Source organism: Miniopterus schreibersii, assembly GCF_964146895.1.
Source record: "Miniopterus schreibersii genome assembly, chromosome: 13".
NCBI classification, from domain to species: domain Eukaryota; kingdom Metazoa; phylum Chordata; class Mammalia; order Chiroptera; family Miniopteridae; genus Miniopterus; species Miniopterus schreibersii.
In genome coordinates, this window is record NC_138113.1 from 12325286 (window position 1) to 12468614 (window position 143329).

Below are 143329 nucleotides of genomic sequence, written 5' to 3' on the forward strand. Positions count from 1 at the left end.
CATGTGTGCGGTGTGCACTTCAGGCCAACACTCTGGCCGCCCGTGCTTAGGGGGCAAGCGGGAAACAACAGAAACAAACCTCTGTGCGTCGTGGAGACCAGGGTACTCAGCGGCGCTCCGGGGACACCGTGGGAACACATGTCATACGATGAGATCTCACATTTGGAAGTGGCTTCATGCTTCACAGTTGTTACTAAGCAGCTCCACTCCTTTCAAGGCTTTTATTTCCATCGCTTACAACTGACAGCTGAGGCCACGCTCAGGGACGCACCCACGTTCTCACAGCGCGGGCAGGTCTGGGATTCCAGTCCCGCACCTGGATTTCCAGGCCCCACTCCTCCCAGCAGACCAGTCCCGACAGTGGCAATGTCTGGGCACCCACCATCCTGGGAGGCCATCTGAAGGGAACTGTGTGGGCCTGGTCTTCTGGTGCCTTTGTCTAGAACATGCTACCCACCTTTGACCCATCCACCTAGAGAAATCTTCTGCCTAAATGTTAATGTTTATCATTTGCAGCCGGCCACTGACCCCTTTCAAAGGTGAACCCAGTAACATTTATGACAGGCGCGTTATCAGACAACAGAGGCGTATAAAAGGAGAAGGCACGAGAGCCCGTCCATCTGCCGAAACGGTTCATCCCAGGCCCGCGACACCTGGAAGGTTCCGACATGGGCCTGCGGCCACACCTCTTCCTCCTGGGGCTGCTGCTGCTTCTGGGCCCAGGTAAGTCTGCCCATGGGTCATCCCTGCTGGGGGCCCAAGTTGGTAAGACATGGAGCCTGGGGGAGGAATGTGCCCTTTTCATCAGCACGAAATGCACAGTTTAGGCCCGAGCAGGCTGCAGGCTGCGGTGAAGTGCCCAGGGCTGTGGGGCCAGAGGCAGGTCTTGGGCAGGTAGGAAGGGCCAGGGAGCAGCTCCATGGTGCAGGGAGCCACAGAGAGCTGGACTCTAGTCTCTGTGCTGCGTGGCCTGGGCAGTGCTCCCTCCCTGGGCCTGGGTTTTTCCTTCCCATCCTTAACATGGAAACGCCGTTACTAGCGATATGCACGTTTGGGTCATTCTGTTTCTGATTTTCATTTTTGCTAAAAGCACAGAGGACGGCAGGTTTCACGATGATAAATTCTAAAGGCTTGCCACATTCTCCAGGGCTGTTGACCCTGATGGGAGAGAGTGGGCTAGTTTCTCCCGACTCCAAGAATTAGGAGACGATTGAGCTTCTGCCACTGTCCCTCTCTGCCCTTCGTCATCCGACCCCTGGCTCCTCCCTCCCCCCTTTCTTTAAAAAGGCAGAATCCTTTAAACTGAGGAGGGCCTTAAAGACGATATATTAGCCTCTGCAGATAAGGGGCTTGGGCCCAGAGTGTTGCCCTGGAGGCCACAGAGGGAAGGAAGGAGGCATGGGACAGAAGCCTGGCCTGGGGGTCCAAGCGCCAGTCCTGCTGCTCACCTTGGACAAGTCAGACACCCTCTGAGTCTGGGGAAGTGCGTGTGCAAGGTTGGCAGGCTTTAGGTGGGGGTGCAAGGCGGGCGGGGTGGAGGTGGGGGGATGTAACGCCTGCTATACTTATTGCACAGGGTGATTGCATTTCCTAATTGCTAACGAGGCTGCAGTGCTTTTTAAAAAAATGTTTGTTGACCATTTGAATTCCGCTTTCATAAAGTACCTGTTCAAGCGTGTTTCCCATTTTCCTATGGTTTGTCTTTTCTTCATTGACTTTCAGGAATTTTCATATCTGCTGTGCGCTGTCTCTGCGGGTTATAAACACCGCAGATACCGGATACTCTGAAGCTTTCCACTCTCTTTAGGGAGATTTTAGATGAACAAATTCCTTAATTCAGGGGAAAATGAAAACTTCCCAAATGAGAACAAATGGAGGCTATTTATTCAGAGGTTGCTATAGCCAGGGGGTCAGCCACTGTCCCTGTGTTGGGCAGAGACTCCAGGGCAGGTGGGGGAGTGGGAAAGCTTGAGAGTGAAAAGGCTTCAGGTGCGCTCTGGTTGGAGGCTGTTGCCATGGGGAAGCTGGAGGTCGGCTAACTAGAGGCGAGGCCTCCTAAGTGATTCATTTGGGGAATATATCTGGCTTTCTCTGGTTGGAAGCAGGGACAAAAGTAGGGAAGCTGCAGTCATGGGCCAAGTCCTGCCCGTCTAGGCTGACTGCGGCAGGGATGGAGGTTGGGCTTCCCGGGCAGGATGCTGCTGATATGTGGGCGGTCAGAGTTCTGTTGTCAGCTGTGGTCCGGCCTTGGTCTGTTTGTATGTTCAGTGTCTCTATTTCCAAAGGTTTTTAATTTTTCCTTTATGGTTTGTGCTCTTTGCTTCTTATTTGAGAACTGCTCTTCTGCCTTGTTGTTGTGAAGATATCCTATTCTTCCTCCTAAAAATTTTATAAATTTGATTTTCTCTTTTGGGTCTTTAATACATCTGGGATTGACTTTTGTGAATGGTGTAAGAGAGAAGCCCAATTATATATAATATTTTGCATACAGATGCCTTAGTTATCTCAGCACCGTTTATTGAACAGTTGTTTCCTCGCAGCCCTAACAAGCCTCCTCTGTTCTTATATAAGAGATTCACAAGTGCCTGCATCTGTTTCAAACTCCATTCTGCTTTATTAGACCATTGGTTCTATCCCTGTGCCAATAACACATTGTGCTAATTCTATAGCTTTAGTGTAAGTTTTATTATTTGGAAATACAAGTCTATTTTTTCTTCTTTTTAAGGAGTGACTTGGCTTTAAACTTTCAAAACTTTTAAATTTTACTATCAATGTGGCAATTTCTACCACCACCACTAACAACAAAAAACACCAGAAATTGCTCTGAATTCTATGAACCAAGTTGGGGAAAATAGAGATCTTTATAATACTGAGTCTTCCAAACCGTGGGCATGTACTTAGATCTTCAAAGCCTCTCAAAGTTTTATCATTTTCTCTGCTGAAGTCTTACATATGTGTTATTAGTTACTCTTAAGCATATGATTTTTGTTGTATGGTAAACGAATTTTTAAATTTTTATCTTGAAAATGTTATTGTTATCTAGAAATAAAATTGATTTTTTAATATTGATTTTTGAACCCAATTAAACTCATACATTTTAATTTTATCTTTATAGTCTTTTGGGTTTTCTTTATACAGAATCCTGCCAGTGATGACAGGTTTGTTGCTCTCGTTTCCATCTCTGTACCTTTTCTAGCTTTTGCCTTACAGTCCTGGCTGGTGCCTCCATGACAGTTTTTCACAACAGTGATGGTTGCAGGTATTCTTATTCCCAAATTAAATTTAAAAAAATGTTTAATGTTTTGTCAGAAAGTATGGTATTTGCTACTGGCTTTCCTATAGATAACTTTATAAAAAGTTATCTATAGGTTCCTATAGATTCCTTCATAAAAAAAGAAAGCTCTAGTTTATTCCTAATTTTCTAACAGTTTTTAAAAAATTATTAAGTGGATGTTGAATTTTATCTAATATTTTTCTGCACTTATTAAGATGATTGTATGATTTACTTCTTTAATCTGTTAATGTGGTGAATTAAATTGGTTGACTTATAATTTTATTTTTTCAGTCATTGCTTGTTGGATTTACCAGAGATCACACATTGCCTTTGCTTGTCCTACCTCTCTAATCTCTTTTAATCTAGAACAGGTTTTTAGGCTTTTTGTTTTTTTTGTGTCATTGAAAACTTTAGGCTGGCCCTTGTCCTGTGTACTTCCGTTTGGATTTGTCCCAATAGTTTCTTTATTGCTAAAATCAGATTAAACTCTTAGGGCAGAAATGCAACCTAGATAATGTTGTGTCCTAGCTGTGTCACATTAGGGGATACACTTGACGTTGGTAAATACCCTAATTGGTGATGTTAAATTTGATAATTTGGTTATGGTGGTGTCTGCCAGATTTCTCCCTTGAAAGGTACCTTCCCCCATATGCCTTATAAGTTATCTGTAGGGCAATGCTATGAGACTCTGTGACTATTCTTATACCCGGTGGTTTTTAGTATCCAATGGTCATTCTTGCCTGAATTGATTTTTACCATGATGAGTGTAAAGTGGTGATTTTAAAATGTCTATCACCTCGTCTAATATTGTTAGTTGGAATTCCTTCATAAAAAAAGAGATTCTCTTCTCTTCCCCACTCTGTATGTTTTCTCTTTTTAATATAAAATGGACTTACAGATTCTTTTCTTAAACAGTGCGTTATAATCTAGTCCTGTCATTATTTATTTTGATGCTCCAGTTATTACAGATTTGGCCACTGAGAGCTCCTTTAAGCTGACTCCTGTGTCCCCTTCTAGAAATACTGTCTTTCCAAATAAGAGTTGAAAGAAACGTTGGGGAACTTCGAGTGGCCCAAGTCCTTCCAGTTATTGATAAGAGAGGGGAAGGGACTTGCTGGAGTTGTATACCTAGTTGGTGGCACCCCCACCCCTGCTCCAACTCGCACACTTGTCTCCAAAGTCTTGCTCTGGTAGCAAGCCCAGGTATGGGACTTTCTCTGGAAGCTCAGGAGTCCTGCCTGCCTGGGATGTCATCTGGAGCTTGCAGATTTTTAGGACTTTATTGTCAATCATTTTCATGGAGTTGTATTTTTGCTACTGTCAGTCAGCTGTCTGAGCACCCTTCTAAGACCCAGAGTGGGGCTGAGCCTGGCTGGTAGATAATAAACCAGATGTGAGGCACCCTCTGGGGAGAGACAACCGACCTGCATAAAATCACTGGAGAGGCATTAAGTACGAAACTAGGTGCAGGGAGCTGCAATAAAGACACTGGGATTTGGAGAATGGAGAGACGCACGTGGGCTGAGGAAGTTTCACGTGGGAGCTGAAACTCGCTGAGCGTGGAAGGCTGAGCGGCATTAAATAAACAGAGGAGCAGGAGGACATGCGAGTGTGGGCAGTAGCGGCACCAAAGGCAAAGTTGGGGCTCAGCACATGGGCGTGAGGGGCAGGGAGCAGGCCTGATCTGGGCTGCAGGGTTGGTGCTGGGGAGGTGACAAGTTAGATAAAGTGGAATTTTGAAATCCCAAGACACAGGGAGTAGTAGAGATGATCATAGTGTCTTTCTGCCTGCAGAGACTTCTGAAACGATTGAATCCAAATCTTTTCTTTTACATTTACACGAACTGAACCCTACCGAGGTTAAGTGGTGGGCCCAAGGGCACGCAGCAGACTGGAATTTGAATTTGCTAGAGTGGAAGTGGGGGGCTATGAAAGGTTCTTCAGCAGGGAAGCAGCTAATGCAAGTGGTGTTTGGGGCAAGATGTGTCTGCTGGCCTCAGACACGAAAGGTCGGGAGTCAAGAGACAACACACTGGTGATCAGGGTGCTGGCTCCTAGCAAGAGGCCTGGGGGGAGTCTGCTGGGTTCTGGGAGGGCCACGTGCCTCTCTCCCACCCTAGGCCACCCTTTCCTCTTGCATTTGTGCATCGGTGCATCGCAGTGAGGAACAGCGCTCCCTTCTGCCAGAAATCCCCACTTGTCTCCGGGAGGAGGCCTTCTGATGGGGATACCATGTGCCTCCCCCGCACAGCTCCCTGAGAGTCCCTTCTGGTAGGAGCTCACTAATCACTACAGCGCCCCCCCACTTTGAGGGTCCCTGGTCCCCTCTAACGCTCTGGCCCGGGCGGCTGAGGGGAAGCTGCAGCTGGGAGCCACGGAGGATGTTAGCGCAGGGGGAGCCGGGCTCCAGCCTGTGCCGCCCAGGCACCGCCTGCTCACTTTCAGCCTGTTCCTTCCTGACTCTGGCTCTGCCTCAACTGGCCCCATGAGTAAGCTGGGGAAAATACAGTCTCAAAGCCAAGCATCCCTGCCCTGGCCGGGGTGGCTCAGTAGGTCGGAGCGCTGTCCCATGCACCGAAAGGCTGCTGGTTCGAGTCCTGGTGAGGGCATGCATGGCAGGCAACCAATTGCTGTTCTCTCTGTCTCTGTCTCTATCTCTATCCACTCTCTATGTCTCCCCCCCCCCGCCTCTAAAATCAATGAGTATATCCTCAGTTGAGGATTTTTAAAAAATTAAAATAAAATCAAAAATAAAAGTAAAGCATTGTCCTTGTCTGAGGTCATAAAGTCAGTCAAGTCAGCTTCTGGAATGTTCTCTCTTAGGATGCTCCCTGGAGCCTCCTTGCTGGTCTAGGGGCACAGGGTGTGGGTGTGGGGTCTTGGGCGGCATCAGCAGATGAAGACGGGAGGGTGCACTGGTCTCTGGTTGGAAAGGGATCTGTAATGGGCGGTGGTGTCTCCCTGTGGTGGTCAGCACAGGACACGGAGTATATAGAGAATGGTGGCGTGGGATTTTCCATATTCTCTTTAATGTTTTTGTAATTTCATCAGACTAGAGGTCGTGTCTACCCAGAGGCTGTGGCAGTGTAAATCCTATATCACCCTTTGGCATTCTGATGATAAAACTAGATGGACTGATAGGCAAGGGCAGCTGCAAATATTGGCCTGGTAGACCTGGCCACAGAATAAATTTCCACATGCTGGGAACTCGGGTTATAGAACAAGACTTTTTATAACTTTGTAAAAGACCTTGGTCTCAAGGAAGGCGTGCCAGAGTCGGTGAAGGAGTCTTGTGGCCCTTTTGGTAATTTGCTGAATGGTCTCTGTCAAGTTCGCTAAACTCTCTGGGTCTTAGTCTCCAGAGGCATTAAAACAAGATGATCTCAAAGATCCGCCCACCTCGGCCATTCCAGAATTCTACAACAAACATTCAGAGGTCGGACTAGCTACCCCAGAAAGTTTCCCTGGCCCTCGGTGGCACCTTGCGCTGACCGTGGCATGTGACTCCCCCGGCCAACATCCGGTGTTCCTCAGAGCACCACCGTCGGAGCAGCAGCCAGGCGTGACTCCTGGTTCGTGGCTTGGCACCCACAGGCGGTCCCGTGCCGTGCCCACTCACAGGTGGCCGGCAGCAGCCCACAGGCCCTGGGTGCGCGTGGGAATGACATGCTGCCTGGGTGGCAGCTAAAGCCCGGAGGCTTACAGTTCAAAACAGCACAGGGACAAACACTGGCGGGCTTGGGCCCTCCCCTTCCCAGCTCGCCAGGACAGCTCACTGCTTAGATGAAGTGAGGCTGTGAGGCCTGCCCCTGCCCTTGGGCCATGTGAGCTGCTGGAAGTCACCTAGCCTCTCTAAGCTTATCAAAAAATGCCAACAGGATCCTAAGTCCTGCTTCTACCTACTCTTGCGGGTTGCTGTGAGGACATTACACACTTTTCAAAGAGCCCAAGAATTTAATGTGCACTGAAGAGTTGCTTTAATGCCTTTTCTGTTCTCCCCACTGCCCGGGGCAAATACCTTCCTTTCATCCAGGGAGGTGATTCACCCCTCACGTGTCCAGCCCCCTCTCCTGTTCACACAGCACTTTCCTCTCCTTTGATCCTCACAACAACCCCATGAAGAAGGCAGGGGGTCCAGTCTCCTCCCCACTTTATAGATGACGAAGTCCAAGCTCAGAGAGGGTAACGCTTGATCAAGGTCACAGAATGACTGTCTTTCCTCAAGGAAGGGCCGGGGTGGACAGTTGTGCTCTGGACACTGCCTAAGTAGGAAACCATAAAGGAAATCTATAAATGAAGAGGGTATAAGCTGTTTTAATTGTGCTTTTGAAACCAGCCTACCTACCCCTGGCCATTTGTTGAGCTGACACACTTCAGGTTACTTTGAAGAGTCAGGGCTCAGAAACGCAGAAGTGCGTGAGCAGCATTCAAAGGGGCTTAAATGTAAATGGATTGAATGCTCCAATCAAAGGACATAGGGTAGCTGAATGGGTAAGAAATCAAGACCCAGATATATGCTGTCTACAAGGGACTCACTCAGAGCAAAAGACTCACATAGGCTGGAAACCAAACCAAACCAAACCAAACCAAACCAAACCAAACCAAACCAAACTTCTTGAGGACATTAAGGGAGAGATCGACAGCAATACAGTCACAGGAGGGGACTTTAACACCCCACTGACTTTACTGGATAGATCTTCCAGACAAAAAATCAACAAGGAAACAGTGACTCTAAATGACACACTAGATCAGATGGATTTAATTGACATTTACAGAACATTTCACCCCAAAGCTGCAGAATAATCATTCTCCTCAAGTGCACATGGGACATTCTCAAAGATAGACCACATGTTAGGACACAAAACAAGTCTCTACAAGTTCAGGAAGATTGAAATCATATCAAGCATCTTCTCAGACATTTACACCATGGAATACTACGCAGCTGTAAAAACAAGGATCCCTGACCCTATAAGACAGCACAGTGGGACCTGGAGAGTATTATGCTAAGAGAAAAAAGCCAGTCAGAGGAAGACAAGTATCACATGATCTTACTCATAGATGGCATCTAATGAACACAATAATCCGATGAACAAAATAGATCCAGAGACATAGAAGCCATGGAACAGACTGAGGGATCTCAGCGGGAAGGCAGGGGTGGGTGGGTGGGTGGGTGGGGAGAGATTAACCTAAGAACTTACGTGCATATATGCATAATTCATAGACACAGACAATAGTGTGGTGAAGGCCTGCCTGGGAGGAGGGGTGCAGGGGGAAGGAGATCAATGGGGGGAAAAGGGGGACATTTGTAATGCTTTCAACAATAAAGATAAATTTTTTAAAAAGGGAGGGAGGGAGGGATGGGGGGGGGAGGGAGTTGGGGCATCCAGATTTTAGCACAGCAAGAAACTATCGTCTTCCTTAGGCCTAAAGGGGCAGGGGAAGAAATGCATGTTACCATAGCCTGGTTGAGAGCTGGAGCCATGGAGGAGAGGACACTTGGCAGAAGCTCCATCATGGAAAGACCCAGCCAGTGTCAGACTGGCAGGAATAGGAACAAAAGTACTTCAATCTCAATCTCTCTCTTCTCTCCTCCTGCTCATCTTTCCTGTTTCTCTCTCTCCTGTCTCTCTCCCTCTCCCTCAATGTGTGTGTGTGTGTCCATTTCCTCACTCCAACCTTCCATTGGCTAAACCCAACCTGAACCCAAACCCAACCAGCGCTCATGGCATCAAGTCAATAGAGATCAGCCTTCTGGGGGCACAGGGCCAAAAAAGGGCTGATTTAGGGGGCCAAGCAGAAAATAACCAGCCATCCACACTTCACTGTCAAGAACACTTGAAGAAGAAAGGATATAGCTTTTAAAATTTATTACAAAGCCTATATGTTATTTTGATAATAAGATTTTTTAAAAAAAAATAGGGCAGAGAAGCCTGCACTGGCGCAGTTTGACGGGTTGTTGGAGGGCCAACCTGAGAACCTCAGGGCACGCCCCATTGTTAGCAAACATGGATTTATTCTGAGGTTCCAGAACTCCCAGAAGCAGTGACTCACCACTAGGAGCTTCTGCTCACAGTTGCTCTTCGTGGCTCTTGGGTGCCCTATACCAGGGTTCCCTCTTTCCCAGAATCCAGATGGAGTTTCTCTTGCTAATATGTCTTTATCTGATTGGACCTGCCAGAGGTGAGTCCTCTACCTTAGCTCTGGGTAGCTCTGTACGAGGCCTCTTTAAGGTGTTTGAGCCCTTGAAGAAGAAAGACGGGTATCTTAGCTACCAAATCAATCTGACTCAGAATCAGGAGCAACTAAACAAGCTCAACCCTGAGCACCCCGGAGCCAATTGATTCCTTCTGGTTATGGGTTTACCACCAGCAGAGCCCACTGGCTTGGCACAGGCCTGTTCCTACTTCTTTCAGCTGCTCAATACTTGCACCCAATGCTCTGTGAGATGAGAAGATAGGTCTAGGGGTTCTGTGCAAGTCCAATGAAGGCTTGTTCCAGTGAACTGAGTGCAAGGGATCCTTGGGTAGTGAGTGTGGCGAGGAAAGATACAAGGAGACAGGAATGTAATGCCCCCAGAAGGCCGTCTTGGAGCACAGCAGGGCTGTGGGCCAGAGATTTGCACGTCCCTCTGTCATGGCTTCAGTTGTCCGTATTTCCTCTGTCAGGACCCGCATACATGGTGGGATGTGTTCCTTCCCTTCTTCCTACAGGAGGAGAGAGAGGCCATGAACTCTGAGTTGTTGGTTAAATGACCAAAAAAAAAAGAGTATTTCATGACACATGAAAATTTTACAAAATTCAGCTTTTACTGTTATTATTTTTATTCTCACCTGAGGACATTTTTTCCATTGCTTTTTAGAGAGAGTGGAAGGGGAGGGAAGGAGAGAGAGAGAGAGAAACGTCAATGTGAGAGAGACACATCAATTGGTTGCCTCCCGCACACACCCCGACCAGGGCCGGGGGTTAAGCCTGCAACCAAGGTAGGTGCCTGTGGCCGGAATCAAACCCCGTACCCTTCACTCCATAGGCCGACGCTCTAACCACTGAGCCAATCGGGCTAGGGCTGAAATTCAACTTTTAGTCTCCATAAATAAGGTTAATTTGTCTACATATTGTCTATGGCTGCTTTCACCCTGCAACAGCAGAGCTGAGTAATTGTGAAAGAGGCCGTATAGTCTGCAAAACCTAAAATATTGACTGTTGGGCCCTTTACAAGAGAAGCTTGCTGAGCCCTTGTCTAGAGTTAGGCTGTGACTTAGCTTGTTTATGAGCATGGCCCATGAAGCCAGCCTGCCCATTTTCCAATCCTGCCGTCACCATTTGCTAATGGTGTCACCTTCAAAATGCTGCTTAACCTTGCTGGGCCCTTATCAGAAAAGTGGGGATAATACTATTTATCTCATAGGGTTGTTGGGATCAATGAATTATTTCATGTAAGTGCTTTGAACGGCGCCTGGCACGTAGAAGCTGCATATAAGGGTTGGGTACCATACAGGCTTTTATCCTGGCATCAAAAGAGTATTATTACCAAAATAGTCTCAAATCTCCGCCCCGCTAATTCATCTCCCTCACTACTCCGAGCGATGATCAGCCTAAAGTGCACCTTCACGCCCATCTCTTCAAAGACCGGTCATGCCCCGTCCGTCGCTCATGGAGGGGCCTGGCACTGGCATCGCCACAGCCCACCTGCTCTCTGTCTGTGAAGCCTCATCCCCCCCCCCCCCCATCCAGTTACAAACCTCTCTCAGCCTTTCCATGCTCTGCTTGTCCACACCTCGGCGCCTTCCCATCCCGTGGCTCTTTCTGCCCAGACGCTCTCTTCAGGGAGTTTCAGAAGGGTCCCTGGAATCTGAGGGCAGGCGACAGCCATCATCCCTGTTACGGGCTCCTACGTAGAAATCAGCGCCTGGCCTCCCAGTGGGCGTGAAATGGAAACACTACACTCTCGCTCCTCGTCAGAGTCCAGAGAACTTGTTTTCAGGGTCAGAAAGGAAAGCTGCAGAAGAAGGCGGGTGGAAAGACGTTAAGCCCCCTCCCCCCAGCCAGGCCTCCCTCTGGAACGGCCCAGTGCTGTCGGGGTCTCACGTGCTAAGACCTGACCTGGGATCTGGAGCAGAGAACTGGGTGGGGGGAAGTCCGAGGAAGCAAGGGGCCCGGACCTCTGATCCACGTTAGTATCATACGTGTATCATGACTATGCAACAACACGGAAAATGCTCGAGGTGCAACATTACAGGGAGCCTGAAGGACACGAAATTGCAGCCACACTGATTACAACGGAGTGAAAAGTGTGCCACCCTGATCGGGAATGAGAGCGTCAACAAATGAAACTGCTTTTGGTTGTAGGGATAGTGGCACTGTGGGTGGTTTTTATTTTTTGGTCCTTTATTTAGGGTGCTGTTAGTTGTACTATACTATTATTTGTATGTTTAAAAGGTTAATGTTTTATGGGAAAACACATCAACTTGTACACTTATAATGGGTCTATTTTATTGTATGTAAATGATATATTTTTAAGAGTAAAAAAAATGTTTTAAAAGACTGGCCCAAAGTAAGCTGGGATGAAGACAGTACCTTTACCATCTCCCTACCTGCCTTGTCTCCCCCTTTGCCTGCATTCAGCAAGACACCTGGAGAAACCACTGTCCAGCCTTATTGTGCAGTTGTGGCTGCTGGGAATCCCATGAGTGGCTCTTCTCTGAAGCTCACATCACTTGTCAGACTATTCCAGAATGTCCTTCACCTCCCCTGCTGTGTCTTGGCTCCCCAAACAACAGCGGCTGTTTGTCCAACACCACCTTCCCCAAGAGCTCTGCCCTTTGCTAAGGAACTAATAACGGAATCTGCACTGATGTGCCTGTGCATGGTATAGGGTTATTGCTGACCCCTCTCAGATAACACTTCTGCTTTTCAAGTTGGGGATTCTGCTTTAATAGGCTGCATTAAAGGAAGTATGATGTTCCAAATAATGGAGGTGATAGTTGGAGGAATGGAATCTAGACTTTCCTAACACAAGGGATGTTACTGAGCTGGGCACATCGTTAAGGCTGGGAGGAAGGGCAGGGAAGGTACAAATCTGGGTGGGAGTTCATTTCAGCTAAATAACCTGAACTATTTTTGCTTTATTTTAGGGCCCACCCAGGCTCATACCTTTCTTGGAAAGAATACACTGGACGAGCAGCTATGGCCAGAGGTGAGAGTTTTGTCCTCATTGGAGGGGTAGTGAGGTCTCTTCCAGTGGGAAAATCCAAGTCTTGATTCGAGTTGGCAGATCCCACACATGAGGGAATGGGCTGGATGAGCTGCTTCCCCAGGGACAGCCTGGCTGCCTGGCAGGAGAGGCAGCATGACTATATCTCCTGGAACCTGGGGCTCAGCACTCCTGAAGACTGAGCAGGTGGTTCCCAGACGTGTCCAGAGGGAGTTATAAATGGACTGTTATCTCCATGAACCTTGAAGCAGATGCTGTGAGCTATCTGAAGGCATCTGGGTAAGGTCTTCCTAGAACATCCACAAGATAAGAGCTGAGAGTAAATGCTTTATCTCCTACTGCAATCAGCAATTCAGGAGGAATTAACTGGTGTCTTATAATAGTGAGAGATCTGGTCAAGGAACTCATTAACTGCACTGTTCCCCCTGTTGGAGTATAGTGAGTCCTCACTTAATGTTGTTGATAGGTTCTTGTAACTGCGGTGAAACAACCTGTAATGAAACCACTTTTTCCATGGCCAACTGCTAGAAACAAGAGTTAAGCTTCTACGGCATCTTATCAATGTTAGAAGTTGAATGAAATGACTTTATTGAAGGACCTGCTGTATTTTCTCTTCTACTCTCAATTCTGGGGAGAAAACATACTATCTCCCTTCCCAAAGCCATTCATGTGAGTAACAGAAGCAAAGGCTGCTCTGGACTCCTGTGAGCATCCTGAGTGGCCTTGAGGGCCTGAGCACTGGTCTCCCAGCCCCTCCTCTGCTCTCAGCAGCCCTCTGGGCTTAGGACAGGCCAAACTGGAGATATAAGTCTCCAGTTTCAAGCTTACTCCGTTTCCAGCAGCACATCAACGTACGCTTCCAAATACCTGCTTTTGTGTAAATAATCAAATTAAAAGAGAGGAAGCAGATAGTACAAATAAACATAGCATAAATGGATTTTTAAAATCTTTCCCTCTAGGCACACTGGGTCGCTTCTTATTTTATGTTTTATTGTGGTAAAATGTATATAACATAAAATTTACCAGTTTAACCATTTTGAATGCATAATTCAATGGCATTAAGCACACAACAATTGTTGCCTCTGGACCTCGAGCCTAGACAGAACCAGTACATGGCCATTTCTACACCAGGCTCTTGGGACCTGCAGTATTCCATTCAAGACAGTTGATGTTTCTGATGTCTGGTTTCAGTTGCGGAGCCTGAGGGCTTTTCCATTCCCGTGCAAACCAAAGAAGTCAGAATCCAATGTGCCAGCTATGTCAGGTATGTGACCCCTGAGCCCTGACTCTGGTGTGGTCAGCAGAGGCTCCCGCCCTACTTCTCTTGGACCTTTCGCCATTCAAGTCTTTCCTCTTTCCCATCCTAGCCCTTCACACCTTCTCCTTCCCTCCCTCATTTATTTCTGTGGCTGGACACAGACTGACACACTGGTCAGAGATAAACCCAGTGGCCCCACAGTGGCCTGGCTGATGAGGGCAGCCCCAGGAGCGCTCCCCTCCTGGTGGCCAGGTGGGGTTATGGGAGCCGTCACATAAGGAGTCTGTAGGTACAGAAGGAAATCAATGCATTTCTTAGGAAATGGCTTCTTTGGGAGCCCGTAACATGACCAGGGAGTATGTCAGTGGTTTCTAGGGAGGCTGAATTCTAAAAATGCTGGTAGCCCAGGTGGGTCAAGGAGGCTTCCTGTTGTACTATTTGCATACAGCTTGCGTCTCATGGTTACGTGTGTTCACGGGCCATAAGCGACCTTCCATAGGGCACCTTTTGGAGATCTTGAGTTCAGTTAACAGTGTGGCCTCCAGAGAGGAGCGAGCCTCTTTTGAGCAGGTTCCTAGGGCTCCCAGCAACCACCTGGTCTTCAGCTCTCCACTCCCATAGCCAGAGACCCAACCTCAGCACCTGTCGTCTGCCTGGGCAGCATGGGCCTGCCCCTCCCGTTTGGCATCCTGGGCCCATATTGCGGGGAATGTAGACCTGACCTTCTTACCTGGATTCTTATCTTCACAGTCCACACTCTGAAGCCTTCTGATATTAAATTTGTGGCAGCCATTGGCAATGTGAAGTCTGTGAGTATTTCAAAGGGGGTGGCGGTGGGAGGTTTACCGCTGGGAGAGCTGTGAAAGGGGAGATGGGAATAAACGAGAAAAGAGGTTTCATGTCACGGATAGTGTGTTGACTTGGCTGAGCCCGTGTGTCCCTGCGTGCCGATGGTCACAGTCCCGAGCCCGGAATGTGTGGCATGTGTGGAGGACTCGTAGTCTTCCACTTTGGGCAGGAAATTCACTGCAGGAAGGTCTCCACTGCAAGTCAGGTTTCCGATCTTTGGTCCCAGCTCTGAAAGAGCTCCTCACTCTTGAATTATTCAGTCCCCCAGCTCCTGCCTATCACTCAGCCCATCCTTTCTCCTGTGAGCCCCAGGTCCCGCGCTAGAAACCAGCTTCAGTCCAGGGTGGTCTCCCAGCCCAGACTCATTTTCATCACACTGACAGCCCCTCCGCCTTCAGAATGACACTTGGAAGCCCAGCTCGGAGAAGGCCGCCTTCCTCTGTATGCAGGGGGAGCCGGCTGCTGTGAGCTTAGCCCGGTGTACAAAAAGTCAGGCTTGGGAAGAATAAAGCTGAGTTTAAAATGGAAAAAGTCCACAACGGGATGCCGTTTGCCTTGAGTTCCTGGCGCTTTCTGCAACCAAGGCACCCCTGCCTGTGGCAGGAACCAGCCCTGGCTTGTTTAATGGCTCTAGACTCCCTTTTCCTCATAGAACTTTAAATATCAGATTAGTAAATGTTTGTAAAAATTGTTTTCAAATAACACTTGCGATTCATGTTTAATATGAGTAAAACTCAATCTCAGCACATGCATATAGTGTAAAATATTGGAGACCCCATGCACATCTCCTACTCCCCTGCCTCAGGGCACGTGCGAGCACACATTTGGGGAGGGGGGGAGGGAAAGAGGCTGTGTGTGCGTGTGTGCACGTGTGTCTGTGTAACCTGAATGAGGTCTCTTTGTAATAGACTATGTGTGATTGGTTTTTGCTTAGTTAAGTGTCATAGACATTTCTCTATGCCGGAGAGGTTACAACCCACTCTATAAAATTCCGTGAAGTCAGGGCCTGTGTCTGACTTCACTGTGTCTCCAGCGCCATGCATAGGACCTGCCACAAGGCAGGCATCGGGCCCGTGCGAGTGTGGAGAGGCAGTGCCTGGCCACAGGCCCGACGGAGACGCAGGGGTTGGCTGGGTTTGCCCCATTACCGTTCCCATGAGCCCTTCCCCACTCTGAGCCTTGTTCCTCTTGCTCCCCCCCTTCCTTCCTCTCCTCACCTCCCCCCTACCCCCCATCAACCTTATTCTGAGGAGGAGCTCTGCTTTGGTCCAACACAGCCATCCACATGCCCTCAGCCCCAGGAGGCCTGCCTCCCTCATGACTGCGCCTGCTGGCATCTTTGTTCATGAGCCCTGACTGGCATTTTAGTGTGATTTTTATTTAACTTGTTACCCTTCCCTGGAAATGTTGCTGTTCACACTCCTCCTTGCTGAGTGGGGGGTAAAGGACTCCATTCCCAGTTAGAGAAATGTCGTGGTCAGCCTGCCCTCCCGGGAGGGCTCCCTCAGCGGGACCCGGTTTTACAGACTGGCTGTCACTTGAGCTGGGTGGGTAGGAAGGACAGCCTTTGAGGGGAAGCAGCAGCAGGCTGGGTGTGGGCAGTGTGGGCACAGCTGTCTCCACCATACCTGGAGACACCGTCTTCTAGGAATTAAAATCTCTGAAAATAATAGCACTGACAATAGCTCCCGTGTACTGAGTACTTTCTGTGTGCTGAGCAGGATTCCAAACACCAATAGAGAGGGCCCTGTGTCATCCGCATTTTACCAAGAGGAAAATCAGAAACTTACTTTGTTCATTCAACAAGTATTTATTGAACAAATATGGACCGAGTGCTTATGCTGTGTCAGGCGCTGCTCTAGTTCCAAGGAATATAGTCAAGAGCAAACCAGATACAATCCCCTGCCCTCGCTCTCCTGGTGCCTACATGCTCTTCAGGGGAGACAGACAATAAACAAAGTTAATTTTAGAGTATGGACAGCCACAGTCTAACAATCGGTTTTGTTTCTATGTAAAATATTCATAGGACTTTATGACGCATTTAAATCTAAGCTCTCCTGCCCCTGTTCTCGGGTCGGAGGAAACACACACACCTTCTATTTCGCTGAGTTCTGACCCCCCGAAAAGCTGGCACAGGCAATTCAACCTCTCTCCAGATCCATGGTTCCCTTTTAATCAGTGCGAAGGGCTGTCTCACAGGCAGCTGGGGTGTCGGGGACAGGCTCTGCGCCTTCCTGGGCTGGGTTAACACCTGCTATCTTTTCCAGCTTCCAGACTTCAGGATGGTGGGCACTGGGAAGCAGCATCGGTAACTATGTTGGGCTCACAGGGCGGTGAGCTGGGCTGAGCCTTGGAGGATCTGCTCTCCTGGCTTCGCTAATGGGGAATCCCCAGGACCAGGGAGGAAAGGCCTTGCTCCAGGCCCCCTTAGGACAGAACCCAGCCTCCTGCCTCCCTGTCTGACACTCCCTGTGTCTGTGAATCCCATGGGAGAGAAAGCAGGAAAGGCCACACTCGGGATTTTCGCTTCCTACCCCCAACCAGGCTCATTGCTCTGCTCAGGGCAGCGTGCAGGGTGGACCAGGGCCCATCTCATTCTACACCAGGATCCGCAGCCCCTTCCAGCTTTGGGCCAGACTGGAGACATGGGGAGAAGGGCCCAAATGGAGCTGTGCACCCCATTTGGGTGACTCCACTGCCATCTGAGCTGTGTCTCCAGCTCCAGGAAGGACAATCTAAGAAGCGGAGCCAGGCTGAGCTGAAGCCTGTCAGGAAATAGACAAAGCAGCCAGGGAAGGGGTGTTGGCAGGTGACAAATACAGTCTGACACTTGCATGTTTGCTTCTACCTGCAGGGCAAGAAAAAGGCCACATGTGACGTGCATGGGAGTGGTGACAGGTGAGTCCTGTGCATTCATGGCCAGATTCCAGGTTGTCCCCATCCCTCCCGACACAGAAGCATTTTGGCAAATGAAGAGAAGGTGCTCTTGCCTGGTCAGTTTAACTCAGTGGTTAGAGCATCGGCCTGTGCACCAAAGGGTCGTGGGTTCGATTCCCAGACGATTCCCGGTCAAGGGCATGTATGTGCCTAGGTCGGAGGCTCGATCCCTGGCCCAGTCAGGGCGCGTGCTGGAGGCAACCAATCGATGTGTCTCTCTCACATTGATGTTTCTCTCTCTCTCTCACCCCCTCCCTCCCCTCTACTCTCTCTAAAAAAAGTTAATGGAAAAAATATCCTCTGGTGAGAATTAAAAAAAGTAAAGAGAAGGTACCTCTATTGGTCACTTTGTCTCGGAGCCTGAGGAGAAAAGGGGAGGACAGGCAGGGAACCTGGATATGTAGTCACACACCCTAGAAGAGGGATGTGACACATGTCCCTGAGGGTATCTGAGCAGAGAGAAACCAGGTGGCTGTGGTAGGTTAGAGGACATGGGGGGGGGGGTGTCTGGGCCAGGGTCCTGAGGCTCCTCCCCCAGGACCCCAGAACTGGACCAGTAGCACTTTATTTGGGGAACATCTGCCCACCATTCACCAACCCCCTCAAAGAGAAGACCTGGTCTAATTGTCAGCTTACTTCATTTTGTGATGACTCCCTCACCTATAAATAGATCAGTTGGGTTCAGAAAAGTGAAATGAGAATGAAAATCAACCATATCCCACTACCTGGAGATAATCCTTGTTAATATTTTGGCTATTTTACACATGAATGTGCTTATGATATGCTACCTTTTTTCATTTAACATCAGATACCCCTTATAGGTCATTTGCCCTCACAGATGACCCTGATGCCAGGGAGGAAAAGTGTTCTCCTCCCAGCTCCCCAAACACACACTCACATACGCACACACACAAATACACGCTCACATACACACACACACACACACACACACACAGGCACACACTCATGCACATGCACACGTGCGCAATCACCTGCACACACATGCACACGCACACGCATACATACAAACACATGCACACACGCACATGCACGCACATGCACACTCACACACACGCACACTTACACACATGCACACACACATACACACACTCACACACACAGGCACACACACTGTCCGCAGTCCTCCTCTGGCCACAGAGCTTTCCGTTTTCTCTTCTCGTGAATGGGCTCCTTCTGCAAGCTGGTCAGGGCTTAGAAAAGGACACTCATTAGTTTGGGTTGAGGGTGAAGAAGATTGAGCCACACACGACCTTGGTGGCTGCCCAAGCTGACAAAGCTGAGTGGCCAGTCTCCTGGCTTCGGGAGCAGCTCTCCCACTCCCACCCCTTCCCTGGCCGCCACCTGCACAGTGCTGGCTCCCTCGGAGGGAGCCTTGGAAGCCGCCTTCTGGCTTCTCTCCCACGCAGCCCCCGGCTCTCCTAGGTGGGGGCAGAGAGAAAGGACGACTGAGGGTGAGGGTGGAGGCGTCTCCCTCCCACAACACTCTCCCTGCTCTGCCCTCTCCTCTCTCTGGGAGTAAGACACAATTTGAGTGCCCCTGGCAGCGCTATTTTTAGCGATCCCCTGGCTGTCAGCTCTGGGACATGTTCTGTTCCCAGGAGCTTTCCCACCCTGCTGTCACTCAGGAGGAGAGAGGGGCTGGGAGACAGCCTGCCCGGTCCCTGGCCCAGCGCACTCCCAGCGCGTCCAATGCGCACGACTCCACTTAGCCTGGGGACTTCCCGGAGTTGCTTAGCTTCCCTCGGCCTGTTTCCCCTTCACACATATAAGGTGCTTAGTGCTGGGCCTGCTCTAGCGCTTGACAGATGTTAATTTTTAGGTCCGTTCCCCTGTTCGCTTCCAGGAGCCTGCTATGAGGTCCACCTCACAGCCTAAGGCAGGTGTGAAAGTCATGGTTTGGTTTGGAACAGGGCCAGGGACCCTGGGCACTCACCCCGGAGGGGTCAGTCTCTACAGGTGACCTCCATCTGTCAGAGCCACAGCTCTCAAACCAGCTCTCCCTTTCTTTAGCCTTTTCAGAAATCATCAGACACTTCAATCCCTCTGTTCTGAAGCCTGTGTGCATCCCTGGGAAGGAAGTGGTACCCCAAATTAGTGCTGAGTAAGTCCCTTTCCTGGCTCTCTCGAGGGCTGTGTACTCCTCTTGGTCTCGGGCACCTGGGCAGGAGGATTTGGGGGAGGGGAGCTGGCAAAGTCAAAGAGGTTTAAAAATAGAGGTCTGTTTTAAGTCAAAGCCGAAGTGCATCTCCTGCGCTGATGTAAGTGTGTCTGATGGGCCTAATTTAAAAAACCAGGTCACGGTCTGCCCTCCAGAAGCCAGGGGTGGTGCAGTGTAGCCTTGAACTCAGAGACTGGCTCCTGGGCTGGGCCGAGGGGCAAGCGTCCAGCCCTGGACCAAGTTATGTTTAACTGGTTTTCTCTCTGCTCCCCTCCCTCTCTGCAGAGACTTGTGGATTCAGGCAGAAGAACTGGTGGAGAACATGAAAAACAACCAGGTAAGAACCCGCCCGCGTCTGTTGCGAGGCAGTAGGACCAAACACACCAGGCAGCTGTGGCCGCACAGCCACTGTGCCCTGAACTCAGCAACCAGGGTGGCCTGGGTGCTCCCCAAATGCTCTTTCTGGAAGCCATTAAAACACAGGGCCACTTCGTACATGCACAGTGGTGTTCCCTGTGGTCTTGCCAAAAGTCAACAGGTGGACTGCACGACTTCTCACATAGGTGGTTGAAAGCTTGGTTTCAGAGGGAGACCAGTTTAAATGGGAATCCTGAATTTTCTACCTATGTTGGTCAAGGCACTTAACCTCTCTAAGCCTCAGTTTTTCCACTTATGAAATGGGCATCATAAGAGGCTGTAGCACAGGACCTAGGAAGGATTAAATGAGGTGTTGGACGTACCTGGCACAGAGGCAGTGCTCAATGACAGCCCGCAGCTGCCACCGTTGTTGAAGTGGCCGTTGTTGTTATTCATTACCGTGCTCATTTTAGTTCTGAGGTGGAGGCCTCTGTGACATATCTGCCAGGGCCCTGGCACCCACCTGGCTCTAACCAAGTGCTGAGCCCGAACCGCTGGAACCAAGGGCAGCCGCTGTCTCCGTCAGTCATGCGTTCATTGAAGAGCTCGGGCGTTAAAGCCAGGTCATTGCCGGTCACTCACGGGTAGGGACAAAGGCAGGCGAGGCACCATAAGGAGCTGGTTTCCCCCCTAACAAGAGACTGACGGAATTTCTAGAGTAATCCCAACATTTCGGAAAACAGCTGGGAGGTCTTGACTCCAACCCCACAATGTTGCAGATGAGGAAACTGAAGTCCAAGGAATTCATGTGACCGGTCCAAGTTCACACAGCTGGTTAGAGCTAAAGTCTAAAGTGTTGATTCACCATGCTGCCTCTTTTTGTGTTTTTTTTTAATCTTCACCCAAGGATATGTTTACTGATTTTTAGAGAGAGGAAGGGAGAGAGAGAAACATCGATCAGTTGCCTCCTGTACCTAGATACGTACCCTGACGGGGAATTGAACCCTGAACCTTTTGGTGTACGGGACAAAGCTCTAACCAACTGAGCCACCTGGCCAAGGCTCAAGCTACATTTAAAGGGCAAAACAAATGTTTATTTTTTGTTCCACAAGTGACACATGTTTATTATAGAAAAATGAGAAAACTCAGATAAACAAAAAGAATAGTACCCAGAGATAATTGCTGCTGACATCTCGGTATACATCCCCTTCTGTGTTTTTTCCAAGCACATGTGTATACTTTATAAAAGAAGGGTGAGGTTATATGTAGACACTTTTTATAAACTGCTTTTCTAAATATGACATTTTCCATTACAACAATTACATTTTCCAACATCATTTTAATAGCTACATAGTGTTTCATTTTATGAGTGACTCACAGTTTGTGCGGCAATCCCCTATTTTAGATATTTATGTTGTTTTCAGTTTTTTACTCTTATAAACAAAGCTTCATTATTGCAGCTAAATCTTTCATGTATCCTTATTTCCTTAAAATACATTTTGGGAAATGGAATTGTTGGGTAAAAGAGTATGCCCTTAACCTTTTTTTAACTGCATTTTGCCAAACTGTCTTCTGGAGAAGTTACACAATTTGAATTTCCCACCTTATACTTCTTTTTTTGACAAAAAGATTTTAAGTATGATTTTATGGGTGTGGGTATATGAAATTGAAAGATATGAAAAGAAAGTTCTTTTGGTACCAGGTCTTACCACTCTCACTTTTTGGTGCTGTTTCCTTTTTCTTCAGCGACTTGACTTTCAAAATGACTGGAAGCTCATCAATGTGCTCTTCAGTAATGCAAACCTGTGTCACCTGTGTCCCTCCGCCCAACAGGTAAACCACAGGCTGGGGGTCAGAGGGATTGCAAATGCTGGGGTAGGTGCAGAGTGAATGAACTAAACCTGCCTGGTCTACACCTGGGCTGGGCCTGGTGCATCTATTTCAGAGTTTGGATGGACGGACGGATGGACGGATGGATGGATGGGTGGATAGATAGGTGGATGGATGGACGGATGAATATCTAAGGGCTCAAGGAACTATATACAGGGACAGGTGTTTTAACTTACCGGCTTTCATATCAGGTAAAGGAAATTGAGATGCGCATTAGCTGAGTCAGTGATCATTCTGTGACTGAGAAAATTCAGCCTCCTAGTTAAAAATCATTTTGTCTCTTTAACTCTGATTTCATTTAATCACTGAATTTAGGAAATAAAGCAAGACATGTACTCTGTCATCACCTCCTGAACTGCAGTTCACCATGAACTCTGGTTGTAACGGGAAGCCTACTGTTCACGTACGCAGACCATCCTCCAGGCTCAGTAGAGTTCCTGGATGCGGGACACAAAACACGTGGCTTCATGTGTTATTTCTATAGGTGACTATCTAGGACTTCAGTCCTTATTGGAGATGGTCCAGGTTAGGATCAGTTGATCTAGGCTATGATGACATAAATGGCACACTCTCTTCTCCAGGGGCCTGAAGGCTGGTGGCCACCGAGCTGGCCTTGCTATTTATGGTAGTCCAATGACCTGCCCCCTGTCCTCTCAGCCCCTTCTAGAGCCCCTCCAGGCCATGGCACAGGCATGGGTGAAGTTTCCTGAGTTGTTGCCATCCCCTGTTCTGTGCCCTTCTCCCACGGCATGTACTCTGGCCTTCTTCCAAGTGCCCCACTTTCCCACTGGCTCCTGGCCCAGCACCCACACCCCCTTCCTTTAGTGATGTTGGGCCCTGGGAGAATGCTTGTGGAGGCCCACCTTGCCTGGCCAGCTCTCGTGGGTTTATGGCATGTAGATCTCGAAGGTTTATTTTTCTACTTCACCCTCTCTTTTCTCCCATGCCAGGTTAAATTCACAGCTCTGTTTATTCTATGCCCCTCTTTTTGCTGATATGCACACCAAAATTTTTTTGCAAATTTACCTGTTCATGCATTAAAATGCTCAAACAAGCATTTAGGCATTGCTGCATTCCTCTATATCCACCCATCCATAAATTGTCTATTCATGATAAATTCATTTTCTCTTTTTTCATGGAGGCACGTGCTATTGTATGTACTGTGAGTTATGTCCATGCTGGCTTTTGTTTGATTTTTTAAATGTTTGAATGCATTCGTGGATGCTTACACTCACTCAGGACTTTTTTCTATACTCTTTTCTCACATTCAAGCATTGCTGTGTGAGTTCCCTCATTCTTCCATGTATTATGCCCTGAAGCGTTCTTGACTATGTGATGCATGCCTATGTCTGCATGTATCCATTCATTTACTGCTAATAATTTTAGTTAGATCAACAATGCACAAATGTTTTCTCCTTTCAAAAAACTAAAACATTACAGCTAAAGCTAAAATACTACCTCCAGCTCTCTCCCTTTTTATTTCCAAGTTTCTTACATATCTATGAATCCTAGTAGTATTTTGTGTGTGTGTATGTGCAAGAGAGAGAGAAAAAGAGAGAGAGACTGATTGAGTTTGAACACAAATAGTATTATATCGTGAGCAATTTTTTCCACTAACCAAATGTTTTTGACATCTGGTCATGTGATACACATAGATCAAGTTTATTCCAGTGACTTGCTAACTAGTATCTCACGGTGTAAATTTAGTAAGTTTTATTTTGCCATTTCCCTATTGATAACCAGTTAGGTATTTCCAGTTTTTCACTCTCATAAAACAAGATAGTTTATGAGCTATCTGAACATGTTGCATTTTTACCTGAACATGTTGCATTTTTCTAAATACAGTGATGTTCAGATTACAGATCGAGATAGATTAGTGGGTCAAAATTAAGTTTAAAGATTGCAACCAAAATTACACAAATAGAAATAAGATAGAATAAAATATAAAATATTAGAGTTGATTGCATGTTGGAAGGTAAGAGCATCTCTGCCTTTCCCTGTGTCATAGGTCAAGTCTCCCAAAGTAGTTCATATGAGAACAGGTGTTTCACTGTTAAGAGGAAATGCTAAACCCCTGTCCTGCCCTACTTAGGACCTGGAAATTTTCACCTCTAAGGTGGCTCCTTTGGTGGGAAGTAGATAAGGGCCTGTGTCCACATTTGTTCTTTGGGGATTTCTTAAGACCAGAGTCATAAGAGAGTAAGATCAGGAGCTGTCCATCAGGCAGCAATGCTGATTCTTCAGAGCTGCCGTGGTGGGTCCAGCTATTCAAAGGCAGGTGCTGCACAGGTAACTGGTTGACCTGACTCATTGCAGTGAAACAGAGATGCTTCCAGGGTCTGTACTGCTCTCTAGTTAAAGTCTACTTTTGTTGATGAGTAAGATGAAAAAAGTCAGTTAAAAGAAGAGAAAAAAAAATGGAAATAAACCTCAAAGCCAGTGACACTGCAAGAAAATCTACACATGCATTTGTTGCAAATGCCTTTGGAAGCAGGTGTCAACATTTTGGAGATTACAGTGGCAGGATGATTCATGAAACCTAAAAGTGTTTGCATCTTTTGACTGAATAATTCTACTCCTTGGAATAAATCCCAAGTTTATTAGAAAAAGTTAAATCTTGTCTCAGGCATATGTTTGATCATAGAAATTTCTTCTGACTCTGAGGGCAAAAGATATATATATATATATATATATATATATATATATATATATATATATATATATATATATATATATAATGTGTCGTTTCATTGGGAAAAAAATAAGCTTTTTCCTCACTTTGGGTTCAAGGGGGAGTTCATTATGTGTTACCTTGTAAACAAGGGACATTTTTACGCGTGTAATGTCTTCCACTAAAGAACGGGGACAGTTGGTGCCTGAGCAGCAAGCATTCGGTACCTGAGTGACTGGCTGGGCCCCACTCACTCTGCGGCCATGAATAAGCACCTTGATGGGGGAGAACCAGGCAGGGATCCCCAGTTTCCCTGTGGAAGATCGATGCCCTGAATGTGGGCAGCGAGTTCCCAAGGCTCTTTAGAAGGAAAAGTGAGACGCTTAAGGTCACATTCAGAGAGAGGGTCACTTAGACTGAAAAAAATGAGACAGTGGGTTTATTGCTGGCTATGGTCAGCTGACTCCAGAGGACAGCCTCACACCGAAGCGGGGACTCGGGAGTGGGGACACCGCCCAGTGCGGTCTCAGCCTGAGTGATTGGCAGCTGTCTCCAGCATCACCACTGTTCCCCCAGGAAACAGAACAGCTCCTAGGCCTGCCTTGTCTTCCTGTCTGAGCCAAGTCCCCTCAGGGGACAGCCGGTGTGCAGACAGCTAAGGAGCTTGTCTCGTTGTAAAGTTTATTTTTGTTTGGTGTTGTTTTGGTTTTTGTTTTTTTTACCCTGAAGAGGTAAACCAGGGTATATTTTTGGGGTGCTCTCATTTGTTATTCATTTTCATTACCTGCAAGGCACTGGGTGGGAAGGGGCTGTCTTCAAACACCGGGGGAGAGCAGCCCTCTTCTAACTCGGGGCAAATGCAAATGCGGCTGGGACAGGGCTGATGAAAGAACGGCACATGGAAGTCTTGAGGCCCATCTGGGTCCTTAAGTCCAAGGGGAATTGTGTTCTTCCCTTGGGAGTAAGTCCTGCCTCCTATCCCTCAGTGAGAGCTGTAGAGTTTCCTTGACCTTGAGTTTGTCCTTTCCTGACGTGGAACTTCTCATCTGGGGCAGCTTAAAGTTTTCCTAGGGGAGGATGGGTTGGGGAAGTCAGAATGAACAAAAGCCTGGGGAGCTCTGGGAACTCTGCACGTGTTTGTGGGAAACTGGGGTCTAGCAGGGCCTTTGTCACTATCATCTCAGCCGAGGGTGGGGACTGCGGAGGGGAGGGGGCGGGGTGTGTGTGTGAGCCTAGGCATCCTTGGCCCTATGGTCCCTGTCCCCACCTACACTCAGCACATTTCTCCTCTCACAGGACAAGCTGGTGACAGATAACATGAGCAAGCTGACCAGAATGCTGGACTACCTGCTCCAGGAGGTGAGGCTTGCAGCTTCCCCAACTCCATGGGACCACACCCCTGGAGCTTCCTCGTATCTGCCTTCCCCAGACAAGAGAGAGATGCCTTTCCAAGGGCTGGCAGGGAAGGCTCTGGTTACTCTCAAGTTGCCTTACTGGGTTAAAAAAAGTGTCGTAGTGGGAGACCTCCCCTGAGGGAGATCAGCTCCTCCCTAGGGACTCAATCACCCCACTCTTTCCTGAACAGTGTGGGGCAGTGACGACCTGTGGGGTCCTTGAGAGCCTTCAAGGCTTCCCTCTGTCAAGTGACCTTGATGAGCAAGCACTGCAGGTTCTGAGACTCATGGGGAGGCAGCTTCCCTGTCTCAGAGGGTCTAGAGTCCTGTCACCAACATGGTCCTGCTTTCTTGTTACACCTGGTGGGGGGATGCCCTGCCCACCAGGAGGGATGGTGAATGACATGCCTCTGCATAACCAGCAGGCTGGCAGCTTTGGACCAACCCCAACCAAACTTCTCCCAAAGAGGTCCCTCGTGCTCAACCAGGCCCCAAGCTGGGCTCAAACCAAGGACTCTGTGGATGACCCCTGGCAAGGACGGTGCCTGCAAATGTTTGCAAATGTTCATCTTCTCTCTGTTTCCTTGTAGGTCCCTAAAGCATTTGTGAACATAGTGGACCTCTCTGAGGCTGTGGGGCACCAAGGGAACGGGCTCAGGTAAAAAGGGAAGTGGGAGGGGACCAGCATTTGTTGAGGGGCTGCCCTTTGCCAGGCACTGGGCGGGGCACTTCACATGTTAATTGGTGAGGGAGACTTAAGGGATGGAGGCCCAGAGACTAAGCAACACGCTTGAGATCACACAGCTCGGGAGGACAACATCGTTCTGGGGACTGAGTCAAAGGAGGAACTGTCCAGTCTGGTGGACTTGGTTGGATGACCTGCCCCCACCAGAATGATCTGAGGGTTTAAAAAGCAGTTTTGGCAAAACATCCGTAAGCCAAGGAGTGATACTTCTAGAAATGGGAAAGAAAAAAAGTTGGCCTAAACGTATTTTATCTTCACTGAATTTGATTCCCATGTAGTTCTGAAATTTGTGATAGAATCTAAACTCCTTGACCCCAGATCCTGAGATTTCTGGCTTCACACCCAGCAAAGAAGTACACGCAGCAAAGGTCAGGGTAGGGACAGCTGGAGGTGGGGGCAATGGAAAGGACGGTGCCCAGAGGAAAGGAGGGTTTGAAGGGAAAGGACACACACCGCAGGGGAGGGAGAACTGGAGGTGGGCTTCTGGTGTGGAAGGGATGAGGGGCAGCGTATCGGGAGATGGAGCGAGAGGGAGATGTCCCCACATCCCTTCCCCACCCCGGTGGAGGGACAGACGGGGAGCAGATCACAGTGTACCTTTCCACTCTGTTCCCCTCAGTGTGTGCTTGCTTCCTTCTGCACCCCGAGACTTCCAGCTTCTCCTTCCTCAGACCCTGAGCAACGCCCAGGTCCCCCAGCCCTCTCGCTGCTCCATGGGGTGGCCTGAATGGCCCCACTCCATCCACGCTCTCATTTCTGACTTATTTTAACCTGCAGCCTAGAAGCAGAGCCTTGCAAGTGCTCAGAGATGACCTCAAAGCTGCCCAGGACTGTGATGCAGTGGTCCTATCAGGTGAGCCCTCTCCGGGAGACTGGCAGCTTGCAGGGGCGGGGGTCGTGGAGGAGAACAGGGGGGGTAGGGACAATTAGGGTGTAAGTCTGCCACCGTAGGGCTTCTCCAACCGAGTCAGGAAGCAGAGAGAGCTGCTCTCGGTTCACTCCCTGCTGGTGACTTGATGTTCCTATAGGTAAAGCCCGGAAAACGATACGGGCAGGTTGGGGAGGGACAGTGGTGGTACTTTAGATAGTGAAGGACTTTGCAGGTCCCTTCAGAAATGGTTGTGGTCATCATCACGACTTGTACCCCTGCACCTATGGCTGCTGAGGTGGTTCTGCCCAAGGGCAACTCAGAGGTCCCGAAGACATGCTTTCTGGGTTAGAGAAGAAACCCCAAGAGGGCTAGGATGGCTCAGTGGGAGTCACCATCCCTGTCAGCAAACAGCTCAGAGTCCGGCACCTATTGACGTGTGTTCACATGAGTATTTTGGTTTAAGAAGAAAGTTATGTATGAAGCCGTGTGGCACTTCTCTCACTCCAGAGGTGACATGTTTTGTATAGTTAATGGCTTACCCTCTCCAGAACTTAGCCTTTGAACAGAGCATGGGCAGGGCCTGGCTGCATCCCTGGCTGGCGTATACTCCAGCTCCCAGGGAACCTATTTCAGATCCATCTCAGACCGAGGGGCTGCTGACAACGCCCTGGTAGGGGGACGGGGCAGGCTGTGCCTCGCCCATGCTCCTGGGTGCACACCTCTCTGCTCTCTTTTTCAGGAAAATTGGGAACGTCTCCTGAACTCCAGCAAGTACAATCAGGAGGACTCCTTTGCAGTGGTTTTCCAGCCCTTCTTCTACGAGACATCCTCATCACCACACTTGGTGAGTGAGGTGACCGTAAGGAGCCTGACCCTCCCCCTCTGCCACTCCCGCCCAGTGGGGATCACTGAGCCCGGGATATGCACCCTGGAGGGGGGGGGGGATGCTGCAATACTCTCTTATACTTTCTGGACGATTTCCCCATGGGGTTGGAGAGCTCCTTGAAGCAAGTTCTTAGAGACAGAGTGGCCCAGAGGTAAAGAGCATGGACTTGAGCTCCAGGCTCTGACGTGGGCCAGCTGTGTGATCTTGGGTGAGTTGTTGGAACTCTGCCTCGGTTCCCTCTCTGTGAAATCAGGGCCATCTTTAATATTCCCACCCTCTAGGGTGGTTGTCAGGATCTCATGAGTAAACACATGTGAGGAGCTTGGGGAGCCCTCAGTACCTCTCAGCTACAGTGACTCTTCAGGACAGAATTTTAGGGTACCGCGTCACCCTCCTCCTTCTGCAGGCTCTCTACATCCACCCCTGGGAGGGAGGGGAGTGTGAGTGGCCTTCATTCCCCAGGTCACTGGGCAAACGCCCTTGCCCCAGGGGGGCGCCCAGCCCATGAGCGTGGTGGTGGGTCCGCATGCGCTTGGTAGGGTGTCTCTGACACCACTGAGCTCCAGCACTGTGTGCCTGGGACAGCCCCTCCCTCCAGACTCCTGGCTCCTGCCTGCTGGGGCCACTGTGCCCCCTCCAGGACTTAACTGATGTTTCAATAGTGGTTTAAAAGGAGGAAGAAGAATATTCGTCCCCATCCCACCCCCTACTCAGACCACACATGAATCACTTCCTGTCACCGCGGCCTCTGTGGTTTGGTTGAGTTGTGGGGAACCTCACGCTGACGAGGGGTGTGACCTGCTCCTGTAGGCCCTCACCTCCCAGCCTCACCCCAGACAGCGGGCCTGTAGGGGGGCCATGACTGATGTGGAAAGGGGCTGAGAGTCTGGGCAAATCAGGGCCACCCCAGCTCTGCCAGGGTCACCTTCAGAGTGCATGGCAGGTCCACCCCATCCTTGGGGACATACAGGGGTTCTTACCTGGTTCTCTTTCAGAAGGAGTTGCTACACCAGGATCCCACCACACTCTCGGTCTCCTTGAATCTCTGGAACATCATGGTGAGTTGCGGGGGGCTCTGGGAGGCTGCAGTGCCAGCCTGGGGGTTTGGCCTATAAAAGAGCTGGGGCTCCACTGCCACACCCACTCTGCCTTCTGCTCTGATGGAGGGGCTGCGGGATTCCAGCAGGACCCCGGGACAATGATTCTGGCTGCCAGGGAGCCTTCCCACGTCTGGGGATGGCCTAGCTCTGACCACCCCAGTTTCACCGCCTCACCCCAGAGCTGGATGCAGCCCTGGCAGCATGCGTGGCTCTCTGGACACCTTCAGTACCGCTCCTCCCAGAGGCCCAGAGTTTCCTCAGAGTCTGTGTGGGAGACTTCACTCAAAGCAGGGCCCTAGGGAACAGCTCAGGCTGCGATTCTAGGCCAGCTTTCCCTCACATGACGCTTAAGTGCCATCACGTGGCTTCAAGGCCCCGGGTGGTACCTGGGATGAATGTGGACTTTCAAGTGATGGAGACCTGGGTTCAAATCCTAATGCCATCTCTCACAAGTGGTGTGAATTGAGGGTCTCCACTCCCTTTCTGCAAAATCCAGATCCTAACACCTGACCCAGGACATGTCAAGCGTGTAGCTCACTTCTGCCCACAGCCTGTACTCAGCACATGCGGACACTTCTTACTGTTTTCTGCGGGGCTTCCCCGCACCTCTGAGGCCCCCGGGGCTCCCTGGGATTCGGCAGTGGGTGGAATGAAATGTCAAAACATGAGCCTTTCCCAGGTACCAGGCAGACACCTGATTTAGCCTTTGGTATTTTCCCCATGCAAGCAGTCCTATTTTTAGAATTCCAGTGACAGAAACTTGGTTTTCCTCTTCCTTGGATTAGAAAATGTTTTCTCCATCTTTTCGACTAAGTGCTGTGCTGAGTGCCATGGGCAGCTATGTTTCAGCGTGCATTAGCCAGCAAGACAGAGCAGGGGTGGGGGGCACAGGATGGCCCCAGAAGCCCTCGTCAACAGAATCACACTCTCCTTGAAGAAAGCACCTGATTTCTTTGTTATTGGACCTGACCCTAGGGTGGAACATTTCCCGCAGGAAACCATTTGCTGCTGATCTCCTGTGAGGGGCTGAGGACACTAACCTGACCCCTCCTGCAGGGCTGTCCCCCGCAGGGTACCCTCTCTCTGGGGAGAAGGGCTGGTTATTCCAGCTCAGCCAAACCTATCTCCTTCCCCTCTACGTCACCTCTCTCCCAAGTGATGAAAGAGAATCTGTCATGTGCCCTGACCTGTCCTGGGTCCAAAGAGGTTTAAAAAACACACACCAAATGGCCTTGGCCTTCGCTGATCCCGGGTTATAGCTGGAAGGGTCAGGAGACTCGGAGGAACAGAGTGGACTTGAACTCAGCCAGCAGTGATGCGCTGGACTGTGCATCCCAAGGCGACACGGGCAGGAGGGCAGGAGAGCCCCACAGTGGCAGGGCTGGAATTGGCTTTGTAGGATGTCAGAGGAGGTCAGGGCGGGCTTTCCAGGCAAGAGACCTTTGTGAGCGAAGGGCATGGGGAAGAAAAAGCCAAATGCATTATCATCAGGAGGCAGTAGAAGCTGGTCTGATAAGACAGGAAACGTGATAAGGAGCCCGGAGAATGAAGCAAGCACTTTGATCGCCAGACAGAGAGACTCTGGCGAGGGCAGGTAGGGAGAAAGGGCTCCCTCTCCCTCCATCTCGCTGTTGAGTGTCACAGCTGGTGGTGGCAGCAGTGGCGACTGCCTTCCTTGAGCCTGTGACGTCCTGTCCATTCAAGCAGGCGCACAGTGCCCTCTAGCCCACTGGAGGGTGAGATCGAGGACAGAGGGTCCCACAATCAAGGCCAAAGAACCGGGGCTCAGTAGATGTCGCAAGGGCCCCAAGGAGGAAGAGGTAGCTTTTCTGGGCGGACAGTTCCCCCATTCTCTCCGGACCTGTCTGACCAATCACCAGTCGTTTCCTGGTGAGAGTCCTCAGGGTTCCTGCAGCCAGGCCAGCAAAGAGGGTGGGGTCTCCCCAGGTGTGTCTTTCGGTTGTTTTATTGAGATGAGTCACATGGCCTTTTTGGGTCACCATTTTCTCTACTTGACAAAGGGGTGTAATGACCCTCATCACACACTTGTACTCAGGGGTGGCGAGCGAGCTGCTCCTAAAAACACCTGGGATCATCCCAACAGAATGAGCCCCCCCCCACCGACCTGAAGCTGAGCTCCTGGCCTCTTGTACTGGGGATGCGAGTCATTCCCTAGGCTCTTCCCGCCTTCTCCTCAATAACTTCTGATCATTTTAATGCTACCACAGTAGTTTTAAAGAGACCCACCTTTGGGGAACTCGATTCCCAGGTCCTTCCAGCCATCACTGACCCCCACCCTGTGCCGAGCCCTGGGCATGGTGTTAGCGCCACAGGGCAGGACAAGAACACTCAGGAGTTGCTCACAGTGAGCGGGAATTCTCCTTGGAGAGAGTGGCCAAGGTCACTCTCCCACCCTGCAGGCAACGTCAGGGTGGCAGGGAAGCTGAGCAGAGGCGATGGGGGCAGTTAGAGGGCTGGGCAGTGGCGTGAGAGCCCCGCGGGCAGCGCTGGGTCCTCCTGGGATGTGCTGCACAGGGTGGCCCCAGGAGGGCCCGGGGGACCATTTGATGGAGGACGTCACTCTCCATCCCCTGAGGAGAGGGGGTCAGAGTGGGTGTAAAGGGGGCTGGTGGGAGCAGGAAGGATGTGGGTGACGAATAGAGAGACATTTAGGACAAGGTTCTTAATGGAAATGCATTTATTGGAAAAACTTATGAATTTCCCTTCTTTGAGGCCCTTAAAAAATGGACTCTGCTATATCCATTCTACCAGAATCATTGAGATGGGACTCTTCTGATGTCTCCTTCCAGCCTCTATTATTGATTAAATTTTTGAAAGACTGGAGAGAAGAAGGCAGGCCAGATTGGCACCGGGCCGTCCACCCAGGCCCACTTCACCCTCCCTTTCAGAATAAAACGGAAAGAAGGCACCGCAGTTCCTTCTCCAGCCCTGAGCTAAAGGGTTGCCACTCCTTTTCCAAAAGGTTAATTATACCCTCTTATCAGACCCTGTCCATCTGGGGGAAGAGCCAGCCCTGAGAAGGGTAAAGTTCTTTCCTGCTTGTTGCTTAGTGAGCACAGATTCTGGGATAAGATATTCACTAAGAATCTAAAAGCCTCGTGGAGGCTGGCAGAGCATGGGACTGAGCCAGACGGGGTGCTTCATCCTGCGGCCTCCTGTCGCTTGTGTCCCTTGTCAAGGTCCTTGGAGGGAAGGCGAGGGACAAAGGTGTTACGGGAGCCTAGCACCTGTGGAAGCGGGGCTGACAGCAAACGCCAGTGTATCCGTGGTAGAAGATGGTGCAGAACATCCGTGACCTCTCAGGGCCACTATGTTTTTCTTTGAAGTGCTTACATACATATAATGAACATTTTAATATAACAAAAGGAACTTTATTTATTTATTTTTAAATATATCTTTATTGATTTCAGAGAGAGGAAAGGAAAGGGGGAGAGAGAGATAGAAACATCAATGATGAGAGAGTCACTGATTGAGCCCACACCCGGGCATGTGCCCTGACCGGGAATCGAACCCCGATCGCCTGGATCCTAGGTCGATGCTCAACCGCTGAGCCACGCCCGGCCGGGCATAAAACAAAAGGAACTTTAAAAATTGCTCCCCCATCAAGTTCTTCAACGGCCTTCATTTCCTCTTTTCCCTCAATGCTCACCCTGCTGGCACCCGGTGCACTTTAATCTAGGTTGTCAGGTAGGCTTTGGGTTGTCCTTTGAGGAGCTGCCTGTGTCAGAGCCGATGCCACCAGCACTCGTTCCTGACTCGATAGACGTAGGAAGCAATGTGATTCACTGAGAGACATCCGTTTGAATGGAGGATCCCGATGTCCTAGTCCCAGCCCAGCCTCCCTGGCATTCAGTTTCTCCTGTGATATGAGGAGGGGTGGGCCCGGAATCAGTGGGCCTCCGCGTGAGCGGGCATCACAGTCCCCTGCAGGGCATGTTAAAATGCGGAGAGCTGGACCCCACCCCAGGGTTTCTGACTCAGTCGGTCTGGGATGGGGGCTGGAAATTTGCATTTCCAATGTGTTCCCCGGTGATGCTGATGGTGCTGGTCCAGGGTCAAACTCTGACAAGCTTTGGACTAACGAGTCTTTCTCGGTGGTACCTGGAATGCTGACACCTGTGCATGACTTTCCTATTCTAAAGATCACCTTCTTTTCTAGATGCAGCCAGCAGGACAGAAAGACGAGCTATTCAGTACAAATGTGAAAAGGTTCATAAAATGTCCCTCTCAGGTAGGCAAGGACTGGAGAGGGGAGGCAGGGGAATCTCTCGCTGAATTGGGAGACAGGTGGGGTCACCAAGCGGGCTTTGCTGTGAAGTGGGTATCATCTGGCTGAGACATTAGCCTCTTTAGAGCCATTTCAGTAGGATCATGGCCCCTTCCACACCTGTGGAGGGCATAGGGGCAAAGCCATATCTCACCTGGCCCCAAGGGTCCCAAATGTGAAGATGGGTTTCTTAAATATGGGCCAAATATGTAACAGGCATGTAATTAATGTTGCTGAATAAATGGATGGGAAAATAACATAAATGAGTAGAATTACTTTTACTATTTCATGGTAGTCAAAGTTTGGGCTTTCTTGATGAATTGGTAAGTTTTTGTTGCTAGGCTATAAGAACAATGTAATTTACCCTGTTTCCCTCTTTGCTTTGGCTGCCAGGAAGCTTGCGATTATGTTCTTTTTTCATGGAAATATATGTACTTTGCTGGTAGCATGGGCCCACAGGTAGAGAGCAAGAGATGCTGACAATTGCAAATGGAAAATTTTAAAGCATTAATGGACTCCTTCCTAGTCAGGGAACTCATAGGCAGTACAGAGAAGAAAAGCCAGAGAATGGTTTTCGTTTCAATGATGGCATGAATGTTCCAAACTGGCCAAAGGCATTGCTGGGTGATAAAGCCTGATTAAAGGGTACAGATTTCTGGGTCATGGTTCCAACACATTACTTTTCTCTGCAGGAAATGCCGTATCTGTTCACCTATAGAAACAGCAACTACCTGCCCAGGTTGCCAGAACCTACTGAGAAGCTTGAGGTATGGAGGGGTTTTCTGTGGTTGACATATATGTAAGTGAACCGGGGGCTGTACACCTTGCTGAGTCTGTAGAAGCTTCCACGGGGTTCTTTACATCCTTTATGGGCAGGCTGGGATGGGCAAAGTATTGGGTAGGTGGTGGCTGTCTCCTTGGTGCTGGAAGCAGGCCTGCCCTCCACCTCTGCCTTGAGAACAGCCTGGCAACCAGCATCCTGCAGCTTCATGGGAGGTGTTGGGTGTCAGCACTGCCTACTCCCTGTCTGTCCTACTCTAAGGCAAGGTTCTTTGGGCCCTTCCCCAATCTCGGACAAGTCCTTTTTTTTTTTTTTAATAGAAAACTCCAATCTCCAAGGATTGAGAAAATACTCTGGAGTATAGCAATTTTGCAGTTGTTGTTTTTTTTAGTTGAATTTATTAGAGTGACATTGGCTCACAAAACCATACAAGTTTCAGGTTTCAAGTGCACAGCTCAATAAAACATCATCTGCACACTGCATCCTGCACCCATCACCCCAAAAAAGTCTCCAGCCCCATTTCCTCCCCCTTTGCGGCCCACCACGTGGCGACCCCCACCCCCTTTCCATCTGGCTGTCCCCACGCTGTGGTCTGTGTCTCTGGGTTACGTATGAGAGTTTTTTGCTTAATCCTTTCACATTCTTTCATCCAGTGCCCCCTCCCCTCTGACAGCTGCCAGTCTGTTCCCTGTACCCATGCCTCCGTTCCCACTTTGTCAGCTTAAACTCATCTGAGGCCTTAACCTGAAGAGAAAGTCAAGAAAGGGCTGAGAAATATGGTGAGCTCTGAAACCAGACAGTGTGGAGACCAGAAGGCTCAGAAGTGGGCCCACGCCTCAGGGGCCACCTCACACGCTGGTGCCCTGCTTATCTTGTGACTCTCCCTGGTACTTTCTGTCCAGATTAGATAAGGGACTCTGCACTACTCTGAGGAATCCAGTGACACTTGCAGGTCGATGTCCTCCTCTTCAGAGGACTGGGGACCCATGTGGGTTGCAACAAATTCTGTCTCCTTATCATATGAAAGGGTGGGAGTTAGTCCAGGAGGTGGGGGCAATGCTGGTGACCTGGGCCTGCACCCCAAAGCCCGAGGGACACACTGTGAAAGACTTTTATTTATCAAGTTGTCCCGCACACTTTCTAACTAACACCAAGCAATGAAGATACATCTGAGGGGCAGCACGGCACAGTGAGGTGAGAGAACTGGCTCTGGGTTCAAATCCAGGCTCTTCCACTTACTGGCTCTGTGTCCCTGGACAGATAAGGTGCTGAGCTTCTCTGTGCTTTGTTTATTTTCATATGGGAAGTGGTGAAAGTCATAGTCCTACCTCATGGAGTTGTTATGAAATCATAATAAATAATAGGTGTAAAGCATGTGTAATAGTATCCGGCAGGCTACGAGTTGTGTATCAGTGTCACTGTTATTCCATGATAGAGCGAGTGATCCATTCCTGCAGGATATGGCTATTGATTACCCACCTGCTCTGCGCCACTAGGACTCACGGGCAGCGAGCGCAGGGACTCAGAGCAGGAGCCTAATCATTATTTGTTGAATGAGCTAAACGGGCAGGCGGGAGGAAGGGCGGATATCAGGCATAGGAGGTAAAAACATCAATGAAATACTTTCTTGCCCTGAGGAACTCAGTCTAGTGGAGTGAACCAGCGGTTCTTGCACCATGGATTCATTCCTGTCATTCAAGTTTCCATGGAGTTTTCAGGGAGCACAGAGGCAGGGCAGCTAACTGAGATAGGAGAGAGTTGAAGAAGATGCGCCAAAGAGTGCCCACGACTCAGCCTTGAGGGAGGACTAAGGCCGAGCCAGGTGTACAGGGTGCGGGAAAATGGAAGGGAGGGAAGGGAAAGGGTGAGTAGCGGGAGAGCTTGGGCGCAGACATGGGCCATGGAGAGCACAGAGTCGGGTCAATTCTTATGGTTTAGAATGGCAGGGCCACCTAGGCCATGCTAAGAAAGATGGGCTTTATGTTGATATTAATACAGAATAGAAATGTATTTACTATTCAACCAACAAATATTTATTGAGCATCTACTGTGTACTGTTCTAGCCTCTGGGGATACAATAGTACCCAAAGCAGACCAAAAATCCCTGCTTTCCCTGAGAATTTGGGCAAGGTAGTGACATAGTTCTGTTATGTTGAGAGAGAGAGAGAGAGAGACCCCTGGATGGTTCAGAAGCTGGGAAGGAAGCCCAGGGGACTGAAGGAGGCAATGCTGTGAATACTGCAATTTTCCAGGCAGGAAGAAACAGTGGCCTGGACGTAGGCTGAGGCAGAGGGACCAGAGAAGAGGGGATGGGTTTGGGAGCACTTGGAAAGGCTGCTGCGGACACCTGAGTGTCGAATGAGAGGGAGAAATCTTAGAGGAGAGTTAGGTTGCTATATTAAGTGATATTTTCCAAAGTAGAGACCTCGTTCCTTACCCAATTTCACGTGTTCCATCTCTCCTTATTTCTCTGTGTGTCTCATTTCAGTTGGGACTGACCATGCCATTGGAGTGCCCTAACAAGGATCCCTCCGACAAGATCCCCACCTCAGGTACATGCTCGAATCAAGTGATTTTTAAACTCATTTGAGGCCTGAACTCATCAAAGTAAGAGCAACCGTAGGATGGCAGGGCTTTCCACACAGCCTGAGATATACCCAAGAGGCTTGCCAAGGGCAGTGGAGACAGCTCTGTAAGTACAGCAAGCCTTGTTTAATGCGCTTCACAGATGTTGCATGTTTTACAAATTGAAGGCAGTACCCTCCACCATCGAAAAAGGTGATGACTCACTTTGCTGACTCACTTTGCTCTCACTTTCCTGGGAGCAGGAAGCAGAAGGAACTCACTTTATTGTGGTGGTTTGGAACCAAACCCACAATATCCCCGAGGTCTGCCTGCCTATCTGGAAGTTCATGCCTGTGTTTGATTGCTCTTTAACTGAAATAAGCTATGCTACGATATGATGTGATAAGATAGGCCATGCTATGATGTGATGAGGTATGATATGATCAGAAAGCATTTCTGAAGCATGAACTTTATGCCAGGCTAGCATTCCTCCAAAAAGCAAAACTGCCTGGGAGCAGGAAGCAGAAGGAACCAGTCCACACTCCCTGTCAGAGCCCCGTGCGACGCACTCAACCCCCACACAGAGCAGGAAAGCACACTGCCTTAGAAATGTGCCCTTTTTACTGCTGCTGTTTCCGAAATGACTGTTGTTGGGCCATGAAAATGAGAGTCATGGAATGTTCTAGGCAGAGACCTTGCCAAAGAGGGGCTGCCTAAGGGTTGAGCCTTCTCCAGGCCAGCCAGTCTGGGAGTGATGGCTGTGTTCATATGCCCATGGAAACTCTCGGGTGGTTGAGTGGGGGGGCCTGTATGGTGACCCACACAACTCGAAGCATCAGTCCGGGAGCATTTCTGCAGCAGTGAGATGGGGTCCTGCGGGGTGACTCTTTCGTTCGTTGATTGGTTCACTTGTTCATTCATTGATCAGATGCTTGTCGAGTGCCTCCTCTGTGCCCCGTAGGATAGAAAACTAAGTCTGGAGATGCCACAGTGCCTAGCAGGAACCTTTCAGGGACGCAAATCTTTGCAGTCAGGTTGCCTCCCTTTGCTGCATGTTAGTAGAATAAATAAACGCCCTGGCTGTTAGCCTGCCTCTCACACACGTCTCTGCCCTATACACTCGAAGCCACACGACTGGGGAGCTGAAAGTCTCCCCCAGCCTTTGGTGTAGAAGTGGCTCTTGCTCTACATTGCAGAACATAGGTGATCAAGATCTTACACACACACTCTCACACTCTCACACACACTATTAGTCTTTGACTTTCCCACACACACACCTGGTGACAACACACTCCTATTGGTTAGTTTACCAGCAGGATTTAGCAGCAGAAATAAATGACTAGCTTCATCTGTAGGCCCTCCTATAGCAAAAACTCAAAGGTGTGTGTGTATATATGTGTGTGCACACGTATGTATAGAGAGAGAAGAGGAGAGGGAGAATTTCAGGGTTTTAATGGCCATAGTCTTCACCGTGAAATAACATCCATCCTATTTTTAATCTTATCATTCTGAAAGAATGATTTATAAAGCATTTCACAATCTGTCTAGATAGTGTCCCTGTCATGTCAATGATAACCAACCAATCGAGGAGAGCATATCTCAACATCTAAAAGTCAAATAAAATGTGAACCTCTTCTTCATGCCCTGACCCTGAAGATTGTTGTTTATTGCACTTGAAGATGTAAGTGCCAGAAATCTCAAGACCTTGAGATCTGAGATACTCTGGTGATAGGGGCTGTTTGAGTAAGCAGATGGATAGATTGAGGCCTGTTCTATCTAACCACGTGGGCATGGGACCAACACTCCCTCTCACAGGTCAGTGCTGGGCCTGCACATCTGGGTCCTGCCGGAGAAGTGTCATTTAGACAATGGCCACCGCTAACGGGACAGTAATGAGAAACACACTTCGTTACTGTGCGTGATCTATGAGTGGACATTTTAACCATAGTTATGACTGCGGGGGTAGACAGGAAAAGGGCTCAGCACAGGGCCACCTTGTTGCTTTCCCTCAATAATTCTATTTCTGGCGAGGTGATTCCCTCTTCTGGAAATCATGTTTGCAATTCCTAACTGAGATGAAGCATCTGATACATGCTTATAAGAACAGGTTATCTTATCTTTATTTCCCAAATGACTCAGCACCTGGTAAGAGCCCATACATGTTTGCTGAATTAATCTGAAGTACGAGTATTTCTAATTCAGCAAATCAACAATTCTCAGGGTGCAAAAAGACCTTCAAAATCAACTTAGACCAAAGTATCTTCTGTTCAAACCATTTTTCTTGTAAAATAACTGTTTATCTTCAGAGTTATTTACAGAAACCTTCTTTGTTAGTTCCCTTTTCTAGTGTTTCTCTCAAACCAATCCACAGATACACCTAGCTAACCAAAAGTGACATTTCAAAATAGGATACTGTCTTCATCAGCAGGCCAGGGCCCCTGGCAGCCCGGGTGCCTCAGTCTCATTCCATCGGAGCCCACAGGTGATAAACTTCTGCCACTGACCTATGGGGCTTTGGATGAGATACATAGGGTTGATGTAAGTTTTTATAACTAGTTGGTATTTGGTAGCCAATGAATGAATGAATGAATGAATGAATGCAAGCCTCTAATTTTTTCCTCCCAGCCAGTTCACATGTGCAGTTTGCTAGGCGCTATCTCATGGCTCATTGGCTATCTATTGAAGCTGGTTGTCTTAAAGTCAAGCTGCTAATTCCATGCAGATAGGAAAATTTATACTATTTGAAAATAGGGATCTACAAAGCTAATTATATGCCACTGTCACCAACAGTATGAATCAGAATAGTTCATTCATTTAAGCCATTGATTTCTTTCTAAGTTCCTGATATTATTTCTTTTACCCATTTGACTAAGACGAGCTACTCAAAAGCTGATATGAAAAATGCCCCAAGTTACAGCACTGAGTGATCACTACGGGTATGACTTCATTGTGAACCAGCAGTTTAATGTCCACTGTAGACCCTGAAGCTGATTCTGCAGTCACCCCATGCTCAGGGGTCTTGCAACTTAACCTAGCCTGTGACTAGGAAGTCATGGTGCCCCACGGGGAGTACCAGCCCGCTTGTTCCTAGGTGGGACCAGTGTGCTAAGCAAGTTCAAACTCACCCCAAGACGTCTGGATGAATAAGTGTTTCCCTTCCCTGTAGTTTCTATAATTTTAAGCTTGGAAAGCTGTCAAGTCCCTGACACAGAGCCCCTTACTTAGCTGTCATTTACCTTAACACATTTCTTGAGTTCCTACTTTGTGCCAGGCACATATCTTTTGTATAAACTCACACTGAAGCACTTCAAATGCAGAATCAAGGCTCCCTTCTTGTTCTAGCAGTGTACCACCACTGAAGAAGTCTTTACATAAGTTCCTAAAATCAGACGGCTTATGGGTTAGGCTGCCCTAGCTGACAATGAAGAGAACGTTTGTGTTTCAGAATGTCCCCACTTGGTTAAGTTGTTGGGTTACACAAGACAAAACTCCAAAGTGCCAAGTCTTTCTCCTGGGTGTAACTCTTCATGTATAGAGGGTGGCTTCCCCAATTCTCTACTCTTGCCTACCCTTTTCCTCACTACTCATCATATTTCATCATCGTGTGGATGGCCTTCTGATAAGAGGGCCCCTCTGAAGAAATCTTGATCAGTTAATGATGTGTTTATCAATTTCTTTCAAGGTGGTGCACAGTTTGTACCAGATAATGTTTAGCTAATCAGCTCCCACACATTTAATCTTATCTCTAAATAGTTCTTTCCCCAAGGAGAGCAATTGCTAAAGTGCTTTGCTGTGTTTCCAGGCTGTGTCTTTGTCATACATGATGTTATTAACAAAGCTCAAATCAAGGCCTACAGATATTTAAACTCTTCCCATCTAGGCTCAGCTCATTTGGCTTTATTATCTCTTGCAGGAAATCCTTTAGAACCACCAACAGGAGAAACCGCCTCCCCCACCACACATAAATCAATCTCTCTACACATATATACACACACATATGCATGTGTATGGGTGTATTTTCTGTCTGCTACAAATTTTGGAGACAAGAATGGCCAGTGTCAGCTACCTCTTTATCAAATTATAATGTGCTTTTTATGCAAATATATCCATTTCTTCTACATGTATCAGCCCCAAAGATTTCCCCTAACCTTTACACCCCAGAGTGTTCACAGAATTCACTGTATTACACATTATGGCAAGAAGAATATGGTGACTGACTGTCATCACCAGGAGCTAAAATGAACCCTCTAAAGTTGAGGGGAAGGGATCTTTGTTGCCTTTTTTTTTTTTTTACCCACAGCCTAATTTCTTTGAGAAGAGGTCATTTTAGAGTTCTTAGATTCAGCCCCATTGATGTGTGCTAATGCATGCAGCTGGCTTTGTGATTTGATATTGGTTTTCTAACCACATATCCTTGGGCCCCTCACAGACCTACTAAATCAGAGACTCTGAGGGTGGGGCCCAGCCATCTGTGCTTTAACAAGCTCTCCAGATGATTCTCTGCGTGCTCAAATTTGAGGACCACAAACCTATATATTTTGCATATGCACGTTCACAACTATGTGTGTGTTAGTTTGCATGCTGTCATAGGAAGAGTCAGGGACTTCTCTTTTCCAATGTAGCAGTTCCTCAGTGGAAGCGGGACTTCCCTGTCTGCAGAGAGCATGGGAGTCAGGTAGACAAGGTGTCTCCATGGAAGGAACAGGACATTGTTTCCACTGGGTGTTAACACTGCTTCCTCCACGGGTATACAATCATGATTTGGATGCTGGTGAGTGAAGCGGGCTATAGTAGTCCAGTTGTGCCAAAAGCATCTTGTTCTCTGTGTGTCACTGCATGTTTGTAGAGTGACTTGGCAAAGAAGAGTTGTTGAGAAGGCTTCCTTGCACACAGTTTCAGTTTATCCAGCTTAAGCAATGGCCCACTGAATGAAGGGCTTCTCTGGGAGTGGCCACTCCCTGATACAAATGTTATATTGGACTTCTCCCACGGCCTGAGAGCGATTTGACAATTTAGTTCAACATGACACCACTAGAGACGAGGGGAGGCACACCTAAGGAAAGAGGAGCTATGGCAATGTCAGGGTGACTGTGGGACTAGGGGAGTGGGAGATATTGGGGGGAGTGGGAGGAGAGCTTGTAATTTGAGAGGACAGATCTACATATGGCATAAAGAATCTTAGGTGTGGTCCCTAAAATGCACCTGGACTCATGTTCCTGTGACTAAGGTGAAGGGGCAGATAAATATAGTCCAGGTGTACGCATGCAAGTTATATAGACAGGGAGGGGCAAGCGTAGGTTTGCAGTTGCAAGTATGCGAAACAGAGAGTTTATTCTTGTATTATTATTTATTTATTATTGTATTTTCTATATGAACAACTGTAAACCTATTTTTGCCCCACCCTGTAAAGCAATATTCATGTTCACCAGGCATAAAAGACCTTTGGCCCTAAGCCACTTTTCAACCTTATTTTTGTTAGTCTCCTTCTGTGTCCACCACGTAAGCCAAACTCTACAACTGCTTATGCTACTCTGCAACATGCTTTGCGGTTCCACATCGGTCCTTTCTGCTTCCCTCACCGCCCTGGCTCTCCCTCTACCTCATCTCATGCCTGGGGGCTTAGTTCTCCCTGAAGCCTTCTCTGAACCACCCGCACCGCACAGCCAGGGGAGATCATCCCCCGGCTCCAGAACTTCATATCACTGTGTACCTCTCAGGGTGTTTACCAGCCTATCAGTTATTATGAGTAAGGGTGCTTCCCGTTCCTCCCTGGCCTGAGAGGTTCTTGAGAGCATTGGGCATTTCTGATCACTGTGTAGTCCCCAGGGCACCCAGCCACTGCTTGGTGTTGAATATGTTTGAATATGTTTGCCATACGAGTAGACAGCTGTTTAGCCACATCATGTGCTTAAACTCGAGAGATAAAAAATAGAGTCAGGCTGTAGGAAACAGTTTGGTGGTGCTTCGAAAAGCTAAACGTAGTATTATGATTACCCAGCAATTCTACTCCTAGGTATATACTCAAAATAATGGCATACAGGCATTCAGATGCATACTTGTACATGAATGTTCATAGCAGCACTACTCACAATCACCAAAAGGTGGAAACAACCCAAATGTCCTTCAAGTAATGAACGGATGGGTAAACAAAATGTGGTAGGCCCATACAATAGAATATTATTCAGCCATAAAAAAAGAGTGAAGTACTGACACGTGCTGTAACATGGGCAAACCTTGAAAACATTATGCAAAGTGGAAGAAGCCGACGCAAAAAGCTACATGTTGTGTGATACCATGTGTGTGAGGTGTCAGAACAGGCAAGTCTGTAGACAGAAAGCAGGTTACTGGTCGCCAGGAGCTGCGGCGGGGGGAGAAATGGGGAGAGACTGCTTAATGGGTACAGGTCTGCTTTGAGAGTAATGAAAATGTTTGGGAGCTAGATAGAGGTGGTGGTTGTGCAACATTGTGAAAACAGCACTAAATGCCACTGAATTGTTGACTTTAAAATGGTTAAGTTTATGCTATATGAACTTCACCTTGATTTTTAAAAATAGTGGTATGAAAGCATTTCCCTTTTCACTGTAGAGAAACTGAGCTAACTTTTTAGCAAGATGATACAATACTTTATCCCAAATATGACCAGATCCGAGACTAGATTAAGTATTGCTTGTGAGTCGGCCACAATTCCTTCCCTAGCCCCGCATACATTATCTGGGGTTATTAAATGCCCTGAGGATGACTGCTCACCTGTGGCCTCAGGTTCCCTCAAGGCCAGCAGCCTCCCCTCTGAAAGCTGGCCCACCTTCCAGCTCCAAGCCCTGGGCCAGGTGCCCCAGGGAGGAGACCAGCGGTCAGGCTCACGGCTGCTGTCGCTGAATCTTATGACGAGGACAGGCTCTTAGTATCTCTGTCCAAGCTGAATTGCTGTTACAAATGGACTTTCCATCCGTTTTCCTGGGAGATCTTCATTTGTTTTCAGAGGAGATAGGAACCGGATCTTCTATTCACTCCCGCTTGGTTCTCAGTTCACAGGCTGAGGGTGGCAGACATCAAAGTGGTCGCAGCCCTGGGCGACTCCATCACGGTGAGTTACCCTGATTGTGGAGGGAGGAGGCAGGAGGGGGGCTGATCTGGGTTCATGAGCAAGCCTGTGGGGAGAAGGCCTCACTCCTAGCTCTTCAGTGCTGCCATCTCCGGTCCCAATCACCAGTCCCTCCACAACCTCCCTCCCACCCACCCTGGAACCCACCCACCCTGGCCTCTCCGTTACCCACCTTCACCCTAAGCTCACCATTCCTCTCCCAGCACTGGGACAAGGGAGAGAGCAGGAAGCGGGGGGATCCCAGAGGAAGCAGCTATGACAGAAGGGACCCAGCCCAATCACACAGCAGAATTGGACTAGGTCTCCCACCCATGGAGTAGCACTCCTTCAAGGACCTGCTGCTTTGTCCATGGAGGAAAGTTAAGGGAGGGGCAAAGAGGTGATGAGACTGGAGCAAGTGTTGATGGGGGGACAGGGAAGAAACCAGGTCAATGGAAGAGTCAGAGCTCCTAAAAATGATCCCAGCCCTTCTCTGCAGCCTCTCCCTGATGACAACCCAGGCCCTACAAAGAGGGACCCATGAAAAGCTCACTCAGCCCTTCGAGAGCCTGGGTGGGGTGTCCCGGAGGTTCCCAGACAGAATCTTCCATTCAATAGCGGCTCATTACAGAGAGTCCAGCTGGTCAGCAGCATCCAGGGCCTCCAGCTGAATGTTCCCCAAAGAGCAGCTGGCACCTTTCATGTCTGTGGCCTGGTCACATGGGTATTAACTCACTCAATATTCTCACCAAAATCCCGTGAAGTCCGACTCTCCTTAAACTTAACCAATAAAGGGGAAACTGGGTGAAACAAAGTCAGTGTCCACAGCCACACAGCTTGTAATTGCTGGACCAGGACTGGAACCCATGGGTCCTGACTCTGTCCTGTACTGACCCCTGTACTGTAGCTGTCTCCTCCCTGACCCCTCAGTGACTCTTCACCCCTGTGGCCCTCCTGCTCGTAACCCTCCGGGAAGGACGGGCAGGCTGGTGCTTAGCACCGCTTACTCCGACCACTGCCTGCAGGTGTGGCCGGTATCACCTGCCCCCGCTGACTGGTCCTTGAAGACCCTCTGGGCATAAGGAGTCTTGGAGAATCAGCAGAGCTGTTCAGGATTTCCTAAAGGGGCAGCACTTCGAGTGTGACATACCTGGCGGGTGGCAGAGGAACTGGGCACCAGAGCAGGCATCACACCCTGAGGGGGGCTCTTGGGGAGGCCCACCCTCCTCCCCAGGCTGCCTGGGAGGCCAGCCTTCAGTGTGCCCTTTGGCACTGCCCAGCTCAGAAATAACATGCTTTAGGCAAGGGATGTGCACCTGCAGAGAGGGTCCAGATGGTGGTTTTAAAGACCCTGCTCTTCCATCAGCTGAGAGGGAGGTACTTGGCATTCCACGCGATGACTACCTTTTAAATTGTCCAGGTGTGAGATACAGTGATATAAAAGAATCGTGATGTGCTTCCTTTTATGACAGATTTTACACCTTTTTAAAAATGAAGGAACCAGGGTCTGAAATGTGTTCTTAGGAAAATGGACACTGCAGTCTCATTTTCAAAGCACTTTTGCTAGACTAATGGCACTTGATCTTGGTTCCGGCAGGGTTTGTTAGGGTGAGCCAAGCTATGGGCAGGCCAGGATTCCCAGCAGGGGCTCTCGCTGGGCTCTGAAAAGGGTGCTGCCTGGACTCCGGATTCTAGAGAGTGACCCGGCGATCCCGGCAAGAGCAAGGTGTGGGCCTTCTGACCAGCAGGCAGGGAAACTCACCACCTTGTTTCTCCCTCTCAGGCAGGTAACGGGGCTGGGGCCAAGACTGGGAATATCTTCGACGTCCTAACTGAGTATCGAGGCCTGTCCTGGAGGTGAGTGAGGGTGTGGTAAGGTCCTGAAGACCCCTTCATGGCAGGGCTGGGAGGACCCCTGGACATCATAGAAAACCATTCCTCTAGCAGAGGGATGAGCCACCTAGTACTTTTCATGAGAAACTTCTGGGTTTACTTCAAGGAAGGTTTTCATCAGCTTCCCCAGACCACTGTATTTCCCAAAACAGGAGCTGGGACCAGGAGGAGTTTGGGGGAGAAACTACATAAAACTTTGGACTGGAAAAGCTTGTCTAGCTTCCATTTCTCCCCGTCGGAAGTAATCTTGGAAGGAGTCGGTGTCCTTTGGAGCCAGAGTTGTGTCTGAACCCTGGCTGCCCAGTTCTGTGCAACTTTGGGCAAGTTTCTTAACCTCTCTGAGCTCGTCTCCTTATATCTGAAGTGGGGATAATAATACTGCGTAAGCAGTGCCGTGAGGACTAGGGAGAGTTTAAGCACCCCAGCACAGTGCCTGACACAAAGTAGGTATCAATGGCAGCTGGCATCATTATTAAAGGGCCTTTGGTTTACAGATGAGAAAGCAAAGCTCAGAGAAGGCAAGTAACCTGTCCAAGATGCTAGAAAAGCAAGTCGTAGAGTAGGTGCTTGTTGACACCTAACCTGGTGGCTTCCCCCATTGCGTGTTGCTTCCTGCAGGCTTGTTCCTGCTCTGGCTGTTATCAAATCCCACGAGCAGGACCTGACCTCTGTGCTTTGAATGTGGAGAGGGCAGGTTTGGTGGCTCCTCGGCCTGGGATCTGGCCGCTCTGGCACCATCTCACTGTTGAATCCCTGGCCTTTTCCCTCGTGATGCTGCTGTACGGGATAAACCCCAGATGCTTTGAGAGCCTTTTAAATGTTCCCAGACGTACTTGGCAGAGAAAGAAGGAACACGGATAAGCAGGGAATCCAGTGAGCTCTGGAATGGTGCATGTTTCCAGCCTAGAAACCCATCCAGCTTTGAGTTCCTTGGAATTTTAGAAGTGGCTTGGAAGATGGGCTGCTCTAGAGGGCACCCCTGGGGAATAGGTTTGTCCAGGCCCAAGAGGAACAGCAAGGGCAACCGTTTTCACTGTGTCTTCAGCGTATTAATAATAGCAGCGCACAGCTGGGGCAGGGCTGCACCCTGCATGAAGGAAGGTCACTTTCCTTTGGAAGTTGGGGGGAAGGGGGCCCACTTGGATCCCTGCCCCAAATCAACCAAGTCAGCCATGACCATTTCTTGTTTGGATGTTCAGGTTTGTGGGGAGAGGGGAGAGGAGTTGCTGTATTCCGGTTTGTTTTTCAAGGTTTTTTCATTTTGTTTTTTACTGAAATAATAAATAAAAGGCAGGGTCAAGCCGCCAGGATGTTTCTCGAAGGGAGAAAGGTCAGTCTTGGTAGTGTCTGAGGTGTTTTGGTGTCGCAGGCATTTTCAACCTTCATTTTGTTTGTTTGTTTGTGTTTGTTTTGTTTCCACGACACAGCATTGGCGGCGATAAGGATCTCAGCTCTGTCATCACCCTGCCCAGTGAGTACACACTCCCTGGGGCTGGGCCGGCTCGCAGTCACCCCGCGCGTTTCTGCAGCACCCCCTGGCGGCGGCCGCGGGCTTGTCGGGGAACCTCGCGGCAGGAGGCAGCCGCATTCGGCAGGGGGCGCTGCTTCCCAGATGTGGTCGCCCTGCTTTGCTTCTTGAGAGTGATAAAAGCCTGGGAGATATTTTTTCTTTTTTGAGAAATTGTATTTGTCCAAGAAAGAGAGTAAGAGAGAAAGAGAGATCTCAGGCCAAATCTTAGTGCAAGTCATTATTAAGAAATGATTCAAGAAAAAAGGAAAGGAAACCGTCTCTGTGACGCCTGTCATTCTGAGCAGCACCTTACTGAGAGGCATTGATCTAGGCTTGGGCAGCATTAAGCACCACTGCGTACAAAGACATTGACTTCCTGGGTGTCGCTTTAGGAAACGTGTCATTGCAACAGTAAAGAAGTTATCTTTGTTCAGGCTGTGCAAACACAGTCGTATTTGGAGCTTGAAGTTTTCTTTAAATTATTTCACTGACAAGGATTTTTAAAGCCTGACTAGATTCTCTGAAAACCTTGTCTTAAAATGGAATTCTTTCCCCTTAAAATATTACAGCTAATAATTATACCTGAAAGGAATTTCATTGATCCCATTCTCATGTACTCTTCTTGTAATATACCCCTTTGTAACATATCTTTAGAAGCTAGGAAGTTATTTGAGCTCTAACTAAGAATTTGGTGATAGGGATTGCTTAATCTCCGCACAGGCAGAGCTGATTGGATTTCGTATTTGTTACCTGTTTTTGCTATTTGCAAATCCTGTTGAATTTAAGTAGGTACAGTTCTGTGGCACAAGTAGTCCCTGTCTTCTTTATTCTAGGTCTACACACAAGAGCTATAAATACGCTCCCCTCTTGCTAGGAGATAGTTTGGGTTGCTTTTATAAGTGTGATTGATTGGCTGTGAGCTGGCCTGGCCTATACAATAGCTTGCTGAGCTCTCTGATTCCCACACTATTATCATGAGTAACAAATGAAAATCAACAGGCTCAAGAGCTTTCACCAAAGTGACTTGCAAAGGACTGAGACAGTGTCACCCCTCAGGTGGACTCTCCTGACACACTTAGTCTTTTCAATAAATGGTACTGGGACAACTGGATAACTACATGCAAAAGATGAAGTTGGACCCCTACCTCACACCATACACAAGAATTAACTCAAAATGAAACATAGACCTAAATGTAAGAGATAAAACTAACTCTTAGGATAAAATAAAGGAGCAAATCTTCATGATCCTAGGTTAAACAAACCCTTCTTAGATATGACACCAAAAGTGCAAGTGACAAAATAAAAAAATAGATATATTGGACAAAATTAAATACTTTTGTGTTTCAAAGAAAAAAGACAACCCAAAGACTGGGAGGAAATATTTGCAAGTTATATATTTGATAAGAAACTTGTATCTAGAAAATATAGAGAACTCTCATAACTCAGCAACAAAAAGATGATCCAATTAAAAATGAGCAAAGGCGACACTATGAATGTATTTAATACCACTGAACTGTACACTTTTAAATGGTTAAGATGGTAAATTTTATTAAGTGTATTTTACTACAATTTTTAAAAAATATGTTTTTATTGATTTCAGAGAGAGGAAGGGAGAGGGGGAGAGAGAGATAGAAACATCAGTGATGAGAGAGTCATTGATTGGCTGCCTCCTGCACGCCACCCCCCCAACTGGGGATTGAACCCACAACCCGGAGCCCACAACTCGATGCCCTGACTGGAAATCGAACAGAGATCTCCTGGATCATACGTTGATGCTCAACCTCTGAGCCAGCTACAATTTTTTTAAATGGGCAAAGTATTTTAATCAACATTTCTCAAAAAAAGGTATACAAGTGGCCAATAAGCACCTGAAAAAATAATATCAGCGACTGTTAATGCAAATCAAACCACATGAGATACCAATTCACGTCCTCTAGAATGGTTATAATGAAAAGACAACAAATAATAAGTATTAGGATATGCAGAAATTGAAACCCTCATATGCTGCTGTTGGGAACATAAAATGGTACAGCTGCATTGGAAAAAGCTCTATAAGTTCCTCAAAAGGTTAAACAGATGATCCAGCAATTCTACTCCTAGGTGTACACCCAAGAAAAATCCATGCAAAACTTGTACATAAATGTTTATACCTACATTAGTTATAATAGCCAAAAAAATGGGAAGAATCCAGATGTCCTTCAACTGATGAATAGATAAATAAAATGTGGTCTCTCTGTACCATGAGTATTATTTGGCCATAAAAAAGTGTGAAGTACTGGCACATGCTAGAACATGGGTGGACATTGAAAACATTATGCTATCTGAAAGAAGACAGCCACAAAAGACATACTGTATTGTATGATTCCTTTGATATGAAATGCCCAAAATAAGTATATTTAGAGAAAATAAATTAAGGGTTGCCATGGGTTGGAGGGAATGGAGAGAGTGGCTAGAACAGGGTCTCACTTTGGGGTAATGAAAATGTTCTAAAGTTAATTATGGTGATGGATGCACAACTCTGTGACTATACTAAAGCTATTGAACGGTATACTTTAAAATGGTGAATTTTATGGTACATGAATTTTCTCAATGAAATTATTCTATATTTAGGAGGGGAAAGGAAAATGCATGAGAGGAGCACTACTCAGACTCACATTTATTCAACAATAATTCATTAAATACCTGGTATGCTGTCCAGGCGGTTACGCATCAGCCTGCTGGACAGTCTTTCTATGCTGAGGGGAGAGTTAGGGGAACGGCTGTGGGTGGGGGCTCTGCTTGGTCCTGAAGACCCTCTGGTGCTTATTAAAGGAATTTGAACATTGCTTTGGGGTATAGTAAGCATGTCTCTTCCTGTATTTCCAGACATCCTCCGGGAATTCAACCCTTCCCTGAAGGGCTTCTCTGTTGGCACCGGGAAACAAAACAGTGCTGGTGCCTTCTTCAACCAGGCTGTCTCCGGAGCCCGATCTAGGTGAGCAGGGGAGCCCCAGGGGAACGGCACAGGTCCTCTGGGGACCTGGTTGGGGGCTTGGCCTAGACTGGGACGTGTGGCTGAGGGCTGGGGGGTTTGGTCCAAGGGGAGGGTCTAAGGGTCAAAGACTGGACTAGATGGGCTCTCTTGGGGGTGTCCCTTGCTGTGGGACACAGAAAGCTGCTAGCCCACCCCCAACTCCACCTCAGGAACTAGTCACAGTTGACTCTGGTGCCAGGTATATGCTTTGAGCAAATTACCTTTTTTTGTCTGTGAATGTCATGTCCACATAAGACAGTTGCCAGAAGAGGGCTCACTCTGAGACTCGGTTTTTATTGTCTTGTTAATCTCTATCTTTCGTGTCCTCTTCTCTGTCCCTTCCTCAGACATGCTTTACAGGCAGTTTTTTCAGGCTCTAGACTTTGCATCCTTCCTGGATCATGGGAAGAGCAGTAGTCCCTGAGTCTGAGTCCTGACTCCCCCGCTCCCTGGCCTCTCTAAGCCTTAGCCTCTGAGAGATGGGCTGGCTGTGAACCTTCCCAGGGGTGAAAGGCTACTACCAATTTCCTGCTTTCAATGTTTGGCTTACTGTAATATTACATAATTTTGCTTTTTTCCAAGCACATGTCAGCCGGTGGTGTAAGAGGAGAGGCAGTTCTAAGCATGACTAGGTCAGGAAGGCATCCTGGAATGAAACCTTAGTCATAAAAGTAACCAAAAAGGAGTATGATTCATATGGTCCTGGATTTCTTCCTTGCTTTCCCTGAGGCCTCAGGGCTCTTTCGTGAAAGTAATTCATTTGTCCAAGCACATCCTGAGTTGTAGGGAAGGGTTAAAGATTATTATTCCCATATCACAGGAACTGTAGCACAGAGAGGCAAAGTGGCCTGAACAGATGTGTCAGCTCAACCACGTGTCTGTTGGCTTTGTGCCCTGCAGGCTTTCTCCCAAGTTCCATAATAACCCCTCACACATGTACCTTTGTTTCTATTAATTCCTTGTGTTCCTTACAGTAACTGCGAGATGGGCAAAGCAGACGGTCAGATACCCATGTTTTCTGTTTTCCTTCTCTCTTTCTTTCCTTCTTTCTTCCTTTCTTTCTTCCTTTCTTCCTTCCTTCCTTCCTTCCTTCCTTCCTTCCTTCCTTCCTTCCTTCCTTCCTTCCTTCCTTCCTTCCTTTCTTTCTTTCTTTCTTTCTTTCTTTCTTTCTTTCTTCTCTCTCTCTCTCTCCCTCCCTCTCTCTCTCTCCCCCCCTCCCTCCCTCCCTCCTTCCCTCCTTTCCTTCCTTCCTATTGATTTCAGAGAAAGGCAGGGAGAGGGAGAGAGAAACATCAATGATGAGAGTCATTGATCGGCTGCCTCCTGCACGCCCCCTACTGGGGATCGAGCCTAAAACCCAGGCGTGTGCCCTGACCAGGAATCGAACCATGACCTCCTGGATCCTAGGTTGATGCTCAACCACTGAGCCACACTGGCTGGGCTCATGTTTTCTTAATGATGATCCTGAGGCTCAGAGAGGTCGATGAATCATCCCAAAACTCTGGCCCATAGAAAGAGTAACTGCTCTGATAACTTCAAAAGTACAGATGAGGCTCAAAGAGTTCCCAGAGTTCCCACCCAGGCTAACTGATACCTAGTCTATGGTGACTACGACCAGACCAGCTGGGCTAATCATTAAGAGAGGAAGAGGGTGGCAGCTAACGCTTCCTGCTGGGCACTGTGCCAGGGTCTTTACTGATGACAATGGTGTAAAGATGGCACAAGTAGTTCAATGGATTCTTTATAATATGGGTGCTACCCTGTGCTGTTACCATGTGTCTTTGTGGGCGCCTTACTTAATATGCCCAACAACTCTGTGAAGAAGGTATGCTTACCACCCCTGTCTTACAAAGGAAACAGCTGAGAGTGGGCAAGATCAAGAACTTTGCCAAGGTCTCAGAGCTTGTCATGGTGGGACCAGGATTCAAGCCTATGCTGTCTGGCACTAGTAAGGGCTCTCACTCCATGGGCTGCTTTGCCCATCTCACTTACTGCTCCCAATGGCCCTCTAAGATTGGGGGTTTATCTCCATGTCTGACTCAGTGATGTCACCTTGACAGTGAGGGCCCCTTGAGGCTGAGGTAATGGCATGAGCCATGCATGACATGAAACACTCACATGCAGCCTGTTTGCCCTGAACGAGCTTGTCTTGGGAGAGAGAGAAAGGATGTCATCAAATACACCAGTCGGGAAACAGTTCCACTAGCAGTTACCTCCTCATATGTGGAGTGTTCTGCTCTTCCCAAGGCGTAGGCATGACTCCCACCCCCACCCCCAGCTCTGTGACAGGAGCATGGCCTTAGGTACAACTTTCCTGCTACGTATTTTATTCCTGTTCTCTCTGCTAAGTCCCCTACCAGCCCCAGCTTCATACTCCCTGCTCCTCAAATGACTTCTTCCTGTGTCTGCTGCAGGGATTTACCTGGTGAGGCCATGATGCTGGTGAACCTGATGAAGAATCACACGGTAAGTCTTGGGGAGGAGCCACCTGGGACCACTTGAGGTAGGACTTCCCAGATCAGGGTTGGGCAGGAGAAATCCATGGAGACATAGTCAGTCAGCTTTGGTGGAGGACAGGGCCACATGGAAGCCCATAGAGTCCACCTTTAAAAAAAAATACAACCTCCAGTGATTTAGCACCTATGACCTGTGATCTATGACCTCAGGACCCAAAAACCAAAAGAACAGAAAATGTCAATGTCCTCTAAGCCTTGTGGTGTGTGAGGACCCATCCCTGCGAGTGTTCAGTACTTTGTATTTTTCTTGACTTGACTCTGAGGTAAGGCATTTACTTGTTTGTTTTCTATCCATCTCAGGGTATAAATTTTAAGGAAGATTGGAAGATAATAACCGTGTTTATAGGAGGCAACGACCTCTGTGATTTCTGCAAAGATATGGTAGGTCCCAGGCCTTAACTCAAGTCTCCCCCCAGGGAAGGATTTCCACACTAGGTTCCTGGAGCAGTGCAGCTGGGTTGGGACTTGGGGCTTGTGGTCCGGCATGGATCCAGCCTCGGAATAATGCCAAGACCAAGGCGGCATTCACCTCCAGGAGGAGATTCAACAGACAAGCAGAAGTGACGATGAGATTAACCCTGATTAGGTTTTCTATCAAGGGAGCCTGATATCCTTCTAGAAACCAAGATGGCATTCCAATGATCTCAACATCTTCATAGATCATTATAAGTCAGCTCCTTTCTCCAATGTTCAACTGCCTCATCATCTCTAGTTTTCTGCTGTCACTTGTATGGGAAAGTTGATTTCCTAACACAGGCACTTGGGCAAAGTTCAGAGCCCAGTCATTCTGGGCTGATGGGAAACCAAGAGCCAGGCAACTGCCCTGTAGGTTCGGTGCTTCTTCCCGGATTCCAGATTCTCTAAGTTGGAAAAAAGCCCACAAGCCATCCTGACAGCCTCCACCCACAACAAAAATCCTTGCATAGAATCTAGTTGTTGAACATTTCCAGTTGCTCTTTAATTTGTAAGATAGCCCTGATTAGTGTCCTGAATAGGTGTAAATTATTTTATGGTGTTTCTTTGTGTTAAGCCCAAATCTCCTTCCTGAGTTCTGCCTATGCTGGGCATGCCTCTTCTACATTCAATTCAGCTGACTTAAAAAAAAAAAAAAATACTGTTTTTTTAAATTGTGCAAGTAATACACACAAGAAACACATCAAAGTACAGAGAGAGAAATATTCTCTGTAACCTAATTACAACATCCAGAAATGCCACTGTTATAACACTTAGATAAATGTCTAGCGTTACCTGTGAAAGTGGAGAAAATGCTTTATTATTTTCTAAAAATGGCATCATCCTGAAAATATTATTTGGTAACCTGCTTTTTTTTGCTTTTTTTTTCTTTTCTTTTTTTTTTTTTGGTAGCAACATATTGGGAAGATATTCCTATATCAATGTTTTTTTTTCTACGAAATAATCCTTAATGGCTATATAGTAGCCTATGATACAGATTGGCTATAATCTACTTAACTGTTCCCAATTATTGGGTCTTTAGCTTACATTACTACTATACACAACATAAGCTAAAGACCCAATTATAAATAACACCAGGATAAACAAACATCTTTATGTACATCCACAATTGTTTCCTGGTATATACAAGGTGTCTCAAAAAATGTATGCATGCTTTGAATGATTATAAATTCAGTGTTTATTAACATACAGTTCATTTTCAAAATTAAGTGAGTTATCAGCTATAAAAGTGTGTATACATTTTGGGGGGCACCTTATATTCTAAGCAGTAAGCTTTATAAGCAAAACAGTGTGTATACATCCCCATTGTTTTATTATGAAAATTTCCAAACATACTGAGAAACTGAAAGACTTGTGTAGTAAGTGCCCATATACCCACTACCTAGATTTTACAGTTGTTAATATTGTGCTGTATTAACACATATCTACCCATCTATCTTATTTTTTGGTGACTCTGCACATTTTATTTATTTATTTTTAAATATGTTTTTATTGATTTTAGAGAGAGAGGAAGGGAGAGGGAAGGAGAGAGAAACATTGATGTGAGAGAGAAACATGGATCGGTTGCCTCCCATACGAACCCCAGCCGGGATGGAACCCACAACTTGGGTATGTGCCATGGCTGGTAATTGAACTGGTGACCTTTCAGTGCACAGGGCAAAGCTCTAACCAAATGAGCCACACCGGCCAGGGTGACTCTGCGCATTTTTAATGCTTTGGATCCATATTGCCAAACTGCTCCCAGAATGATTATACCAATTATGCCTATTTCCCCACATTCCAACTGGTAATGTATGTTATTTAATAAATGCTAATCTGATGAATGAAAAAATTATATTATATCGTTTTCAAATTTTGCATTTATTTACTTACTAGGTAGGAATAAATTTTTATTTCCCTGTTTGGATCTCTCCTTTTGATAAATTCTATATTGTGCCTATTGGCCATTTTCTATTAAGGTATTTACCTTTTTATTATTGATTTATGAAAAACCCTTATAGTAAGTATACTAACCCTTTGTCAAATAGGCTGCCTATTTGTTGTCTTCCATTTAGTTTTGTTTAGAGTGTTTTCTGATAAACAGGATGTTTTTTACCGCTAGTGTCATTTGCTGGGCACATATTATATGCCAGCCACGGTACTGGGAACTAGGCAGATGAGTGAAACCCAGGCTCTGTCCTCAAAAAACTCACCCTGTCGGGGGAGGGAGACACAGCCAGCTCACCATAACATGATGTGGTTCTGGTGATGCACACAGCGGTCTGAAGTCAAGATTATTGCCATGGGAATTTGGCGTGGGGGTGGGAGGAGTGTCAGAAGTTTCACAGAGTGGGAAACTTTCCAACTGGCACTTGAAGTCTAGGACATTTGTCAGGCAGGAAAGGGACCAGCTGAGCAAAATTTAGGAAGTGGTGAGTCTTGCTGTGGCCTGTGAGCACCTGTCCTGAGGGGTGACCCTGCCCCCAGACCTCTACTTTCCTGGCATCAAAGTCACCAGGGTCTGGGGTTTTCAAGCTCTGATGTGAGGGGCCCACAGTGGAGCCCTGGGGTTGCTGGGGCAGGTGTGGGGGGAGGGTGGGATCATGGGTCCTCCCCCTCTTCCTGCAACTTTGATTCGTTTGGTAGAGCAGGGCTCTTGGTTAGAATTCATTCAGAAAGGGTTCCACTGCTTTAAAAAACTTTAAGAACCACAAATATCAAAATCAAGAGAATTAACCATCAGAATGTGCCTATGCTGGGGAGAGGAGTTGCACAGGACCCTCTTTCCCTCCATTGTCTCCTTGAGTGATCTGATTGGGCTGTGGGGTCCCAGGCACGTGAGGCTCTAAGCAGAGAGATCAAGGCAGAGGACCAGGGGATGCTCAAGCTGCAGATCTTAGAGGTCCTCTGCTCCAACGCCCCATGTGAGAGGGGCCCCGAGATGGGATGTGCCTTAGCTAAGGCCCTGCATCTAGTTCACAGGAAGTGGGTCTAGAGCTTTCCATAGCTCCATGCGGGAGAAGGCCACATGTAGAAGAAAGGGTCACAGCCATGACAAGCCTGAGGACGGGGGCATCGGGGTGGAGGCTGGGAGCCCTAAGGCAAACCTGTGTTTCAGTGTTGCCCATTCTGGCTGAAATACAAGAAAAAGGGGACCCAAGGGAAGAAGTGGCCTTGGCCTGCCTAGAGATTGGGTGACAAATGGTCTTAGATGTTTCCTCTTCCTGCAGGACGTGTATTCTGCCGAGAACTACATCAGCCACGTTAAGCGTGCCCTGGACTTCCTCCATGCTGAGGTACAGAGACTGGGTCACAGACCTCTGAGCCGCTCAGCCACAGCTCTCCCTGGGCCTCAGACTAGCCTGGAGGTGGCTCCAGCTTCTGGCTGAGGCCTCCTTATCAGGTGGCCTTTGCCTGCAGACCAGCATGACCCTTTTCTCAGTCCTGGTCCCAGCAGCCGGAACACATAGGTGTCGATGGGGAGTGGGGTGGGAGGGGAGGCTGGGGTGAAGGAAGCGGATGGGGCCAGAGGGGAGGCCATGCCCAGACACCTGGCAGGAGGACCTGCCCGCCTCAGTCCTCTCAGGGCCTAACCTTGTCTCTGCTCAGGTTCCTCGGGCGTTTGTGAACCTGGTGAATGTGCTGGAGATCTCCAGCCTACGGGAGCTGTACAACGACAATAGAGTCTACTGCCCAAGGCTGATCCTCATGTAAGCTTCTCCTCCTGGGCCCGAGAGGGCCGCAGCCCCTCAGCAGAAAGTGCCCCTGCCGAGTTAGAAAACCCAAGGGCAGAAGCGTGCGGAGTGCTGAGACTGCCCCGTTTTCTAACCTGGCGAGGTCTAACGAAGGAGGCTTTTGGGACTCCAGTAGATCTGTTACCCGCACGGTATGCGTTTGCAGCCCCAACAGGCTTCGGTTATGGCAGCTCAGGACGCCCTTCATTCCCCCAGGGAGGGAGGTGCCAAGCATGAGGAACGGAGGGGCCTCTGCTAGGCCTACTTTTTTTCCCCCCCTTTTCAAATATGTCTTTATTGACCTCAGAGAGAGAGGAAGGGAGAGGGAATGAGAGAGAGAAACACCAATGATGAGAGAGTAGTCATGGATCAGCTGCCTCCAGCACACCCCTGACCAGGGACCGAGCCAGCAACCCAGGCATGTGCCCCGACTGGGGATAGAGCCGCGATCTCCAGGATCCTAGGTCGATGCTCAACCGCTGAGCCACAGCCAGCTGGGCAGGGCCTACTTTTAAGTGTGTTTAGAGCTCCCAGGGGCCCATTGCTAGGACAGAGGGAACCCCTGTGTGGCATGGTGCTCCAAGCTGGGCATTCACAAATGTAGGGCTGTTGTCACTTGATGGAGGAGAGGGTGGTGAAATCAGAACCAGGAGAGTCTAGAGGATGGAGTATTCCTGGGAGAACAGAGATCCCTGGTCCTGGAAGGCCCCTGGGAGGCCTTCTTCATCCCCAGTCTCCAGAGCCAAACGAAGGTGGCTCCCTCTTCAATATCACACACCTCCATGACACTCAGGAATAAGGTGTCCTAACCCAAGCGTGAACATTTCACGCAGCACGGCTTCCTGCAAGGCCTCCTCTGGACCATTCGCTGAGGTCATGGTGGCTATGCCCATCCCCCCAGTTCTGCACCAGCCCCCCACACCATAGCCCCGAGCATATCACATGGTAATTATTCATGTGCCTCTCCCCACAGCCCTCAACTCAGTCTGAGTCACTGCTAGCACAGCATAGGGGCTGAATGGCTGAATGAGTAATTCACAAGGGCCAGGTTTGCTCTTTGAAATGAAGGGGTATCTTGGCTGCTCCCCTGAAGATCCATGCCAAACCTCACCTGGGGGCCCAGACTGCGCAGGTCCCCTCAGGAGGCCTGAGGGTGCTGAGAGCAGGAGGATGGCTGCTGGGTGACACATGCCTATCAATGCAGCTGGTGCCAGGCATGCTATTTTCAGCTGCTGACTCATCCCCTGGCTCCCACTTTCTCCTGTCACTGGGCCACTCGGGGTTCCATGCTTCATTCTGTCTCAGAGCAGCTCACTGAGAGTCTCTTGCTGCCAATCACTGCAGGGTTTGTAGACAATGAAAGTTAAGGTTCAGGGTAGGCATTTGCCAATTTCGTTTTCAGATCTGAAATGGCCAAGTCACTGACTGTGGGTTAGGCGGGCTCAAGGTCGCCTTGTCCTGCGACCTGTCCAGTGTGCTGCGCGCCCTGCCTCTGCTGTTCTGTCTCAGTGGCAGTACCAAGTCTACCCTGAGCCATCCACACTATTATCACCTTATTCCCCTGGACCAAAAGCCCAGATGTGCAAGATGGCCATCCAGGTCAGAGCTACATGCTGCACAGAAGCAGTTTAACCAGCAAGTAAGAGCTCAGGTTCAGACGAGACAGACTTGAGTTCAAGTCCTGGCTCCTATGCTTAGGATCTGTGTGACCTTGAGAAAACTACCACATTGAACCTCAGTTTTCTCATCTGTCAAAAGGGGGTAATGATAATACAGCTTCTAGAATAGCTAAAGAGGACTGGACAGGCTACTACCCACACAACTCCTGGCACAGGAAGTATTCCATGTGCCTTAACTGTTATCATTATTGGTGTTGTCACTGTCATTATTTAAAAGGAAGTGTGCCTTATCTGCACTGGACTGTCCTCAGACAGTCATGAGATAACTCAGCTCCAAAAAATCACTCCTGTAGATGTCAGAAGTAACTGTTTCATCTTCAGGAGCAAATCCAGGTCTGGGAAATTTCCTTCCATTTCATCTGGTACAGTTGACAGGTTAGCCAGCCAGGGCTCCCATGAGCACAGACTCCTGATGCCTCCAAGTTAAACAGATTCTGAATCTCAAGCCACCATTTCTGCATCATGCACTCAGACGGCGATTTTGGTGGGGTGGGGCACCTCTTTTGTCTATTCTGCAGGAATCTGTGTTTATGTGTCCTGAACTTTAAAGAAGACTCAGAGGAATATACTAAACTTATCGAAATAAATAAGAAATATCAGGTGAGTGGGGAAGGGTCCCGGGCTGCGCGGGAGCCACTGCGGGATTTGGTTGCTCTGGGTGGAAAATGAACACACACCTACATTATTTTGACCCCTGATTGGGTGTGAGGTTACTTCTGACCAGTTTGCAAATTTGAAGACACCCTGCAAGGCATCAGACACTGTCGTTCCATTTATTCTAGTCAAGCTATAGAGCCAAGTCACTGAGCACACATCACCAAGTCTCAGTTCCTGACCTTACACAGAGAAGAATATTTCCAGTTGTCCATGGGGAATGTGTATGAGCCTCTGACTCCAGTGGGAAGCCCTTTCCACCCAAGAGAGTCTGAGGATTCCATGAGGTGACATGCATTCCTTCTGCCCTCCCTCCCAGGGGAACAGGTGTTATTAGGGAGCACGAGGAGAAAGAAAGTCAGTAGGTATCCTCCAGCCTGTGGGTTGTTCACTTTAGACCTTTCTTCATCAAAGCTTTGACCAGAGCAGCTGACTCCCCAGACTCTATCTTGAGTTTCCCCCCAAATGAATTGCGTTGTCACTCAAGAGGTCAGTGGTTGCCTTCCAGCCCTTCTAGAATGGACTGCAAACAGCTTCCAGGGTGGATTCATCCTTCAAGTCCTAAGGACTCCTTAGAGCAGAACCACTTCTTTGCAGACTCTTTTGGGGGCAGCCATACCTGCCAGGGGTATTGGGGCCATACCTGCCAGGAGAATGACACTATTTATCATGCTCTGGGTGACTCCCCAGCTGCACTGCCTTCTCTGTGGGCAGATGCCTGTGCCCCCATGGCCCATACCAGGAGAGGGAAGGCAGCCAAGGTTATGGCCATGAGAGCAAACCTGTCCAGGTGGGGTTCTTGGATGCAAGCAACAAAAGTTTGTGCCATTCTGGTTAATTTAAGCAGGTTAATTTTCTAAGCAGAATATCTGGAAGAGCTAGAAAGCTAGGGTCAGAGGCCAAGCCACCAGAATCATGGAATTTTAGGGGCCAAACCTTAAGAATCAAAATTAGGCCAAAGAACTAGTCCAGGGGAGACACTGTGGACACCATTTTTGGATGCAGCTGCCACCCTCAACAGAATGGAGTTTGTGTGCCTTCATCTTTCTACCACTAGTTTCCAACCCCAAGCCCAAGGTGGGAGCATCCACTGGGGACCTTGGCACGTCCCCGCCTTCTACAGTGAGAGGCAGGCTGCTCTTCATACAGCAGAATTTTTCAAACATAAGAAGCAGGTTCAGATGCTGGGTAGACCAAAGGAACTATTCGCCTAAATTGCCATCACCAACCTTTCTAGATTGGCCAGCTGTTCCAGGTCTGATCTGGGTTACCACTGAGACCTTAACTGAGCATGCTGGAGGAGCTCACAGCTCAGCCACCTGAGGCCATCGTTCCCCACTCAGAATCCTCTCACTCCCTACTTTCTGCAAAAGCTATGGTTCCCATTCTCTCTCCCTGGAGACGATCATTGTTCATAGTACCACCAGGTGCCAGGCATTCTAGACACTTTCTTTCATTTCTCTACATGCATGGTGCCACTGTGAGCCATTGTGTCTGGTCCATGGAGTAACCAGTAGCATTAGAAAGGATTAAAGGAATGGTCCATGTCTTGCCAAACATCCTCCATTTACAGATAAGGAAATAGAGATCCAGAGAGGAAAAGCATCTTGCTGAGAGTCACACAGCTAGTTAGTGGCATCGCACCTTCTGCTTACCCAAGGCTCTACCTGTAACAAGGAGACTCCCCTGGGAAGTCAAAACTGAGGCATTCCCAGTATAGAGGCTCTCTTTCTGGCTGGCCCTGAGCAAAGAAAGTGCAAGGTATCTTTGCAGTGACCACACTAATGTCCTCAGGTATGCAAACCTGACTTCCCTCTCCAGCCAGGCAAGCAGTAAGATGGCAATGGCCCCGAATGGTGAGAACCTGGCAAGCAGTAAGATGGCAATCTGGCCGAGTGGGAGCCAGAACTGAGCTAATTGGTCCTCCTGGAACTGAGCCCAAGTGGAAGCTGTGAGAGTACCAGCTTCATTACCCTCCTGGACAGACCTGAGAGTCTCACAGGGGTGTGCAGGCACAGGTGATATAAACAGGCATTATATGTCATTGTGGATTCACCGTTGACTTTCTGAACAAATGTAAGACAGAAATAAAGTAAATGAAGGGATTATCCAAACAGTCACTTAACCAAATATGTACCTCTCCCCAAATTTAAATCAAAAGCTTTAAAGGGGATCAAACTGATGGACTTAGGTTTTTCCTTACGTTCCTCTTCTCACAGCCCAGCTCAAAGGTGTGCAATGGCAGTGGAGGCTGGGGCCAGGGTTTGAGATAAAGGCTGATCTAAAAAGTACTAACTGGCTCCTGATCAGTTGAGATTTTGCTGCAGATTGATTTCACTCAAAGGTCAGGCTCTGTCTAATTCTATGGCAGAGAAAGGGATCCCACAAAGGCCGAGCAGACACAAAGCCCCCATGACCCCTGTCCTGTTGCCTCCTGCAGGAGAAGATTCACGAGCTGGTTAACACTAGACGATACGACACGAAGGACGATTTTACAGTGGTTGTGCAGCCATTCTTTGAAAAAGTGAACATACCAAAGACCGAGGTAAATAAGACAAGCATCATGGATAAATGGGGGGCACAGAGAGTGCCCAGCTGTTTCTGAGCATTATCTATGTTACCTGACATCTCCTAACTTGGCCCCTCTTGTCTGCCCTGGGACCAGGAGGGGCTTCCTGACAGCTCTTACTTTGCTCCTGACTGTTTCCACTTCAGCAAAAAGACTCACGGCCACGCAGCCACTGCGCTCTGGAACAATATGGTAAGATGACCGAGGGAGGAAGAATCTTCCTCCCTCCGAAAAGACAAAGACTCCAGAAAGCTTTCGCAGGGCCTCAGAGGCCCATCACTCAGGCTGTGGGGGTCCTGGCACAGCAATGATAATAAATCCTTTCCCTCTGTTCCTCCCTCCCCTCTCCAGCCCTGACCCACAGCCTGACCTTCCATTCTTGCCACCTTTCTCACGCCCCATCTTTCTGCTTTGGTTTAGCTGGAACCTATCGGCCAGAAGGCAACGCAGCATGATTTTGAAAGCGACATCAACATCACATGTCCGAGCCAGGTAGAGTGAAAAGCACCTCCTAGCAGCGGCTCCACCTAAAGCATCTTTTCAAGCCTTTTAAAGTCTCAGTAAGGTTTCTCAGTTCATTGCATAGCACGATCTCACCTTCACCCCAGCTCTGTTCACCTACTCACTCATTCCAGATGCCAGTTAACCATCCACAGTGCCCTGTCTGGTTGGACTGTGATGGATGACAGCCCCTGGTGGCCGGGAGGCCCTATAGTGCTCCTCCATCTCTTCATGTCACAATGAGCCCTAGCACAAGTCTGGGCTACGTGCAGGTCTTTCCAGTCGGAAAGAAGAACACATCTCCATCCAGCTCTCATTTGGAAGGCTAGGGGGTGGGGAGAACGTCAAGAGCAGGCTGGGACACAAGGACACTCGGTCTCCTTTTAGCCACCGTCTCCGTGGCACGATGGGAGGGGCGAGGAACTGAGACCCAGAATAATATCTGCCAACAGGGGTGAGGGTGGTCGTTTGGAAGCTGGAGCTGGGAAAGCAGACATTAACCAGGAAGCCAAAGCAGATCCAGGCCCCCGTGTTCACTCACATATTGTTGCAAGATTCTTGGACCTCTGCAGCTGCTCCCTCACCTCTGTGAACTCCTCAGAGGAGTTCCCAGAGGAGTTCCACTGAGCTGGGCTTGCGTGAGGCAGGACCTCAGAGGGCCTGACTTCTCTTGCTTGGGTAGAAAGGAGCTCAGACTGCTTAGGAGGGGCAGAGGGTGGCAAGGGGGCCTAGGGAGTAGGGACACGGACTTGTATTAGCAGAAAGTGATGCTCTGTTGGGAGGAGACAGGGTTGAGAAAGGGGTGACACAGCCACCCCAGCCAGCTGGGTGGGAAGTGAGAAGCCAACCCTCCCGGGAGCTGTGGCAGGGTTTAGTCTAATTGTTCCTGTGGGTTCGGGTTGAGTCAGGGTTGCAGAGAAGGCCCCAGTGCCTCCTGGGAAGGAGCCCCAGGGTCAGCATGGCAGGGCGGGGCTTGCAATGTGGAGCGGGGAGGCAAAGGTGTTTCAAGTGCCTACGCCAAGGTCAGCACCTCTTGGGCGTGGGCGAGCAGAGAGCCACGCAGAAGGCAAGCCCGATTCACTGCGACTGCTGACCCCCCTCTCCTCACAGGACAGGCTGTACCTGAGCACCTTCAAGAACAGCGTGAAGGTATCTTCCTGTTGCTTTCTTTCACCTCACCAGCCAGTGCAGTGGGCGGCCCCTGAGCTGGGACTAGCCCAACGGGGTGGGTGAGAACAGGGGGTTCATACTCTTTCATAAAGTCACCCTCCTACACCTCGGGTGGGGTGGAGGGCAGAGTGAGCTCCATCAACAGCAGCCCAGATGGGCCCAGCCAGTCAAATCACGGCCTCAGCGAGGACCTGGGTGAAGAGCCTCTTCTCCCCATAGAGCTGCTGTGGAAGCGGGGGGGGGGGGGGGGGGGTCGTTTTGTTAATGCCCCAGTTCTCAAATGAGTTGGAGGGAACGAACTCTCAACTAGGTTATCAGATCCTGGGAGTGGGTCATGTTCAGAATCACCGAGGGAAGCTGCTTCAAATGCCCTTCTAGGCTCCTCCTGGGGTGGGGGCGGGGGTGGGGCTGTGTTTGTTAAAGCTCTCGGCGTGTGTGACGCTCGGGCAGCCTCTTTGGTTCTTTTCACCCCTGAGATTCATGCTATGCCCTTAGGGTAACGGGAGCCTGCTGCCCTGCACTGACTTGGCCAGTTCACCCACACAGCCCACTTCAGGTAAGCCCTCCGTGATACGCCAGGACCTCTCCACAAGACCCAGGAGCCAGTGAATGTTCTGACAACATTTTTCATATGTAACTCAATGCCACAGTTATTGCCAGTGCTTTGCTTCCTGTCTGGGTGGTCTCCTGGGACAAGTCCCTGATTTGTCTCCCTCTGCCCTGTGGAGATATCTTACCTAGCAGGCCCCAAGGTGTCCAGGCCAGGGACTGTTCACTGTCCTGCCATATCAGCCCTTTAAAGGGAACGCAGTGGAGGAGCCATGTGACCTCCCCATCCAGTGACCCAGCCCTGTGGTGTGACCTCAGTGAGGCCCAGAGGTGGGCTGTGGGGTACCAAGGGAGTCCCAAGAGGGAGCCAGCTCTGCGTGTTGTCCTGGGGCTCTAGGCTCTATGGTTACTGCTGCCCGCAGGGCTGCAAAATTCCCTGGAGTCTTCAGAAGACACTTGGGAGCACAGAAAGGTCTGATATGACTATTTCCAGATTCTTGGTGGAGATCCAGAACCCAGCTCTAAATGGTCTGTACACTGGGCCCTGAACTTCATCTCCAATGGTCCAGCGCCTATCTGGTTATGCCCTGGGTCACAGCTGGTATCCCACGTGACTGCTGGCACTACAGTGGTGGGATCCCACCTTGCCTTCCCTCCCTCCCTCCCTCCCTCCCTCCCTCCCTCCCTCCCTCCCTTCCTTCCTTCCTTCCTTCCTTCCTTCCTTCCTTCCTTCCTTCCTTCCTTCCTTTCCCTTTCCTTCTCCCTCTCTCTCAGCACCTCTCCCTCCCCATAGGTCCAGGATTCCTTTATTATGTCCTTATGGGGAAAGTCTGTCTGTATATAACCCCTGCCTCCAGGGCACTATGGACACTCAGTCCTGCGTGAGCCAAATGCACCTGTGGCGGTGTTTCTGCTCTTGCTAAAGAAGCACTAGACTCAGACCGCAGCTTCCTTCCCGCAGACTCAAGTGTATCCACTTGTCTCTCCAGTGCATGCCGTGAGACCTGCAGACATCCAAGTTGTGGCTGCTCTGGGGGATTCTCTGACCGTAAGGACTCTTGGGCCCCGGGTGGTGTGCGGGTGGCTGCATCAGTTCCAGTCCTAACTCCAGGGCAGAGCTCCTGACCCCTGCATCACCCCCCTCTCTATTCTGGCCTTGTCAGTCCAAGAACATGGCAAAGGCTTGTTTTGCAGCCACTTTCTCACTCAGGTGTGCAAAGAGAAGTCTTTTCAGGAGTGAACTGAATTATCTCAGATAATGGAGGTTTTTAACACCTCACAACACTTTTTTAACAATTACAAAAATGTCATTTTGACTGAAAAAACCTTCTACACCTATCTGTGTGGGTCCTCTTTTCCCTTTGGATGCTGCTGTGTAAGCAGCTCAGACCCTCCCACCTGTTTCCTCTTTGTATCTGCACAGAAAGTAGCAAAGACTCCAGAGTTGTGGCTAAAGCTCTGCTCCTAAGTTCTTTTACCAGCCCAGAGGACCACTTTCTGGCAGCATGCCTAACGCCATGAGATTGCCTTACAGAATGCCCCAGAGGGAGAGAAGAGAAATGTAAAGTTTATGAGAAACCTGCCCACTGCAATCCACTCAAATCTATGAACCCCTCCTTCAATGCTTATAAAGAACTTAGGAGCCTGGTGCTGATAGTAATCACATAACAGGGTCTCACACTTATAAAGCGCTTTAGAGTCTTCCAAACTGTTTTTACAACTGATTCAATTTGGTCATCAAAAAACCCCGTGAGATGAGCAAGGCGTGTCCTCGGGGAAGTCAGGAAGCAGCTGTGGTTCGAGGGATGTGAGCCCAGGTTCTCTGACTCCCGGTCCAGCGTTCTGCTCATGCGCGATGAGTGTGCTGGGAACCACCTGCAGACACCCTGCCCACCCACGGCCTGCATTTTCTCTGACTTGCTGACTTTCCTGTGGATTTTGGTATGTTTTCAAAGGCTGGCAATGGAATCCGCTCCAAACCAAGCGAACTTCCTAATCTCACCACTCAGTATCGGGGGCTGTCATACAGGTAATGTTAACCCTTTGACCCCCTCCCATCTCATCTTCACCCCAGAGACTAGGTGGGGGGGCCTGTCTCTTGTAAACGCATAAATACCAAAGAGCAAGGACCAGGTCTGGAAGGGGCTTTCAGAAGAAAAACCTATGTATGTCTTCAAAAATGTGACCATGTGGTGAGTGGAGAGATCTTTTACTGTTGGTGACCTTTCTTTCTCTCTTTTTTTTTTTTAAATTGTGCAGAAAAAGCAAACCAGGGTCCTTATCAGACGCCTGGGTCAGAAAATCCAACATGAAATGCACCTGAAAAGCACCAAACCTCTGAGCCTTCACCCACCCATTTGTGTGTATATGTGCACCGTGTCTCTGTTTACTGTCTATGTGTATTTACCCATGTCGGTCTGTAGCCACACTTCTGCCTTTACATGTATGCTCACATCTGTACAGAAAACTCCACACTTCGGGAGGAGATAACCAAAACAAAATCACAAGCAATGCACCTGGAATGAGGGGGTGCCTGGGAAGCGCAGGCAGATGCTCACGCCCTGTAGTTCAGCAAGTGCTCTGTAGAAGTAGCAGTTGCCTGAGTGCTGCAGGGATGCAGAAGGGGGAATCACTGACCCCCACCCCCCCGAGAGGGTGGGACCCCGGTCAGGTCGACGGATTAGCAATTAGGGAGGTGGAAAGGGTGAGAAAGGACATTCCAGACACAGAAGAAGGAAAGCTCAAGGTGAGGGGAGCGGTTGGATGTGGGCCTTTTGAAGTTTCTTTCCTAATAAAGTTCGCATGGATGCTTGCTTCGCAGTAATTGGCGATTAGCTCGGAATTCAGAACAGCTAGAAAAAAGGGGGCCGCCAGAGGGCAGAGTGCTAACGAGAAGCTGGGCTCCGGCAGCAGGCTGGCCTCTCTTTCCTTCAGGGAATCCAAAAGGAAGGTTTCTTCGGTTCAAGTGAGAGGGGACACTGGGATGATTGGGATTGCGACAGTTCTCTGGTCAACCCTGAGGACGTCTCAGAGAGAAAGGTTTTCCTGGGTGAGAGAGGTATCCTCACTCAGCCTGTAGCCACCCACAGAGAGGATCCAGGGCATGGGGGGCAGGAGGACAGCACCCCAGAGCTAGGGAAATGGCTCCCAGCCCCTGAGGTTCCCTGGGTTTCCACAGACCTCAGCCACGGAGGTGGTCTCTAACGGGCTGCCTTGGAGCAAGATGGAGCCCCCCCCCCCCCCGCCCCAAATGTTACTGCAGCTGCGAGAAACAGGAACGTGGGGGGGAGGAAAGGAGGCAGAGCTTATTCCAATCGGGAAAAAAGTATGAGGTGGTGGCAGCTGCGTTTCGTCTTAGCCAGCGAAGGCCAAGGCCCAGCAGGGCCGTCCGGGGGGCGGGGGGGCATCCTCCCAGTTTCACAAACAGGTCAACTGGACAGGTTCTGAGAGTCACATGCAAACAGGCTAACCTCTGCTAAACGTCCTCCCTGCAGCGACGGAAGCCTCTGGTGGCTGCGCCGGTTCCTCCTACGCGGGAGGGCCAGTAAAGCCTAATGCTTGTCTTGCGGTTGTCATTCCAAGGCCTCGTATACTCAGTGGCTGTTATTGCTTTAAACTGTTTGTTCTAAATGTTTCAGAGCATTTCACCTGCCCCCAGATCCCCATGTGTTTAGGATGGAAACTCTGGGTCAGATTCTGAGAGACAGCTTGACACGTGGTAGAATACATAGTGTTTCTCAAAGTGTGTTCCGTGGAACACTAGCCACAGCCATGTTCCTGAAGAGGGCAAACTTCTTTGTATTTTGAGGGGAAACATTACCTACTATATCCTTCCTCTGGGGAATTCACATGCACGTTAGCGTAGTAAAGGCTATGAGAATACCTACAATGAAGAAATTTTTTTTTAAATTGTGTCTGTTTAACCCAGTGTTTCCTTGAATCCCAGAACACTTTCTTTGTTCATATACCTATTAGCATCCCCTGGGAACTGTTCACATACTAGACCAGTGATTTTTCAACCAGTGTGCCACAAGAATTTTTAAAACATGCAGTACATGACTACTTAGTCAAGGGCACTGATCTCTTTTCCCTTAGATTATCAAATAAAATTTTTAAAAAGACAACCAACAGAACAATAGCCACCCACTGTGAATCAAAATTATACTTCTTCTTTTCAGATCAGCAAAAATATATTTTTGGTGTGCCACAGAATTTCAGTAGTTTATGTGTGCCACGGGGTTAAAAGGTTGAAAATCGCTGTACTAGACTTCAGAGCATTGCCTTTTCTTTAGCTGAAATATGTTTGCTTGTTTGGCACCATTCAGAGAACCAAAATAAAGTTTACTTACCAAAAAATGCATTTCTTTGTCTTGTTAATTAGGAGTTCGATCTTGCATTACTGAAACTCCTTTAACCAATGTTACTGAGCATCTACTCTGTATTTCTCTGCACAGTGGTGACAGCAGAGGAACAAAGCCCAGCGGCTGAGCTCATGGTGTAATCTTGAGCTCATGGTATAATACAAATTACATGAATCTGCAGGTCTCCTGTAGACTAGCTGTTTCATATGGATCTGTCTTCTTTCATGTTTCACAGAGTTCTGATCAAAATGAGAGCTTAAACTTTCTGTCCCATATTTATTCATGTAATTCTCTTTTCTCCTGGAAATGTTCAGTCTAAAATGGGCTCAGAGAGAGATTTTCATAGCCTATTGGTCAGCCACAGCGCTTATTTTAGAACAAAGATACCTCTTCCAGTAGAAAGTACTTAACATGTATGTGTTTACATCTGTCTCTGTGTTTATGTTTCCATGTTTATTGAAGGAGAAAAGGAAGCAGAGTTAGAACACAGTGATTAGAGCAGGTGCATGATTTATAATTTCCTTTCAATTGTGGAGTATTCTGATTAAGTGCTTCTAGTCCAAAGAAAGAAGGATCAGAAGCAGCTAAAACAGTGGCTTTGTGCAGAGTTGGAAAAGAATTGGGAGCTCAAACAAATGCCCAACCACTGGCCAAGTTAAATTGAGACATTTTGGGGGAGGTGGGAGAAAAATACCTGAGTAAGATTAGAAGGGTGGAGCTTACCTGGCTTCTCTCTCTCCACCACCAGGGGCTGCTGAGTATTTGGCTTAAGCCCTTGACCCCCCTGGTATGAAATAGTCAACTTATTCCAAGCATTCCTTGAATAAAGAACAGCCATGACTTTGATCCATGGCCTGTCCTTTGGAAGCCTCTACTAATGGGCTGGATGCTAACACTGTGCTCTCATAATCTATTGGCCTAGACTCATATGCTGGGCTTGAGAAAGGAGATGCAGAAGGAAAATAACAGTAAATACAGTATATCTGAACATTGGACTTGGTTAAAATAGAAATACTTCTCTCCTTGCTCCCCAAATGTATCCAATTTGAATGCATGAAAGGAAAGGAAATTTTGAGTGTGTCAGGGTTAGACTGAGGACCATAACACTCTGTTAGATTAGGTGAAATTGGATTGGGCGGCAGTGGGATTGACCTCACCCCTGGACAGAGAAGAGCGTATCCATTTTCTAAAGGTTTCCAGCTCAAGCTGTTTTTTTGTTACCTTTATGGTTTTTAGTGGCCTTTAGAAAGTCAGTGTTCCCCTATGCTCCTCAGCTTCCTACTCTGTAAAATGGAAATAGTGGCATCTACATCATAAGCTTAGAGATGTGGGGAGATGTGAGATAACTAATGTAGAGAGTCAAGTTCCTGGCTGGGCACATAGTATATACTCGGCTAAGTGCTCTCCCTCCTGATTTGGAAGAGAAAAGAAACAGCTGTCTTTTGCCTTCAAATCCTGGATTTGGGGGAACCAACCCATTGGGGAATTCGAATTTTTCTGAGGATCCCTCAAACACAAAGAGACAGGTCTGACACATCTTACAGGTGCTGATGGTATGGGTGCCAAAGAAAACCCTTATGTACTGATTCAGTCCCTCTGGCTTACTCCCTACAGTTCAGGAGGAGACGGCATCCTGGAGCACGTGACCACCTTACCGAGTACGTAACCACCAGGGGCTTGAGTCTGTCCACTCCTTGCCTCTGACCCCAGGTTTCTTGAAATGCCTCTCAGCTAAGAAAGGAGGAAATAGCGTCTTCCTTCTGACTACTGTTGAAAAGGGAGGAGAGGTTTGTTGACAACTAAATACACTAAGAGTCCTGTCTGGGTAGAGGTTATTCTCTGCCAATGTAAATGCATTGCGATCATTTTTAAACACATTACTTGGAACTCCATTAACTCCATGGAGATAATCTGTGAATAACTAAACATTGAATTAATACTTCAGTAAACTAAACAAAACGAGAGAGGAGAGGCCTGTAGACAGGCCACTGAAGGGGGTGGAATAAACACTGTATCCAGAGCCCAGAGGCCTGGGGTCGAGCCCTGGCCCTCCCATGTGCTCGCCAGGCGACCTAGGGCACGTCACCAAACATTCTGAGCCTTGGGTTTCTTCAGCTGGCCCAGAGCGCGAGGAGACGATCAGATGAGATAGTGAGGATTCTCTGCACAATTCTCTGTGAACTGTGGAAAAAAAAAAAGAAAAAAGCTGAGAGGCTCTGCTGCCTTGGCCACGCTGTCGTCAGGTCATTTCAACTCAGAGAGGCACCAACTCCTGTTGGGGGCACACATGCCGCCTCTCCCCAGGCTGCGTGAGAATGGTGATGCAGCCCACTCTAGGGACCCCAGGCCAGCGGAGATCCCTGGCCGACCACCCTAAGCTCTCCCTATCCCCTTCGCCCCCTCCTCTTCCAGACATCCTTCGGAAGTTTAACCAACATCTCAAGGGCTACGCGCTGGGCACAGGTGACGCCACTGACGCAAAAGCGTTCTTCAATCAGGCTGTTCCTGGAGCAAAGGCCAAGTATGCATCTGGGGAGGGGTCTGTAGGAGGCGCTCCCTTTAAGGTGGTAATCCTGCCCTCCGTGTGCCAAGGGGACACTTAAGCATTTGCAGTAGTGACTTGAGGGGCTCTCGGCCGCACCTTTCCCTGGCCACCCTGTGACTAAGCTAGCGAGGCTGGAGCTTGGACAGGACTGGGGCCCTAAGGCTGAACTCCTGACTTTACTTTCATGCATAACGTGGTCTAATCATTTGACTAACTACCAGCCTTATCCAGTTTTCGAAACTTCCCATGATGGTGCCACTGGTCTCCAAAGCCTGGCCAGTGGCAATTCCCCCCAAAAGATCAGGGCCAAACAAATGGACGGGCAAGCCAGAACCTCTTTCCTTAGAGGCCTCGGGGGCAACAAGCCACATCTTGTCAGCAGCCTCACTGTGGAGCGAACAGGAAGCGTGCCCGAGAAGCCGGAGACAGCTGAAGCTGAAGTGCTCAGCCTCCCAGGGCCAATACCCAAGGAGGCCCCCCATCCTGCTCCTAGAGGTCCCAGCAGCCTGGGTTCCCTTGTTGAGGCCCAGCCATCTGAGCCTCTGTCACACTGTCATCTTCTTGCTCAGGCCCCCACCCTTCAGGTTGATGGGCACAGCACCCAGACCTGTTCACTCAGCCTGGGTAATAGAAATAGCTGGGGACAGATGGGCCCACTGTCGGGTCCCAGGAGATCACCATGCTGTGGATCCATCCCACCCAGACCTATAACAGGACCCTGAACTAATGGCAAACTCAGGATGCCTGAAGTCCAGTCCTTCCATGAGTTATAAACCCAGGCCCGTGTGCAGTATGTATTCATTCTCCACCTCTTTCTAAAAGAAGCATTTAGATAAGTTTATTTTTAAAAATAACACAATTAACATATACTTAAGAGAAAATCACAGCCACTGGGGGCGGGGGAGAAGCAACTCTGTCAATATGAGCATTTTTATAGTTATTGTGCCTGAGTGTCCAACTCTCAGCTTCCCAGCAGCCAGGGTAAAAAGAGGAAGCATGCTAAAGCTTTCATAGAGCTGATTTCAGGAGCTACGCCAGGCCTTCAAAGGTGGTGAATGGTGTCCTAGCATAGACTCCTAAGACACTTTGCACGTGTGGTTCTGGAAAGGGGATCATGAGTAGCAAATATAATTGGCAGTACCTTTGACTATAGCTTTCAGACAAACACACAGCTGGCTTTTCAAAGGGTTATTTGTTGTAATAATTCTCTAGAACAGGCAAAGAGCTGTTTGTCCCTGAGCCTCAGAGTCTCTGCCAGCTCATGCAGTGGGGATAATGCCATGGGAACCTCCAGTACAGGCCCTTAAGGATGAAAAATCCAGGAACTATTCCTGAACAGGACTGATTTCCTCTTCTTTTTAGGGACCTTGTAGGCCAAGTCCGGACTCTGGTGCAGAGGATGAAAGAAAATGATGTGAGTCAGATTTATGGTTACTTTTAAACACTAATTTCCACAAAAGTCCCCAAATGGATTGGTCTGCTATGAAAACAGTGAGCCCCTTGTCACTAGAGGCATTCAAGCAGCAGTAGGGAAGCCCTTGTTAAAGACCCTCTGGAGGAGATTGTGTCAATGGGGAGAGGTTTGTTGCTGATCACAATGACCTGGAAAGTCCCTCCTGATTCTAAGATTCTGTGTTCTGTAAATAAACCCCTAAAATTCTTTCAGCTGAGATTCTGATTATATTCTTTCAAATGGGCAAGGAAGTCTTAGAGCTGGGGTATTTTTTATTGTTTGCTGGAAACCATCAAGCATTTTCCTCCCTCTGTGTAGAAAGTAAATTTCAAAGCGGACTGGAAGATCATCACGGTGATGATTGGAGGCAGTGACTTATGTGACTACTGCACGGATTCGGTAAGGGAGGCGAGCCGGGCCTGCTCATTGCTCCTGATTTCGACCTGTAGGCTTTGGAGATCCTCTTTGAGAACAGTCCCTAGAATCAACCCTAGGATTGTACAACTACACCTGTGTTTGTGTGCAGGCACATGCACATGTGTGTATGCACACACTTCTTACCCCATGACACTCAGGTTTCTGACTCTACCTCCATGTCCCAGGTAGTGTGAGGTAGCAGGAGGCAGATCGATGGTGCTCCTACCCCCTTTTCTTACAATTCCTGATAATTCAGAAAGAAAAAAACTGAAAACCCCAAGCAGCTAGGAGGATTCTCTACTTTCTACTCCTGAACTAAAGCTCTGGCTGAAGGTTCCAGTCTTTTGCAGGCCCATCTTTGATAACAGCGAGTGGTCAACTGATCACCTCAGATTCTGACATGATGAACTGGTGACAGCTGGAAGCCAGAGGGGGAACAAGTCCTTGGGGCTGGAGCCAGAGGGGGGCCTATGCCTGCCCTGTGGCCCTCTCCTCTTAACCAGCTCCTCCTCTCCCTCCTGTCTCTTCCCAGAATCTCTATTCTGCAGTTAACTTTTATGAGCATCTCTGCAATGCCTTGGACATCCTACATAGAGAGGTGGGTGGTAACAGCTCAAGCCTGGAGGTTGTGAGGGGGGATGGGGGAAAGGTGAAGGCTCCTTTCCTCTCTAGAGGTTGGGGCCTGCCCACAGGGAAGCCTCGTTGCATTTAGAATCAGCCCAAAAGGATCTCAGGCTTGAAGAAGGGAAGATAGTGTGGGCACTAATTGCCCACCACCAGTACTTGGGACATTCCCTGGTGGCAGCAGTTGGGTGGCTCCCAGGCTGGGCACTGCACTCTGGGCCATACAGTGTGTCCAGAGCAAGTCCTTCCCTGGTCCTGCGCCCAGCCATGTGCTCTGTCCCCACATGTGGCATAGGCAAGCCAATCCTATACTCTGGCCACCAGGTGGTTCTCTGGGTGGCTGAGTCCCGGGCCTGCTCAGCAGTTAGTACAGGCTGGGCTAGAGAGAAATGATCCAGGGCTAATGTCCTGGCAAATGGGGGGTTATCCCACAAAATTCAAAGCTAATAGATTTGGGTTCACTAACTGATGGCTGAATGGAGCTGAACTCGCAGCATTTAGACTTGGGTCTGCCATACTGTCCCATTCCAGGAGGTGTCATTCACACTGCAGCCCATGTGGTCCTACGTGATGGCCCGGTGTAGATACCTCCCCAGATACCACTCAGGGACATCTGAGCTGGACTCCTGCGGGGACCCTAGAGCCCGTTCCCACTTCTCAGGGCCCTAAAGCAGCTGAAGGGAGGAGCCCCTGGTGTCCCTCTCTTACCTGCAGCCTTGCCCTCAGGTACCCAGAACCCTGGTCAACCTTGTGGACTTCATGAACCCCGCTATCATACGACAGGCGTTCCTGGGAAACCCAAACAAGTGCCCAGTGAAGCAGTCCAGGTAGGCGGGTGCTGGCTGCCCTCAGCTGGAGGAGCGTTCACCGCCCTGGTCCGGCTCCTGTAGCTGTAACCCCTTGGGGTGTTTGTGACTTGGTCTATCCATGTACCCAAGTCTGTAAAGGGGGTCTTGTGCCAAGACCACCCCTTTCTGGAAAGTCTGAGTCATGCCCCACCCCTTATCCAACCTCAGGGTGTCAGCAAGAACCTCTGTGATATGGGGGAACTCAGGAGGAGAGGCCAGGGCTGGGGCAAAGGCTAGTGCTTGAGGGATGTTGTGGCCCTGCCTGTGAGGGGGCATCATGGGACAGTCACACTGAAGCAGAGGTGAATAAATGACCCACACAGTCTAGTCACCTTTAGCAGAAGAAGTGAATTAGGGAGGGAACTTCAAATTGGGAGAGTTTTGTTTCTTTAGCTGGGTGAGAGGTACGTGGGGGTCTTTTATTATTTTTTATGCCTCATGTGTACTCTTATTTATGTAACAAATACTTTTTTTGGAACTTACTGTGAACCAGGCACTGTCCTGAATGTTTTAAGATAATATGTCTTTGAATATGAAGTATATTTTATGGGCATGAAATAACTCATAAGAAAATAGAAGACACAGTGGGCACTAGCAGCAACTGAGGAGGTATCTGAGGGCATGAGTATGGGAGGCCCCCAAATACCAGCTCCAATACCAGAGGATGCATGTTTATTTTATTTTTAAAAATTAAACATTGCATTTTCATTGCCTAAATTCATTTGCTCAGTGTGATTGGCTGCAGGCCCAGCGCCTTGTACTCTGCTAACATGAGAGGGTGCACATGAATGCACCCTTGGGCACTTACCCAATCCCCGAGTCAGGCCTGAAACCTGCCCCTGGGCACCTGTGTCAGAGCCTCAGGTACATATGCTGCTAAGTCCAGGCTCGAAAGGGCTGCCCCTTGCAGCAGAGCCAGCCCCTGACCAGAGCTTTGGCTCCGGGTCCTCCTGCCTCCCTCTCTCTGTGCAGCTCTTTGTGTAACTGCGTTCTGAGCCCTCTGGAGAACTCTGAAGAGCTGGCCAAATTGAAAACCGTCACCAAAGCCTACCAGGTGAGACCAAAAAGGGCACCATTTGGTGTGCTCTCCCCCCACTCAGTGAACACACTAGCCCATAGCCCCCCAGGGGAGACACACAGGAGAGGGAAGAGCTGTTCAGGGTTTGAATGGGGACTTCCCCATCTAGTCCCCTTCCTCTGCCCCACCTTGCAGAGGTGTCTCAGGCACCTGGTTGGAGTCATTCCAAAGGAATCTAGGTGGCAAAGCCCCTGACCCAGCTGCCCATGGTGGCTTAACCCCAGTGCTTGGCCTGAGAGGACAGTACCCTGCATCCTGGGGGCCCAGCTGCCCCCCCTCCCACCTCCTCAACAGGTTGGGAGGTTGCAGGTCTCGAGCTTGGGGGGGCTCTTTGGAGACTTCCCAGGTTTTTATTGCTTGTGGGACTTCCTGCCTAGCCCTTCAGAGCTTGCAGTTCACTTAAAACAAAACATAAAGGTGACCTAACCTGTTTCAATTCTCTGGAAAGAGCTTTGCAATCAGGTGTGTCTTCCTGCTTAATGGAAGGGCTGAGTCAGCATCCCTCCATTCCTCAGGGAGGTGGGGACTCTGCCCGCCACTCCCACCCTTGCCCAATGGGCTCTTGGCCTACCTGGGGCTTGTGCTAAAGGCACCCATGGGTGTATCCCCAGAACAGCTTGCGTGAGCTGGTGGAGTCAGGCCGCTATGACATTCGGGAGAACTTCTCCGTGGTGCTGCAGCCCTTCTTCAGCAACATCCAGCTCCCCACCCTGCAGGTATGTCCCTGCCCTCCCTCAGGGAAGAGGAAAGTCAAGGCAGAAATGCCATGTGTTTCCACCAGGGTATGACTTAAGGGGGAAGGACACAGGCAGCTCTCCAGGTGCTGGTCTGGTGAATGCAGCCTTCTTGAACATCTGAGCTGCATCCTCAGAGGCAGCCTGATGTGGGAAAGCTGCCCCCATTTTACTGAGCATCTACTGCGTGCCAGGCACTGTGCTTGCCATACATAAAATCTTCACCACTACCTTTTGAGGTGAGTTTTATCACCCCCATATAGCAGAGGCTCGGAAATGCAAAGCAGCCTTCCTGAAATCACATAGGACCTACGGGTCAGAGAGGCGAGATTTGAACATGTCCAGCTCCAGAATGTTCCCTTTCTGCCACATACACACCACACTGTAGTCATGAAGGAGGGCTCTGGGTGTTCAGTTTCCACCCCTGGGCCTTGCTTTGTGCCTGACACTCCTACTCTGAGCAGAAGAGCTCTGTGAATCAACCAGGGTGGGGACTTGGTTCTGTCCACCTGGGCCTCCATCCTAAGGGCCTCGCCTACCTGGGGAGCTTCGGGCACCCCTGAGTGCCTCAAGAAAGAAGAGGGTGGCACGTTGCCTTTGTTCCGGCTTTGCCCAGGCCTGCCCTGAGGCTTGGCTCCATTCTCCCCACCAAGACCACAGGGATCATCTGGTTAATGGCTAGGAAGTAGCTTTTCCCAGCTGGTTGGCCAAGACTTCCTTAAGGACTAGATCTCATTCCCCAACCACGGCATGGGCTAGGGCATCACACTAGTGTGCCTCAAAACAAATATGGCACTTTTTTTTATTAAATAAGGGAAATTGTGGGGCCATAAAGAGGGTGGGGGCTTGGGGTCACCCAAGGCTATTGATCTGTGGGATTGCTCTGATCTCCCTCTTGAGGGGAGCAGGCCCTATAGAAGTCCAATGGCTCAGAGCACCTCCAGGGGAGGAGGGTGTTGAGGGGTCAATGCCAGGGGTCAGGCCAATCAGCTGTGGCTCTTCTCTCCACCCTCTACGCCAACAGGATCTTGAGGAAGTCTATTTCTCTCCTCCAGGATGGGCACCCGGATTTATCTTTCTTCGCCCCAGACTGCATCCACCCAAATCAGAACTTCCACTCCCAGCTCTCCAGAGCCCTTTGGGTCAATATGGTAAAATAAGTGGGGTGCCCCTGTCTCTCTGGGGTTCTAGTCTAGACTAAAGCACCAGCCCCCATAAAATGGAGCTTGTTCTTGGCTGCTCTTTGCCGGCAAGATATAGAGGAGCTGTGGCTGGCACATCTGTAGACGGCTATAGAATTGAAAATACAGAGTCCTTAAGATCCCAGGATTAACCACATCCTCTCCTCTGCTCTTTAACTCTGATGATGGACTTTACATGAGTGCAAGGCAGAACCCTCACGTAGAGTCAACATTTTCTGTGTGCCAGGCACTGTGCTAGGCAGTTTAAGCCATGTCATCTCATTGAAGCTTCCCAACAGCCCTGCTGTGTTAGGAGTTTCTGAGGAAGCTGAATCCTAGAGAGGCTAAGAGACTCCCCCAACATCCCACAGCTGGCAACTGGCAGAGCCAGGAGCGGAAGCCAAAACCCCTGAACCTGAGTTGGGAGCTTTCCCAGGGCAGGATGCTGCCCGGGGATGTTCACATCCGCAGAAACAAACGAGCGCACCTGTCTCTCTCCTCTTCTCCACCCAGCTGGAACCGCTAGGAAAGAAAACAGATACCCTGGACCTGGCAGCAAATATATCCCTCTCCTGCCCCACTAAGGTAATAAGGGGGGACCCGCTCATTCCTCTCCGGGAGCCCGGAGCTCTCCCCTCGCGCCTCCCCCGCCCAGCTAGCCCGGCCCTGGAGCAGGTGGACTTTGCGGGAGGGAAGGAAGTCGGTGAGGATGGGAAGGGGAGAGGCAGTGGGATGGGGGCCTGGGCCCAAGCAGAGGCTGAGGATCAGGGTGCGAAAGGTGGGTGCTTGAGCAGAGGGGTTGGGAAGCCAGAAGGTTGACAAGGAGGCTCTTTTCAGCAGCGGCACATGGGACCCACGGGAAAGCCAGGCTGCAGGTGGAGGCCCAGTGGGAAGCCAGCAGGCCAGAAGCTGTGCTTAGTGGTGGTAGAGACTCAGTGGGAGTTTCCAGCAGGAATAGGGTCAAAGAGGACAGCCCGGGGCTGTGTGGAGGGGGGCAAGTGGGGTCGCCTTGCTGAGGACTCAGCTCCTTTTAAGGAGGAAAATGTAAGTGGTGTTCAACTTGACTTCAGGCCCAGGGGTGGGAGCAGGTTCATGTTCCCACCGCCTCCAGCTCTCCCTTCAAAGCGCTGTCTGATGACTTTTTCACCAAATAAGGCCGAGGCCCAAGGGCCCTCAGCAGCAATAAAAGCAGGAGGGCCTGACCCAAACTGGGATGCTGGGTTTCCCTCCTGGGTCTGCGCTGCACCACTGGCTCCCACCCTCCAGGCCGAGCAGGGAATGGCCCTGCAGCTCCCCTGTGTGACTGCTAGAGCTCCAGAGGGGGTGGCAGCCCTCCGGGACCCCTGAGCCCTGTGTGCTACGTTCCCCACGACAATCCGCACCGGGCTCAGCCTGTGTGCCGTCGGCCTCATCAGGAGAACACGAGTGGTGGGAGAAGGGATGTGGCAGTGAGGCCAGTGGCAGCAGAGGGCTCAGTTGCTGGGCCTGGGGCTCGCAGCAAAGGAGATAGTCCAATGATATAACAACCAGTGCGCCATGGATGCCTCCACTCAGGTCAGATGTGGCCAAAAGACGGGGCAAAGGCCTAGAGGACGCTACTGTGCCGGGTGTAATGGTTTAATTGCTAAATCCTGAGCATGGCCAACAGGGTTCTAGGGGAGGAGCCAGACAACCCCTGTAGTGGGGCATTTGGAGACTCAGAGCAGAGGCTGTAACCACACTGGAGGTAAGTGTTTCAATAGTTTTACAGCCCATAGGGCCATGCTGAACATCAGCCGCGGAAAGCTCGCCAATGTGCCCATTCAACTTCCCATACGATAGTAAAAGTAATAACCCATTCCGGGGAGCCGTCATTGCTCTTCCTCCCCACAGATGTTCCTTAAATACCAGGTTGGAGCCTAGGCACTGGGTCAGGAGATCCCTGTCGCCATGGGCCTCAAGGTGACCGGTACCACTCTCTGCCCCGGACCAGGCAAGGAGCCCCGACAGGGTTGCAGCTCCAAGGACACTCAAGCCACGGTGGGCTCTGTCCCTCCTCCCGGACAGAGCCTGACTGAGCCACCAGTGAGCAGGGGGGAGCAAACCCAGCCTCCTGCACCCGCAGAAGCCCTGCCTGGAAGAAGCGGTTGCCAGGCAACCCCAGGCCCATTCCTGAAGGTTCCATCTGTCCGCCAGCCCAGTTTCCCACACCGGGCGACTAGCGCTCTGTGTTCCCCAGGTCCCGTCTGCTCCTCCCGTGTGCCGGAGCTATATAAAGTCCACCAGCATGGCAGTGTGAGCTGACGGGGGCCAGGCAGCGCTTATTTTAGTGCCAGCCATGTCTAAACATAGAGGCGTCAGGCAGGACCCAGTGGGGGGAGCGGGCGAGGGGGATGCGAGCACTGGGGGGCTTTCTCGGCCTCCTCGCTGCTCTACCCCTGCCCCAGTCAACTGCAGGTGCCCTCTGCCCAGCCAGGTCGTGCATTTAACACTCCGCGGAGCTCAGTTCAGGTTGGACAAATGATTTTACAGCCAACCTTTGAGCAGCTGCCCTGTGGACTGTGACTATTGTCCCCTTCCTGCCTTCATTGCCTCTCTGCCCCTCCTTCCCTAACCCAGGCAGAGGGTGGTGGCTCCTCAGGCTTTGAAGAAAGCAGCTGAAAGACCAGCACAGGCCTTTTTAAGTTCTTGTCTACCTTGCACCATCCAAGCATGTGACAGTTAACCTCCTGCCTGAGTTTCCTGGATGCAAAAGCACTTAATTTTCTATTTTTTCTAGTTGCTGCCCCTTCTTGTCTCTCTTTTAAAAATTTTATTAGCTTTTTGGAGAGAGAAAGGAAGAGAGAAAGAGAGAGACATCGATTTGCTGTTCCACTTACCTTATGCACTCATTGGTTGATTCTTGTGTGTGCCCTGGTCAGGGATCAAACCCGCGACCTTGATGTTTGGGGATGACGCACTAACCAACTGAGCTACCTGGCCAGGGCTCTGGTCTCTTTTAATGACCCTCTTTCTTCTTCCAGCCGCAAAAATGTGGACAGCCCCAGCCGGTTTGGCTCAGTGGTTAGAACGTTGGCCTGTGGACTGAAGGGCCCTGGGTTCGAGGCATGTACCTCGTTGCAGGCTCAATCCCCGGAAGGCAACCAATTGATGTGCCCCTCTCATATTGGTGTTTCTCTCTCTCTCCCCTTTCCACTCTCTTTGAAAAATCAATGGAAAAAATGTCCTCAGGTGAGGGTTAAAAAAAAAAAGGTGGATGTTCTCCAACGGCTGTGTCTCAGCCCTGTTCTCTCTTCTCTCTCTCTCCATCCCTTCACTCTGAAATTTGTCCATTTCCAGGGTTTCCTGTTAGAATTCTTTGCACCAGGCTCCACAATCTGTGTCTTCGTTTATTTCTTCCCCAAACTCCACCTCTGTATTTCTAACCCTTCAGAGCTGTTTTCCCCTTGGATGCCCTAGAAGGTATAAGGTTACTCAGGTGGCAGCTTAAAGGAATGATCAGGGTACCAAGACAGCAGGGGAACCAAAAAGAGATGCAAAGAGAGAGGGAGAGACAGAGAGGCAGAGAAAGAGGGAGACCAGTCTTTTACTTTGGGAAAAGTAGGGGTTTGTTGGATTCCATTATACATATTGTTGACTGGTGTTTGTATTTTGAATTACATATGGCAGACACTTAGCTTCTGAATGCTTTGGACTTCAAATGTCCTAATCATGACCTGACTTCACCATCACCTTGAACTCAACAAACTTTCATTCAAAACATAATTTTTGAGTATGGAGTGTTAAAGTAGGAACTAAGTATCTGTCTTCCCAAATTCTGTGATTCTTAGGGCTTTCCTATTTCTGTCACTAGTATTGTGATTTCCACAGTTCCACAGGCATGGAACCCCAGGCAGGAGCCCTATCTGATGGGATTCTTCTGAGTACCCCTCTGGCCTGCCCCTGCCTTCCATTCCCACTGCCACCACCCTCGTTCAGGTCCTTAGCACTTTGTATGTTAAAGGTTACCTGGCCTTACCTTCCCATCATAAAACAACGGAGAATTATAGAACCTTAGGATCAGCAGGAGGGCCTTGGTGTCCTATTGATGTAAATCTCATAGAATAAGTGAATTATTCTACCCCATCCCTCCCAAGGCATCACCACAGCATCCACTTACACTTCTACAGTCTCCAGGCAGTGCTTTTCAAACTGCCAAGCGGCTACCCATTAACAGGCTGTGGAATTAGCCTAGTAGGTCATGAACCAGCAGGCTTGGAATGGAATGGAATGTCAGAGGTCAGGGCCTGTTAGGTCTTCCTCCCTTCTACCACCACCACCGCCCTTCCCTGAGTCTTCTCCACTGTTCCCTGAACGATTTATCTCAGCCAGCCTTAAAAACCCTGTCTCATGTAGTAGATATGTCTCCCTGGAACATGGCCCCTGTTTCGGTGGGTGCCCAGACCTGCTTTGGTTCGAGCAGCACAGAACAGAAAACAAGAATCTCTACTCCTTGACTGTGGAACTTTAAACCTAGTGACACAGCCAAGATGCACATGACCTTTTCCCGAAGCCTCTGACTCATGGTGCTGACTCATATCAGGTGGCTGTCCTGGCTCTGCCCCCACCCCCAGGCAGGCCACACCATCTTTGCACAGACTTCCTGGTACTGGCATTTAATGGGCTTCACCTTCTACTCACTGGTGCTACAAACGGAGCCTAAGAGAGCCAGTCAGACTAACTGACGGAATCCCTCCTCCGTGATGTGCTCAAGTCCAGGCCTTCAAACCACTCTGACTCATGCACACACCATGTGGCCTATGGTCAACAAAACAAGCTCTGGGCAACCCAGGCCACCTGTCTGCCACTGCCCTGGACCTGTTCTTATTTTTCCTGCTCTGGCCTCACTCCCTGCCAAATTCCAGTGTCTCCCTGACCTCTGACCCCTTTGACTCAGTCTCCCCTCTTTGGCCAAAAGGTTGTGGGTTCAACTCCCAGTCAGGACACATAACTAGGTTGTGAGTTCGATCCCCAGTCGGGGCACATACGAAGGGAGGCAACCAATCAATGTATCTCTCACACTGATGTTTCTCTCGCTTGCTTTCTCTCTCCCTTCCTCCCTCCCTAAAATCACTTTTAGACATTCATAATAAATAAATGTTAAAAAATAAAATAAAATACATCCATAAACATATCCTTGGGTGAAGATAAAAAAATAATAAATTGATAATCATAACACTTTTTAGAAAAGAAAAAAATGCTATAATGTGAATCCCTTGCTAAAGAAATTATAAAGGAAAGAAAACAGATCACTTTGATGATTAGGTAGATGTTCAGCTGCTAGGGTGAAAACAGAAGCACAGAACCCTGAGTAAAACATACATGAATGCTTTTTAGTCCTTTCATTGTGTATGCCTTGCCAAAGATAATATGTAAAACCCTCTAGGGAATGAACAAAATTATGTTTACACAGTTCTTTCTATTTGAGCGCCGAAAAGTCATGTTAAATAAATCTAGAGAACAGGATTCTTTCCTAAACAACATTCGTTATCATCAGATAACCCCTCCCTGTGGTTTCTTTTCTCTCTTAGGATGTTCCTTTCCTGACAACTCTCAAGAACAGTAACTACACATACCCCACCAAGCCAGCCATCGAGGTAACTCCTGATGCCTCTCCCAGGGACAAGCCATTTCCACCTGCCAGTGACTTGAGGTGTAATGCAGGTTTCAGAGTGTTAGCTTAAGCAGAAATGTACCCATTTTACATACTGGAAATTAGAATGTCAAAAAAGAGAAAATTGCCTGAACCACAAGTCCCAGGATTGTCGTAACATGTTCTCAAGTGGTTACCTGACATCAGCAACCAGCAAGAGGAAGTGCCCATGGATCAGTTTTCTTTGACCTTTGTACAAACAACACTTCCGATTAGGCAACTCAGCCTTTCCAGAGCTGAAGGGGAGGCAGTGGGGCTGAGGTGCCACCGGCTTCCTGAAAGGTGGAGCCGAGTGGAAAAATCTCAAGTATATTCTTGACTTCAGTAGCACATCCACACAGAAGAAGGAATCCGTCATTGTGATGAATTGAACAAGTCCTTGGAATAAACTAAATTATATCAAATTAAGCAAATAATATTTAAAAGAAGTTTCATTTTTGCTCCCTCCTGAGAGGAGTGCTTTAACAAGGTTTGTCTTCATCTTTATCTGACTAACACAGAAGAGCTTCCAAAACCTCTGCGGAGGATCCGCCAACCAGTCGGCTCCTGTTTGTGGAGCCCCCTACTGGGCACTCAGCACTGGGCTTGTCCCTCAGGCCATCTTGGGGATATGCAGGTGTTTGCAACTCTGGGAAAGAGCTTCTGTTTCTCCCCCAGCTTGCTGGTACCGGTCATTTCTGATTTTTGAGAGAGAGGAGAAGGGGGAGAGAGAGAGAGATTGATTTGTTGTTCCACTTTTTATGCATTCATTGGTTGCTGCTTGTATGTGCCCTGACTGGGGATCAAACCCACAATCTTGGCCTATCAGGATGCCGCTCTAACCAACTGAGCTACCCGGTCAGAGCAAAGTGCTCCGTATTTTAGACATGAAGGAATTTGACGAAAAGTATCAGGGTTACAGGTATTAATTTTAACACATACAAGGACTTGGTTGGCTATTAAGTTAAATATCCAAAAAGATATACTCACATACAGAGAAAATATGCAGAAACCAGGAATTAAGCAATTGTAAAAATTTCATGTTCCTCTCCTAAAAATATTCTAACTAATATCCTAGCATTGTAATTAGTGTCCATTAGCTTAATGTCAAAAACAATACCAAAACCCAGCTGTAATCTCTCATTAGGCATCCAAGTCTGTGTCCTCTGGGAGACCACCTGTAGCATGAATGACTGCACTGTTCCCCCCCTGCTTTGGTAGGACTGCCAGCTCCATTTAAGAGTGTAGATAGTGGAGATGGGAAAGACTGTGTGAGTGTCATGTGTGTACCCACCGGTATGTGTTTTGTGCATAGGGAAGGGCAGACACCCATTTTCTCCTAATTTCCATTGTAGTCCATCTATAACGAAGAGGTCTTACCCTCACACGATCCCCTACAGTGACATAGTTCTAGCCTCCACCAAAAGTTACTTAGCTAGTTCCTGGGCTGTAGCTAACTTCCCTGCACAGTGAGTGTTGAGCATGTGTCTTTCCTCCTGTTGATGTAGAACTGGGGCAGTGACTTCCTGTGTGTGGCAAATAATTTGTCCACGGTTCCCACCTCCGGTGAGTGAAAAACGCCATCCCCTCTTCAGTTAAGGGCTTTGCTAAGTGTCCGGGTGGCAGGAGACCCTACAAACACACCTTGGATCCTTGAGCAGGCCTTGCTGATTTCCATGCAATGCAGACCTACAACTGGTACAACCACAAATAGCTGGCCTGCAACCCCTGCTGGGCCCCAAGGCCTCTCCACAAAGCACACTTCTCATGTCCACTTAATCCCAATGGCAGTCCCTCAGGCCTCCCTGCCCTGGGAGGTAGGGACAGTCAGGGATTTGGGTCATCTCTGCCTTTTCCTGCCAAGGGCCTTTTGGATATTTATAACATCATTCTCGGGCATACAAAAATTATCAGCTCAAAAATTAGCCTGCTATATTTGGTCAAACATTTAATTAAGTCACCCCTAATGTGATGGCTGGAACTGCTGCTCTTTGGTGAGGCCTTGGCAGGGCCAGACCAAATGATTTCACTGGCTGTATATGGCCCATGGGCAGGACGTTCCCCACCCCTGCTCAAAACAGATGTAAGAGGCAAAGTTGCTAAAGCCCTAGGCTGCAAATGGGGACCTGTGGGACTACAGCAGAATCTCAGACTTCTAGTCAAGTTTATGCTTTAAAAGAAAGGCCTCCCCTGACCATCCATCTTTTTACCTGTCTATCCTAGTCCATGAGCTCCGACCATCAGACATCAAAGTGGTGGCTGCCCTGGGTGACTCACTAACTGTAAGTACTGAACTGGCCAGACATGAGCACTAGCCAAACCCCATGCAGAACCAACTCTTCCTCTGTACTGGCTCTGCATTTAGCTGACACTGGTGAGAACCTACCTGTATCAGGCACTGAAACACAGCCAGGCTGCCACAAGACATCACCAGGCAATCTAGAAAGCCCCCCTCCCGCCCTTCCACAGTCCCACTCAAGCACCACCTCTATCCCCAGGTAGAAGTTACCTACCTCCCTTCCCCCACTGTCCCCAAGCATTTTGTCTGTGTGCTGTGGTACTCATCCAAGTCTACCTGCCTTTATCAGGAAACTCATCTCCATCTACTTGACTCACAGAGTGGTGGGTCTTACCCACACATTGCCCAGCACCCCTCACCCCATCTAAAGATGTGTTCTTTGGGGAAGAGGGAGCCCAATTCCTGCACATAGATGCTTTACTAAGTGAATCATATTAGCCAACTATTTAGCTACTGCTGTGCACAAGACATTCTGCCAGCAATCCTGAGGGGAAAGAAGTATAGGACATAGTCATAGTCCTCAAGAAATGTGTTCAGCTGGGAAAATGAGAAACACAAAAGGAGCCACATAGTCATATAGATGCCATACAGGACTTTAAAAATCAGGTGTTCATTTCTGTAAAAACAAACAACTTCCCCATAGGTGTGTGAATGTGTTTTAATGTTGGTATGAATGTGGAGAAAGCTATGGAAGGATGTACACCAGGCTCTTCACCACTGATTAGCTTTGTTGGCGTGTATATGTGGGTCAGGGGCCAGGAGGGGATAAGGCAAGATTATTAAGGAGGGATATATTATTAATTTTTTAAAAATCTTTGCATCATTTTACTACTTATGGTATATATTATTAATGTAAGTTTCAAAGAGGGATTTCTCTCTCTTTTGAACGAGGGCATTTCGAGAAAGTTTTATAGAGAGGCAAAAAGTGACAAAGGCCTTAGAGAATGAATTCAACACTAGTTGAAGACCTTCATGTTTCAGATCAATTTGCTTAGACCTGGGGGTTTGTGTGTACAGAACAGAAGTGGGTGAACAAAGGAAGGAAAGTGGACACCAGATTATGGTGAACTCAGGGAGTTGGTAAAGGGGTTTGGCTTTGGTCCTGTGGGTAAGGGAGACGCACTGAAAGGTCAGAGTCGAGGGGAAGTGTGAAGAAAAGGCGTGATCAGAAGAGCAAGCAGACAGCTGGTGAGAAGGGAACTGACACTGGAAACCGTGGGGTCAGGTAGGAGGTCAAAGTGTTGTCCATGGTGACAAGATGACAGCCTCACCTCAGAATATGGCAAAGGGAACAAAAAGAAAGAGTTGGGAGCTAGAGAGGTTGGAAAGGAAGAACCTTGGTTCTAAGACTTGGTTATGGTTATATGTAGAGGATTGGGGAGTCAGGACAACTCAAAGATTAAGTGGCCTGGAGAAAAGCTGGTACTATTTTCAGAAAAGGTAAATCCAGGTCCCAGCTGCTACACAAGGGCACAGGGACCTTTCCCAGGGCCTTCAGCCTGCATCTGGGCCCAACCAAGCTCTGCAGCCTTTTTTCTCTTTTCCTCTCGCAGACAGCAGTGGGAGCCTGCCCAAGCAAACCCAATGAGAAGCTCGGGTCCTGGAGGGGACTCTCTTGGAGGTGAGGATGTTCTCCATTTATTTTCTATGGATGACACTCCCCCAACAGGGCACGAGTGGTGTTTCCTCTCAGCCCTCCCAAGACGAGGCCATGGCCTAGCACTGAGATGCAAGGAGAGGCCCTGGTGCTCGTGCTGGTCCTAAGGGCGATGGAAATCCCGTACCAGGAGCAGACTCTCTGCTTCTGACTCAGAAATATGACGACACGTGGAGCAGCAGGTTGGGGGATTTGAACAAATGTGTGTCTCTTCCCCAGCATTGGAGGCGATGGGGTCTTGGAGAACCACACCACACTGCCCAGTAAGTAGCAACATGAAGGGGCACCATCACTGTGGCCACAGCAGCCCCTCGCTGAGCCAGGGCCTGCCCCCTGAGCGGTGGCAGAGAAGATTATCAGCAAGGAGGGAAGTCAGCCAGCCCAGAAAAGACCCCAAACAGTGCTGCCCTCTACCTGTGCCCCAACACTGCACGTCCATCTCCCACTCACCTGTGCTGTCTGCTTTCTCCCTCTTAAAAGACATTCTCAAGATGTTCAATCCTGAAATCATCGGGTTCTCCACCGGCACAGAGAAGGAGACAGCAGGATTGAATGTCGCTGTGGAAGGGGCCAAAGCTGAGTAAGTGGACATGGGTACGGGGGGGGGGGGGGGGGGGGGGGGAGGACGGGCTGGGAGGTCACGGTGGGAAATGGGAGGAGGGTGGGATCTGGGAGCCTGGCCTCAGATGAGCAGTAATCACTGCCGTGCGTGGAGCACTTCTGTGTGTCTGGCCCCAGGCTGGCCCTGCACATGGGTCATCTCATGTAATCCTCACACCCTTCAAGATGGGCACTAGCATGAGGACACACCGAGGCTTAAAAGTTTCCCAGACGGTCCAAGCTTATCAGGGAAAGTTATCAAAAGAGCCAGGATCAGACCTGGCTGATCAGGGCTTTGTGTTGCCCAGGGTGTGGCTGCTGTCTCCTGGGGCAGCAGGAAGCATGCCACCCTCCCCTCCTGAGTACTGTCCCACTGACCCCAGCTCCCTGCCCAGCGGAGGTTCAGGTCACCCCTTCAGGGCACTTCTCAGGGGCTTGGGAACTCAGCACGTGACCACCCTTCCTCTCTCCCCCTCGCCTCAGATCCTCCAGTGCTGAATTCTGAAAAAGCTGTTATTTTGACATTAGGGAGTTAAGTGTGCAGCCCCTGGAACAGCATGGCCCTGGTTTGTTTTCACTCAGATTTCTGTTGTTGACAATAACTCAGATAATTAAAGCTGAAATGCCTGGCAGAGGTCATTGATTTTCTGCACCGAGCGTGCTGGGTATTTGCTTTGCAGCAGGATTGCTGCACTCAGATCACCAAGGAAACGACACTGTCTTGACTCATTGTGTTTACAGGGAGTGATCCTTTCAGACTCGGTAAGGAGGGCCCCACGCTCAGAGCCACAGGAAGCCATGTCAGTTTTTCAACATCTTAAGCACAAAAACGAATTCTTTTGCAAAAACCTGGGCTTCATGGGGTCCTAATGTCCACATCTAACTGCTGTCATTAGGATCATCATCATCATCATTGTTAATTCATTATTATTCTACAGCCCAGGCTTCATTAGCCAGGGGGTGATTCCTCAATCTGTTGACATTAAGCCCCTTTCTCGCTTCATTTCTCTTACTGTCTTTTCTATTTTATTGCTGCTCGATGCCTCCACCCGAACAAATCAGTGTCAGGGGGAAGTAACCCAGACACACAGCTTCTTGTTAGTATCTCTGATATCCCATGTTAGGGGAAAGGAGACTAAGCCATTGACTTAATAAGCAAGGTTGGAGAATTGTCTCTCCTTTACCTGCACTCTGTGTTTAATGCGTATAGATAAGGATCTGTTCACCACATTGGAAAGATAAATACTACAGCTGAGCAGCTAAGACAATGGGATCTGGGGTCAGGCCATCTGTGTCCAGACTTCAGCTCCCAGACTTGCTACCTGAGTGACCTTGGGCAAGTCACTTAGCATGTCTGAGTCTTAGTTTCATTATCTGTTGATAAGGATAATAATAGTTCCCACTTCTCAGGGCTGTGGTAAGATTAAGAGGTAATAATCCCTGGAAAGCACTCAGAACAGTATATAATATGGATGCAAAAAAAAAGTTTGTCAATATTAGGGTATTTAGTTTCAAATTTGTATTAAACATCTAACTTGCCTTCAGTCAGCCAATAAGCAAGAATTCATTGAACACCTTCCAAGGGCTGAGCCCAGAGTTGGTTACTAAAAGTTACAAAAGAGTCAAAAGGTGAACTCCTTCCTTACAAAGAGCTTGCTGTCTAGTTAAGGAGCCTAAACCAACAAATAACTTTGGGGGAAAACTGTTGCTTATGGCAACATTGCGGACTGAAATGATTTTGTACTTTGGAGTACAACCAAGAGAACAGAAAAGTGTAGTCCTCACAGCTAGGCAGTCCCAGCACAGATGCAGTTGCAGAAGGGACCCCAGAAATCACCTAGCCCAACCTTATAATTTAAAAGGTGAGAAAAATTCAGCCCTAGGAGGATTTGGTAACTTGGGTGATGAGCTCATACAGCAAGTTTGTAGCAGAGCTGAAAGGAGAACTTGGGTCCCATAACTCCAAGAGCAGGGCTCTTTGCACTGGGATAGAAAAGGAAAGAGGGAGCGCGGATAAATGAGCTCAAAGGGAAGGTGGAGGTGGGACTTGCTCTGAGCCTGAGGAACAGGGCTGGGAAGAGAGGAGGAAGTGGGCTTATCACCCCTGAATTTCCCCTATCACATCCTGAACCTATTAAAAGGTTATAGGTACTTCTGTGTTACCTTTGCCCAGGACAGGCATTCTTTGTAGCTTTCCGATACCCATCAATAGCAGTAGTGCATGGGTGTGATCCTGGATGTGTCAATGAGAAGCGAGGGCAGGGAAGGTGTTTTGTGTGCTTGGCCGTGTGCCCGGCTCATTGTGGGCATGCACAGATTTTAAATGGCCATCCTATATCAGCAACTGCTTCTATAACTTCTTCCAAGGAAACCTCTATCGGCTGTATCTCTTTGCTGACATAATTTCTCATATACATACCTTTAAAAAAAAAAAAAAAAGGTTTAACTGACATGCAATACACTCTCATTAAAAGTCTGCAATTTGATGCATTTTATGCATGCATATACCTGTAAAATCATCACTGCAATCGAGACGATAAACACATCCATCACCCCCCAAAATTTCCCTGTGCACCTTTGTAATCTCTCCCCCTTGCCCCTTTCTCTCCCCTACCCCACACTAGGCAAACAGTGACCTGCTTTCTGTCGCTATAGATTAGTCTTGATTTTCTAGAATTTTATGTAAATGGAATCAGATACTATGTACACTTCTTGCCTAACCGCTCGCACCCAGCAAAATTCTTTTGAGATGCACCCATGCCGTTGCAGGTATCAGTCCGCTCAGCCTTCTTGCTGAGCAGGATTCCGCTGACACAGGTCTCTCGTCCAGACTGTTCGCTTCCTAAGTCATGGCAGATGCCGGGGAGATGAAGGGAGCCCTGCCCGTTTCCGTCCCCCCATCCTGCTCTGATGGGAGCGGGGAAAGAGGAGCTGGAGAACGGTGTAGGAATCCAGAGTAATTACAGAGAAAAATGAAAGGACTAAAGGAACAGAGAGCGGGACTTAGAAGTAAAGGTTAAAGGAGTCGTGAAGCACGGAAAGGAGAAAGCTGAGGGGTAATTTAGGGCTGTGGCTTTTTTTCAAATACACAAAAGGCTATTTTTAAAACGGGCAGCCAAATAAGAAGTGAACAGACTCAGCGTGCAGTGAAAGAGCTGGATGAAATGTAAGGGAACCTCCCTGATGGGAAGGTTGAGCAGATGCCGCCCCAGTGGCCCAGGAGCACAGGCCTGCAGAAAGGCTGTGGGAGGCAGGTTAGCCCCTGGCAGGGTCCTGATCCATGTGACTCTGAGGTCCGTGGCAGACCTTTGATTATTACTTGGTTGAGATTTCTTGAGAATCAAATATTTCAGGACATTTTGAAGGAATAAACCTAACATAGCATTAGTCTTCCTGAAACACATCCTTGCCAGCCAAACTCCTACAGCTTGAGATCTTGCTCCTGAGTCGGCTCTAACAATCCCCTTCTCTTCTCCTGCCTAGGGACATGCCCGCCCAGGCCAAGGCCCTAGTGGAACTAATGAAAATGGACCCTGTGAGTACAGGACCCCCAGGTCTCCGGCTGGGATGGGGACAGTGGCTCTAACAGAGCCCCTAAGCCCCACTGCAGCTGCTGCTCAGGGCTTGTCTGTAAGAGGGGCCAAAAGAGCCACAAGAAGCAGGCCTTACCACAAAGGCCCCCTCTCCGCTGTCCCCTTGGCCCCGGCTCGGGCACCCTCATCCCCAGGGCCGGCAGCAGAGGGGAGAGATGGGGCAGAGAGATGGAGATGGATGGAGAGACTAGCCTCTGGCAGCTTCTCACTTCACCCGGGCTGGTTGTGCAGAGCCCTATTATGAATGCTGGCGTCTAAATATAGGCTCCTCATTCCAGTCCCTCCTCCCTGGTCCCTCTCAACCTTCTCACTAGTACTTTTTTTTTTTTTTTTTTTTTAATGCTTTGTGTTTATGCCTTGGAATTCAGCTCCTGGCAGGACTCCTATTATGGTGGTGGCTGAGTGGAAAGCAGGCTCCTTGGAGGGCCTCCCAGCCCCCACCCCACCTCTCAGTCCATGCAGGGCTCCCCCTCCAGTCCCCTCCCTGGTCCCACACCTGGAGAGCTCTCCCAGAGGCAGCTCTGGGGCTTTGCTTCTAGCTGCATCTTTTGCCCTTGGCTCCTTTGAAGTCCTTTAGATCACATTTTCAGGGTGTGTTAATACACCCTTCACATGGGACTGCAGCTTTCCAGAGAGGATTTCAAAGGGAAATAGCCCTTGCACTGTGTGAGCACGCGCACACACACACACACACACACATTTTGAGCTCCCTGCTCCAGCACCAAGATGAGGGTGAGGCATCTTCTCTCCATTGTGATACAGAGAGAGTGAGAGACACTTGTGGGGCTGTCTGGCCTGGGAAGCGCCACCTGAATGTACCCCCCACCAAGCCCTAATCCTAGGTTCTCTTTCCCCTCAGAAAATCAACCTGGAGAAAGACTGGAAGCTGATCACACTCTTTATTGGGAGCAATGACTTGTGTCATCACTGCTATAAAGCGGTAGGCCCCTGACCAGCCCCGTCGGGGCCCTGAGAACGGAGTTGCTGGCCAGCAGCATTGTCCGTTCCCAGGGCCCTGAGCTCCTTTCGGGGAGTCAGGCTGCCTGCTCTCCCAGGCGCCCAAGTCTGCCCAGGCAGCCCCTGGCTCACGCTTGCCCCGTGAGGCCTGGCATTTCCTACTGCTGAGAGGCCCCTGGGAGACCAGCTTCACTGGTTTCCCGATTCCAGAAGTGTCTGGAAGCACCCACACTTCAGGCACTGCTGATGGGGTGCCTCTCTCATGCACACACACACTGTTTTCTGGAGCCAGTGGGTAAGTAGCGAGGCCCACCCCTCACCTGCTTGCAGTCTCTGCCCTGTTTGTTGGTGGTTTTTCCTGGGGATGGAGGGTGTGCAGGAGGAACTGGGACAATGTCATAAATGGGGCTGGATAAAACTGAACCAGTCCCGATAGGATAGCTTGCTGCACTTCAGGGACACCGTGAGTTAACCAGCCTCAGCTAGCTAGCCTGGGAACCCACCCTGTTTCTAATGTTGTGTCCTGTTGTATCCGTGGGGAAACACATCCAGACGTACAAACGTTGGGAAGTTGTAACTTTTGGAATACATCTTGTTCTAAGTTGAGGACGTCCTGTATTTTATTTGGCCAGAAAAGGACAACGGCCATTACTCAGAGGTCGTGATAGAATGTTTGACAGTCACAGGGGGATGGGGGGGAGCATTTATCATTCCTTGTGTCTCAGAGAGACGCCACCGGAGGCTTGATGAGAATCCCCCCCTCCCCCTCACAGGGGCTCGCTGTTCCAGGTCTCCTCCCCTCTGTTCTCAGCCTCACTGAGCAGACCCTGGAGGCAGAAGTAACACAGTCTCATGGGGATTAAAATGTCATTGCATCTTGGACTCAAGGGAGTCCAGGAATCCAGAAGTATCCCCAGAGCCACCTGTGAACACAGTATAGGAAAGTGCCTCCACTAGCCCCAGAATGCCTGTCCCCCATGTAAGCAGGTTTATAGTCCTAAGAACATTTTTTGTGTGGAAAGGACCTGACTGCCACCCTCAGGACTAATTAGGAAGGGGCTAAACCAGCCTCCAGTTAGAAGATGGGTCAGAGGAGGAGCCCCTCGAGCTGAGTCACAGGGGACTGTAGGAGTTAGGGGGCCAGTGGGGCCAGCATGGCCATCAGGGGCACCACCATGGTTGGAGAAGGTGACGTATGGGTCTAGAGGAATGGTGGGGCCCAGCACTGTCAGGGGCTGCCTCTGGGTTTGAGATACCATGAAGCAGGGTGAGGTAGGGATGATTCATGGCATCTACTAGGGGTCTAGGGAAGACTTCTTACAAGAGCCTCTCCACCAGCAACAAGGACTGTGTTTCCCAGCCCGTCCAGTGCCCTCAAAGCCCCTCTGCCACCATCCCAGGCCCCCAGGGCCCTCCTATGCTGGGAACAGACCACTCTCCTCCTCTGAGAGTGGGGCTGAGGAGAACCCCTTCTTTCTTCACAGAAGAACTACTCAGTCATGGAATATGTTCAGCACATCCAACAGGCCCTGGACATCTTCTATGAGCAGGTAGGAAAGAGCAGCCGCATGTCCTAGGTCCCAGTTGCTGCCGGTAATCTGCCTGTCTGCTCGCTCACTGGGCTGCTCCCAGGGCGCATCTAGGCAAGTTGTGTTCCTGAGATGCACGCTGAGCAGAGCCCGCCGTGAGCAGGCACAGGGACGGATGGAGGATGTGGCTGTGACCTCCTCTACGGGGAAACTGGATCAGACTGTATTGTTGGTGGCAAAGAGCTTGTCTCTGGAGCCTATTGGCCTTGTTTGCAGCCAGGTGCTATGGCTTATTAGCAATGTGACTTTAGGAAGTGACTTCTCTGTGTCTCAGTTTCTCAGTGTAGAAAGTGGGGCGAATAGAGAAGATTCAATGAGATTAATACAAGTCATGTTTCCTTTCTGGGCCTCAATTTCTTTATTGGTAAAATTGGGGAGGGGGGATATTGACTTATAGATGATCCCTTAGGCTCAGTCCAGCAGTAATTAGTGCTCTGCCCCCCCCCCCCCCCACACACACACACTGCCTGGAGACTAATGAGGCCCATCTCTCTGCTCCCCACAGCTTCCAAGGGTTTTCATCAATGTGGTGGAGGTCATGGAGCTGACCGGCCTGCACCAGGGCCTAGGAGGGAGATGTAGAATGCCGCTGGGAGCTCAGTAAGTACATGGTCCTGGTCCCAGGGTGAGGGCACGTTGGGGAAGCAGGGCTCACAAATGCCAATGATGAGACCATTGTAGGCAGAGCAGACAGTCCTAGGTAGAGGGCAACTAGCCAGGCACTTGGGAAATCCTTTGGAAAGGCTCTACATTGTTGAGTGCCTACTGGATGCAAGTCACTTCATTCCTCTGGACCCCAGTTTGCTTTTCTGTAAAGTGAGACAGACAGACCCAATGATCCTTAAAGCCTCCTGACATTGTCGATGATCCCAAACTCCAACTCCAGCGAGTTGTCCCATGTTTGAGAGACAGCAGAGGGCAATGGGCTAGATCTGGCCTCAGATCCTGGCTCTGCCATTTAGGAGCTGTGGGACCTTGCCCAAACTACCTAACTGTCTCTGTACCTTTTACTCCTCACCTGTAAAATCTCCTTGCCAAGTGGATGGGAGGTCTAGAGGAAATGCATGTCAAGTACTTGGCCACTGTGGGGCAGGCTCTCGGGAAATAGTAGGTTTTATAATGTCTTTGATATGACTGTCCTTGAAAGCCAGTGAAAGATGAGAATTTCTGTTGGGGGCTAGAATTTATTTAAAGCTCAGCTGTGACCCTGGCAGGAAGTTGCCAATTTCTGAGGCCAGCCAGAGGGTCTCCCAGAGTTTTGCTATCTGGGGAGGAGACTCTGTAGGGGGTTGAGGGGTCCTATCTGGGGTCAAATGGGTTTGCTGGGAAGATGACAAGCTAGGTCCCATTCTTGATAGGAACCTAGTCCCCCAGGTGGAGCAGCCCATGGCTAGGGGCTATGACAGGCTCCTCGAGCATCTGTTGGTCTTACATTTCACCTTGTCAAGGTATCTGAAGCTGACTGACCCACCCTAGCTTCTCAAGTGATTCCCTACTCTGGAGCCCTGAGAGAGACTCCCAAGCAGCTGGAGGTAGAAAAGGGAGGCCTCAGGAACATGACAGAGAAAGACTGAGCCATCATGGCAGTCTTTCCCCAACTCCAGCCCCCTGCCTACCTGGTCATTCCCTGGACAAACCCCAGAAGCCACAAGCTTGGGATGGAGCAGTCAGATAGTATGGGGAATGGGCAGCCTGTCTACACAGAGACCCAGGCCTCGGGTGCCAACTCTTCCACCTTCTCTCTCAAACTCCAAGTACCTGCTGGACCTTGTGACCTTAGGTTTGGTTCTGTGACCTGGGTCCATGAGTCAACAAGACTATATTATGGAGGCACCTATGTGTCATCACCTTCCCATGTGAGGCATCCCAGGGTCCAGGCCCCTGTGAGAAGCAGCTTCCTCTGGGTAGGGGGGTCAGCCTCCCAAGAGTCCAGAGCCAGGCTGCCCCCAAGGAGCTTCTCCATAGCATAGGACTCCTTGCCTTACAGGAGCGAGTGCACTTGCTTCAGAAACTCCCCCGAGAACTCCCCAGAGCTGCTAGAACTGAAGAAAGTGAACAAGGACTTTCAGGTAAACCTGCGCCCCTCCTCTTCCTGCCCCAGGTGGAGGCACCTTTACTCCAGAGCAAGGACTCCAAAGTCCAGTGTGTGTTCAGCAGGGCTTTCCTGAGAACAAGGCTGCTCCCTGAAGGGAGATCGCAGCCCCTGAAATATGTACCCAGGTGAACTGAGCACCAGGCTGGCGAGGGGAAGGGAGTGAGAATCTCAGGAGGGAAGCTGAGAGAACTCCCCCCTCCCAGCCCGGGTCTGCCCCGGGCAGGCGAGCAGCACCCAGCAGCCAGAGTAGATGTCATGTGATGGCCGCCATCGCCTACCCAGAGGAGGGAGGGGTAGTGTTCACTGCTTGTTGGTCTCTCTCCCTTCTTAAGAACATAAGGCTTAGCCCCACCTGACTATTGTCCCCTCCGCTGACACGCCCACTCTGAGCCTTCCTGCGGCTTACCCATCTCATGCTCAGGAAAGGCTGTCTCACCTCCTCTAAGCTGCTTCCCCTGAGCAAACCTCACCCTCGGACATCTCCCCACATCACCTTCCGCCCGTGCTTCCCTCACCCCGCCTGCTTCTCGTGGTTTTCTCACGTCTCATCTCACTTTCCCAGCTGGAGTAGAAGCTCCTTAAGAAGAAGCACATCTAGTCTGTCTCTTTTAGAGTCCACGTTTTGGCACTTAAATCCAAAGACTATGGGTGCTCATCCCCCCTCCCAAGTTCACAAGTATTTAGGGGAGCTGGCATTGAAATGCTCCCCATTTGAACTAGAGCCCGTGTTCTAATTCACCTCTTCGTGCAGTGAGCACAGGGGAGGCCTTTGGCCCAAGCAGTCTGCTCAGCAGCCCAGACCCAGCCTTGCAGAGACTTCAGAGTGCAATTGGGTGGTAGTCCTGCCTGCACCCTGGAGCAGCCCCTTTCAGTCCCCTTTGTCTGGGATGGGTTGACCTCCATCATGACCCACCCGAGGCAGCAGGACTAGAAGCTGTCTGTCCCAGCCAGGAGGGCTGAGCGGCCTCTCTCCCCGTCCACAGAACGGCATCTTCCAGCTCTCTAACCAGCAGCATTACCTGGAGCGTGAGGACTTCGCGGTGGTCGTGCAGCCTTTCTTCAGAAACACTATCGTCCCCCTGAACCACGTAAGCTGCGGGCATTTCTGGGAGGCACGTGTGAAGGGGCCATATCTTAAACCATGTCTTTTCTTCTCTATGTGGGCTTTTTTTAACCCTCCCTCTCTGAGGGCTCCTAAGAAGTGGCTTTTTCTGCTTCCCCTCCCCCCATTTTTGGAGTATGAGGGGAACCCAGGTGCATTTGGAAAGAAAAGGGGAAAGTCAGCCTTGACCGTGCTTCTGAGGCCTGGCCCTGCTATGTGCTGCACTGGGATGGAATGGAAATCTTCCTACAAATGTTATTCTTGTTCAACTACTCGGGCAGAGATGCTGAAGGAAAAAGATGGGCTGTGGGTGGCTATGATTCATGTCTGTTTAAAAAAATTAAAATTCAAAAATTGGGGGATGTCTCCATCAATATCTGGGCCAGTTGTGAGCAGAGGTGAAAGGAGAACTGCGCAGGTCACCTGCTAGGTAGCGGTGCCCTTGTCCCAGGAAGCTAATCCCCTTGCCTTTGGTCACAGAGAGAAGCAGCTGACCTCACCTTCTTCTCCGAAGACTGTTTCCACTTCTCAGAACGTGGCCACGCGGAGATGGCCATCGCGCTCTGGAACAACATGGTGAGCGCCCGAGGCCTGGCCGGCTCGCGGCAGAGGGCAGCCCCGGGATGTGGGCGACAAAAGCCTGCTGGCTGATGGGGCGCCGTCCTCCCCAGGGCTCCACAGGGCAGAGCACCTTGTTTGTCCTGACAGATCTGGTCCTTTCAGTAATGCCCCAGTACGTGGGGGGATCATTTTGAAACCAGATAGGCTGGATGAAAATAGCATCTTCAGCCCCCTGACGTGTGACCTTGGGCAAATGGTCTCTTTCTGGCCATCTGTATCAACACCTGTAAAAACAGTGAAAATGACACAGATCTCAGAAATCTGAGGTGATGTGTGACCAGCACCCAGCACAGTAATTAACATTCAGCAAATGTCAGCCCCATCACTCCAGTCTCAACGCATTCCCGACTATTATTTCTTAAAATGGCAAAAAGAAAAGAGCCACCCAGCCTGTTTTCCCAGGCTGCCACCTAGTCTCACCCTTTCTTAAGGTGGTAAAGGGGACCTTATGCAATGAACATATTGGCTCAGGGGCCACAGGTACCCCTGGCCTTCCCTCTGCACCCTATGCCTGGCTCCTCACTCCTGGATAATCAGCTATATTTGCAGAGCTTGCCACCCCAATAGCTGTATCCTCTTGCACAGAGCAATGAAATGCCTTTCCAATCCACTGGCTTCTTTTGATCTAGTCTCAGTGGGTAACCCAATCCCCGCCCCCACGTGCATTTTCCCTCATTTCTCCCATGGTGACTAAACAGTCTGCACACCTGCTCTTTTACTGCAGCTTAGGCCCATGGTGTCCCTGCCAACCAGCGCTGTGCAAACATCCCCACACCTGTCAGCTCATCCAGGAGGTCCACTATCTTACCCGGCTGACTCACAATATTGACTTTCTCCTTAGCTACGCCATCTCCTCTCCTCAGAACAGCTGTAAGCAGGTTTCACCCTGGGCCGCCTCCTTCGCAGACTCAGCCTTCCTCTACCTTTGTTTTCCCCCTGTTGACGTCACATTCTGCCCACTCCTAACCCTTTCATCATACTCTAAGCCCAGGACTCTGAAACTCAATCAAAACATTCTCAAGTTCCCTCCCACCCAACCTCCACACAGTGGGTTTTTTTAAATCCAAGTTTGTATAGTCTAAAACAAAAATCTACGAAAGAAATGAATCAAAGTCCAGTTGTCCTTCAGTGGCTGAGTCATGTAGCTTCATTCCTTTTAAAACCCTTCCCCTTACCCCAAGAATGAGCTACCCCTATACTACTGTGCATAGGGGGAGCTCAGCGGGATCCAGATTCCAAGAAGGGCCCAGCATGCTAAGCCCATAGCCTTTCCTTCCCAGCATTTCCATCAGGGTATGGTCTTTCTATCTGGTGGCATTCTGAGCCTGCCTAATGCCAGGAGTCTCTTGGGACTTGATGATTCAAAAATGACAGAGCCCATTGGTCTCTTTCTGCATGAATTAAGGATGTAGTTCTGGCCCCCTCTTCCAAAGCAGCTCAGTGGTCCTCCCCATTCACCCAAGTGAGAGGCTTTTTATACATAAAGGCAAGTGGAAGGGGTTTAGATGTGAAAACAAAAAGTACACACTGCCACAGAGCGCTCCTGATAGCGCTACAAGGCTACCCATGGCTCCCCACCCATCATTGTCCCAGCCATACTTCAAATTTAAAAAGCAACAACAAAAGCAAAGTAAAACTGAACTAAAATCACCTAAGACTATTTTATCCTATGCTATATAACTTGGGTAAATAATTATATAGTCCAGTGTTTTCATCCTAAACCATCTCAGATATAAAGCTATTGCACAATGCCAACTTTTGAGTATTTTCTTACTGGCATTTCACCCCTAGAGCGATATAAAATAAATAATAGGCTCTGAGGGGTCATTTAGCCAGAATGCTCTATAACTAAAACACAGAGACATGAAGCAATTTGCCCAGGATCACACAGCCAGTTAGTGGCAGAGCAGGGGTTGGAACCCAGGTCTAATTGCCTAGTGTTCTGGACACAGCTCCACCTGGCCTTCCCACTCCCAACCAGATAAGCACATATGTATCCAGTGAATTCATGTCTCAAAATTAGAGTCCTATGACATAGTGTCTGCAGGCTTTGGCTGATGCTCCCAGGGTGCCCTACTGCAGCAGCAAGCACACTTTAAACTTTTCATCTCCTGCCCCTCCTCTCTTAACAGTTTCTGCTTCTTCCTGAGACTTGCAAAGCCAGAAATATTAGCAGTACCAGGAAATGTTTTTCTCTTCTTTTTTAGTCTTTTGTCTTCTTAGAAAGTTTTTCCATCTTTTTTTCTGATGCCTAGTCCTTCACTGCTGGCTGCTCCCTCCTGGCCAAATCCCACTCTCAACTACTATTTGCATCTATCTTCCCAGGCCCAGGGTGACAACCCAGCCCCCTGATTGGCATCCCTGTCTCCAAGCTTACAGCCCTTACAACAGCAGTTCTCAGCTCTAACTGTAGAGTAGAATCAGCCGGAGACTTTTAAAATCAGTTTATGCCAGCAACCACTTTGAACATATGGATTCCCTGTGACCCAACAATTCCACTCTTTGGTATATTCCCATCAGAAAGGAACATGTGGGTTCACCACAAGATGCAGACTTGTCACAGCAGCACTATTCATAATCCCCAAATGGGAACCTCCCCAAATGTCCACCAACAGGAAAATGGATAAACAAACTGACACACATTCATACAATGGAATACCTTACAACAATGAGAAACAAACTTCAACAACATGCAGTGATATATGTATTTCAAAAACAAGCAAATTCATATGTGGTCTTATTGGGGGTGAATTATCCTGAAGAAGGTGGCAAGGGGGCCCTGGATACTGGTAATATTCTGTTCCTTGAGCTGAATGCTGCTTACATGGGTATATTCACTTCATCATAATTATCAGCTGCTCACTTAAGATTTGTACTTGTTTCTATATGTATGTGAGCTATGTGAGCTTCATTTAAAAAGTTTACTGAAAAGAAAACAAAAATTTCTGCGCCTCGTACCCAGAAATTCTGACTTAGTCTGGGATGGCACCCAGGTGACTATTATACAGGGTTTGGAAACCATTGCCTGAGATTTACTCACCACAGGACAACCACAGTAGTCTGCAGAAATGAAAATCTGACCAAGTAACACCCTGCTTTCAAATTTCCAAGGCCCACCCTCCCTAAAGAAGAAAGGCCAGGCACAGCTGGCCTCCTGGGACTTGACCCCAGTTAACCTATTCGGCAGCTGCTCTGCCACCCTCTGGTTTGTATTTGGCAATCTAATAAGGAGTGAAATTTCCTGCACCACCCATACTGTGTCTGCCTCTCCCCTGGCTGCCCTTCCAACCTGCTGCTCCTGACTCCTACCCACCTCACCAACTCAACTCTGGTGCCAGTTTCCACAGGAAGCCTTGGGTGGGCAGTCTAGGGGCCCACCCAACCCCACTGTACCCTGGCCCAGTCCTGTCATTTGGCTTTTCATTTGTGTGTTTGGCCTCAGAAAGATGGGGGAGGGGAGGAGGGAAACAAGGAGAGCACTCTCTCCAGGGAGCCAGAGAAGTGAGTGGTTTGAAAGGGAGGCATCAACTTTAACAAATGCTGCTAAAAAAGCCAAACAAGACAAAGACAAAAATAATAATAATAATAAGTGATCATTGGACCTGGCAATACAGAGGCCATTGGTGACTCTTACTCTGACCAGAGCTCCAGTCAAATGAGGAGACCGGAGACTGGTTGGAATGGATGTCAGAGAAGAGGAGAGACCAGGAAATACAGTCAGTGACTACAAACAACTCTTCCTAGACTATGAGAAGTAATGGCAGGGGTCGCTGGAGGGGATGTGGGATCAAGGGGAGGGCAGTTAAAAGATGGCAGACAGAGTAGGTTATGCTCTGATAGCAAGGAATCACTAAAAAGGGAGAAACTCATACAATCATCAAACCCAAATGATCAGTATGTTCCTCTGCACCACTTAGTTTCTGGTGCCTGGAATATCATTGGGAACCAACCAACCTGGCCTTTAGCATCCATGTGTCACTAAGTGTTTCTGTTACAATAGTGCTAAATAGAAACATATGTAATTGGCCTTGCATATGTAATTGGCCTCCTGCTCAGGCGTTGTCAGGACAGGGTTTAATGCCCCGCCCTTAACCTTGGGACACTTCAGGGAGCCAGCCTAGCCTCATACAGGTCTTTATCAGCAGAGCCAGGGCCCCAGCTGATGTGCCCACTGTGCTCTGTCCAGTCACCATGGCTTCTCTCCCAGGGTCAGAGCAGCCCTTCCTTTTCTAACCATGTTACTAAGGAACAGGTATAAAGGCTTTAAATCAATAAAAAACAGGATCATGAGCCAGCTGTGGTCATTAGCTGGCACAGAGTAGTTTCACTTACCTCGTAGATAGTACCTAGGGGGTGAGGAACTGATGAGGTCAGGAATAGGCAAGGACACAGATGATAACGATGATGGAGGCCAGATGCTCAGGACAGTCTGAATAGGTGTTCATCCTTCTTGGAGCTGTCCACAAATCAGGGGACAGGCCACTGGCTAAAGATGCTGGGAGGAGGGGGTACAGCAGCTTCCAGCTCATTCTCAAAGGGTCCCAGTATCAAAAGTATCAAAGAACCTCTCTGAACCACAATTGCTCCCAGGAATGGTTCAAGTAAATCTTTTTATCTATGGGAAAAACATACAAAGATGCTCAAGTGAGAAAACCCAATTTCTTAAGGTTGACAAGCCGAGTGTAGTAATGGTGTCATGGTAACCAATGTGTCTTCGAAGTTTTCCTGAAATTGACTAGCCCCATGTACTTTAAAAAGTTGGTAAATATGACCATCGCCATTTGACAAACTGGAAATGCAAAGTGTCTGTGATCACAGCCACCCACAGGGGAAGCAGGAAATGGAGGTTTGGGCCCTGACCTCCACTTGCTGTCACCTCTGGACTAGTCAGTCTCTCTTGGGCGTCAGTAAACACAGGACACAGACTCAGGGCCCACCCTGCTCTGATGGACCTGCCACTCAGTGAGCGAGAGCCAGGTCCAGCTCTGGCCCCGGAGCTGCTGATATCTGCTGTGGGTCTTGCCTCTTTGCTGGTTTCAGCCTTGCAAAGGGAGGGAGTCTGGTGTGAGCCAGAGCTTTGGAGGGAGTCAGGGTTTCCTTCTTCTCTCCCCAGCTGGAACCAGTGGGCAATAAGACAACCTCCAACAACTTCACCTACAGCCGAACCAAACTCAAGTGTCCCTCTCTTGTGAGTAAAGGCCCCACCCGTCCGTTATGGAACAGATGCCTGGGGTGGGGGTGGGGGCGATATAGCCACCTGGAGATACAAAAATCCCCAGGGTGGCTTTGGCATCGTGCTGGCCATTCACTGCTACTGTTCTCAAATCTCACCTCTCCTCATTGCCCCTGATGGAGTTCCAGCTCCTCAGAGGGTGGGCAGCCCTGGGTGAGGGGAGGGAGAAAGCAACAGGTCCCGACTGCAGTGGGGAGAGTCACTCAGGGGAGGCAGACAGTACTGGCCAGAACCTGAGTCACCCTCTACCCTGAGGGGTCTGAGTCATGCTCTGTCTTAAACAAGGCGGAGGAGCTCTCCCAGGCCAGGCAACACTGCCTTTCCCAGGCCCTTACTGCCTTCACCTGGACCACTGACAAAGTCCCGAACTTGCTCCCCAGCTCTCCTCTCTTCCCTCGCCATCCATCGCATAATCACTGCCAGACACTGAGAAGCCTACCTCGAAGTCACTCTAGTATTGTCAAGACTACCTGAAACCCTTCCCTGGTTCCCTCTGCCCATTGAAGGAAGGCACCTAGACACTATTCAATTGTCTTAGACACTCTCTGCTCCTAAAAATGAAGCAGCTTCCCAGACAAGCCCCACGATTGCCTGTGTCTGTGCTCTGCTCCTCCTGGGGGCTCAACCCCTGTCTCCACCTACAGAAAATTTTCATATCCTTCAGGCCCTATCTGGGATACTGTTATCTTACCCTATGATTCTCAAACACCTGCCTTGGCCTCTCTCTCCTGTTTATATCTCTCATAAGACACTGACAGGCTCCTTTGTGATGTGATTGTTTCTCAAGGTGTCTTATCTTATCTCCTAACTGGGCAATGAGAGATGTCACATCTTAGCCCTCAGGTCCTCTCACAGCTCCCCCAGCACAGGGCTCCATGCTGCAAGCACTCAGTTAGTGTTCGCTGAAAGGGAGGAAGGAATCCAGGGAGGCCAGCCAAACACCTCCTCTCCTGGCCCCTCTCAGTTCTGGTTGCATAATATGCAGAGCCAGCTGTCCTTCCACACTGACTTTCTCTGCTCCCCAGGCACCCATGGATGGGAGGATGGGGACACTTGTCCAGTAGTGACCCAGAGTTGGGGGCTCTGCCAGCTCCCAAGACTCTTCCACTGGTTACCTGTCAGTTCCCAATCTTTCAAAATCAGGGAGACAGGGAAAAGAGATACTGATGAGACACACAAGGAGGTTGTAGCTGGGCGTTGACCACTTTGGCTACTGTCCTCCAGGAGATCTGGGCACAGTGGAGAAGAAGGAGCTTTGCAGATGATAAGCTGGGAACATGTGCAAGGCTGTGGTAGCATCTCTAGGACAGGACAGAGCAAGCCTATGGTGGGCAGATGGATGGTTTGCAGAGGCCTCTAACCCCTGACCCTCTCCTCCTCCACAGGAGAGCCCTTACCTCTTCACCCTGAAGAATAGCCAGCCGCAGAAAGAACAACAACAACAGACCGAGACCAAGAAAACTGTCGAGACGATCAACTGGGCTGTGCCATTGGCAGCAATATGTGGCTTTTTAGTTGGCGTTTGCACGACGTTAGCATGTATAGCATGTATAAGAAGGTTCCAGAAGAAAAAGTCTAAGGACCTGGAAAGTCCAAAGTAGAGCCAGTAGGCCCACCGGCCATGTGGATGCTCATCCTAAATGCCCCGGCCACACCATTCCTCACCAGCCCTCCACCTCAGCAGCCCCTGACCACCACAGAGAGCACCTGCTTCAACACTTGGTGACATAAGAAGCCAAAGGGACCATCATCACTTATTGAGGCCTGGGGCCTATGCTCCTGGAATTGACAAATTTAAAGGCCAAAGCTGTTCTACTCTTGGTTAACCTGCTTGAAGCTCTCGCCTTCCACCTGCGTCACTGTGCGATGCAGGTGTGGGAGCAAGAGCCTTTCGTGTTGGCGCAGCCAGAGCTGCCCAAGTGATGGCGACCAGAGCCAGACCAACCCCTGTCAGGCTCCAGCCCAGGGCCAGAGGAACAGGTCCTGTCACCAAACCTACTATTTCAAAAGTGGGGAGAACACTGATCACCAGGTGGTGACTAGAACTTGGGAGCTGGCTGGCCACCACCCAGTGCAATCCAGCACATACCTGCAGTGCACCTGTTCTGCACCCAGGACAACGTAGAGCACTGCGGTGCCTCCGAGGCTGTGAGGTACCTGGCCCAGAAGACACACTCCTTCAAAAGACAAGAAGCTCGGTGACAGTGTGCAGTTCAGCGCAGGGGCATTGGCAGGTAAACGTGTCCGACTGCTCTCAAGACGAGGAAGAGTTCCCCTTGGCAAAGCTTCCTGGGAGAGGGCAATTTAGAAATGTCATTTTAAAAAAATTTAAAGATCGGGACATGAATACTTCACATATCCTCAACCTGATTTTTCTCAAGGGACTAAATTTGGAAAGACTTGCTCTTTCTATGTCACCAGGTTGCTGAGAGAGAGCTAGAGAGTCTGATAGCACAAGCCCCACCATGAGGGGCAAGGCCCTGGCTGGATGCCTTACCCAAATTACTCCTTTGATTCTGCACAAAAACCCAGAGAGGAGGAGATGATGGAAAGTGTTGAAAATAGAGATGGTGGTTGCAGAGCATTTGATTGCACTAAATGCCACTGGCCTGTTCCCTTTACAATGGCTGATTGTATGTCCTGTAAATTTTATCTCAATAAAAAGCAAACAAATCCGTTGTCACCTGCATTTTATGTATCTCTCTGATCCCATAGCTGGGGATGACAAAAAATGTGAGTCAAAACCCCAGATATACCATTTGAATGTGTGGCCTTCAGAGCAAACCCCACCACCAGCCTGACCCCAGTTTTTCAGCAACCTCAGCTATAAAAGCAGACTAAGAGGACCCATTTTGCCTGCCTCAGCACCACTGGAAAACAAGAAATGTATATAAATGTATATACATTTATAAATGTATATAAATGTGTATAAATGTATATAACTCTACAATACTCTACACGTGAAAATGAGTTATTTTCTACTCTGTGGAGAGTTGAGATAGGGTCCAGACTCAGGGAGGTAGAGAGGTCCAGAGACAGGTGTGGGAACCAGGCAATAATGTACAGATGAAAACTGACTGCCCTCCTCCCATGAAGGTTCACCATCTTATCTCTTTGCCCACGGGACCTAGGTCCGGTCCCAGTGTTCTGCTAGCTTCAATTCTGTTTCTGTGCAACGAGGACAGCATACCTGCTCCACTTCTTTCTAAGGACCGAAAAACTTAGTGACAGAATTACACACGTCCTAAAGAAGTGCCACATCACACCTTGTGCTCCTGGCTTACCCCAGTGTAACAACAAAGAGAGCCCACTAAATCCAAGAATTCATCCCCCCACCCCCACCTTTGCCCTCAAATTTCCATTCCTCCAATAGCTCCCACACCAAAAAGTCACAGAATTCCTAACCATGAGTTCCCTTGCTTGGTTTGAGGTTGGAATTTACACTACCTGAGTAATCCAGGAGCTCCCAGTCTGAAAAATTAAACCACCACCACAAAAAAGTGGTCCCCAGCCGGAGACCAGGCAACAGGAACAAAGAGAAGTCCTCTCTGGAGGGACACAGGCCAGACCCCAAATTCCCACCAGATATGTGCTAAAAAGCCACAGTTTTAAAATATATGCGAGCACCTACTTGAACCTGGTGGTGGTATAGACACATTGCTCGCACACCATGTCCCTCACCTGTAGGAAAATGTTCAGTATCATTAGCACGACACCCACAGCCACACCATGAGTGAAACCATCAAATCCCGAGAAAGCTACAGTCCATGTTCTCGCCATAGAAGCTTTTTGAACTCAAAAGAGATTCATATGGATTTAACTTGGTCAGAAGCCTTCATAAAGGACATGGGACTTTAACTGTGCTCTGAAGGATGAGAGGTGATTTAGTTAGAGGCTCAAACGGAAGGGGTTGTGGAGACTGAGAAAGCTCCATTAGGTGGAAAGATGAATGAGCATGGTGTGCATCGGGGGCAAGAAATGAGGGTGGGTGAGCCAGAGACAGCGGGTTAGGGGGACACTATGGAAAGGGCAAGGAGTTAGTAGAGATTGTGTTGTTATGACGGTCGTAACAGCAGACTGCATTTGATTTGGGAGTATAAATGTTATTGGGAAAAGGGTTGTACAAAGAAAACTAGTACCAATAAGAGCTGACAGAGGGCTTACACTATGGTGCACAATAATTAAAATTTCTACATCCCTGTTACCATCCCCTTTTTACAGAGGAGAAAACCAAGCCTCAGAGAAGAGGTAACTGGCCCAGAGTTATACTTTCATTACATCATGGGACTTCATCAAAATGACAACCAGTGTCCAGGGTAGAGAAAAACCCCAAAGCATAAAGCAGATGATTCCAGCAGTGAATCAGGCCAATTTTCCAACAAATGTGGTATAAAATAAAACTCCTGAAAAGGATCATACTGTCCCCACAAGGCTATGATGGCACCATGAGTTCCTCTGCTTCCAACTGGTCTGAGGAACTCAGCCACCTCTAGTTAATAAGCTCTGTTTTAAAAAATTATTGGAAGGGACTATGATTTATTCTATTAGAGTATATGTGGGGTTTTAGCAGCAGGCAAATCTTTTTTTATTTTGAATCCTCACCCAAGGATATTTTTTTCCATTGCTTTTCAGAGAGAGTGGAAAGGAGAGAGAGAGACACTTACGTGAGAGAGACACGTTGGCTGCCTCCCGCACGCTCCCCAACAGGGGCCGGAGATCGAGCCTGCAACCGAGGTAGGTGCCCTTGGCCAGAATCAAACCCGGGACACTTCAGTCTGCAGGACGACACTCTAATCACTGAGCCAAACAAGCTAGGGCAAACTGGCAAGCTTTCGGTGAATGGAACAATGCCTAGCCAGCTGAGTGACACCAGCCAGGGCCCAGCACACTCTTGATGAGGGAAAAGACCAGGGCCTGGGTGTGGGAAACAGAAAAGTGTCCCAGGTATGGCCATTGGCCCAACTGAGGGAGGGTTGGACTGAGTTTCCAAACTGTGTTCCAGAAGATGTTAATATATGTGTCAAGGTAAACAAAAGGGGGGCTGGGCTCAAAACGTTAGGAAAACTGCTTTCAATAGCTCTCACCTGGAAATTCACATGCATATTTGCATATTAAAGGTGCTGAGACCCCTGAAATAAAGGAACCTGTTTAACTTCATTTGATCTGCTATTTCCCATCCTTGAACACACAGCCTCCCCTCCCACCACACTCAGAAGCACAGTAAGGAACAGTGTTCTGAGGAATGTCAGCTTGGGAAACACAGCTGTGCAAGACTTGTGTGCCGGGGACTCCCTTGCTCTACACCTTCTGGTTCTCCCCCTATGGTCCACTGGCCCGCCTGCCCTCCCCTGTGGATTCAGACCAACCTAAACACTTGCACCTAGTTCTGTCTTGGACAGGAAGCCTAAGAACAGCCTCTGCTTTATGCAGCCTGAGTTAGCGTCAGGTTTTCTTGGTCTCTTGCCTAGACACTTTTTTTTGCCCAGATTGTTTGTTGTCAGACTTGAATCCTTAACAATTCTCCAGAATTCTGGGTCTGGATTCTTAAAACTCAGACTCTGGGCCTGACTGGTTACTTCCTGCCTCCCTGGCTCTTCCAGACCTGAACTGCCTACCAGGGAAGGGTGAGCACACCCCTGCCCACCACTCCCCACATCAGCTATCCCTGGGCGTGACCTTGGATCTGCTGGTTTCTAGTACCTATGCCCTTCCCTCTAGAAGCATTCCTGCCCCTCCCCTGGGTGTTCCATGCCCTGTTCTCACTTGGATGCCAACTTGACTCTCAGAGCACTTTGTTGATTAATCTTCAGATGTTTTTCCAAAGGGTTGCAATTTTTGGTAACAAAATAAGAAATGACAGTCTCTGGTAATAAATCTGCCAGGGCTTGGACAAAGTGGCCCACCTGAAGTCTCTGCTGGATGGTGACCTGTGTGTCCAAGACAGAGGACCATAGCATGTGCATGTGACCAAAAGAACACCGGAATTGGGGGCAGACAGTTTGCTTTCTGGAACTAGATCTGTGACCTTGAGCAAGTCCCCTGAACTCTCTGAGCCTCAGTTTTCCTGCCTACCTTCAAAGGAGGCATTAAGAGGACTAAGATGCAATAAAGTCCCTGGGCTCTTTGAAAGTGTGCATTGCTATAACAATGTAAGGCATTATTATCTGTATTTTATACTTCGAGTCTTTTGCCCACATCACAGGCTGAGGATGGGGGCAGGGTGAGGGGGGTTGTTGCCCTTTTTTTTGAAAAACAAATGTCTTTCAAAGGTTGACCTTGCAGACTTAAGTTACAAAGTGACAGTGAATCACTGACCACTCCCCCTCCGCCCCGTTGAATCAAGAGTTGGAGCAAAGTGACCCATTCAGCCTGCTTCGTTGGCACAGAAGCAAGACCATCAACCGGAGAGTTGGCCCCTGGACCCAGGTAGACCAGAGTTTCGTCCCTGTCTGGGTAAGCACTGTGCCCAGGGTCGGATGAATCTGCACCTCTCCACAGAGCAGGCCCTCCCTGCCAGGGTGAAACGCACAGGCCTGCTGCAGAGAATGGAGGGGAAGAGGCATATAGAGCCTCTCAAAGGAGACACTGGCCAGTGGGGACAACACTTGCTCTGGAATCAGATGACATTTAATCCCAGCCATGCTGCTTACTAACACTGAGACCTCAGACACAAAACTTTGTTTCCCTGTCCCCTATACTTCTAAATGGAGATAATGATGCTTAATCCACAGGTTGATGTGACAGACGATGGAGAGGTGACAGCAGAAATGATAGAGGCGACAGTGATTTGGGTGGAGACGGAGGCGATGGCAGGAGGCAATGGTAGTGGTGTAGAGCTGGACTGGATTCCATAGAAGAAGTTCTGTCCAAAATCACCAGGAAAAAGATTCAAGCTAAAAAGAGAACCTTGAACCTCAAGGGGCCTCGACCGTAGCAAAGACCCCGAACAAAATAGTCCTTGGCCTCCCCTGCCCACGGGATCCTAGTGACCACCTTCCTGGCCTCTTGGAAGGCTTTGGTCACAAGGGTGCTCAGTGAGGCTGTGGGGCACAGGCCTCTCTGCTGTAGGGATGTCCCAGGGTACCAGCAGAGGGAGGAGTGGAAATGCTTGCTTTCTCTTTTGGTCTTGTCCTGCGTCACCGGGTGACAGAGCCTTGCAGGCTGCAGACAAAGCTGGGAGTGACATTTTTTTTTGAGTTCCAACCTGCAAATTTCCGCTTCCTGGTGAGGTAGCTTCAGGCTTTCTAACAACCATTCAGTGAGGATGCATTACTTCTGAGCTTAGAGGGATCCTCTGTCAAGTACATAACGACCAGCGGCTCTTAAGAAAGATGAAGATTCTTGGGCCGCTCAGAGTGGCCCGAAGCTCAGTATCATCTGGGAGCTTTTCGAAGGACAGAGTGCCAGGCCCCACCCCAGACCCACTGAATCAGAATCTGCATTTTACCTTCTAACTAGATTCTCGGGAGATTAATATGTAGTGTGAGTATGAGTGTGCATGTGCGTGTGAGCAGGGCTGCATTCCTCCTGGAGGCTCTAGCGGGAGAATCCACTTCCTGGCCTCTTCCAGCTTGTAGATGTCACCTGTGCTCCTGTATCCTTGGCTCTAGACTTCTTGCTCCATCATCAAAGACAGCAGCACAACTTTCAGAATAAATTTAAGGGGCACTGGTGTAGTGAACCGTGTCTGGGCTAACAGTCGTCTGGTGTTGTTTTTCACAGTATAAATTAAGTATTCATTCTTCATTCATCAGACATTTGCTATGCGCCTGCCTTGTGCTAAGCATTGCGCTAGCCCCTGGAGATGGGGCAGGCAGTGAACAGCACCGGTCCAGTCTAAGTCCTAAAAGAGCTTACAGTGATATATTCCAAAGGAATGGAAAAGGCCAAGTCCATGGCCAGCCTTCCCGGGCAGATGCTTCCCTGACTGCATTCGGGGAGTAGCCCATAGCGCTGGACAGTCCTGTGACACCTGTAGACACCTCGCCTTGCTGTTGGCAGCAGAGCTCAGTGAGCTGTATGGCTGCAGGTGCTGGAGTTAGTACCTGGCTTACAGTAGGGACATACTGTGCACACACAGAACTGAATTGCTCAACCGTGCGAACTGATACTCCTTTCTCCTGCCCACCTCCCTCTCCTTCTCCTTCCCCTCCTCCCTCCAGATCATTCCAAAGAGGCCTCCCTTGTACTTTCCTACCATTTTCTTTTCCCTATGTCTTCCCAAAATGTCCATGTATGTTTCACTAGTCTGTGCAGCAAAAACAACTGGAAATCCAACAACTCTCAAAAGTGATTCTTGAGCCAGGATGACATGTGCACATCACAGACCTCTGACCCACAGCACTTAGGAGCATCTACGGCTTTGTAACGTGACTCTCCCTTTTGAAGACTCTTGAGCTCAAAGGCATAGTTGGAGCAAGCAAAACACCCGCCCACAGGCGCCGGGACGCTGGAGCCGCCAGCCTCCAGAAGATTAAATGCAGCTGTAATGCTCTGCCGTGCCAGGCGCCCGAAGCTGGATGACATTTTGAAGGTCCAGCGGACCTCCTCTCTTCTGCTAATAGCAGCAAACACAGCTCAAACTCCAGACGGGGGGGGGGGGGGGGGGAGGTGATGAGTTGGGGAGCCGGGGGAACGCAGAGCAAGCAGGGTTGTTTGACGTGGTATAAACCAAATTCACTTCTCGGCTATGAGGCAGGAATTCTGAAATTCATTCCTACAGAGAGAAATAGAGCTTTGGGTTGTTCCAACCTGGTGGCACAGAACAGACGGTCTGTCCAAACACCGCACCCTGGTTCTCCCCAGTGTGCAACCAGCGAGACTCCTTGCCCATGATCAGCGTTGTGGATGAGTCCCAGGCGAACCTTCCCTGTAACTGCTGTGGATACTGTGTGACTCCGTGCCTGGAGGACTGAACTTGATCTCTAGGATAGAATATCCAGCATAGATTCTCTCTTACTAAACAGAAAGACAGAAAACTGCCTCTGGCTTTCTAAGTGAAAGAAATATAGAGAAACTCCCTTCTCCCCAGGCCCCAGTTTACAACGGAGTTGACGTAGATAGGCTAATGAGTGTTTACCCAAAGCACTTGGGTTTTCAAAATACAGAGGGACTCAAGTCATCTGTACTGTCCGAGGGCTGGGAGAGGGAGTGGGGAAGATGAGAGGAAACTACCGTTGACTCAGAGCCCTCTCCACGACGGAGGCGTGCCCGGCCCCTCCACCCTCATGGCTGCGGTAACATTGGTGACGACCGCGTGACGAACCCCACTTCAGGGATGACGAAACTGAAGCTCAGCAAGATGAAGAGAAACTCCTGAAATACCCAGATTCGCAGAGCAAAACCAGAATTCAAAACCTGTTGGCCTGATTCCACAGTGCTTTCCTCTACAGCCCGCTGTGTTCAGGAAGCCAGCAAAGCTCCAGAAACTTCCACCAGGGAGGGCGGGGGCAGGGCCATATGTGTGGAAGGTAGATGTGTAATTAAAGCTTGGAAAATCCATGACATCCTTGGAAACTATCTAACTGATAAGTCACATTCTTTCCTGGCAGTGGAATTGGGCTCCGGCATTGACCATCCTGCCTCCTGCAGGACGTCATCCGAAGCAAGTCCTGGCAGGTGTGCAGCCTCTCACCCTTTCGGCCACACATCTGTTGCAACAGACACCCATGTCTCCACCCACCTTCTTTGAGCCATCCAGTCCCCACCCTAGTTCCTAGGTAGCTCCTGTTTCTAGCCTGGAGCCCCTGTTTATTTGACATAAAGCCTTGCCCTCGCCAGCCCCCCAGCTCCAAACCTGATGATGTTTCAGGTGGCTACCCACCTTTGCCAGAGATTCCCCTTTCTCTGTCCCACACTTGGTCCCTAGCAAACCCTCATCATTTGTCAAACCCAATTACTGATGTGGACACAGGAAATTTTGGCCACCTCCCTCAGAATCCAACTCCACAAGTGGGTCACCCCTCTCCCCCAGTACCTCCCTCCTCGCCACCTCCCCTGCTAAGATCCCGGCATGCCTTCCAGCTCAGCCCACCTGAGCCACGACTGTTCACAGGTGCAGACCCAGCAACGGGCTATGGCTGCGAGGACTGCTACCTTATCACTATCAGGGTAAAACAGAGGATTTCATCACAGCACTGGACAATTAATAGTTTTTCATCAATAACTTTTTATAAAGTGATGTATGGATTTTTAACATAGCACATCTAACTCAGCTGGCAGCCAGAATCCTTGGCCTGTGCACAAGAGCATGAGAGAAAGCTGGCCGAGAGACCAGCTGCTCTGGCCTGGCCTGGCCTCACACTGGCCATTGGCACGCCGCCCCAGGCCTGTCCCAGCTGGCTGCTCCAGCCTCCTCCTGTTTCCTTACCTATTGCTCCTGGCCGGCCATGGCTCCTCCTCCTGGATGGGCCTTCTCCTCCCAAGAAACAACATGTACTGGAAAAATGCCTTAGTGCCTCCTCAAAGCCAACACCCCAGACAGGTTCCTCATGACTGTCACTGCAGCCCAGAGAGACTGCCAGCTCTTGCTCACTACCCTTTTCAACTTTCATCTAGGCACGCCTGCGAGACAAGTGTTTTTCAGAATCTCCTGGAGAGCTTGTCAGGGGATCCACCTAACATAGTAGGCCTGGAGGGAGTCTAAGAACTTGCATTTCTAACAATCCCCAGGTGATGTGATGCTGCAGGTCCCAGGACCACCTTTGGAGAACCACGATGCAAGTGATTGCCCGAGAGAGCTTTAAATCAGTGGAAGGCCCACCAGAGGTTCACCCTCCTACAAAACTTGCTGTCCTGAGTCCAAGATGGAACTAGACAGAGAAGCACATCATCAGCCCTACTCTCTCATCCCATATAAGACATTGTTCACCCTGGGCAGAGGCTTGGCTCTAATAGTGTCCTTGAGTTCCTAATTTGGGACAATAGACAACAGACAAATGAGACTGTGATGGTACTTTAATAGCACACCTTGTGGGATGGGCCCCAAGTCAAACTTCTTACTGAAATGGAAGCAGTTGCAGATTCCAGGTTCCGGGTCTCCCATTTACCTACAAGGCTGGCAATGGACAGGGGCCAGAGGGGCAGCCTGATGGGGGGCAGCCCCGCCTGGGGAAGGCAGCTCTCAAGTTCCTCTTGGGGCCTCTGCAGATTTGCTGCTTCCTCCTGAAAAAGGACTCCAGGACTTCATTCATTTACAAAACAGAAGAATATGGGGCTCCGTGTGCTGGAGGTAAGGTGATTCAGCAGCCCGCTCCAGCCTCCCACTTCTAGGGAAGAGACCCTGGGCTTGGAGTGGAGGACTGCAGGCTCTAGGCCTGCTCATCACTGTCTGTCGAGGGGGGAAAATCTGTCATGTTTAATTCATAGGGTTACACAAATGGCATCATGATGCTATATATTATTGAGTTTTATTACTATTATGGGTTTTTTTCTAGAACAGGGCCATCTACCCCGAGGCAGCTTCCTCCCCTGTGCTGGGGCACTTCCCAGAGCCCCTCCCTCCTATACTTTCCCCGCCGTATCTGTTGATTCAGCAAACACTGTTGAGCCCCTTCCCCTTGCCATGCACTTCACCAAGTACCATAGTCCGAAAATGAAGCCGACGAGATTCTCAGCCTTAAAGAGCTCTCAGCCGGGTGGGAGTGATGACAAGTGTCCTGTAACCTCATTCCAGCAGGACGTGTTGATAGAAAGGTGTGCAGAGGTCATGCTGAGGCCCAGGCAAGACCTGCAGCAGAGACGGCTAGTTTCTACCCGGTATCTATGCTCTTCTCCCTCAGTGACAGAACTCCCGATTTTTAGTTTGATGTAGGGCCACCAGAGTAAAGATTATATTTTCCGTTCATCCAGGCAGCTGGGTATGACCATGTGACTAAGTTCTGGCCAATGAGGCGTTATCAAGAATGGTCTAGGGCTACTTCTAGGAAACCTCCCTACATGGCAATTGGCACCTACCCTTTCCCCTTACCCCTTTTTCCATCCCGTTGCCTGGAATGCAGATGTGATCGCGGAAGCTCCATCTTCATCTTAAACCCTGAGGGTAGAGATGTTCTTGAGATCATAGAGAGATAAACTGGAAGGAACGGCCAGGATCCCTACCAGCTTTGTGTACCAGTCCTTGGCTGCCTATCCCTAGAATTCATTATATGAAAGAAAGTACACTTTAATCTCATTTTAAGCCACTGTCATATATAACTGAGCCTAATCTCAACTAATTCAAGACCAGGTTATGAGTGACCTGAAACTTTGGACTTCATTACATAGGCAATAAAGAACTTTTTTTTTTTTTTTCTGCAAAAGCTTTATTGTTTCTGATGCACGGGAGAGGGCTCCGGGGTGGTTAAAAGGATGGCTAGTGGTTTTGGGGGGAGGCCCAGGCAAAAGCCAGACACCAGGGGGAGGCAGGGGGGCCCCTCAGCTGCCTCTGGGCTCCAAAGGCTCCTGGTCTGCCTGAGGGGGAGCCTTTGGGAGACTCCCCGAGCCCAGCCCGGGGCCGGCTGCGGGTGAGTCAGGTGTCGCCCATCTCCTGAGGGGTTTTCACCTGCTCACCTGGGATGTGGTTCTCCAGGAGCCGCAGAGCTGCGGGTCTGCGCGCAGAACCCGGGCCTGCAGGTCCCAAAGGGCCGGGTCAGGCTCCTCCCCACGCTGCAGTGGCTTCCATGGCGCCCCGAGTTTTGCCCCAGTCACCCTAGAAGATGATGTGACCACGAGCTGGTTTCACATCTCAGAGCCGCCCAGCGCCGCGCCCCCGGAGCCACATCGCCGCGGTGGAAACAGCCCAGAGAGGTAGGTGCTGGGCCCGGACGGCCGCCTCCGCCTGGGGGGGTCACTCTGAAACCTGGGAGCGCGTGGTTGTTTGGCAGCGAGGCGTTAAGGTCTAAAATCGGTGGTGGCTGGTCTCAGAGGCTGAGCATGGCCGAGGGGGTTCCCCAGGTGGTGACTGGACAAAGGTTGGAGGGCGGTTGGAAGCTGGAAGAAGGGGTGCCCCTGGGCCTGTTCTGTCCAAACACTGTTGAAGCAAGAGACAGACCTGGGGACTGCCGATGGCACCGCCACTATAAACTCTTTATAAGCTGTAGAGTAACTTGATACAGAGAGATGAAGGAAGAAGGAGTAGAAATGACCCAAGAGGCAAAGAGACTGGGGAAGCTTACTTTGTTGACAGAAATGAGGAACTCTGACTTGGAGGGAAGGGTGATGAGCATGGTTTTAGCCTTGTGGACTTTGAGGTGACAACAATGATTCCGTGCTAAAGAGTCCAAAAGGGGGGCTGCAGGTGTCAAAGCAAATCTTGAGCGAGAGGTAAGGAGCTGGAGCCACAGATTGAGGTTCACTCACGTGCAAGTAATAGCTGACGTGCTACAACACAGATGAACCCAGAGAACATTCTGATGAGATAGGCAAATACTGTATCATTCAATCACTCACGTAAGCTACACAGAGCCATCAAATTCAGAGACAGAAAGTAGAATGCTGACTCCCAGGGACTGGGGGGGCAAGGGAGTTGGTGTTTCATGGGGACAGACCTTTAGTTTGGGAAGAAGAAAAAGTTCTAGAGATGGATGGTAGTGATGGTCACATAACAATGTGGATGTACTTCATGCACTGAAGTGTACATTTAAAAATGGTTAAAATAGTTTTAAAATACATACATGCATGAATAAATAAATAAAAGAAATATCTAGTAGCTTTTTCAAAAGTAATAGCTGAAACCCCAAAAGTAGATGAGTCTTCCTGGGAAGAAGACAGAGTGGGCGGCAGGACTCAGTTTTGAGGAGCAGAGGAAGGAAGCTCATCGAAAGAAAGACAGTTGGTCTGAGAGGGAGGAAAGACATTATGTCACAAAATCCAAAAGGGAGAGAATTTATGACATGATTAGGAAACTTTTGGAAAGTAGCCATGAGAGAGAGATTGTTCAACAAGTCTAGTCAAATTGTTCTGATAACAAAGGTATGTCTGCATTAGCATTGAGTGCAAGATTGATACTGCAGGTGGTGACCATCTAAATTGGATTTTTTCAAAGCTGGTCAGAGAAAATGTTATTACAGCATGCCTGGGCCTGCGTGAGGGACAACACAGGCGCCCATTCATTCCACTGTGATCCTTGTCAAAGTAAAAGGCGGCCTGCGGGAAATACAATGGAGAACCCGTCAAATCCAAAGTCAGTTTCTGAGCTGTGGTAGAAACTGAGAAATACAGAATAAAAATTACCTGTAACATGCTGGGGAAGCGGCAAGGGAGACGGAGAGAGGAGGGATTCCCTAAATGAATCTTCACTGTCTTAATACTGCTCACTCCACTTTGAGTCAATCTGGGGAGGTGACCTTTAACCCAATCCATCCGGAGCCACTAAGGACTGACTGAGGCACGTGAAAAACAAAAAACAACCCTTAGCTTAATATCGGGAAAGAGAATTCCTCTCCGGGAGGAAACTTTTCCCCTAGGAAAGTACCTTTATAAACCTCGAGATGGCAGGTATGACTGGAGGCATAGGTTGGCAGGAGAGAAGCTAAGGAAAGAGAAAGGTAATAGAGCTACCTCCACATAGGGGTGAGAGAAGGGGGTGGGGGGGCTAGCAGGACTGCAGAGTCTCCAAAGAACTTGTAAGAATAGAGGGGCCTCACAGTCCACTGCTTGGGACTCTGAAATGAAAACATACTCCTTCTGTTTCCCCAGACTGGATTAGAGTGGGGAGGTTTGGGTGAAACATAAGGAACAAAGGATGGATTCCCTGTTGGCAAACACCAGGGCAGCAATGAAGGGAGAGGCCTGCGGTAAGGGCAGAGAACAAGGACTCTTTGGAGACAGAAAGCTGGCACCAGAGGTGACCATGAGAATGAGAACAGGAAGACCCGGGGCAACATCTGGGGCAGATTACCAGAAAGGACCGGCTTCGCGCACAGCTGGGCTGGGCTGGGCTGGGCTGGGCTGGGCTGGGCTGGGCTGGGCTGGGCTGGGCTGCACTGGGCTGGGCTGGGCTGCACTGGGCTGGGCTGCGCTGGGCTGTTGTAATGGCCAGTCCATCTCGATGGCTACCACTCTGTCCTTACTCTGTCTCGGTCTGTTTCCTTCGATCCTTCACAGTGAGTTGTAAAGGGGGGGGGGGGGGGGAGGGGCGGGGTCACAGTGTCAAGTAAAACAGAGAGATCAAAGGAAAGGAAGACTGAAAAAATGTCGTTCGTCAGATTTCAAAACAGCAAATCATGAGTGATGCTGGAAGGGGAATTTTCTGCAGGAGTGGGTCAGGGTCACTGCATGCAGTGGTGTGGATTGCCCATGGTACAAAAACAGGCCACGGGCAAGGCACTGCTCCCACTCTGGTCATCACAGAGTGAATGTTCATGATAATTTTCCAGCCAGAGGGAGAAAAGTGTCTTAGGGAACGAGTCCCTCTTCTTGATTGGCACACGGGCATCTTATGGGCTAGCAGCAGCCTTGGCAGGGACAGAAGGCGGATGGAAAGGAAGTTATGATAAGTAGCTAATGAAGAAATGAAAGCCATGTATTTGGAGCTCCTCTGGGGGATCTGTATTGATTATCTATTCTGCATAACAAATTACTCCAATATTTAGTAACTTAAAACAAAAAACACTGGTTATCTCAGTTTTGTGAGTTGGGAATCGGGGGCAGTTTAGCTGAGTGGTTCTGGTTCAGGGGCGCTCATGATGCCACAGTTAAGCTGTTGCTGGAGCTGCAGTTATTTCAGGACTCAGCTGGGGTTGAAGGATCCACTTCTAAGCTTACCCAGAGAGAAGCTGGCAGACTTTAGTTCCTCATGGGCCTTTGGGCTAAGTTGGGCTCAGTTTCTTGCCATGTCAGGTGGGTCTCTCCATAGAGTTGTTCACGCCACGGGGGTTTGCTTCCCCCAGTGTGAATGATGAAAGAGACAGAGAGAGAAGATGGGAAGGCGAGGGGAGGAGGGGAAGAAAGGGGCAGAGAGAAGAAGAGAGGAGAGAAGAGGAGAGGAGAGACAAGTGAATGTCCAATTCAGAAGCCACAGTCTTTATAACCAATCAATTACAAAAAAGTGTGAATGCTGGGAGATGGGGTCATTTGAGGCCACCTCAGAGGCTGCCTGCCTATCAGGACAGAAAGGTTCAACCACTCTTTCAGAAGGCAAAATCTTTCTCTTGTCCTGGACATGAGATCATTGAGACAATAAGAATTTGGGAAAGTTCTAAGCTCACTCTAAGCAGGGACCAGAGTGTGCTCCAGTTAGTGACATGGTGGCTGAGTTGAGCCAGATGGCAGAAATAATTCCCATTGGCTGCCCGTCAGCCGGCGCCTGGTCGTCTGCTCACAGGGCTTTAGCTTTGGTGCTCAGCAGACTGTCTGCCTCTACCTTATGTGGCTATGAAAGAAAGTTCATGAAGCCAACAAAGGTTTCTAATCCAGAGTAACAGCCCATGCAGAAATCTAAAGAGGCATTCAAAGAAAACAAAATGCCTCACAGGCCAGCTTTGTTTCTGCTTTCTGTGTGGAAAGACCTGTCATGCAGAAGTATGGAGTGAAGGAAAGACTCACTAGATCAACCAGTACCAGGTAGCACCTGTTTTCAGCACCTCCACAACCTGGGGCTGTCCAGGCCCCTCGATGGCTGAGCCTGAGGCCAGCTATCCCTAGCTACACAAGTCCTGCATGGCGAGTTTCCCCTCCTCTCACCCTGACTCGTGCCCACCATAAGACTCACTACTCCTTCTTCTGAGCTTCTGGAGCACCGGGGATGGAAGGGAGGTACTGTCCATTCTAACTGGTGTCACTACCTATTCTCATTCTCTACCATTAGACTACAGCCAACTCTTCTAGATTCTTTCCAAGGCTCCTAAAATTCTGTAACCAACTCTGGAGGTGATTCAATTTATAAATATGTATTGAGGGCTTGTTATGATGATGAGTCAGCCCCAGGCCATGGGCTGCCTGAGATGAAGTGGGCCAGGAAGGGACAGATCGAGGAGGTGGGTCATTCTGGTGGCCATGGTGGCAGGAAGTGGTCATGTCAGAGATTACAGTTGGGATCAGCTCATTGGGAAGGAGATGTGCAGCTACCATGAACCCAAACGTTAGTCAAGGGCAGAGACTGCCATGAGATTAAAGGGAAGACACATGTAAGACTCAGAATCTGCACAAGAGAGCAAAGGCTAGTGCTCAGCAGTTCCAGGTATACAGGGAAAACATGCACAGCCCTGGCTGGAGAGTAGAGGCCAGGAGCCAGCATCCATTCCTGAAAGTAAGAGCCATGTCTGACTTGTTTAGTGTCCTATCCCCAATATCTATCGGGCACGGTGATAAATTCAGGTGATCAAGGCCAGGCAGGAGAACACAGGGGTGTGCTCATCCATGGAGACACCCATAAATCAAGGTTTGAGGTCCAAGTGGGTGTCAAGAAACGCAGGGAATGGTGTTCAGACCCAGAGCCTAGAAAAGGCAGCTCAGCTCCTAGAATAATGGAATATTATTCAGCCTTTAAAAAGAAGGCAATCCTGTCATTTACGACAACATAGACGAACATAGAGGAAATTATTACCAAGTGAAATAAGCCAGATAAACAAAGACAAATACTGTATGGTATTATTTATGTGTGGAATCTAAAATAAAAAAAAATTTTTTTTAAACATCTAACTCATAGAAATGGAGTAGAAAAGTGGTTGCCAGGGGCTGGGGGTAAGGAAAATAGGGATACGTTGGTAAAAGGGTAAAAACTTTTAGTTATAAGATGAATAAGGCCTGGGGATCTAATGTATAACATGGTGGCTGTAGCTGATAACACTGTGTTGCATAATTGAAATCTGTTAAGAGAATAGAACATAAAAGTCCTCAGCAAAAATAAAAATAAAATAATAAACGTGAGGTGAGGGATGAGTTAATCAACTCAGTGGGGAAATCCTTTCACAATGTATACATATAGCAAAACCATTACATTGTATACTTTTAATATCTTACCATTTTATTTGTCAATTTTACCTCAAAAGAGCTGAAAAAAAAACAAAACAAAAAACTATTTCCTTATCTGTCAAAAGAAGGCATTAGACTAGACAGAGGATTCTGTGGCTCCTTTTCTTCTCTGATATTCTGAGATTCAACATTTCGGGTCTGTTTTGAAGAGGACCCAGATTAGGATTGACCCACCATGAAAAGATGCAGTGGCTCATCAGCTTCTAGTGAGAATCGCAGGGGGCCTAGAAGAAATGCTATGCACACACCCTCTCCGTTCTGTTCCCATAGCGTTGGTTCTCCTGGAACACTGTGTCTGTGGAGGAAGGTGAAGCATATTTCCTGTAGGCAGTTGCTTCTGTCTTCTGAGCCCTCCGGGAAAGAGGCAGCATGAACAAAGCTGAGAGCTTGTAGACTTAAAAACGAGCAACCTGGATGCTGGTCCCAAACGAGGTGTGTGAGTTTGGCAACTCATCCTCCTTGGGTCTCCATTCACTCATCTATAATGAGCAGAATGCCCTGCCAAGCTCACAAGATGGTTGGGGAAAGGTCTCCCTAAAATATTAAATACTAAACAGATGGTCATATCATTAGGTGAATACAGTCAAAATGGCTGATAGGACGTGAGAGAATGTGTGGGGCAAGTGGTCCATAGTTTGGAGCCACAAAGGACTTCTTAAAGATTTGTAGATTCCAGAAAATTAAGATGAAGCCTGGATTTTGTGAGTGTTCTGGTAAAAGGCCACATGGCATAGCTGTTGAACAGGTAAAACTGAAGGATCACAGTTTCAACTTTGCCATTTACTACCTGGGCGACTGTGTGCATAGCACTTCACTTCTCTTGAGTCTCAGTTTTCTCATCTATAAAATGGGCATAATCTTCTTGCCCTGTCTATTTCTCAAAATTGCCACAGGATCCAGTGAGGTCACGTTTCTAAAAATGTGGCCCACTATAAAGGCACTCACACACTGGGCATCAGTGCTCCTGGGGTGTGGGGCACTTAGCAGGGACTCCAAGTAATCAGCCCTGATGAGTCAGTGAGACACAATCCAGCCTACAGCACCTGCTGTCAGAGTAGATGGAGTAGACAGACACCGACAGGTGATTTGTGGGCAGCTACAGGCTTCATCTGCCCCCCAAATTCCCCCTCCTCCCCAACCTGGAATTCTTCCCATTAGAGTCACTCCAGGGGGGCATGTTCAGATGAGAGATTGCTCAGACCACAAAGGTGTCCAGGCAAGGGGCAAGCAGGGGCTGGAGTCCAACCCAAACTTCACCCACTAGGGCTTGTGCCTACCCAGAGGGCAGACTCTTTACCCACACGGAGAGGCACGGCCGGAGGAGGGTCAGAGTGGGAGTCCTGTAAAGTCCCAGGGTAGGAGAGGGCATCTAAGGGCATTATTGTTATGTAAAATCTGAATGCAGGAACTCAGAACTCACCCAGATCACTCCCACAGAGTATGACTTTGGACAACCTATTTTAACTCTCTGGGCCCAATTTCTTTGACTATAAAATGTGGGGGTTGAGCCAAGAATTCTTAAGTGCCTTTACAGAACTAAAATCTACCCTAAATGAAGTTCCAATAACATGCATGGAGTAGCTGCCGTGGGCCGGGCACTGTGGTGAGTGCTTCTGCACACACGATCTTGTTTAATCTGTGATTCCGTCACTCTCCACCCACTCCCCAGCCAGGCAAGTTTAGGGCGCTGTGCCCAAGCTGGGTGTCCCAAAGACTTCCAGGGATGAACACTAAAAATTGCAACACTAAGATCGAGGGCCTCTGAGAGGGAACATCCAAGATTCAATGGAACCCACAGTCCACCTTCAGCTGCAATTAAGAGGGGCTGGCAGAGAGGTGGACACTGAAACAGCTCCAGGGAAGAATGGAGGCCCCCTGCTAGTCTACCAGGCAGGGAGGGCCTGCAGTTCAGACACTATTTCATACTCACACAAAAACAATTGAAAACTCCTGTTCCATTATATTTGCTCTTAAAGGGCCAGGGAAAAAGGGTAGTAGTGGGAAGAGGAAAGCTAAGAAGGAAGGAGGCATGAGGGCCAATCCCACGATTCTTGAGTTAAGACGGAGGCTTTGGGGAACAAGGCTTCCTACCCTTTTTCTGTTCCCCTAAGAGTCTCTCGAGTTTCAGTCCCCAGTCTCGAGGTCAAGTGGACTCATATACCTCTTATCTTCGGTTAGTTGGCCTCTTCGGGTCGTGACTCACTGTTTGACCTTGCACAGTGTCTTAATTCTGCAGGCCTCAGTGTTCTCACCTGTAACAGGAGCCTGCTGGGGACTAGAAGAGATAAGTGCCTGGCGCGGAATAAGGGGTGACAATTGCTAGGTGTTAGTAGTGTTTTCCTCTCACATGGGACAGCCAGAAAAGGAGAACAGCCAGTTTGGAGCTAGATCAGCCCTGCTCTCTCCCCTAAAGGACATGCGCTGCTCCTTCCCTGAGGGCATCGGTCTTTGGCATGTCACATCAGGTACAGGACAGCCTGTAGCCACACAACAGAGTTGGTCAGCCAACCGTACGGCACCTCCCAGCTCTCATCAAATATTGATACAGTGTATAATGTCTTCCGAACACAATACCCTGCTTCTCAAACGCCGAACAGGAGCCTGCCCTTTCCTGACCCCAGGGGAGGGGGAGGGCTTTTCAGGTCCCTTAAGCAACTGCGCACCTAGTAAACCTTGCCCTCATCAGAGGCAAACCACGTGTGCCACCCCTTTCATGGCAGGATGAAAACTCCAGCTGCCTGCTTTTAGATTTTTCCTACTAAGCCAGCTCCCCAAGGGGGAAGGGAAGGAGATGAAACTAATGTTGGCAGTACCTCCTCTGTGCTGAGTGCTGGACAGAGGGCTGGGCATGCAGGGTCAAATCTAATCCACACAGGAACCCCGAAAAGTGGCCGGTACTGGCTACAATTTATAGATGATAGCACTGAGATGTAAGGGGCTTCACTAGGTAACTCAAGCAAGGCCACATTCGTCTAGGGTGAAGTTGAGATTTGGATCCACAGGTAAAATCAATATGCTTCTGCTGGCACTACTCGGGAAATGAGAACTGAGGACTGTGGGAAATCCCCACGATCCCAGTAGATCTGTTCCTGGGACCACGGCCCACGGTCAGGCCCACTTAGCTGTGCCCTTTCCTTGCAGGCCAGTCACAGAGTTGAGCAAAGTCGAAACTGTAAATTCTATCAGCCCCTGCCAAGCAATCCTTGACCAGATGACGTCTTCTGACCCCCAGAACCAAACCCTGTTTTCAGCTTCTTTGTAAATCAAGTTACATCTATTCCTTAAGAATCTCCATTAATAATAGACATTTACTGAGCTGTCTCTGTGATGGGGCCCCGAGCTAGGTGGGAACAGGATGGGACATAGGTGTGGCACATCCATTTCTTGGCACAGCTTAAAATCAGGATTGCCCTGGAGTTATTTATTATCTACTTACAAGTCACATGAATCATCATCATAATCAATGTTATTTATAAAATGCATTAGAATTTAGAAATTAATTGCAATTAGGGCACCATCAAAGGAAGATCATGCGTCTCGTGTGATCTTCATGACAACCCTATGAGGTCAAGTAAAGGTTGTTATGAGGAAACTTGGTCACAAAGTGGTTAAGTGACTGTCCCAGACTCACACAGCTACTTAGTAGCTGAGCCAGGATTGGAACCCAGGTCTGCCTTACAAATGATATAAACCACCATTTTAAAGCCAGCATTTTAAAGATAAAGAAAAAATAACACATACACAATAAAACTGAGGCCCAGAGAAATTAAGTGGAATGACTTGCCCAAGGTCACAGAGGGAGCCAGGATTTGAACCCAAGCAGCCGGGCTCCAGAGTCTGAGTGCTTAACCACATACATGTCCTCTGTAAGAACTACATCTCGATGCCAAGTCCCCCTCCCCTGGGGAAGCAGAAACCCAGGTTCTGTCACTTCACGATTCCTCTTCCCTTTTCCCTGAGGTACAAGTTCTGGGGGGCTTACAAAGTGCCAAAGGCTGGTCCTCAGGCTGATCTGGGCTTCCCTGACCCATTTAGGCCTCAGTTATCACACCCCATGTGGGTTGCCCTCATGGTTCTTTGTTCCTGTCCTCCAGCAGGTGCTCCATGCTCAGGGCAGGGGACTCAGTCCTTTATTTTGTGCCACGCTGGGTCTAGGAACTTCTCTGAGGCGGGCCAAAGCCCCCCACATGGCCATCCCCTCTGGAGGTCTTGCCACCTGCCCCATGCTCTGCTGCAGGAAGCACAGGGCAGGGCCCCTTTCTCTGGGCCACAGTCTCTCGGCTTCCCCCTCTCACCACCAAGCTCAGTTCTCTTGCTCTTACCCAGGTGTTTCCCCCAAACCTCCTGTCTATGCCCAGAGTCCCCTCTTGTCTCCTAAAGATAAAGTTTGCAGTGCCACAAAATAGGAAGGCAGCTTTGTTTCCTCCTTTGCCCTGTCGTATCCCTCCCCTGAGGTGACAGGTTCAGAAGACCTGGCTGCTTGAAGGGGGTGGAGGTTATGGCTGGGGAGCAAAATACTTGGAGAGAAGAAAAAACACATCTTGATTAATATATATATATATATATATATATATATATATATATATATATATATAAAACATTATATATTATATATATTATATATTATATACATTATATAATATATATATAATATATTATATATTATATAAAACATTTTTTATAAAACAAATGTATTATATATATATAATACAAATTGTATTATATATATAATTGTCTTATATATATATATATATATATATAATACAATTGTCTGCATAGATGCACATATATATTGAGGGAGATCTGAACAAGTGAATTTAGTAAGGCTCCACAGAAAAAAAATATTTGAGGGAGGTCTTACAGCAAGTAAACACTGATCAACCAAGAGGAGAGAAAGGATAGATATTTCCACCCAGCAAGCCAAGGGGTAATGACACCACCCCTCACAGGGCCAGAGAAATTGAGGGCAGATAGCAAGCTGTTTTCTTCATGCTTAAGTTAAGGGCAAGACAACTAATGTCATTCCGTCTTGAGAACCTACTCTGTGCCTCGCCCTGGGGATTCAGCCAAGAACAAAACTCAGAGACATGCACCAGGTCCAGGACTGATAAAAGGCCAGGAGGACCAACATTCCAGGTGGATGCCATGAACACCTGTCCTCGAGAGCCACCAGCCTCCAGAGTGAAGAGTAGACACGAGGTCTCATACAGAGAGCTCTTGGCAGGGGGCCTGCGCTCAGCGAGTCCTCAGCAAGCAGCAGCTGCAATAATGATTATCACTATTTTGAGTCTTCCCCACTCAGGAGCCACATCACTGTTTGGACTCGCGTGGGCACCTCCACTGTAGGCATAGGCCCGGCAGAGGAAGGCGGGTGCTCTATACCCAGCTCGGTGGCAGCAGGGGACCTGTGTCTCCCTGTGTCAGGGGGGCTGTGCAGCCCCAGACATGAGCCTTGGCTCAGGCTTAGAGAGAAACCTGCTTCCCAGCACGACTCCCACATTCCTTCTGGGTGGAATGCCTTTATATGGCCAAGTCCAAGTCCCTTGGGCAGGGACGTAATTAACTCTTTCCATACCTTTACGAAACCCGCACAGGAAAACAATTCCTCTTCTATCCCGTAAAGTGCTGACGCCAGGGGAATGTTTTTATTTGGCTATTATTCCGTCTCCTCTCAATGAGATCCTGTAGCGCCAGTTAACCCGGGGCAGGGATCTGTCTGAGCACCTCTGGATGGGACCGAATAATTCCAGGGGGGAGGGAGAGTTTGTTTAGTTGGGTCTGAGTTTGGCAGGAACATTGCATGCCTGCTATGTGCAAAGCGTGGTGTGAGGCATACAAAGTTGGAAAAGACGCGATTCCTGAGTTCAAGGCGGTCCCTAATACAAGAGAGTAAACAAATAGTGGTGAATGAAAAGGAGCAGCAACCTGAAAGATGGGAGACCCCTCGACCATCAGGTGCTCATAAAAAGACTGAGTTCTGAAGCGGAGGTCCGCCTGGAAAGGGAAGAGCTGGTACAGCTAGTTGACCCTCTCCAACCCCCACCCCCAGTGACTGGATAAAGTCAGGGCATGCGAGAGGATCCCCGATTACCTGGCACACAGCCACGGAGCTGTGCTGGGCACCACACTAGCCTCCATAACCCAGCTGCCTTATCAGGGGCCCTGTCTGGCACAGCAAGTGGGTGTCAGCGCAGCAAGAAGGATGGCAAGATGGTTCCAGGTCCCCATTGGGAAAATGCAAAAGATCAGGCCATTGCCCAGTTGGTGTGGCTCAGCAGTTGAGCATCGACCTAGGATCCAGGAGATGGGGGTTTGATTCCTGGTCAGGGCACATGCCCGGGTTGTGGGCTCGATCCCTAGTATGGGGTGTGCAGGAGGCAGCCGATCAATGACTCTCTCATCATTGGTGTTTCTATCTCTCTCTCTCCCTCTCCCTTCCTCTCTGAAATCAATAAAAGCATATTTTTTAAAAAACTCAGGCCACCACTAGACTGCCCCAGGGGCCTTGAGAAGGTCTCCTGGTCCTGGGTACACCATACTTCAACTCATGCTAGGTGGGACTTCCATTCTGAGTTCTCTGAAAGCCAGTTTGAATCATGTCACTGTCAGGCTGCCCTGCCCTAAACTTCAATGGTTGCTTCCCACTGCCAAGCTTCTATTTAAACTCCTCAGCCCAGCATCCAGTACCCTTCCCCCTCTGACTGCAGTTTACCCTTCCAGCTTCACCCCAGTACTACGCTGGTCTCCCACCTCAAACACCTGGCTCCACTTCTTGAAATCTCTTGAAAGCTGCTGTCTCTTTCGGGGCAGCCTCAAATGCCCTTTCCCTCCTAGAGGCTTCCCTGATCCACTCACTACCTCCCCCTTCCTTCCTACTCCACCCCATCTCCTGAAACAACCCTGCAATTTATACCTGCCTGGTGTCGCTTGTCACACTCCACCTAGGACTGGGCCTCCCTTACTCCATTGACTTGGAAGTTCCCTGAGGTGCAATGTGAGGAGTCCAGGTAGAAAGCGGGTGAATTTGGCTCACGGGGACACTGCAGAACTTAATCACTACATGTCTAGGAGCCACGAAAGCATTGGGGCTCAAGCAATTGAGATTGTGATTTTGGAAAAGTCCCCGGAGGCAGTGATGAGGAACCCAGTGAGAAAGCTGCTGTCACAGGTGAGCTATTCGGGAGCCCTGAAGCAGGGTGACAGCAGAGGGCTACAAAGGTCCCCTTGCTCTTTGCCAATACTGCCCATGCTCCCCACCTCTTCTACTTCCTCTATTCTTTCATTCATTCAGCAAAGGAAAGTTGAGCCCTGTATGTACAGACACTGCTAAACACAGGCACCTGTCCCTCTCCCTTCCCGTCTTTCCCCTCCCTTCCCCCTTCATGCCTCTCAGTCCTCGTTTCCCTGGCACCCTCCTTCACAGATAGGCAGGGCTGGGTGCTGGAGGGCATGTGAGAGAATTTCTCCTGGAACTATGAGGGCTTTAAGAAGGAGAGAAAGCTTATCATAACTGGGCTTTAGAAAGTTCACCCTGGCTACAGCTGGAGGGGGACTAAGGTCGAAGACCAGGAGGAAGGCTGGTGTCGAGGCAGAAGTTCACACAGGCAAAGGAAGGTGAAGTCAGCGTCCCCGGGAGGGACTCACAAGGACCTTGTTATATAGGCAGGCCTCGGGGACATTGCGGGTTCCGTTCCAGGCCACTGAATCTAATTTTGCTGGTGGGGGGTCTTGCCTTCATTTTGTAAAAAAAAAAAAAAAAGCAACATCTGTGAAATTCAATAAAGCAAAGCACAATAAAACAAGGCATGCCTGTAGTTAAGGTTTGATCATTTGGAAGGGAGGGGGGAGGGGAGGGAGGGGGGGGAGGGAGGGAGGAAGGAAGGAAGGAAGGAAGGAAGGAAGGAAGGAAGGAAGGAAGGAAGGAAGGAAGGAAGGAAGGAAGGAAGGGAGGGAGGGAGGGAGGGAGGGAGGGAGGGAGGGAGGGAGGGAGGGAGGGAGGGAGGGAAAACCTGTTTGGAGAAAGTCAAGCTTGTTTTCAGTAAGTCAGTCGTCAGGGGCTCAGGTTGCTAAGCTACAGGGAACTGGAACAGCCCAGTGCTAAAAGGAGCTTTGGGGGAGTTGCTGCCTCCTCCAGGCCCAAGGCTCCAAGCCTCACCCACTCCCCCTTCCAGGGCTGCTGTGGGGCGGCAGGGGAGGGGCACTGCTCCCCCTCCAGGAAGGGCCCCCGGGTTCGAAGCGCAGCAGCACCGCAGAGGAGGCTCAGGGCCCGGGCTGTGTCTGCGGTGCCCAGCTGGGCAGCTGGGTGTGCACCTTGTCCCTTACTCACCTGTGCGTCTCACTCCCACACCAGGTAGCACAGCGCCGTTCCACTGTGTGCAGGCACAAGGCCCAGTCACCCTTTTAACCTGTTTTTGGGCCGTGGAGGTGCGGGCTTTTCTGGATCACTACTCCTCCAGGTTTGCCCTGTGTAACCGAGTAACTTTTTTTTTTTTAATTTCATCATCAAATGACTAAGAACACCTGTAGCTTTCAGAACAGATTCAGAGAATGGGGATGGAGGAGTTGCACAGCAGCAAGGAGCCCAGCAGTGGGGACTCAATTTACTTTCCAAGGCCTTGAATTGACAGCTTGACCCTGGAATTCAAACTTGAAGCCACGTGGCCTAATAGGGCCTGGAGACTGCATGTGACCAGGCGCACATTCCTTTGCCTCTGTTCCCTGCACCAGGTCCCCACAGGTCAGCTCTGTGGCACTTTGGGAGAGTTGCTCCGAGACAGGACTCTCACAGGTCCGTCACACCCAACCTCCCTCCCTCTGCTCTGACACGCAGCTGTCCCCGCAGCCTCAGCCTCTTCCCAAAGGGCTGAGTGCTCCTGAAGCTAAGTTTAGGGCGCTGAGGCCAGTATACGTGGCTTCCCAGAAACAGACTCTGGGAGGCGAGGAGAGGGAAGTGATGGGGTGCCTGGAAATAGAGAAACCAGAAGAGCCAAAGATAGGAAACTGGGAGTCAGGTGGGAGGAGGGGGGAGGAATGATGGGGTCAAGGTCTGATTAAGTCTCCTTAAGAGAGTCCAACAAGAGAGATGAACTGAGTCACAAGGGCAGCAGCTGAAAAACAGCGAAGAGGAAATCACTATTGGAGATGGAGAGAGAAGCCTCCACTGGGGAAATGACCAAGGCAGGCAGGATCTAGAAGAAGAAACTGAGCATTGCCAGCATTACCTGTTGAGCTCCCACCGTGGCAGAGACCATGCAAAACAGTGGATCCCCACACCCCACTCCTGAAGGTTATCTGTGTCTCTCCTACTGAATGTAATGTTCCCACTTACTACCTGGGCCTTGTGCAACTTAACCTCTCTGTGCATCAGTTTCCTCATCAGTAAAATGGGGATCCTAACAGCTGTTGTAAGGATTAAATAACTTAATATATGGGAAGTGCTTAGACCAGTGTCTGGCACATAGTCATTAGTCAGTAAATGTGAACTATTAAGAGTTTCATCATCACCATCATCTGCATTTTAAGTTGTGAAATGAATGACTTCTACAAGGCCGGAACTCTGACCTTCTTCTATAATTAGAAAAAACAAGGCTGAGGTCAAATACTGGCTAAGGCCACACAGCAGATGAGTGTTGGAACCGATGCAAACACAGATCTGCTGGCTCTTCAGCTCACGTTCTTTTCACTGTGTTCACTCATCTTCTTGGTTCCTCAGATCCTTGATCAGAAGCAGCTAAGGGCTGGTGAGGTCACAGCCATGGAGTCGTAACACCTGGATCCCAGGTCTTACCTGCTAACAGGGCGACCTGGGACACATCACTTCTCTCTGGACCTCAGCTTCACCATGTACAATGAAAACAATATGTGTTGTGGGAAAGGTAAAGTTGTCTATCATGGTGAAAACACCAACATAGAGAATTTTCTGTGTCTTGTCACAGACAAGCAAAAAACAGTACACGGATCTAAATTTTCTTCCCACCTCTTGTGGATTTCTCATAGCTCCTTTTCTGGCTCCCTGTTTTCATTCCCTGCCCTAGGAAATCACTTCAACCTCAGTTTCTGAATGCCTTTCTGCCCTTGGCTCATTCTTTGTGCTCATGTTTTCTTTCCCTGGAAGTTTCCATCTGCTTCTGAGGCTCTAATCCCTGTTTGCAGTTAGTGCCTAAATCTGTGCCTGTACCTGGGCCTTTAGCTGGAGACTTAAAATATTGTCTTATTCCAAGGACCAACCCCAAGCAAACTGCAGGATTGGGTAGAACTCCAGCCTGCCGCTGTCTTCCTCCTCCCAGGCCCTGGCACCTGAGGTCCCTGGGTTTTCTCTTCCTCTAATCAAAGCTGATCTATGGACAGAAGATGAAATTCCTTTCCACTCCGGTGAAAGTAACAGATACGGAATGAGGGTGAGAACCTTGTGCCTAATCACTGCAATCTCTCTGCAGAATTTCACGTTGGTGCATCTCCAAGGGGAAGATGCTGGATTCCAAGCACGGGAGATAAACCATGCAGACCCACAGGCCCTGGCGCAGTCTGTGGAATGTTTCCTTGCTTTAGGGGCAGTATTGTAGTCATACTTGTCACGCCTATGACACCTCTTATCTCTGTATCTTAAAGAGCTCTGGGAATGTTAATTAATGCAAGACAGTCTTTAAAAAGCAGACTTGTAGGCAGCAGCCTCCCAAGTTCCTTTTATACTTATAAGCCTCCTTTAAGAGATTCGAGGTCTCTAAAGCCGGTGTCAGCTCTTATTCTAATAAAGAGATAACAATGCCTCAAATGTTTTGGACCACAGTGTTAGTTATGTTCCTAGCTGATTTCTAAAAAAGCATTTCATTCTTATTATTCCATGCCTCTTAGAAACCCAGGTCAGTATGTGGATTCAAGCACCAGCTCCCAATCCCCCCAAATGCATGACCTTGGGCAAGTCTTGTGAACTTTCATCTCAATTTCCTCATCTATAAAAGGAAATAATAGTACCTGAGTCTGGGGATTGTTGTGAGCCCTAAATGAGATAGTATCTACAAAGTATCTAAGTCAATGCCTGAGTTCCCGTCTCCTTTCCTTCCCCCACAGTCCCATCCTCTGCTACATAGCACTGTAGAGAAATAAACAGAAAGATACATTCAAGGCTCCCTAGCTCCATGTGTTCTAAAAGGAGATACATTTAATTATTAAAAACCTCAGACACACAGTCCTTTTGTTTAATGACTTCAAATGTTCACTTTCACTCTTTCCCACCCTTCACTAGGAAAGAAAACAAGAAAGAGTGAAAGATGAATGGGAGAGTTGTGTATGCTGGTCGCTGTGTTAGACACACCAAAATAAACAGATTGTTTTGAACTAAGATTATCTGAAGTCTACAGAGTGGAATTATTAAACTGACCTAAACTGCAATGTATAAGAATCCAGCCAAGTGTTCCCTCCTTTGGAAGCACTGTGACAGTTTGTCAGCTGGTGTGGCTGGCATTCATCTCAAGATCACAATAAGATAGAAACCTTGTCCAGTTCATTATGACCTTCTTAAACCTGCTCTGTGTGCCCCCACTGTCCTAGATCCGGGTTGCGGGGGGAGGTCAATAATTACTAAAGCATTACTTACCATCTTTTGATTCAGGATCAGAACCAGGAGAGCAAGAGCTATGGTTAAATCCAAAGATCCGTCAACTTAAGAACGCCCAAATCTGTAAAGAATTTTTTTTTTAATCCTTGCCCAAGTATATCTTTTCCATTGCTTTTCTGGGGGGAGGGGGGGTGTAGAAACAGAAACATCGATGTGAGAGAGATACATATATTGCTTGCCTCCCGCATGCACCCCAACCTGGGCCGGGGATCGAGCCCGCCACTGGGGTTTGTACCCTTGGCCGAAATCAAACCTAAGACCCTTCAGTCCGCAGGCTAACACTCTAACCACTGAGTCAAACCGGCTAGGGCTGTAAGAATTTTCATAAGGTTTTATTTGAGCCAAACAGAGAATACGCCTGGAAGCAGGACCTCAGCAGACTAAGGAAAATGCTTCAGTGAATGACAATTTGCAGTTTCTTTTATGCATTTGGAATTAAGGAAGGAACGTAAGGACAATTGCGTAGAGGTGGGAGAAAGCAAGGTGGGGATTGAATTAAAGGATAGTTAACATTATGTGCTCTCTTGAGGGTAGTTATGCTTCAGGGGTCTAACGGGAGGGTTACTCTGGCATTTCAAAGGTGTGTTAACTTAGATGGACAGGGCTTGCTTACGGCAAAGATAAACCTTTTACTAACAAAGCTATATGCCTGGGTGTGACTGCCCACCGTGACCTGCCCAGTTAGGAATTTACGACCAGATCACCCTGTGAGGTCACTTTCCGTCACTGGACTTGTCAGTTTTATTATAGAACCCTTTTCATCCACAATATGAATGTGAAGCTCCATTTAGGAGGCGAAGCAGGGTGTGAAGAGACCGGGCCAGAAAACAGAACCACCGATTGTGGATGGGTCCATGGTGGGGTGCTGGCTGGGTGCAGCAGTCAGTATCAGCTGATCCAAAAGTGCCAGGCTGGGCCAGGCATAGAGCAGGAGCCAAGCGCCAACCACGGAAAGCAAAAGAAGCAGATGGGAGGGGAGCCGGGACCGGGAAATAGCCGAAGCTAAGAACAAATAGGACGGAACTAGGTTAAGGTCAGGACTCGGTGTCTGCAGCCCCGCTGCCAAGTCCATGAACGAGTGACAGCAAGGAAGAACTGGAGACACAAGCTGCGGGCTGGTGCTGTTCCACCAACTGGGACTTGGTGAGGGCAGGGGTGTCCCGCTAGAGCACTGTTTGGTGGGCCCACTACTGGAACTACATAAGTGCTAGCTGTCCTTGGCATTGTAAAAATGGGCAGAAGCCCATGCGAGTGAGGTGAGGGAAACTGGGGGGTAGACTGAATGGAGAACACACCTGAAAGTGGGCCTTGCTCAGTGAGCCTCTACCTGCCTCAGAGCGCCTTTAGTCGGATACACCTAAGACTTTCCCTCCCTCCTTTCCACATCCTGGCTTACTTTCCTGTGGCTATCATAATCAATTATGACAAACTTGGTGCCACAAAACAACAGAAATGGCCCTAGCTGGTGTGGCTCAGTGGTTGGGGGTCATCCTGTGCACCAAAAAGTTGCCAGTTTGATTCTTAGTCAGAGCACATGCCCGGGTAGGGGGTGTGTAGGAGGCAGCCAATTGATGTTTCATCCTCACATTGAGGTTTCTCTCTCTCTCTCTCTCCCCCTCACCCTTCCTCTCTCTCTGAAAAATCAATAAACTATTCATTAAAAAAAATACACAAAACAATAGAAATGTATTCTCTCACAGTTCTAGAGACAAGAAGTCCAAAATCAATATTGCTCAGTTGAAATCAAGGTGTTGGCAGGGCCATTCTCCCTCCAGAGGCTCCAGAGAGAATCCTTGCCCTGTCCAGTTTCTGGTGGCCATTGGCATTCCTTGGTTTGTGGCTGCATTACTCCAATCTTTGCCTCTGGCTTCACATGACCTTCTCCTCTGTGTGTGTGCATGTGTGATCTCCCTCTCTTTCTCCCTTGCCGTAGCATTTAGGATCTACTTGGATAATCCAGGATAATCTCTTCATCTCAAAATCTTTAATCACACCTTCCCTTTTTTCTCATACGGTAACATTTGCAGGTTCCAGGGCTCAGGACCTGATATCTTCGGGGAGCCATCATCCTGCCCACAACAGGGCCTAGTGCAACCTTGGTTGGGAGAGGATTCCAGTTTGCCTTTCCCTGGAGTGATGCAACAAGGACAGGAGTGGGATGAGGAGAGGAGGAGAGCTGTCACCAGGGCAGAGGCAAGACGAAGCAGGGCAGATCAGGGGTCTGGGGGAGGCTGGTGGGGGCCGCCTGGTGACAGGCAGGGTGACATCAGAGAGGCCATGGGGCAGAGTGGAGTTCAGCACCAGCCTCTGGGCAGGGGTGTGTTAATGGCCTCCAGGAAAAAGCATGAGTCACTCGGACACCCAGCCAGGGGAAGGAAAAGACGGAGGCCTGTCTGATTGTACTGCTGGGGTTCAGAGCCTTGGTGGACTGTCCTGGGAGCTCAGACCTGAGCGCCCATGCCCAACCCTCTAACTTGGGCGCAGCTGGGCCACAATGAAGAGGACACAGTCCCTGACCTTGATGAGCTCACATCCTGGCGGGGGAGGCAGGAATATTAACAGTGCTCTATTAGTAATGCACATATGTATATGGGTCCGATGGAACATATATAAAAGAACATTTATTCTACCTGGAGCCAGAAGGTGGTGGATCTAAAAACTTTCAAAGAGATGAGACATTTGAGGCGAGTCTTAAAGTCCAAGAAGGAGTTTTCTAGGCAGAGGCAGACAAAATCGGCTGAGAGAGGAGGAAGCACGTGGGGTTAAGGAAACCTTGCGATGAGACAAGTGGCTCCGTCACACCTAAACAGGCACTTGAGCATTGCCAGGGGTTTGTAATCAACGTGGAACTGCAATATAAAACAGACTCCGAAACTGGACTCCGAGGGCGTAAGCTCAAATCATGGCTTTGCCAGTGACTATGGGTGACCTTGAGCAAACTCGTATGCCCTCTGAGTCCCTTGGCCCGATCTGTAAAGTGAGGTTAGTAGCCTCTTCGTCAGGGGGTTCTTTTCAGAATTAAGTAAAGTAATGCTAGGGAAATTGTCTGAAAACCTACATGTTCAAATAAATGTCAGTTTTCTCCCTTTCTGAGAGGTGGGGCAGTTCCGTGGGACAGGCCGTCACTGGGGCAAATGCTCCTCCTGTGGGGGTGGGACAAGAGTGCCACCAAGACCTTGAGGGGTGTAAAGCACCTCCACTGTTTTCTCCCTCAATCTCCCCTCCCCCCTCTGCTCACAGGGAAACGCTGGGAAGGATCCTGCTTGGTGCTTCGCCCTTTCGTCCCTCTCAATTTTGCTGATCTGAGAATGTTCGCTCCTAAAAAGAGGTGTTCTCTCAGTCACAGTGGCACTAATAAATACACACATCACCAAGACAACTCCATGAGGCAGGAGCTGTAATATCCCTTTTTACAGACAAGGAAACTACCGCCAGTGGTAGAAACAGCCTTGGGCCTTGGGGCTCCATGGGGTCCCAGGCCAGTGTCATTTCCTCTGACCCTCTCTGCCCCCCATTTGCACTAGCATGTGGGCTATAATTTGCCTTGGATGTAGTTCAGGCTTCTGAAACGCTGCTGTGTTGTCCAAAGCCTGGGGGGCTTCCATCAAGTGTACGTGTGGGGCTTGCCTGTTAGTTTCCAGAGAGTTCAAAACACCCACCATGCTGTAAAAATATCCTGCCCAGACGTTCACAAACACCCTGCCCACGTTTTCAAAAGTCTCTCTACCCGGTCCCATCCACACCCTCCCCTTCTCGCCTTCATTAGAAAGCTTGATATATTTTAAAAATCTACAACACTTAAATTATTATAACATTGGTCATTATAATGATAATATAAAAATTGGAAGAAAAAGAAAATGTTGAGGAATTCTCCAAACTGAAAAAAAAAAAAAGTATCTTAACAGAGGCAAGTAGAGGAAAGAATGCCAGGGAAGACAGGATGAAAGGGAAAGCAAAACTGCCTACATTTACAATCCCTGAATACCTAAATGGATTTATTTGGAATCTATGGTAATGGAAAAAGTTCATTGAAACAGCAAGCCATGCAGCATGGCCAACAGGCAGCAAACTGCCTTTGGAAGTGAATTAGGATTTCCTGGATCATCTTGGCTCTTTGCGGGGTTTGGAAAGGAAGACAGTCCAATGGAAAGGAGAAAGAATTCTCCGTGGTTGTCAACAGGAGTATAATAGTGAAAAGAGAACAGGACAGAAGCTGAAAACCTGGGTTTCAGTCTTAGCTGTTCCACCCTTTTGCTGTGTGACCTTGAACAAGGCCTTTCCCTTCTCTGGGCTTCAGCTTGTCCCATCTGCAGATGATTTCATGGTGCCTTCACATTCCATAAGGAGCCCTGGCCTGTGTGGTTCAGTTGGTTGGGTGTCGTCCTGGGCACCAAAAGGTTGCTGGTTTGATGCCTGGGTTTCAGGCTCCATCCCCTGTAGGGGTCATGCAGGAGGCAGCTCATCGATGTTTCGCTTTCACATCGATGTTTCTCTCTCTCTCTCTCTCTCTCCCCCCTTCCTCTCTAAAAATCAATTAAAAATCTTTTTAAAAGTTCCATAAGGATATTTTTAGCCAATATAGAATCACAGCCATATTTTTTGTTTTGTTTTTGCCTCCCTTCTTCAAAGAGAATGAGTCAAGAGGACATGGTTGCTGCTGAGCACACATTTACCCAGAGGGCAAAACCACACAGGCATTTGGTTAAAAATCTGACAAGAGCATGTCTCACATCCAAATCCCAAGCTCAATAGAACGGCCCTCTTCGATGCCGGGCTGGAGCCGCTTGCGAGGGAGGAGGCCCGTGGAGGCCTCTGTCTGAAGCTCTTTCATTGCAACACTCCCAGAAAACCAGCCCTGTCATTAAGCCTGCAAAGTAAACATCATCCTCGGCAGAAGCCCAAGTTAGCAGTCACCTAAAGCAAAGCTCGCTCTTTTAAAGGGAACTCTTTCACCATTCATCACTCCACGAGTCCCTGCTTTCAAACATGAAAACAAATATGGGGCTCCCCTAAGAAATCACTGGCCCTTCACCCACAGTCACCACAGGCTGTGGGCAGGATTCGGAATTATGTTTCACTGGCTGGTCCAGACTAGTTTGGAGAGAGAAACATACACAGGGGGCAGAGAGGCAGGGTTCCAGGGGTAGGGGTAAGGACGGGGCTTCTCTGCTGTGATTACCACAGAGCTATGGATGGTATTAGCACATTCAGAACAGTTTGCCCGGAGTCCAGAATTTAGACTTACCCATAAGCATTTCTTGCCCTAAATACTTACCATAGGTATATTAAGTTTTTAGCGTATCATTTTGTTCTTATTAATTGAGATGCTTCATTCTGTTAAGGCTGCATCGTGTGTGTATGCTTTGAAGCCCCACCAAGCTAGCAAATTCTTCAAAGGCAGAGGGAGTTCCAGTTGTTTGGTTTCCAAGCCCAATAAGATGCCCAGGGCAAAACTGAGCCAAGACAGGCAGACTGCCTTTGCCAGGAAGTCAACAGCACCTTCTCAGTGTGCCCCAAAGCCCCTCTCCCACCAGCCCATCCCCACCCGTTCCTGTGACCCACAAAGCACTACTTCCTCCCAGGGGCTGAGAAGACAGGAGAGCACTGAGAAAGTATTATCAGGTATTTATTTCTGCATAGCCCAGGCTAGCCTACAACCCATCTGGTACTTTCTCAACAGTGATGATAATAAGGACTAACATTTACTGAGCATTTACTATGTCCAGGCCTTGCTAAGTGCTTTATCTTGCAACACAATCTTCACCCTGCTCTGCGAGACAGCTACTTTATTCATCCCCATTTACAGATGAAAAACCTGAGGCTTGGATATGTAGCTAAGAAATGGTAGACCTGGGATGCAAAGCAGGGCTGGCTGACTTGAATCCTGTGTTTTAACATCTAAGACAGCAATTTTCAACTGCTGTGCCATAAGAATTTTTAGCACATGCAATACCTGACTGTTTAGTCAGGGGCACTGACCTCTTTTCTCTTGGATTATCAAATAAAAAAATGACAACAGCCAACACAACAATATCCATCCAGAGTAAACGAATTTAAATTATATCTGGTTTTTTGTCAGATGGGCAAAAATTATATTTTTTGGTGTGCCGCAGATTTTTAGTAATTAGTTTATACATGCCATGAGATGAAAAAGGTTGAAAATCGCTGATCTAAGATATACTGCTTCCTGAACTAGTTTGTGAATTCCTTACGAGCAGAAACTCTGCCTTTTTCCTTTCCGTACTCCCACAGAGCCTAGGAGAATCATGAGCAAGAGTAGGTTCTTGGCATCTACCTGTTAACTGACTGATTGATGGGAGGTCCATGCCCAGGATGGCTAAACACCAGAGACAAGAGTGTCAAAAGGATAGATAGAGAGAGAGCTTCCAAAGAGTTTGGAGAGCTGCTTAAAGCTAGGCTGATTTGGGGGTAGAGGTGGGGTGTGGGCACAGAAACCCCTCTAAGCAATATTCAGAAACTTTCAGAAAGCCCTGAGAAGGAAGGTGGCCTTGACTCCTCTAAAGGAGACTCTTCAAGGAATAATAAGGCATCCAGATCCAGCAAGAGCACAGGGATGGCTCTGGGGCCAAGCCTAATTCAATGTCATCATTGGTGATCACTAAGGAGCCAGTATTGCTCTTTGCAAGAAACTGCTCATCTGTTGTCCTGGCTGACGTCCAGTTTAGAAAAAATGCACAGTACTCAACTGTTCCTATACTTTGGGCAGGCTGCGGAATTTTCCTTCCTTCTTCTGCACTGAAGACATGAATGATTGCAGCCCCATCTTCCTAATGGCTTATGTTGCAATATTTAATTTGTAAATCAGTTACTTGGAACTGAGAACACATTTCCCATAAGGAAACATGTTATTTTAAAAGGTTATGATCTCAGGTGGGTCCTAAAGGCCTTATTTTACCCATTGTTAATAGCATTGGGTCTGATGGTACATATCACCTACAAATAATTCCCTGTTTGTAGAGGAAAATGCATTCCCAATCCTATCTCATGCTAACCTTTCAAGGGGGACACTACAGCACATAGTAGTAGTATAGGCATGCCAACTTCTCCTTGATTTGCCCCTTGGGTACCATCCTCACTGGAAGCAGATACATTACAAAGACTCCATCTTTTTGTAAGCAGCATTGCACACCATCCTGACTCATCATTTTGAGAACTAGCTACTTGGCTGTTAAGCTGCTTTAGTCCCCAGTGAGAACTGTTAAGAAATAAAGTTTTCCTTCAAGTCTCCTCTTAGCTATTCTTCTTTCTCAATGATGCAATGAGTGGTTATAAATATTCTCCAGAGCTTCTCATCTGCCTGGTTAAAAGAAGAAACTCTAAGAAATAAGAAGACAGAAACCTGCTAGTTCAGTCCTCCTGTATGAGTAGAAGAGCAGATCAAACTTAGTTGTGAAAAAGGAAGGATCACAGAGTTTTAGTCCATTACAACATTGGAAAAAGCAGGAGGGGAGAAGTAGAATAAAAGCAGTACAAATAAGAAGCACCAAATAAGACTATAAAAATAAATCCAAATATCAGTAATCACAACAAATGTAAATGGGTTAAACTGGTCTAATAAAAATACAGAAAATATTAGATTGAAAAATAATAAAAATCCAGATATACTTTTTCTAAGAGACTTGCTAAACTGGTAGGTTGCAGAAGGGCAGAAAATAGAAGTATGAAAAAATATAGAACTGACAAGTATTATTCCCCCCCCCCCCCAAAAAAAGCTAATGTAGCTATTATTAGTGTCAGACAAATGAGTTTGGGATAAAGCAAGTCACTGCATTTTGATGTAAGTTGTAATTCATCAGGGAGATATAACAACTCTAAACTTACATGTACTTAAAATCGACATAGGAGGAGTCATTTGAAATGGTCTTAAACAATGAACAGTTAACCAGATAGATCAGAGGAGCGGGCCAAGGAGAAGGGCATGCCAGACGGAAGAAACACCATAGACCAAAACCCAAAGAGGTGAGAAATCATAGCATGTACAGAGGTCTAAAGCACTGGGTAATTACACTGAGAAAGAAAAACTGAAACATTGTAGGTGGTAGTGATTTCATATTCATGAAGACTTAGTTTGTATGACAGCTTCCTGAACCAGAAAAAAGAACTGCACCAAGTTCCTCTCCAGCATAAAACCAAAGTCACTAGGTACAGGATACTACTTAAGAGCTAATGCTTTCATTTTACTTGGCCAATCTTACATTGCAGAATTCAAGGTCTCGGAGCAATTCACTCTGGTGATATCATTTCTGTCTTGGATGATTGCACATTCTGAACAATCATGTGACTCACACCCTTTGGCTGTCACCGAGAGGTCCAAACAAGAGAAACACCATTACTCAGTCTCAGAGTTCGAGGGAACTGCCTCAGTTCCTCACTTTCATAATTACAGTCTGATTTGTTACATGTAATAAAAGGGGGGTAAGAAAGGAGAAAGAAAAACAAGTGTGGAAACCATTTCATATGAATGCCATGACCTAACACATTCATTTGATTTCAGTTGGCAAAGGAAGCAGAAGATCCAGTTTGACAACGGGCTTCTGAGCTGGGAGCATCTTTTATATATTGTCAGTTTCTACCATGATAGATAATTCCCTCCGTTGTGAACAAAACACCTTAGGGAGTAGCCAAAATGTCTTAGGAAGTAATGTGCTCTTTAGACATAAGGAGGTGCTTTTTAAAATTTCAGACAACTTAGGCAATTTGTGTTCCTTGAATTTGGGCCCATTTTTGATAATATGTATAAGGAATTCTCTCATATATGGTGGGAATTGACACTTATCCACCTTTTTTTATTTTTATTTTTGGAGGTGAAAACTGGAAACTGAGAAAAGAGACTGGAGGGATGGGGGTTGGGGGTCTCCTTTCCTGGTTTCTTCAAAAATGTCCTTTCCTGAGCATTAGGTATGGTTTTTGCTCTAATCACAGCAGAAAGTGTTTCCACATCAGAGGAAGTAGAGAGCAAGCCTTGAACCCTGGGCTCCACTTTCTCCCCAGGGATGCACATTTGCCTCTGCCCCACAAGGAGCTCCCTGCCCCCCTTCTCGTGTGTGCCTCCTTTCGTTGTCCATCCCTCAGTTCCTTTCTTGCCCAACAGAGAAGAGCAGAACTTCTGCAACCTAGTACTTTCCATAGAAGCTGCTTCATCAAGTATTTATCAAGCGCACGCCACGGGCCAGTGCTGCTCTGGGTGCTGAAAACATAGCATCTCAGGCAGCACTCTCAGAGCTGAGATCTGACTGAGAAAAGGAGTGAGCCCCGGGGAGAACACCTGGAAGAGTGTTCCAGCCAGAGGGAACAGCCCCGTGCAAAGGCTCTGAGAAGAGCACCAGCTCCACGAATTCCAGGGAACGGAAGGAATCCGATGAGTCATTCCTGGGTTCCAGTCACCCACTCATGAAGGCCACTCGTAACTGCTAGGTCACTAGGCAGGAGCCATGCCAAGAGAGAAACAAATGTCCTCTGCCAAAGGTGAGAAGTTCAGATCATGAGGGGCCTCTAATTCCGTTCCAAGCCTACGGGGCTGGGGTGTCTGTGGTTTCAGAAAATCAGTGTGGCAGCCTGTGGCGATGGCACAGAGTAGAAAGAGACTAGAGCCTGTGGGGCAGAGAGGGGAGGCCTGTGCAGCGGCCCAGGCTCCAAAGGTGGTGGCAGAAGGCAAGAAAAAGAAGGACTCTCTAAGAAAAGGATGGCAGGGCACAGCGCCTTCAGGAGGAAATCATCAGCTTGCATGAGGAAGAGTGGGGACTGGGAATATGAAATAAGAGAAATTCGTTTAGGACATTTTGCCCACAGAGTTCCGGAGTCTGAGCAGAAGCAGGAGACAGGATCCTCTTTAGAGGCCTGAGAAGTGGAGGCAGGGGAATCAGAGGAGGGTCGGGTGCACCGGGGGCGGGGGAGACAGGTGAACAGACAGGGCCACGCTCTCACAGTCACACGCACACGCAGCAGTGCCGGGTGCCTCTTCAGAATGTGCCAGGTTGAGGGAAATGAGCTAAACGCATCTTTTTCTTAAGATAGGGAGCAGGATGGCCAGGCCTTTATAGACTGCATTTTCAGCACCTTTTTAAACTTTGTTCCCTTTCAGTAAACATAATACTCACATGCCCTTTTTTGTTGTTGTCGTTGTTAATTCTCACCTGAGGATATTTTTTCCATTGATCTTTTTTTTTTTTTAGAGAGAGAGAGAGAGTGGAAGGGAGGGGGTGGGGGAGAGAGAAGAGGGAGGGAGTAAAACATCAATGTGAGAGAGACACATCGACTGGTTGCCTGCGCATATGCCCCAAGCGGGGCCAGGGATCAAACCTGCAACCCAGGTACGTGCCCTTGACCATAACTGAACCCTCGACCCTCCGGTGTGCTGGCCAACACTGAGCCATGCCAGCCAGGGCTCACGTGCCCTTTTTAAAAAGTCACTTGAAATTTAAAAATAAATATGGTAACTAAAAACGAAGCAAGGTGACTTCGAAATATGTTTTTCATTATTTTATGTTTTCTGGATGTTACTATATGTTTTCGTCGCTAATGCGCCCT

The 143329-nt window shown here is 48.9% G+C and overlaps 1 protein-coding gene across 1 annotated transcript; it reads left to right on the forward strand.

The window, feature by feature from the left end:
- Positions 1–668: 668 nt before the first annotated feature.
- Positions 669–105887, forward strand: PLB1 (phospholipase B1; the record flags this gene model as incomplete). Its single annotated transcript, XM_081155860.1, has 55 exons — positions 669–723; positions 12406–12467; positions 13677–13749; positions 14365–14552; positions 14991–15056; positions 19370–19430; positions 19561–19651; positions 19994–20045; positions 21812–21898; positions 25923–25985; positions 26611–26678; positions 27543–27618; positions 28376–28480; positions 29518–29580; positions 34603–34677; positions 37180–37243; positions 50606–50714; positions 53168–53219; positions 53570–53650; positions 56953–57018; positions 57332–57432; positions 59654–59735; positions 62230–62334; positions 62455–62550; positions 62779–62850; positions 63970–64008; positions 64525–64585; positions 65568–65626; positions 66534–66607; positions 70554–70597; positions 71352–71460; positions 72847–72898; positions 73256–73336; positions 73887–73952; positions 74705–74805; positions 75799–75880; positions 76516–76620; positions 77694–77789; positions 78333–78404; positions 83369–83434; positions 84978–85035; positions 85693–85751; positions 87322–87389; positions 87645–87688; positions 87906–88005; positions 91509–91564; positions 92243–92385; positions 92478–92558; positions 94060–94125; positions 94670–94764; positions 96152–96233; positions 97243–97347; positions 97842–97937; positions 103096–103170; positions 104601–105887. 55 exons carry the CDS (start codon positions 669–671, stop codon positions 104814–104816), a joined length of 4464 nt encoding a protein of 1487 aa, XP_081011986.1. The 3' UTR covers positions 104817–105887.
- Between the last annotated feature and the right edge of the window lie 37442 nt (positions 105888–143329).